The sequence below is a fragment of the Aethalodelphis obliquidens genome, unplaced genomic scaffold, assembly GCF_003676395.1.
Source record: "Aethalodelphis obliquidens isolate GAN/ISIS:26980383/991018 unplaced genomic scaffold, ASM367639v1 scaffold1, whole genome shotgun sequence".
Lineage (NCBI taxonomy): Eukaryota > Metazoa > Chordata > Mammalia > Artiodactyla > Delphinidae > Aethalodelphis > Aethalodelphis obliquidens.
The window spans coordinates 12,406,080-12,548,772 of NW_020837945.1; the positions used below are offsets into that span (position 1 = coordinate 12,406,080).

Sequence of the window (142,693 nt, forward strand, 5' to 3'; positions counted from 1 at the left end):
TTTGATCAGTCCAAAGACTGCCCCTCGCTTTGGCCGGCCTGTCTTCCAGCTGCCTCCTCGGGGGTCCTGGGAGGAGTGTGCACGTGGGTGGGTGTTGGGGGGAGACGCAGATAAGGGAAGACCCATCGCGGCACTCAACAAGAGCTTTGAGACTGAGGTCAGTGTGGGCACAGCTCTTCCTCCAACTGGAAAAGTGAAAACCTTCAGCTGGCGCGTGCTCTCTCTTCAGCTGCACAAGGTCATCGGAAGGACAGCGGTTACGTTCACGGAGCCAGAGAAGATGCTGCTTGGGAATTAGAACTAGAGACCATGGCGGAGGCTGTTCTGGGACCTGAGACAGTTTCAAAGTGCTTCAAAGCTCAGGAAATAAAAGGACAAGGATTCTCTTTGATTAGAACAAAATCCTCATGAAGAAGTTAGACAATGGGGCCATATGTTCATTCTCTGCTATGACCTAGAACAGATTTATCTCTAATGACAGACTGGAGGCGAGTCATCTTCGCCCTGTCAACTTCTCCCAATTCCCTCCATTATAGATGGAGGACTCGGGTTCCTGGAGGTGCTGAGGCATTTCAGCTCTGCCCACACGACCCCCGCCTGTCCATATGGTACCCCTCTGGACCAGTCTCTACTCTCCCACCTTCGCAGGTAAGTGTAAGGGAAGCACCCTCTGAAACTGGCAGAAGCGGGGGTGAGAAAGGGGGTTTCACTCTAACTCACCTTCACTCCCCCTTCCCTCTGTTGAATGGAATCCACGAGATATCTCATCAACTTTATCTGCGGTTGCCGTTTTATGTGGTTTCACTGCTGTTAAAATACCACACAAGGGGCTTCCCTGGCGGTCCAGTGGTTAAGACTCTGTGCTGCCAGTGCAGGGGGCACAGGTTCGATCCCTAGTCAGGGAACTAAGATCCCACATGCTGTGCAGTGTGGCCAAAAGATAAAAAACAAAAAGAAAACACACATGAATGTTTACAGCAGCACTATTCACAGTAGCCTAAAGTGGAAGCAACCCAGATGTCTACCAATGGATGAATTAATGAACTCAATGTGGCCTATACATATAGTGGAATATTATTCAGCCATAAAAAGGAAGAAAGTACTGATTCATGCTACAACGTGGATGACCTTGAGGACATTATGCTACACGAAAGAAGCCAGTGACAAAAGATTACATTTATATGTGTGATTCCCTTTATATGAACCCCCCAGGATAAGTGAATGCATAGAGACAGAAGTAGAGAGGTAGCTGCCAGGGGCTGGAGGGAAGGCAGAATGGGGAGTGACTGCTGAATGGGTAGGGGGTTTTATTTTCTGATGTTGAAAATGTTTTGGAACTAGATAGAAGTGGTGGTCCCATGACACTGTGAATGTACTAAAAGCCACTGAATTGTGTGCTTTAAAATGGTTAATCTTACTTCGTGTGAATTTCATCTCTGGCGTAGACCAAATGTTTATGTTCCCCCCAAACTCAGAGTAAATCCTAACGCCCATTGTATTTGGAGGTGGGGCCTTTGGGAGGTGATCAGGTCATGAGGGCAGAGCCTCCCTGTATAAGATTAGTGCCCTTATAAAGGAGACGCCAGAGAGCTCCCGGCCTTTCTGCCACGTGGGGACCCAGTGAGACCGCCAGCTACGAGCCAGGAAGCCAGGCTCTCACCAGACCCTGGCCCCTTGATCTCGGACTTCCAGCCTCCAAAACCGTGAGAAATACATTTCTGTGGTTTTATAAGCCACTCAGTCTATGGTGTTTTTGTTATAGCAGAATGAATGAACTAAGACAAACTGAATTTTAAAGAACAAACAAAACTGCAGCCCCTCTGCCCTCCAGGCAGCTGGGCTAGTTGATGAGAGACAGGCCCCTCCCTCCACACCACCCCCTCCTCTGGATTCCTCAGATGGGTCCTTCGCCCTCAGGATCTGGGGGCTGAAAGAGAAATGCCTCCTGTCCTACCTGTCGTTACTGGGGTTCCTGAGGGAACAGCTAGTATTTCCTGATCACCTTACAGCTGAGCCAGCTCCAGCACTTGGTACCGTATGACTTGGCCCCAGTACTGTCAGCCTTCCGCTCCCTCATCTACATATGCCTGCTTGCAGGGCTGATGTGATGATGAAGTAAGATAAGGCAGGGAGACCTCATTCATAGTCAACACCATCGTTTTAATGCTCGAAGCCCCCTAGGACAAGAAAGAGAAAAAAATTCTTTTCTTATTCTACTCCACGGCTATAAGCCTCCTGTCCACCAGGCGGCGCCTTCTAAAAGAAACCATCACCAGTTCTCCCACCAGGAATCTTGTTTGCTCAACTCCTTTTTCTTTTACTTCTTCTCCTGCCCCTCCCCCTAATATGGTAGGACCTATTTTTTTGCAATAATTTGAAAGGTAGCTCGACTTGATCCTTGCCCACAGGCTGCTGGGGAATCTGGTCGACTGTTTTTTTACCACTAGAAATTCTGTAGTTTTCATCTAAGTCGGGGGTCAGCAAGCTTTTCCTGCAAGGGTAAATGTTTTAGGCGTTATAAACCATACTTTATTTACAAAATCAGGAGGCAGGCCAAATCTAGTCTACTGCCTGTAGGCTACTGGACAGCCCACGAGCTAAGAATGGCTTTTGCATTTTAAAATAATTGATTAAAGAAAGAGAAATATGTGACATACGAAAGTTAATTTCAGATTGCAGTTCCCACAAATAAAGTTTTATTGAAACACAGCCGTGTTCATTCATTACCTATTAGCTGTGGCTGCTTTTGAGCTCCAGGGTCAGAGGTGAGTAGTTGTGGCAGACCTGTCTGACCTACGATGCCTAAAATATTATCTTTCCCTTAAAAAGAAAACAAACTTTGCCAATCCCTTCTCTAAACAAATTATGTTAGTGATTAAAGTCTACCACCAGTGAACGTGGAGTGACTGAACTCACGCTTGCCATTGCGAATATTAGTATAATTCCCTTATGGATAGATAGGGATCTTCTGTTTACCCATCTGTAAAACGATAATGACAGCACCATCTCCCGAAGTTGTTGTGAGCATTAAATGACTTAATACATGAAAAGCAGCTAGAACAGTGCCTGGCATTATAAGTGCTCAATAAATGTGAACTCTAGTTCTGTTAGCATATAGACATGAATTTAAATAAATACAGAAAACCAAGACTTCTTCCCTCCATATTTATTTTGAAATGTGCTGTAAACAGTTTGAAATGTCCCTTTAAGAACTTTCTGGCTTCCTCAGTATTGGATGACATGACAAGTTCTCCTTCATAGAAGGTACGAGTGAAACAGAACTGGAGGGGCCTTCTCAACCCTTCCCTCTTCAGAAAGTGTGATCATATCAAGATGCATCTGGTTTTCAGTAGAACTGGCTCATGTTTCTTGGGAGTGAAGTGTCCAAACCACTGTTCATCCATATCTCCTGGATGATTTGCTCCCTGCGCTCAATCCTTTCTGCCAGCTCTGCAGCCTCTATGGAACTGTAGACAGGATATGTAGTCCTACGAAACCCCGACAGTTCCCCCGGAAAATCGGAGTTGGAGGAGTCCTCCTCCCCCTCCTCATCCTGGCTGTCCTCCTCGGCTTTGTCGCTTCCTGGCACCAGGTGCTCCCTCGCCAGCTGCAGCTCCCGGAAGTCCTTGGTGCAGGACACTCTGATGACCAAGGCACACAGTGTGAGTGCAAGACCGATGCAAACACTGGACACGAACAGCAGGGCAGCTCTTTCAGGGTGGGCTGTAAGGGAAAGAGAACACGTCAGGACGCGGGGGAGCTGTCAGTCTTCACCAGGCCAAAGTCCCGCAGAAGCAGATACATGCAGTCCTGGACAGCATCCCTGAGACCATCCACACCTAACTGATCATATACCCCCACTAATTAAAAAGAAAAAAAAGGTTTGGAGCATATATAGTCAACATGTGTATGTTTATGAGAGGACACATAGCAAAGGACCTGAGAAGCTGGGCCCTCTTGAGTTCAAATGCAGATCTGTCATTCCCTAGTAGTGTGACTTTCGGCGAATTACATCACCTCTCTGTTCCTCAGTTCCTTCACCTGTAAAATGGGGCCAGAAGCCCCTTTCTGTCAGAGTTAATTCCTGTGAAGCTCTCAGAACACTCAATGACACACAACAAATGTTCAATAAACTGTTAGCTATTATTAATAGCAGTAAATGTTGAAAAATTAATTTACATGTGAAGTATATATATGAATGTAAGTACTAATATAGTAAATGTTACAAAGCTTAATTTTAGATTAAAAAATAAATAGAAATAAAAGTTCTGGTAGTAAAAGTTCAACCTCCAAATAACTGTACAATAGAAATAGAAAGAATGCTAATTTGTACTATGTACCCTGGTCTAAATCTTTACATATGTTTAATCCTTACATTAACCCTGCGTGGAAAGGACTATTACTTTTCAGCTGTGTACCCCCTGAGGTGTCAGCACTCCCATTTTGGGAAGTAATGATCCAGCTAACTTCCTAATATAGGTCAGGAGTTGACAGATTTTTCTGACCCTTCTGTCAAAAGGTCAGATAGTACATATTTTAAGGCTTTGTGGGCCATACGGTCTGTGTTGCAGCTACTCAACTGTGCTGTTGTAACACGAAAGATGATACAGGTGTGGCTGTGTTCTAATAAAACTTTATTTACAAAATCAGCCCGTGGGCCGTATTTGTGGATCACTGACACAGAGACTCAAGCTGAGGTCTAGGCGGGCCACTGTCTGAGCTCAGCTGGCCTCTTTAGCTGGAGCCAGGACAGGAACCCAGCTCCTGAGCTGCAAGCAGCTTGTGAGATGTGCACTGGCCGTTTGCTCCTACGTCTCGATGGAACCAGCCTCCGCCAGGCACGTGGCCTCCTCGTTCACTAGACTCGAATATAATGATGACTGTTGTCTTCACTGCCTCGGTCCCTCCCCAGAGGTGCAAGACTGGAGGTTCAGAACTTGACAGTTGTTAAGTTTCATGTACAGTCAAGGGATCTAGCTGCTGTGATCTGACAGGAGAGATCTAAGTGGGACACGTTATCTCCTTGAAACATGCAACTTCCCTATTCGGCTTCCTTCACTTGCAGCTCAATTCACTGGACCCAAATGTCCTTTGTTGCCGTCGCCCCTACGAGCACCATCTCATCACTCTCTCTAAGACACAGAAGTCTGAATGCAAAACTGATTTTGGCCAGGGGAGGGGCAGTGAGCTGTGTCTGTAGTGCTATTAATAACAATATATTTTTCCTAAGGGTCAAGGTATTTTGAAGATTTGGTCAGATAGAGACACACATCCTTTGTGCTGTGTTCATTTCTGGGAGTGGTGGTAGAACAGGGATTGGAAGACTGGCATTTGGGACGCAATCATTAAACTGTAAACCACAAAATGCTGCTAAGACCCGAGGCCCTGATCTGATGGGGCAAATCGTTTCTCCTCCCCCTGCACATCAAAGCCTCTGCTGGGAGTTGACTCATCACTCCCAGCTTCACTCTCACCTCCCTTTCCTTTGAAACCTCCTTTCCTCTCCCCGCTGCCTCCGGCCCCCCCTTCCCAAGCCTCCTGGCCACTGTCCTCTCCAGTCCTTCCTGTCCTCATGGACTCGGATACGGGCTTTCTGTGCAGCCACAATTCATCTCCTCTTCCTCCTGCGAAAGCGTAAGCCTTGAGCCCACTGACAGCCACGCCTGTAGCCATCACCTTCCTGCAGTGCCTAGAAGGAGCGCTGCCGATGGGCGAATGGAGTCCCATCCACTTGTAACCTTTTCCAGCCATCCCGGTTCAGGACAGGGCCAGCTCCAGGCAGAAAGATCCCATGCTGGTCAAGCTTCTGGGAGACCGTGATCACCCACAGCCCCCTTCTCTCCTCGCCCACGAGACCATCATTCCCAGTGGTGGTCTCATGGGTGAATCAGGTACTCAGGCCAGGATCGAGGAGGATTTAAGGTCTGGCTCTGCCCCAGACAGGTGGGTAACTGTGGGCTAGTTACTGTCCCCCACTCCTTTCCCATCTCTACTTCTTTTTATTTTATTTTATTTTATTTATTTATTTTTTTGCGGTACGCGGGCCTCTCACTGTTGTGGCCTCTCCCGTTGCGGAGCACAGGCTCCGCACGCGCAGTCTCAGCGGTCGTGGCTCACGGGCCCAGCCGCTCCGCGGCATGTGGGATCTTCCTGGACCGGGGCACGAACCCGCGTCCCCTGCATCGGCAGGCGGACTCTCAACCACTGCACCACCGGGGAAGCCCCGCTATTTCTTTTTAAAGGCTCCAGGTGGACGGAACTAAACTCACCATAATCCTCAGGATATGACACATTCTGTTTATCGGTCAATACGCGGCCTTCCTTTATGTTTATTTATTTAATTAATTACTTTAAATTCTGTAATCAGCACCCGCGCTGTGAATAAGCCCCCCACGTGGGAGTTAGAGCCTTGACAATAACCATGTCTAACCTGTGGGTTCCCCTCCCCCCTGCCTCCTCCCATCAAGGTAACTACCACCTGAATTCCATGCTCGTTACTCCCCCACTTGCCTTTTTACATAGCTTATCGCACCTCTGTGTATTCCTAAAAGCTTTATGGAAAAGGTGTAACGTTACAGCGTTGGGGGTTTGGTGTTTGTTTTGAACTTGACAGTATATTGCTGCATGTTATTCCGCTATCTTGACTACACTGTGGTTTATTCACTCGCTCTCCTGCTGATGGGCATCTGGGGGGCTGCCAGGTTTCTATATGTGGGCCGTGTAGCTGTGACCATTCCTGTACATGTCCCTGGTGAATATCTGCAAGCGTCGGTCTCGGCTACTGACCCAGGAGGGCAACCGGATGAGCTGTAAGGCATGTGAATTGGGGAAATACTGCCAATGTGGTTTCCAAAGTGGCTGCAATGCATGAGGAATCCTGCAAATCCTCATCTTCTCCAGCACTGAGTATGGACAGGCTTCTAACATTTTTCCAATCATATGAGTATAAAATTGCATCTCACTATGGCTTGACTTGTATTTCCCTGATCCCCAGTTATGTACACATCTCTTCAGATACTTACCTATCCCTCGTCTCAAAATGCTGTCTCAGGTCATGTGCCCACTTTTTAAACGGGGTTGTGTGTGCTTTTCTTCTTACACATAAAATATATCTGTATCTATCTATAGTTTCTATATATTCTTGATATTGATCATTAGACAGTATATACATTGTGAATATCTCTGGGTAAGTGGCTTGTATTTTCCTTTCATTAAGGTGTCTTTTGATCTAGTGAATTTATCTGAAAAACAGGAGTGATAACACTTCTCTTCTCCATCCTCCCCACCCCCAGCTGGTCTCCTCTCTCTTCTCTTGCCCCTCTCATCCATCTTCCCCACCGTGGCCACTGTAATCTTCTTAAAAGTGCACATCAGATCACATCACTCCCCTACTTAAAACCTATAAATGGTCCCCCTCCTCCCGTAAGGTAAAAATCAAACCCAGACCACTGCCTACGAAGCTTGCTAGGACCTGGTCCATGGAACTACCCTCCCCAAGTTCAACTCCAAAGACTCATCCCTCTGCTTTCTGCTTTCCCACCCACTGGCCTCTCTCCATCCCTCGCAGGGGCCAGACGGCTTCGCACCTTGGCGCTTTTGCACGTGCTGTTCCTTCTGTCTGGAATGTTCTTTCTCCCCTCTTCATCCAGCCCTCCGCGACCCCACCCCCAGTCTGGACCAGGTCTCCCCTCTCATTAGGTCTCAGAGCCTCTGGAATGGCACTAAGTTGCTGAGTGTGTTCTGTCCCCCCGCCCCCCGCCCTTCGCCCGCCATAGAATGCAAGCTCCGTGCGGACTGGGACTGAACAACCTTGTTTTTCACCAAATCCCCGGTGCCTGGCCCGAAGCAGGGGTGACACAGCTATCTGCTGGGTGCTTGAAGGGAGGGGTCGTGGGTCTACGGCACGAGGCTTGGTGCCCTGTGGGTTGGGGGCTCCGTAACGTTAGTTGCCTTTCTTCCTCTCTCCCTCTGCTCCCGGGGAGGGAGGGTGTGGATTCTATTGCCAGGAGCGCTTCTCACTCATCAGACCCTAGGTGCCTCTTGGCTCAGGTGTACCTCCTGCCAAGTGATCACTCTTCAGGCCATATTTACACCAAGTCTGCTAATATCCAATAATCAAAGATGGAGAACATGGCAACTCTTGGAAAGCCCGTTGGAAATAAGGCTTCTTAGTCACCTGAACCAACTAGTCTGGAGTCATAGAATCACCAGATCTTAGTTAAATGGAGCCCTGGTGGTGAACTGGCTCAACTCTTCCTGTCACAGCCATTTAATGTGTCCATAGCCACTGCTTGGCTGGGACCCCAAGCTCGGGGCCAGGGTTCTCTCCAAAGCCCCAGGCTTTAAACTAAGGGGATACCGTCTGTTTTCTAAAATCAATTGGACCACTTTAGGCTTCTGTGACCCCTTTTCCTATTATACTGAATGTGTTCTGTTAAAATAAAGGCATTAGTCTCCTTGTCAAACAGAATCTTCACACTGTGCTATTGTTGGTCTTATTCTCATTTTAGCCTTAGTTCATCACAGGCTCAAGCGAATGGCTTTAATTTCATCAGCAGTAGCAAGCCCTCGGGAATCTCACCATGGTGGCCCGTGGCCTTTAAGGCCCCTTGACCCTTAGATCCCTGGTCTGGAGCCAACACAAGCTCCAGCTCAAACTTACTTGTGTCCAAATAAGACACCGAGAGGCTGGGGCGAGGGTTCCACCCCTTGGGGCCCTGCTACCGTCGGGTGAAAGCACAAAGAGTATTGGGCCTGGTCTGACAGCACTTAGGGATGTGATAATAACTTTCTGTCATGGAACCAAAGATTAGAGGCCGTGGGAACACTTCAGAATCCACACCTATGTGACAAGGCGGCGCTGATTTCCCATCGTCCTCCCTGACAGGGGATCGTGTAACTTCAACTCTGGAATGTGTTATGATACTTTCTATTTCAATGGGGGTTTGCCTGATAGCCTGGAGTTCCTTTCATATGAAACAATGACGCCCTCCCAACTCAGGAGAAGCACTGCTTTCTCACCCATGGCCCCAGTTACCCCATGCACCCCGCAAGTCCACAGTGAGCGCTTCCAGAGGCCGAAGACACACACAGGCCCAAGCCCAAGGCCGGGGCTGAAATATTGGGCCACGAGGGCACACAGTAAAACACTAACCAGGTGGAATGGAGGACATCAAGTTCGGAGCCAGGCTGTCTAACTAAGTCTCCTTCAGAACCACCTGCAGAGGTACAATGGCTGAGCCAGCGAACTGCCTTCTGCAAGCCTCCAACACACACACACACACACACACACACACACACACACAGGCACCTCTTTCCATTTCCCGAATATCAAAAATTCTCTCTGAGTTTCTTCAGACCCATGATCAAAATTCTAGAATGAATTCAAGGAGTAGGTCTCTATTACTGAGAGGAGGGTAAATTCTAACACTCCTAAGAAAATGTCTCACAGACCACTTAAATGGCCCAAAGCAGAATCATTCATCAGGGACCCTTGGATATCCTCGTGTCCGTTCCAGCAGCCTCTCTGTCTCAGCATCCCAGGACGGGCCCCTTGACTCTGGGCTCTTGTCTGCTGGTCCTTCATGTGAACTTGGCTGCACTAATAGAGCAAAGCTACCTACAGCCTGACCTGGGGAAACGTCCTTCTGGATTTGCTCAATCTACTGTCTGTTTAGCTGATTTTGCCAGAATCTTCCCAGCTCACTCTTGGTGGCTCCTGTCGGGGCCCCTCCTGTAGGAGGGTCTCCTCCCTTTGGTGGGTGCCCAGGGAGCCCAGTCCAGCCTTCAGATCCTATCCCTGCAACAAGGGTAAGGATGCTACTGAGAGGTGGCTGGGGCACCGCTTTCTAACGACGATGAGGGTGACGCTCTCACGTGTGACGCTCGTGTTGAAACAGCTCAGCCTGACGTCCTGCCCTTCGCTGCAGTGTGCTGGCCTGCCTCGTGAGGAGACGAGGTGGGCTGGGGACCTCTAGAGTGACCACCCAGAGGGTGACATGCCCAGGAAATTCACCAGCAAGTGCAGATGTCCCTGTTTCCCTAAGACTTGGTGAGCCTCTGTGATTTGACAAATGAACTCCTATAGCAACTTCATTTCACTAACACCTGACACCACACGTCCAGAGCCTCTTTCTCTCTGTCATGAAATTTCGGCCTAAACATCCCTCTATAAAACCAAGTAACAACCCACCAAGTCCTTACATTCCTTAAAAATTTAATACCTACAAACAGCAAATACAGGGAGATGATTAGGCGCAGGACAGCTCATGACACCAAAGGAGGACTCTTCATATGGTCACTTATTAAGTGACCATCTTAGTGTGCATCTACTCTGTGCCAGCTCTGTCCCGGGCAGTAGGATATGACAACGACTAAGGTGACAAACATCTGTACTTGAAATAGTTAATGTCTAGTGGAGAGATGGGTGTTTAACAGATAAATCTCTCCAATGACTTCTGGGAGCGATGAGTGCGTAAAAGGTTAGACAGGGATGGAGGCAGTCTAACTTAGATCACTCGAGGTCATGAGGTTTCCATCCTTCAAAATTCTGAAAGGCGTGCATCTCTCTTGGAGAAGCTGGAGGGCAGGTTTTATATCTGCTGAGTCTGAATCCTGCCCTGTTGGCAGCCACCTGGTGTCCTTAGGCACCTGGCTCAACTCCTCTGAGCCTCAGCTTCCCTGTGTGCAGAACAGGGGATAAGAATCCCTCTCTCAAGATCACTACTATGGACTGTATTGTGTCCCCCTCAGATTCATGTGTTGAATGAATATGATTATATTTAGAGATAGAACCTATAAGGAGGTAATTACAGTTCAATGGGGTCATACGGGTGGGGCCCTGATCCAACAGGATTAGTGTCCTTATAAGGAGAGACACCAAGGGGGACCTAAAATATGACATAAATGAACATATCTATGAAACAGCAACAGACTCATAGGCATAGAGAACAGACTTGTAGTTGCCAAGGGTGAGGGAGGGTGGGGGAGGGATGGACTGGGAGTTTAGGATTAGCAGATGCAAACTATTATATATAGAATGGATAAACAACAAGGTCCTACTGTATAGCACAGGGAACTATATTCAGTAGACTGTGATAAACCATAATGGAAAATAATATGAAAAAGTATGTATATATATGTAGAACTAAATCACTTTGCTGTACAGCAGAAATTATCACAACATTGTAAATCAACTATAATTCAATTTAAAAAAAAAAGAGAGACACCTAGAGCTCTCTCTCTCTCTCTCTTTCCCTCCCTGCTGTGTGAAGACATAGGGGGAAGACAGTTGTTTACAAGCTGTGAAGAGAGCCCTCACCAGAAACCAAGCCTGCCAGCTCCTTGATCATGGCCTTCCAGCCTGGAAGAAAATACAGTTCTGTTGTTTAAGCCACCGGGCCCACGGTATCTTGTTATGGTTGCCTGAGCTGACCAAGACAGTTGTTGAGAGGAACTGACAGGGTCCAGAATGGCCGCATCACATAAGCAGCCTCCTAGTTGCTCCTCTGAGTGAAGGATTTTCATGATGTCTTTCCTCCAAGGGGCTCTCCGGGGACTTTGAAAATATGTGATATTTTCAACAATAAAAATCCTTACATCTCTTAACTATGACAATTGTCCGGAACAGCAAGAAACAGAAATGGAAGGGTGGTTAGAAAAGAGAAGATTCTCAACAACCACACAACCCCCACACAGGGAGGATATTGGTAAGGAGGTCCCAAGACTGTTCTATCTCCTGTGTTGAGATGTTTCCTTAAGCCTTTATTTTCTTCTGAGGAAGGCTTACTCCAAACAGCCCCAGCTCTGGCAGGCCTTGAGTAAGTAATGCCGTCATGCATTGTATTACCATGTATTTTACAAAAGTCTTCTGAGGTTCTGGCTCTCTGAACAGAGTCAGGCAGGCATTGTCGAAACTTGCAGAGTTGACATTCCAAAATACGGTCTCTCCAGAGGTGAGCAGTGAGGCTGGTGAGGAAAGGTAGCATGCACCTGAGCAATTGGGGCTCTGCTCATTAAGGAGGGCTGAGTCTGACTGATCCTGAAGGGGAAGATTATCAAGGGAAACCTTGGAACCGTGAGAAGTAACGCTGGTGACTCAGAAAGGGGCTCTCCTTTCACAGAGCATGACCTGTTTTGTTCACCAAGTCATCTTTCAGCCCAATTTTCTCCCAGCCAAGGGTGGAATTCAATAATCCTATGCCCTTCCCAAATTTTACAGCTGGAAAATGCATTCCTCAGCTTCCTACTTTGCAAAGTGGAAAATTCCCATGGAGCCCAACTGCTACATAGTGTGACTTTAGCCTTTGCTACTTCCCTGTGTGGTTCTCTCGTTGGTTGCCAGTGGCAAGCATACCTAAATTCAGGCCTCTGTGTTTCTGGATTGTAGAAGATTGCAGTTGCTGTGTCAAACTTAAAGTCCTTTTTCTTTAGCCAACCAAGTGTTGTAATTAAACAGAGCATTTGTGAGTAAGAATTCAGTAAATCCGTTATTAATTCACTGACCTACCTCGAAGGTAAGCAAATGCTGCCAGGGAGTGGCTGACAATAGCTCCATCTTTCCTCAGAACTCTTGGTTTCCTTGGGTCAAAGTTTATACCTGTTTCGTAAAAAATGCAAGACCGATTAATCACAACTGTTCACAGTATGCATTTTTTCCTAATCCAGGACTGCCATAATAAATAAAAAGTCATAGAGATCCAATAAGTGGGCCTCTGACAAAATTAGGGAAGACTAAGCCAGGAAGAGCATTTAGTAAGCAGTCTCTGAAAATATTAAGTGATAAAAGGGATTCAGAAATTCTAAAATGTGTTGGTTCCAACTTCACTCATCTACTCTACCGCAGAAGGGAACACGTTTATTTTCCCATTTTAAGGCAATGGCACTCATCATGCCTCTGGGAGATTTAATAATGTCCCACTTAACCACAGAGCTGCTGTCTGCTCTGTTCACCACAGATAAGAAGGCCTGGAATTATGGAGGGAGGTTGTGTTGGGCTACGTTTTTGGAAATGAAGCAGAATACAGGGCAGCTCTGGCTTCGGATGCCTGGTGAAGCTGCTGCGATGGAGCTTAGGGAGCCCCTGATGGGGTAGCCTAAGGGCCCTGGGGACCCCTGGGAATGTCAGACACGGCTCTCAGGCCTCCACTCCAGGGGGACCAGGATATTCATGGGATCTGGGTGGGAGCCCTCTTAGAAGGCTGGGTGGGAGCCCTCTTAGAAGGCCCTCTTAGAAGGGCTGGGAGAGGCTGGGAGAAGCAGAGCCTGGTGGAGAGCTGGAGGGCTGGAACTAGAAGAACATAGGATACTAACAATAGTTATCTCTAAGCTTTGAGACTAAGGGTGAGTTCTATTTCTTGGTGCTTTCCTGTGTGCTCCATAACAAGCACACTTTAGTTTTATTCTTAGGGGGGAAAAATTTCATAAATGTAATCAAAGTAACACAAGACCAATTCTCAACCTGCAAAGTGCAATATCTTATACAGATTGTCTTGCGGGGGGGCCTCTGTAATTTCTATCAAGAGCCCCAAGGGTCTGGGTCTGAACTCCATTCTAGATTTGATAAGAAGACCAAAACGTTCATCCCCTTATTTGCAAAAGGCCGGTGAAAACCTCAGGAAGAAGGGCACCTGTGGATAGAGGCACACAGGTCCAGCCTGGGTGTGGCCCACCCAGGCTCCCTATGGCAGAGGTCCCCGTCCCCCGGGCCACAGACTGGTATCAGTCTGTGGCCTGTTAGGAACTGGACGGCACAGCAGGTGGTGGGCGGAGGTGAGCAAGCGAAGCTTCATCTATATTTACAGCCGCTCCCCATCGTCTGCATTACCGCCTGAGCTCCACCTCCTGTCAGCACTATGGTGAGTTGTACACTTACTGTATTATATATTACAATGTAATAATAATAGAAATAAAGTGCACAATAAATGCAATGCGCTTGAATCATCCCGAAACCATCCCCCCCCACCCCACAAGCCCCGGTCTGTGGAAAAATTGTCTTCCACGAAATTGGTCCCAGCTGCCAAAAAAAGGTTGGGGACCGCTGCCCTGTGTGATCCTCTTTCCAACAAGCTCGTCGGATAATCCAGGAACCCCAGATTTATTTCGGAGCAGATCTCTTTTCAAGGTGACTTTTCTTTTAGGAAATAAGAGAGGGAATGGAAGGGGGATTTATCCTACTTATAATTTAAAGCACAAAATGCTGGCCACCGTTTGCAACCATCCGCCACAGCACTGCCATCCTCAGAGCTGGCAGCTCACACACCTTCCATCCCAACCAGCGTGCACCCACCTGCGGTCACATGGGGCTGTTCACCTTCACTTAAAGAGAAATGCTGCGAGTAAGCCATAAACCTTACCATAGTCACCGTCTTTCTGTTTCACAGAAGGTTTTAGATTAGCAACGGATGGATCGATCGCTGTGAGTATATTCTTGGGAACTAAAAACCAAAAAGAAATATTTTAAATACTTTGTACACATAATACAACTTTAAAATGCAATGTAGATAAGACAAAAAGAGATCAAGTTTCAAATCAGTACATAAATCACTCTGCTTGTCCAATACACTCACATACATACACCAACGGTACCCATGTGATCATCAAATGTCCCAGAAAGGTTAAACTTTAGGCCTATCTTGCAGTATTTAAAAAAAAACAACATAGAGAACAAATAAACAAGATATGGCATATCTATCCAATTGAATGATATTTAGCAATAACAAGGAATGAAGTATAATCATCTTTCGGTATCCTTGGGGGATTGGTTCCAGGACCCATCTTGGATACCAAAATCCACAGACACTCAAGTCCCTAATACACATAGCATATGATTTGCATGTAACCTATGCACATCCTCCCGTGTACTTTAAATCATCTCTAGATTCCTTACAATACCTAATATACTGTAAATGTTATGTAAATAGTTGTAAATACAGTGTAAATGCTATGTAAATAGTTGTCAGTGTGCAGGAAATTCAAGTTGTGCTTTTTACAACATTCTGGAATTTTTTTCCGAATATTTTCAGTCTGTGGTTGGTTGAATCCACAGATGTGCAACCCCCAGATACAGAAGACCGACTGCACTGACACTTGCTACGACACGGATGAACTTCAAAAACATTATGCTCAGTGAAAGAAGCCAGACACAGAAGACCACATATGGTATGATTCCATTCCTATGAAATCTCCAGAAAAAGAGACAGAAAGTAAATTCGTGGTTGCCGAGGACAGGAGTGGGGATGGGGACTGACCGCAAATGGGCGTGAGAGAACTTTGGGGATCTTGGAAATATTTTAAAATTGGAGTGTGGTGAAGGCTGCACGGCTCTGTAAATCTACCAGAAATCACTGGATCATTTTTACTTACAACGGGTGAATTTTAAGGTATGTAAATCACACCTCAATAACGCTGTTCACTCTGAACATCAACTTCCCTGAGACACAGTGAAACAAAATGAATGGGACCAACTCAAAACTCATCACCGACCTCTCCCGGCTGCGATTCCACTTTCTGTTCACCCTCTCTAACTCACTCCTTCCTTAATAACCCTGAGAGAATTCGAAGTCTCTGTGCTAGAATGCAGCTCTCAGTATTATAAGAAAGGATGACAGGAGGATGAAGAGAGAGGGCCGTGAAACAGACTCCCTTGGAAGATGGTTAAAGATTCTTCCAAACTGACCTTAAGAATAAACCATCCGGATCTCAAGACCCCCCAGGCAAAGCGGACAAGACGGTAGCAGGAGCTGAGCAGGGGGGCAAAGCAAGAATTCTGAAGAGCCAGTGCACTGCAGCCAGCTGGGAGGAGGGAGAGGAAACCAAATGTTTTCGCTACAGAAAATTATTTTTGTTTGTTCTTCGGCTCAGCTGGTATCTGGGAGAAGTGGCAACAGGAAATAGAAGTGAAGCCAATACAAACCGGGCAAGTTCAACTGCACTGATTTTTTGGAAAAGAGCTGGTAAGCCATCTTCAGCAGCAAGAAAACCTCATTTCCTTTCTCAAAGTGCTTAACAAAAGTCTTTTGGGGATGTCCCAGGATCAACAACCAGAGGACGTTCCTAAATTGTGAATTTTCCACGTGCAGGAGGCCCTGGCGCCTTTGTGACCGTCAGCAGCGAGGGTCACTTTCCAGGGCGGCACAGTGATGGGGACAGAGGCGGCGTAAGCTGTCCACCCCTCCCCCCGGGAATGCTCCTTGGCCGACCAAGGGGCAGGCACACTGCTGATCCTGGGACGCCGGCGGTGCCCCAGACAGCTGGGCTGTGCTGCCCCGGATGCTTTCTGATGAACAACCTCTCCATCACTTCTGCGCCCTGATTCCTCGGCAGGAGTTAAGTGCTCTCTGCAGGGGTGGTGTTTCTTTCCCACGTCTGCCTCTTGGCCTGTAGTCGAGATACAGCCGCAGGAGGGCTGGGCTCCCTACAAATGCCAGAGGCTTTCCAGCGCGAGGAGGAATTGCTTGGGAGGAATGAGCTTTGCAGAATAAAACATTAAATCGCCTGTGTCTGCCGTAGGCTCACGTCAGGGAACTTGCTGATTTACTATGTGAAAATGGCTCTCGTACTGGGAGAATCTCTTAGGATCTTTAAGGTAACAACAGGTGTCAACACACCTGTCAGATTCTCGCATCTCCTGTTTCAAACTGATTCTGAATGAGAACAGGGGCTGCGTGTCATTTACTACCACCCCTAAACCCGTCCCTCTCCACTTGAGGTCCTTTTGTGAAAATGCCAGCAAACCCCTTTCATGGAGCTCCCACCACGTGCCGAACCCGGTGCTCAGCGTTTAAACAGTGCCTCTTGTGCAGTCCTCTTAGTGACCCCGTGAAGATGCGTGTCATTCCCATTCCCGCAGATGGGAAAACTGAGGCTCAGAGATGAACCATTCACCTAGCAAAGGGCGAAGCTTCAACTCCTGGTCTCACTCACATATGCCCTTACTCTTTTCTGTGATGCTGGGACGTTCAGCCTTTGGGAACCCGATACAGGATTGTTTTAAAGGATTATAAAGATGGCAAAGCAATTCCCACTCAGATAGTCCCCCTCAAGCCTCTTAGGTGGAACCAGAGATGATGATTCTAATGGGCTCCAGTGGTTCGCTAAATTTAGGCAGGCCCCCTTCCTGAATTTTTTTTTCCTGAGTAAATCTGTGTCAAGCCTGGATCCGGGTAGACTTTAAGAAAGAAGCCTCCACAGGTTGAAATTAGAGCCCCACATAATTTTTCACATCAGAGACAAAAAAGATCTCTGCTTACCCTCTCAATAGGTACCCAGATTGCATGAGCACCTCTGAATCCCGTCATTCCCCCCATCCCGCCTGTCCCAAACCTGCAGCACCTACTTCTCCTGTCCCCAATCCTAGCACCTACAGAAGGGGGTACCCCAAATTCTGGTACCACCATCCCTCTTGTCCCCAGATCCCGGCATCCATTCCTTTTACACACAACCCTGGTCCTGAAACAGAGCAGGACCTTACGGTCTTTCTCCCCTATGTCCTCTGCCTGCCTTTTGCCTGTGGAAAAACTTTAGCCAAAGAATAAGTTTAATCAGAGAAGTGAGAAAATGCAGAAAGAAAGGAAAACAGTCAAAGGAGACCAAATAATAATAGTTTAGTCATTAAGCATAGTCAAGGACCATTAGTTCCTTCTCAAGGGCTATAGATGATATTCTGAGCCATATCTGTGAGCTGTCTTACAGATACTGAAACCCCCGCCAGGCGAGAGAAGTTAACTACGTGTTGACCAGACTGTAGGCATGACGTAAGGTGTCACAATTCCAAGAATTGGCCTCAAGGAAATGGGAACACACCGACCCTGGAACTGAAGAGTAACTGTACTTAAAACAATCAAGATGACGCTGGTCAGACCACCGATGACCAATTTCAAGATGACCGTCAGAGCTGACTGTGCTGTTTCTGCACGTAGCCCTCTCCCTCCGTCTATGAAAGCCCTTGGCCCATGATTGTCATTTGTAGGGGCAGTCGGCCTTTGGACAGGAGTCCGCCCCACCCCCATTGCTGACATCCAAAATAAAGCAAACTTTCCTTTCCACCAACTTTGCCTCTTTATTGGCTTTTAAGCAGCGAGCAGCTGGACCCCACTTTCGGTTACAGTACCACCATCCCTCCTGCCCCCAAATCCTGGCACCCATCTCCTGGGAGGAGCTGCAGGCCCCCGGCTGAGGTCCATGTGTTTCCTGTCCCTCTCAGGAACTGTCAGGGCGGGGATGCTGGCTGTCAGGGCGGGGATGCTGGCTGTGCCTCTGTCTTGGTGACCCTCAAGGACCAGTGGCTGTGGACCCAGGGAGAAGCCCTCCCCGTCGGGGTGAGGGGAGAGCAGGCCGTTCTCCAGGTCTGCCTCCTCCTAATAGGAGGAAAGTCTGAAACCTATCCTGTCCAAGAGATGTGGCTAATAATAAAACCTGGATAAAAATTGAGAGCGAGGACCTCGTCTAGCCATGCATTAAAGAAGGGAGCTCCAGCGATGCATCTCCCAGCCCAGTCAAAGACTGATTGCTCCGCTCTCCGATGCACCGCCTACAGTTCAAAAGGCAAAAGGCCCACAGCCTGAATCATTCCCCCGAGGGTACACCAAGACGCTGAAATTCTCCATGTAGCCTAGAGCAATGAGGGAGGGGAAGGCAGGATTAAAGGAAGCTATAAAATAGGGAGGGGTGTTCCTATCAAAATGCAAATTACTTATGTCCCCGGAGAACACCCTCCAAGGGCTCCCTGCTGCCCTTAGGTACAAGCCAATCCTTAGTCGCCCATCCCCCAAGGTCCCTCGGTCCTGCTCCTGTGCTCACTTCCCAGCCTTTGCCTGCCCGTCACCTTGCTGACTCCTTACACGCCTGGTCTCACTTGCCTCAGACGCCACTCCCCTGGGAAGCCCTCCTGGTCCCCCAAGTCACCAGAGCCTGGAATCACCACATTCCATCCTATAGCTCATGAGGGCAGGGACCACATTGCTCACAGCACTGAGGCAACCTCTCCCCAACCCAAGGGGCGGGGTATTTCCTGGGTGGGCGCAGACAGATTGCTGGACTGAATAGCGAAGCCGGTTGGACACTGCGGTCAGAAGCCAGGTAGTGGAACAGATGTCTATAGGGGTGGATCTTCCATGAGCCTCTTAGGTAAGAGCATCCTGATTTGAGTAGGGGGTTGGCTGGGCTCCTCTCTAGCAGCCATGTTTATAATCACATCACATGGTCTCTGGCCAAGGCAGATCAAAGGAGGGGGCTACTGGACCCCAGTCCAGCCAATTAAATAGGTCTCTGTTAGAAATTTGGAATTAAGTTGCCAGATTGCCAGTCTTCATGTTGTTCGAACATAAAAATCTAACAGAAGAATCACTCGGGCTGTGGGGATAGCTGTATGGCATCCAGCCCAGGGTCAGAGGGCTGTCTGCAGAGGGGAGAGAGAGAGAGAGAGAGAGAGACAGAGACAGAGAGAGACAGAGAGAGAGACAGAGAGAGGGACGGAGAGACAGAGAGCGAGAGACAGAGAGAGACAGAGAGACAGAGAGAGAGAGAGGGAGAGAGGGAGGGAGAGAGAGACAGAGAGAGGGAGGGAGGAGAGAGACAGACAGACAGAGAGAGACAGAGAGAGAGAAAGAGAGAGAGGGAGGGAGAGAGAGACAGAGAGCGAGAGACAGAGAGAGACAGAGAGAGAGAGAGGGAGAGAGGGAGGGAGGAGAGAGAGGGAGAGAGGGAGGGAGAGAGAGAGAGAGAGAGGCGGAGGTGAGGGACGGCTGCCATCGCCGTGAAGTCTCCAGCTGGGCCCACCCTGAGGCCTTGCTTTCCGGCCCTGGCTTCTGGAGACGGCCTTCTAGCCTCAGGGAACCTCCCCAACCTCAACCCCCTTTCGGCTTAAACCAGCTCAACTTGGTTTCTTCATTCATATCCAGAGAGTCCCAAGTAAGACAGATTCTCTTAGAAATTAATTCCCGACATCCTCTGTTTTTGTATCAACTCCCACATCAGTAGAACTCATGTTTTTAAAATGTAAAACTTTTCATGCCCATTTGATAATCTACAAAATATGCAGACATTGCAAATCATGTTTTCATGATTCAGGTTTCACAGTGAAGGGCCATCTGTCGGGGGGAGAAATAATTTTAAATGTCAACCACTTAAAAAAGAAAAAAAAAGTCAACCACTCAGAAGGTGGTTAGAAGTCGCCTTAGAAGGTGTCTGCTTGGACAGTCGGGGCTGGGCTGGGAACATTAAGTGGCCTCAGGCTGAGGGTCACCACCTCCCTTTGGGATAACTCCGGGGGAACCACACTGACGACAGGGGGCCACTGTCCACGGTCCCACGTCCGAAACCAAGATGCAAAGCCCCCTCTCTGACCTTGGCTTCCCACCCTCAAGCGGACTCACTTGGCTGCCTCCCTCTGCCATCCTTCGACCTCGTCCAGACCCTTCCCCGTTGCCCAGTGAGGCTGGAGCAGGCCTCTGCTCCGTGCCGGCCCTCAAGCAGCTGGCCCTGAGGGAGGAACCCACCACCGGGCAGACCAGGGTCCCCCAGAACGCTGACCGCTAACCCCCTGGGCTCTCAACACACCCAGCTCCATCACCACCGCCCTTTCCGAAGTCAGCCTGACCCCATGGCCCTTACTTCAGACCTTCTCCCATCTCCTCAAACCCCTTTCTCCTCCCCCAAGTCCTCACAGCGAACCACCTCAGCTCGCACTTATCTTGAGAAGGTTGGGAAGACAAGGGCCACGCGGTTGGAACCCCAAGCCCTCCCTCCATCCATTCCCAGAGCCTCTGCCCCACCCCGTTGGGACAAGGGACAAATCTTTCCCGCCCTCATCACCTTCTCTGGACCCCAATCTTGCCCAAATAGGCCAGGTCTCTCCAGCGTCTCGAATGTCTTCCTACTTTCCCAAACCTCTCAATCCACCCAGTTTTGACCACGTCCTCTAGCGCCATTCGGGTCCGAGTCATTGCCTGCCGCTGTCTGACTGGTCTCTGCTTCCATCCCGCTCTAGCCCACCCTCCACCCTACAGCCGGAGTGGTCCTCTAAGGGTCTAATCATCACCAAATGACTCCCTTACTTAAAACTCTCCAGTGGCACCTCCTCCCAGGACCCTGTGGGATCTGGTCCCGGCCCCTCCCGTGCCACCTCATCCACCTTCCACCTCACCCACTGCCCTCGTCTCCCCCACTCAGCACCTGCCAGCTCACGCCTGCCCACCCCTCAGAGGACGGGGCAAATTCGCCCCAGAGGAAAGTTCTCTTTGGAAAACTTCTCCGTTCCCCCACCTCCCACCCGCTAAAAGGGCCCCTCCACTGTTATCCTTCCACACGGCATCCTGTCCTTTTCAGAAGCATCAGTTATCACAGTGGGTAACGACACATTTCTCTGGTTATTTGTTTAATGCCCATCTCTCTCCCCCAGCTGATAATTCCATGAGGACACGGACAACGTCTTTTCTTTTTTAACTACAACACGCCCACAGTGTGCCGAACGAGTGAATGAGGGAGAGGAAGCTTGGACTGGAACACGTGACCCCCAGGCTCTGAAAGTCCACCTTCTCTTCGCGAAGAGCAGCCTCAGCTGGGAACTGCTCTGGCCTCGCCTGTGAAGGCGCACCAGGAAATCCCCTTATTTGCAGGTTAATGTCCTGCCCTTCCCTCAACGCTCAGCTGGAGAGGCCTGGAGTCACTAGAACTTCAGAGTGATCTGTCTGGTATCTTGGGGAAACTCAGCCAGAACGGGCTCCATGCTACCCAGAGCTGCTTTACACGGGAGCCAGCATACAGACTGGAAGCAAATAAAACCGTGCTTCCTGGAATGTGAGTGTGGGTGCTGTTACTCTGGGAATACAATCCTGTAGTCACTGTGCTGTGACTATTACAGCTTTGATTTTGCAGAGGACAACGGTTTGAGCTCGGGATAGAAAAGGCTGGGGATGTCACGAAATATTATCGGGCCATAAAAAAGAATGAAGTACTGACGCGTACTCCAAATAGATGAACCTTGAAAACATATACTAGGTAAAGAAATCAGTCACAAAGAACCACGTATTGTCCGATTCCATTTATATGAAATGTCCAGAAGAGGCAAATCAGTAAAGACAGAGAGGGGTGGTTGCTTTGGGTGGGACTGGAGGGTGAGGGGTGGGTCGGGAAGTGACTGCTGAAGGGTCCAGGGCTTCTTTGGGGGAGTGACGAGAATGTTCTTAAATGAATTATGGTGGGAGTCGCACAATTCTGTGACTCTACTAAGATCACCGATTTGTATGATTAATGGGTGAATTGTATAGTTTGTGATTTATAGTTCAATAAAGCTCTTACCAAAAAAAAAAAAAAAAGACAGGCTAGGGGTATCTGGCAGGGGGAAAGGGGTTTCCATGAGCAAAAGTATGGGGTTCTTCAGTTATGATGTTCTTTGCTTTCCCTTTGCTTCTATACTTATTTCAAAAAACAAAAAACAAAAACAAAAAACACCTCTAAAAACCAGTTCATATGTCAGGATTACAAACCAGAAATCCACGGCACCCTCTGAGGGTAATTAACACCTGATTTTTAAAGGCAGCTTTATAAAATTAGAATCAAATGAATGAGCAATTTCATGTTATTATTTGAAGACACTAGGAAAACAAAGTGATGCTGTCATGTAACATATTTAATGGCTGCGGGGTAAGCATTTGATCTGTTGGTTTAACCCCGGGGGTATGTCGATAAAGCGGCTGTCGGCAGCACAGAGAATTAGTCATTTTACAGCCTAAAGGCTGGGATGGAAGATCAGCTAGGAGTCCAGCAATACTGAGTGAATTTGTGTGACGTACCCATAAATTTCAGAGCCTCCTAAGAACCCAGCTTAAAATCATTCTTCTCAGTGACATCCATTTTATCCCATTTGCTTGTTCTTTTCCTGCCCACCCCGCTTGCTGCCAATCTGATTGCTAAAAGCACTTTTAAAACAAACGTGGACCAGAGACAATTCGATCGCTTATCTGAGGCGAATGTCATAAACAAGGCTAAGGGATAGGAGAAAAGGCTCGCCAATATCTGGGATGACAGCACAGTTTCAGGGTAGAGTGAATGCAATGGTTTGTTACCGGAAAACTCCTGTTCACATGCTCACCACCTCCCCAAGAGGCAGGGTCTCCAAGCAGCTTGGGGAGGGTGGATTCTTACCACATGCGTAGGTGACGGTGAGGTATTTCTTCACTCCCGGAAGACAGGGGCTTCCGAAATGGTGATTGTTGACGAGGATTTTGCATCTCTGCTTCCCGTAACACCTCCTGGATAATACTTGCAAAGCCGAGTAAGACAAGCAATCTGAGAGGCAAAAAGAAAGAATCAAGAACTTCACGTTAGTTGGATTCCATGTATGGCCACCATGTCGCTACTGTTATTTTCTGTAAATAAGGATACTGAGCTGGATCTCACATCTTACGGAGATCGTTTCTCTGATTATTTTCTGTCTCATCAAAGCACCCCGCATGGGCTAAGTATCGATACTACACAGGCAGGCCTGGAAGGGCTTACTTTAATCAGACTGCTCGAACCCTCTGCTGTCACTGGTCGGAAATCCTTATGTAGTTTTGAACAAGGGGCCCTGTATTTGCATCTTGCACTGGGCACTGCCCCTGTCTCCCCAGTCAGGTAACGGGCCTCGCATATAGAAGAGGCAAAGCACGCAGAACACTGAATAAAGATTTGTATTTCTTTTGCGAGCGTTACCTCTCTGAAATACTTTAGTTATTGGTTAATTTTGAGAATCCTTCTCCCTGTGTGAGCATAAGCTCCATGAGGACGGGAACTATTTCTATCTTGTTTTTTATCTAATTCCCACAGCCTGGTCCACTGTGGAAATCCAGTAATAACGAATGAATGAATGAACAAAAGGATAGATGAATAAACACAAGGATGTGGTTTTCAGCACCCTGGCACGATGCCATCACAATTAGTAAATATTAATTGAACACGTACGGAGGACAAGGCACTGGGCTAGGTACCGTCTGAAAAACAAGTCAGAAGAAGCCTGCCTTGCATTCGCAGGATGTCGGATGGGGCTGGAGAGACAAAACCCACATTAACCTGACGGCTAATAATGTGAAACATGGAGTGAGTGTCAGCAGTGATTGGTCCAGACAAGAGGTGATGGGGTTGGAGGCAGGAGAGGTTGCTAGGGACCGGAGTGGTCAAGACAGGCTTTATGGAGCAGAGGGGCTTGGTCATGGGAGAAGCAGCATGAATTGGACGGAGGCAGGCAAAGAGAGAAAGGTAGAAACACCAAGGCAAGTGGGCCAGAAGCACTTCGTGGGAGTCTAGGGGCTCAGCGTGAGCTGGAATAGCGGGCATGGGCAAGGAAGATGCAGTAGATGAGCCGGAAAAGCAAAATGGAGCAGGACCAAGCTACCTCTGAACGCTGAGCTGAAGATTTTGAACTTTATTCTGCAAGCAACAGGGAGCCTAAAAAAATGCCTTGATGCTACTTCCTCTGGGGACAGTGTATGGGATGCCCTGGGAGAGAAAAGGAACCAAAGTCAGGGAGACTAGTTTGGAAGCAATTTTAATAATACACGTTGGGAGGAGTTAAGGGTTTGAAGAGAAGGGAATGGAGAAGAAGAGAATTCTAGACACCTCGCGAAGTTCAGCTCACTATAACAGCTAACATTCTGCCAGGCTCTGCTCTCAGCACTTGTATGTGAACTGATACAATGTTTCAACAACCCCATGAGATAGGTTGTTTATTATAATATCTTATATTTTAGAGAGACTATATATAGGATAGGATATATTATTATGTATCATAAGTTGCTTATATAATCTTTAATAGGTTAGTTGATATCTAATAGATTGTTTATATTACATATGTTTATATATATATATATATATACACATAGAGAGAGAGAGAGAGTGTGTGGGTGTATATATATATAAAATATCAATTTTGTGAATGGGCACACAGATGTGTGAGAGGTTACGGAACCGCATACAGCTAAAGAATGAGGACAGCAGGGTCTGGACGTGAACACCCAGGAAAGGCCCCCAAGTCTGCAGGTTTAACCTTTTAACCTCTGAGCTCCACTCTTCAGGTCTCCAGTGGGGGGGGGGTGGTGAGGGCCCCACTGAGGATGAGTCAGACCTTCAGCCTGGGGACAGAGGAGATGGCGGTGCCACTGCCGTGGACAGGGGAGATCAGTAGCAGTAGGCAGTTTGGAGGACGAGATAGTAAATTCATTAAAATAAAACAAAACAAAATAAAAAACTATTCTGCCTTTCAAAGGGGAAGGACCATTCAAGAAAGTTTTCAGATCCTGAGATGCCCGTGGGATGTGCGTGCCCGCAGAGCCCGAGGGCGGATGCTATGAAGCTGATCTCAGGGAGAGCACAGGGGCCCCCAGTCCCAGGACTTTTCTTTTCTTGGCTACACCACGTAGCTTGCGGGATCTTAGTTCCCCCACCAGGGACTGAACCCGGGCCGTGGCAGTGAAAGCGTGGAGTCCTAACCACTGGAGCGCCAGGGAAGTCCCCTCACAGGACTTTTCTTGTGCTGTCTGTTCATGTCTTACAGATGACAAACTCCTCTACCCTGTAAAAACAAAACCCCTGCAGTCCAATCCCGGAAACTGTCTCCAGCCTTACTGCCTTCCTTCACAGTCAGGATTCTGCAAAGGTCCTCCATGCCGGCCACCTCCGCTGTGTCCTCCTCCACCCACGTCCCAGCCATTCCTCAATGTGCCTCTGCCCTCCACACACCCTGACAAGGGTCCCTTCCCTCAGATCACAGGGACCTACTACTGTCCTAGCAGAGAGATGTGGCGGCCCTAATCCTCGCCCATCTCCGGAACTCGGGTGCCTGAACACTCTTGCTGGAGGCTTCCTCCCTGACCTTGGCTGCCTGGTGCCCTTCCCCCCCATCTGTCTGACTGCTCCATCCCAGAGACCCCTGCAGGCCTGCTCGCCCCACAGGAGGTCCTTCCTCAGCCTGGGCTCTCTCCTTGCACCTGCACACGCCATCTGGGCCCACGTCCACCTGGACCATCAGAAAACTGAGGACCCGACCGCTTCCAGCTCCCATGATGGATCGCCTTCGCTGTTCCCTCAGGAACCTCTCACTCCTCACGCGACATTCATCATGTTCCCCTCCCCCACCAACACCCAAGTGAAGCAGCCTGAGCTTGCTCTTCCCCCACATGCTGCTCTCAGTCTCCCTGCGACATCCTCTAGGCAGCCCGGCCAGAAGCCCCGGCTCCCTCCTCCGAGGTCTGATGCTCGGTCCTAGAATCATCCCTCCTCAGTTCCCCGCTGCAGCTGCAGCTTCAACCCTGTCACTTCTGCAGGAAATCTTTTTTTTTTTTCTTTTTTTGCGGTACGCGGGCCTCTCTCACTGTTGTGGCCTCTCCCGTTGCGGAGCACAGGCTCCGGACGCGCAGGCTCAGCGGCCGTGGCTCACGGGCCCAGCCGCTCTGCGGCATGTGGGAATCTTCCCGGACCGGGGCACGAACCCGTGTCCCCTGCATCGGCAGGTGGACTCCCAACCACTGCGCCACCAGGGAAGCCGTCCAACTCCATCTCTTATGTTAACTAGAGATCCGTGAAAGAGTCCAGTTGAAAGGAAGGATCTGTTTGGAAATTCCCTGGAGGTCCAGTGGTTAGGACTCTGCACCTTCACCGTTGAGGGCGTGGGTTCAATCCCTGATTGGGGAACTAAGATCCCATAAGCAGCACGGTATGGCTAAACCAAAAAAAAGGAAGAAAAAAAAAGAAAGGAAGGATCTGTGGTAAACACCACAAAGCTGGAAAGACAATGATCTTGAAGAAAGGACAATTAAATTAAATAAATACACATACACACACACATATATGCACACACACATATATACAATATATAAATTATATATTTGTTTATGTAATATGTGTATATTATATATTCACACATATAAAAATATATGGACCCTATAAACATATATGTATATATGTATGTGTGTATGTGTGAATATATAGTATATATTTTTTCTGATATATCTAAATGTATGTAATATGTATATCTCAACAAATGGTGAGGAACATTATTATAAAAGCACTTGATCTGAATATATTCATGAAGGTTCTGATTTATTTTGCTAAGTCCAGTTCCATGATCACTGGAGTGTTGGGCACATAGCAGACACCCAACAATGATACACTTAATGAGTGAATTAGTGGACTGGCATGGACGCCAGGGAATGCAAACATCCCATATATCTGGCTTTAGAATGTGTTTGCTCTGTGTGTGTGGGGAGGGGGCAGGGTGTGATCCGTGAGTTCAAATCTGTGCTGAGAAAAGCTGCCTGGAGGGGCTTCAGGAAGCTGTCAGCCTCCTTTTGGTCCCTGGGTCAGTTCTCTGCAACTCGCTCTGGCTTGGAATAGATCCATCTTTTTTCTGACTGCTTCTGAATACTCCAGTCTAAAGAAGGCATCTTGCTGGACCTAATCTGGTGCATTCTTATGAATGAAAGAAAAGTAAACAGAGCAAGTCAAGCAGCCAATGAAGATAGAATGAAATGTTTTAAGTGCCTGAGCATCAAGTACGTCTTTGTGAAGAGTAAAGAATAGTAACGTGAGCAGCGGGTATCATCAGGGTTCCGGCAGGCCACCCAGCGCTCAAATCGGACAATGTAAAGCAAGCTTGATAAAGAGACTTTACAAAGGTGTGGATGGGATGTGAACACCTCGAAGGATGGTGCAGGACCCCGGGGCAAGGAACAGCAGTGAGATGCTACCACCCCAAGCCTAAGGGGCAAGGGCAATGGCTTCCAGAGCACAAAGGGGGATGCCCCACGGACAGGGCTGCTGCACGGAGCTGGGGTCTGCGGTGGGCAGTCGTGCTGCTTACGGTGCATTGTGTTGCGTTAGGTTAGCTGCTTTGGTGCCTGGATCTCTCATTGGATGAGAGCTCCTGGAGGGCATGGGAGTTTCTCTGCTGTTTGCCCAGCACCTGGTATCTGCTCAACTCACTGAGACTCTGTGTCCCTCCTGCGTAGCACGAGGAACATCTTTTTCACTGTCTCTCTGTGAGGTTTGTATGAAGCAACTGCGGAAGTCAAAGCCCACATAAATGTGAACTGTTCTCACCAGCTGTCTCTAAGGGCGAATGGAATACCTCCTATGGTTAAGAGTCCAGAAAATGAAAACAAGCATATGGTACAATCAGACCTAAATATTAAAGTTTAACCTGCAAATAAGCGAAAATTTTAAAACACTGTAAGGAGAATCACCAAGATGGTAACAGGGGATATTTCTGGCTGATGGGAAAGTTTTTTTTTTTCCCCTATCGATTTTAAGATACTTTCCAAGTTTTTGAGTTTACATTGCTTTGAAATGAAAGCGTACAAAATGAACTTTCTTAAAAAGAAAAATAAAATTCATGTCTGGATAGAAGACAGCTTTTGAATACGAGGGTCTCTGGGGCGATTATTTTCAGAAATGTAAATTTTTCTGCAAATGTAATGATAAACTATTCTTTTGTATAACCCAGTTTGCCCCAGAAGCCATGAAAAGTTTACCTAGGAGTAAAAATGTATCCTTTGAATTTTCTTCCAGTTTATTTAAAAAGTTGTTTATTGAAGTATGATTAATTTACAATGTTGTGTTAGTTTCAAGTGTATAGCAAAGTGATTCAGTTATACATATATACATATATATTCTTTTTCAGATTGTTTTCCATTATCGGTTATTATAATACAAGATATTGAGTATAGTTCCCTGTGCTATACAGTAGGTCCTTGTTTACTTACTTTATATATAGTAGTGTGTATCTGTTAATCCCAAACTCTTAATTTATCTCTCCCCAGTCCCTTGCAGTTTATTTTTATTATTATTTTTCATTGCTTTGTGGACGCACAGGTTCTTCTCTGAGCACATGTATCAGTTGAAAAAAAGAAATCTTAAATCTCAAAAGATTTGAGAATGCACTGTATGATTTCTGTATAAGCCACCTACACTGGGAAGAAGTAACCGTATGAATTACGAAGTTATTCTTAGAAGTCCTATAATAACTATTATTGTTTTTGTCTGTAAACTATTATTTTTTTCTGTTTCAAAATAAAAACATGTTTGTAGTTGAAAACTTGAAAATCACAAATATGCCTAAACCAGGAAAATAAAAATCCCCAGGAAATCCCACTAATAGGAAAAAAAAGGTTAACCTTTAAAGAACATCCTTGTAGTCACTTTCCTATGTTTAAATGTCCTTCCCCTTCAATGGGATCATGTACATATTACTCTGTATGCTATTTTTTCTCATTTATTAATATATTTGTGAAAATTTTAACATAAGCATCATTTTAAAGAGGTGTAGAGATTCTCACTTTATGGATGTATCGGCTCTATTTACAATACCCTACTGGCAGACATTCTGATGAGTTCCATGGTTTAATGCTATAAAGAATTCTATGTGAAACATCCTTAGAGATAAACATTTGGACACAGGCATGATAGTTTCTAATTCTTGGAAGTAGACTGCTTTGTCAGAGGGTATTCAAAATGTTAAAGTTTTTGATACACACTGCCAACCCATTACCCAGAAGAGTTGTACCAATTCATGCTCTTGCCAGATGATATAAGAGCCCTGGAACCTTTATATTTTCTTAGGACATGTGCCTGACCATATTCTTTAAGGCTAACAGAGGAAGGGCGGGGGGAAGAGACTCCCATCTATAAGACGACAATCCTCTTGCACCCAGGAGGTCTTGTGACCAGCGTGATTTACAGAGGCAGGCTTCTGCACTCATAGCTACCCTGGGAGTGAAAGAATTTATCTTGGTGAGAAGGAAAGAAGCCACAGTGTGTTTTTAGGAAGAGGCCCAAGGTAATTCAGGTCCACTTCGGGTCTGACCATTTCCTTGTTGATGCTGAGCTCTGAACCATTGGCAGGATTCTTTTTTTAAAGTGGTTATTTCCCTCCCAGGCTGATTCTGTTTGCACCTCTCTGCCTGGCAAACTACCCTCCACCCCAATACATGTGATAACAAGATATTCAACTTTTTTTTGGAGTGGGGGGAGGCTACTGTTTAACAGAAACTGAAGTTAATCGCTCTTTACAACCTGTGTTTATTCAGATAATTAGGCTGGTTGCTCTTAAGAGACTTTCTTGGCAGTGGGAATCCCTGGCACCTTGATCTTTGGCTGAAAAGTCCAGGCCTGCCCACACTTGGCCTTGGGGCGGCCTTAGCCCAGCCTTTGACGTCCATTGTGTCGTTTTTCTCATTCACTTCTTAAGGAAATAGAGTCCCTGGAGCCCACCCAGAAAATGTAGCTGCAGCAGGAAATGACGTCCCATAGTGGAGGCCCAGCGAAGGGAACTTTCTGGAGGCCTGCTTTCCTAAGTTCACGCCCGGGTCTGTGGGAAGGTTCAGTCCTTCCTGTGTTAGGATGCTGCTTCACTGGTGTTTCTCTGGAATCAACGCGGATCAGTCACTTCCATACCTTTCTTTCAGTTTCTCTTCCACTAGAGGAGCTGTACGTTTTCGGGGTTTTTTTTTGTTTTTTTTTTTTTCAAATTTTTTGGCCATGCCGCGCGGCATGTGGGATCTTGGTTCTCCGACCAGGGATTGAACCCACGCCCCCTGCATTGGAAGCACGGGGAGTCTTAACCACTGGGCCTCCAGGGAAGTCCCAAAAAGAGCCATAAGTGCTGAGGGGTCTGACTTGCTTTAAGATCTTTCAGAAATTTTGGGTCACCACCCTCAAGAAGGGACACCAGATCTACCTGTGTTTGAACCTGTGTGACGGTATAATGTCGCTTTTTGACAGCTGTGACGGTCAGTCAGCCTTTGTAGTAGTTTATAGGGCCGTGGTAATGAGTACCACAAACTGGGTGGCTTAAACAACAGAATTTTGTTTCCTCTTGGTTCTGGAGGCCGGAAGTCCAAGATGTCAGGAGGGTTGGCTCCTTCTGAGGTTTCTCTCCTTAGCTTGCAAATGGCTGACCTCTCCCTGCGTCCTCACACGGTCTTCCCTCTGTGTGTGTCCGTGTCCTGATCTCCCCTTCTTATAGGCAGTCACGTTGGATTAAGGCCCTCCCATATGACCTCGGTTTAACTTAGTCACCTCTTTAAAGGCCCCATCTTCCCAGACAGTCACAATTCTGAGGTACTGGAGGTTAGGATGTCAACACGGGAATTTTACGAGAACACAGTTCAGCCCGTAGCAGCCTTCAAGATGGCCCCCAATGGTCTCAACCTCCTGGAATTCACACCCTTGTGTAGCCTCCTCCCTCAAAGAATCAGCTGGTCTGTGAGACCCATAGAGTTGGGTGGAGGTGACGGTGTGTGGCTTCCATTTGCTCTTCTGCATCTTGGGCTTTGGGAGAAGCCAGCTGTCATGTCTCAAGGACGCTCGAGACCTATGTGGGGAGAACCAAGGTCTCCCACCAACAACCTGCACCAACTTGCCCGCCATATGAGTGAGTCACCTTGGAAGTCCAGCCCTCAGATGACTGCAGCCCGAGCCGACATGCCAGCTGCAACCATGAGACACCATGAGGCCCTAAGCAAGAACTTCCCAACTAGGGTACCCCAGAATCCCTGCCCCACAGAAACGGTGTGGTAATAAATGTTCATTTTTGTTTTAAGCCATTAAATTTGGGAATATTTCATTACTCTGCAATAGAAAACAAATACAGTAGATGCAAACTATTACATTTAGAATGGGTAAACAACAAGGTCCTACTGTATAGTACACAAAAGTATATTCTGTGATAAACCATAATGGAAAAGAATATAAAAAAGAGGGGTTTCCCTGGTGGCGCAGTGGTTGAGAGTCCGCCTGCCGATGCAGGGGACATGGGTTCGTGCCCCGGTCAGGGAAGATCCCACATGCTGCGGAGCGGCTGGGCCCGTGAGCCATGGCCACTGAGCCTGCGCGTCCGGAGCCTGTGCTCCGCAACGGGAGAGGCCACAACAGTGAGAGGCCTGCGTACCGCAAAAAAAAAAAAAGAATATAAAAAAGAATGTCTACATGTGCATAACTGAGTCACTTTGCTGTACAGCAGAGACTGGCACAACATTGTAAATCAACTATACTTCAATTTAAAAAAATTTAAAAAAAAGAAAACAAATACACATTGCTGGGGAAAGAAAATCCTAAAACTACAGAAGTAGCTTTGGGACTGGGAAGTGGGCATAGTTGGGAGGACCTTGAGGAGATGGTTAAAGTCCAAGGGCCTTGAAGACAAGCCCAGCATCAGTAACCTTTGCGTCCTGAGCCAAGCGCATCTTCAAGGCAGAGCTTCCCAACTTCAACAGTGAATGCAGGGACTTCTCTGGTGGCGCAGTGGATAAGAATCCACCTGCCAATGCAGGGGACACGGGTTCGAGCCCTGGTCCGGGAAGATCGCACATGCCGCGGAGCAACTAAGCCCGTGCGCCACAACTACTGAGCCTGTGCTCTAGAGCCCGCGAGCCACAACTACTGAGCCCACGTGCCACAACTACTGAAGCCTGTGCACCTAGAGCCCACGCTCCACAACAAGAGAAGCCACCACAATAAGAAGCACATGCACTGCAATGAAGAGTAGCCCCCCACTGGCCGCAACTAGAGAAAGCCTGCATGCAGCAACGAAGACCCAACGCAGCCAAAAATAAATAAATTACAAAAAAAACAAAACCAGCGAATGCACACAGGTACACTGAATGTATCTCGTCAGGCCTCCAGGCTTCCCTTGGACTCTTGATTTTGGGTATGGGCAGTGCCTCCCTTTACCTCTCTGTGCCATGCAAATATAATTTTCTGTGTGTGATGACGTGGGAAGACTGGGAAGCCCTGTTCAAGGCCAGGGTGTGGTGTGTGACCAGTGCCTCACCGTGGCTGCGCCTGCCCTGATACATTCCAGATGGGACCAGCTTAGAGTATCACCCATAGAGCGTGGAGGTTCTGTCCGCCCTCCTCCCAGCCCAGACCCGGAGGCCTTGCCGAGGACAGCATGAGTCCCCTCATATCCTTGGGGATGTCCAGCAGAAGCTTGGGTTCCGCTATGGGAGGTACTGACAGCCAGGCCTTGGGCAGCCCTGAGGATGCTTGTGGGAACATGATGCCGTCACACCATGATTTGGGGACCACATGTACCTGCCCGACTCCCACCAGGGGCGTCCCCCTCTCCACCACCACTCAACCCATTCCCTTTGAACTTATCCTATGTACGAAGTACACAGACGCAACCAGCCCTATATAGCAAACCCGGACTACTAGTTCAGAAAAAAATATACCGTGGCATGGGAAACGTCCAGCAGAAAAAAATGTATAAAGGGTTCATATCTTTACTCTGTCTTGAGCTCACAAAAATTAATGGAAAAAATAAAGATCTCAACAACAACAAAAGGACAAAGGCTAGAGACACAGTGTGTGCAAAGCACAAATGCAATAACCACAAACACAAGGGGAAAGGTTCAAGGTCATTCATAAACAAAGAAAAGCAAATAAAAAATATACAGAAAGGCCACTATATACCTATTAACTTGGAAACATGAAGAAAAATCATACAGAATGCTGCAAAAATTGCAGGGAAACCCACAGTTCTACGTCACTGTTTATGCACATAAACTGGTATGAAAAGGTTTTGGAAAGACCTCTGGTGGTACATGGGAAGAACTGTAAACATGCCCATGCCCTCCTTTGGAATAAAACTTCTGGGAATTTATCCCAAGGAAATAAACCAGAGGAAAGAAAAAGCTACAAGCACAGGTTCCTTACACATTGTTTATGATATTTAAAAATCAGAAACAATGAAATAGGGACTTCCCTGGTGGCGCAGTGGTTAAGAGTCCGCCTGCCAATGCAGGGGACACGGGTTCGAGCCCTGGTCAGAGAAGATCCCACATGCCGCGGAGCAACTAAGCCCGAGCGCCACAACTACTGAGCCTGCGCTCTAGAGCCCGTGCTCCGCAACAAGAGAAGCCACCGCAACGAGAAGCCCTCACACCCCAATGAAGAGTAGCCCCTGTTCTCCGCAACTAGAGAAAGCCCTCATGTAGCAACGATGACCCAATGCAGCCAAAAAATAAATCAATTAATTAAAAAAAAAAAAGCAATGAAACAGCCACCAGGGAATGGGTAAGTAAAGTATATATTGTATCCCTTTAACAAGAGAGTGATTGACTTTGTCAGGAATTCACTGGTCATGTGGAAAACCACCCGTGACATAAAGTTAAATTTCAAAGCAGAACTCAAATGTATCTACTTCAGAATTGCCATTATGTAAAAGTTGTTCTCTGCTCATCATACACCAGGACTTGGAAGAGATCCTGAAAAGAAAAATCTTTTCATTTGATGGGAAAAATCTGTGGCTGAATCTTTCTCTTATTTCTGTTCAATACAATGACGGTGCTTGTGCAGAACAACGATCATCACAACAATTATCTTTTAGAAGGAAGTGGAAATGCTCTCGCTGGGTATCTGCGTGCTAACGCCCCGCTCCGCCCTGCTTTCTGACCGAGTATGCGGGGCTGCCCTGGGTACCCAGACCCTGAGCTTGTGGGGCTGCACCAGACTTTAGCTTATATGCAAGAGGAAAAGCACACACATCCCCTTTCAGAGGCCCAAGGTGAGACCCGACCACTTGGCCTTTAGGCAACCATCCTCCCAAGTTCATACCAGGTTCCGGGGTTAAAAATAAACAGCCCTTTCTCCTTCTTCGAAGCGCTGAGGCCCAGCTGCAGTAATAACTTAGAACTGAGAGCAGAGATCACACACCGGTGGCCCATGGACCGGATGTGGCCCGTAGGCATGTTTTGTTTGGCTTGCACGGTGTTTTAAAAGTTGGAAAATTTCACATTAAAAAAAAAATTCAGATTCCCAGCATCTCATGAGAGGTTGGAAGCTGTGACAACACCAGGCCCACATTCCAGGCCGGCAACCATCCACCCGCCGGAGGCCAGTGTGGGTGCCTCACTTAGGAAGGGGGGCTCTGACTCATTCACAGGGCTCGAGATTCACACGGGCACCTGCTCTGTGCCAGGCTCTGCTCTGCTTGCTGGGAATTCCACAGGAAAAAAGAGGCATATCCTCTGCAGTGCTGGCCTTCTCCAGGTGAGAGAGACCATATGCACATAAGTGACTATTTCCACGTTATGAAGACAATCAAATGGGGACAGCTCGAGTGGGATGGCAGGGACAAGGTGCCGTGCTGGCAGGCTGCCTCGGAGAACCTCTCTGAAATGACATCTGAGTTGATTCCCGAATGACGAGACGGAGCTGGCCATGCAAAGATGTGGGGTGAGATTCCAGGCCAGAGGAAGAGCTTGTGCAAAGGCCCTGGGGCATGAAGGAGTGTGGAGTGCTCCAGAGGTAGTGAAGGAAGGAGAGAGAGAGGCGCACCACAGCTGGGAGACTGGGTTTATTCTACAGTAGACAGAGTGAAGGGCTTTAAGTGGGGTGGGGGGATGTGATCTGATTTGATTTAAATAAAATCCCTCTGACTGCTAAGTGAAGAAGGGGCTCAGGGAGGGTGTGGAATCAAGAAGCGAGGCCGGAGACCAGTCAAGAGGCAGCCCAGATGGTCCAGGTGAGAGAAGCCCTGAGTGGGCTGGGAGCAAACAGTCTGGATACTGGGTACGGGGAGAGTCCACAGGACTTGCAGACGCAGTGGATGGGAGACAGGGGGTCAAAAGAGGGTGCTTTTTAAAGTGGGTGATATTAAAGTGTGTTTATATCAGAGGGAAAACTGATGATTTTTGTGGGGCGAACACGCCAAATTCAGTTTAAAACCCTTACGTACAGTTTACCTGCTCCAAGAAGTGGAGTATTTCTTAGCCTTCAGTTAGATCAAGAAACTTCACCAGCACAGGCAGCCAGGGGTCCATATTTCTGCACACATGCACGGTTCTGCCCTTAAGTGCTAACCCGAAAGGTGAAACCAAAGGCCTCCACGTAAGGCTGTGGGACAAGATGAACGGGGACCCGAGACGGTGAGGTGAAGGGCACACGAGATGGTGAGATGAAGGGGGACCCGAGACAGTGAGCGGAAGGGGGACCCGCAAGGACCCTTTCGTTTCCCTTGGACCCCTTCGCACTGCAGAGCCTGGGGCCAGCGGATCTCTGGCATTTGGGTGGCGGTTCATGAATGCAGTGAAGAGCTTGACCCTCACCCTCACGGGCACTCAAGGGGCCATGGGCAGAAGCACACAACTGCGAGCGGAGGGTGGGAAGGGGGAGAGGGATGGGCAGGCTGTTTATTTATTTATTTTTTTGCAGTACGCGAGCCTCTCACTGCCGTGGCCTCTCCCGCTGCAGAGCACAGGCTCCGGACGCGCAGGCTCAGCGGCCATGGCTCACGGGCCCAGCCGCTCCGCGGCACGCGGGATCCTCCCGGACCGGGGCACGAACCCGCATCCCCTGCATCGGCAGGCGGACTCTCAACCACTGCGCCACCAGAGAAGCCCTGGCAGGCTGTTTTTGCCATGTGACTTGGCCAGGGCTCAGGATTTAATAACTGAACAGCCAAGCAAGGGGCACAGTCTCCCATTCACAGCCCTTTCCTGAGTCAACAAGGCTTATTCACAGCTGACCTGAGGATTCCCTGAACTCTCTATGGAAACCTGTCTTTTAACCACGGGGTCTGCTAACGTTTTCTTTGGCTGATGACTTTTCCCTGTAAACCCAACTCCCATCCAACCTCCCAGGAACCTAAGGCAGTGACGTACGGAACGTCAGTCATTCAGCCTGCACACAGATCTACCTACCTGGCTGACCACCTTCTGCTCAAAAGAACTCCTGAGATAGATGTTACTTATTGCTGTCTCCCAAAACACACATGGCTAAGCTAGACTCAGTGAGCCCGAGAAATGGGATGTCCCACACTGATATTAAGAAGTGGAGTCGCTTTCTGTCGAAAGAGATCAGATCACCAAGGGTGCCTTGTCCAGCTAAGCAAACCAGATGATACAGGGAGCCCCTGCAGGATGTTCAGGAGGGCAGATTTGCCTTTTAGAAGGTACCTCTGGCCACCCAGGGGAGAAAGCCATGCCTAGGACAGGGGGACTCCTGCGATGACCAGGCAATGGTCCTTTGACCTAACGCAGCAGCAGGAACAAGGGAGAAGGGGGTGGAGACATTGTGAACACGGGGAGATGTTATATGGGAGGGAGAATGGAGTTTCCAAACTCACAAGTCACTTGCTGGAGCACCGGGCACTACGCACAGACAGCAGGAGACACCCTCACAAGGGTCTCTCTGCCCACGTGGCAGGCAAGCCTGTTAAGACGGGAGCTAATTAAACGCGGCCGGATGCCCACTTCGGCCTGCTTCTGCTGTCTGCCTCGGCTGTCCTTCAGACGACCTTCTACCTTCCCTGGACGCTGGGCGAGGGGCCTCGGAGACACGTGTGACACGTGTTCCTTGTGAATTGCTTTTTGGTTCTCTCTCCAGCCTTGCCTAAGAGTGTGCCTGTGTAGCTAGGTCACTTTACATTCTTCTTTTTTTTTTTTTTTTTCAGATCCAAGATTTTAGTTATGTATAAACTTCTTTTTTAAATTAATGTTTAATTTCACATGTGATCCAGGAATCGATTGCAGCAATTTAACACATTAAGGAGCTCATTTCAGGTTTGATGAATAAAGTGCAACTTCTTGGGCCGTTTCACAATTGGTCTGTTCTCTCTGGTAACACGGCGGGTGGAGCTGAGGCCGTTTCACCACCACAGATTGGGGCGTGTGATGGTTAATTTCATGTGTCGTTTTGCCTAGGCTACAGTGCCCAGTGGTTTGGTCAGACACCAGTCTAGATGTTATTGGGAAGGTATTTTTAAGATATGACTAACATTAGACATAGAAAATAAACTTATGGTTACTAAAGGGGAAAGGGGGGGAGGGATAAATTAGGAGCTTGCGATTAACAGATACACACTACTATATATAAAATAGACAAACATCAAAGACCTACTGTATAGCACAGGGAACTATTCAATATCTTGTAATACCCTATAATGGAAAAGAATTTGAAAAAGAATACACACACACACACACACACACATATACATGTATAACTGAATCACTTTGCTGTACACCTGAAACATTGTAAATCAACTATACTTCAATTTTAAAAAAAAGATATGACTAACAGTCAATCAGCAGACTTTGAGTAACGCAGATCACCCTCCATAACGTGGGTGGACCTCAACCAATCCATGGAAGGCCTTAAGAGCAAAGACTGGGGTCATCTGAAAAGGGAGTTCTTCTCTAGGCCGCAACATAGAACTTCTGCCAGGGTTTCCAGCCTGCTGTCCTGCGGAATTCAAACTCAAGACTGAACATCAACTCTTACCTGAGTTTTCAGACTGCCAGCCTGCCCTGCAGGTTTCAAACTTGCCAATCTCCACAAATGTGTGAGCCAATTCTTTAAAATCAGTCTATCTATCTATCTATCTATCTATTATCTATCAATCTACCTATCATCTATCTATCTATCTATCAATTATCTATCAATCTACCTATCATCTATCTATCTATCTATCCACCTATCTCCTATTGGTTCCATTTCTCTGGAGAACCCTAATAATAATAGAGGGTGACTTTGAAGGGTGGAGCTCTCAGGTGTGTCGGGCCATCATCTTAGCTCCAAACTGCGGACTTCTAAGAATGACCCACTGAGCTCTTCTCCACCCTGAACATAGCCTCAGGGCCTTAGCATGGGCTCTTCTCCCCGCCTGGACGCCGTCCCCAGGACCTGCAGGCTCTGACCCTCCGAGTCTCTGCTCAGCACACCCATCAGTCCACAGCACTGCGCCTCCCTGCAGCACCCTCCGCGTGCTCTCCGGCCTTCCCTCCCTCCCTCCCTCCCTCATGTGCTTTTCCCTTTAATGCCTATGTGCACCGGAAGTGCGACACATTAGCTCGTTTATTATCTGCTTTCTCATTGCCTCCTCATCCACTGCTGGAAGGTCAGCTCCAGGGAGACTCTGTGCTGGTCGCTGATGACTCCCCCATGCTTACAACAGGCCCTGCATACAGCAGGTGCTCAGTAAATACTCGGTGTAGACTAACTGAACAACAGACGGATTCCAGAATGTGGGGCAGAGGGAGACAGGACCCTGGCGGGTGGTTTCCTCCTGCCCTTGACTTTCCCTCTAGTCCAGGTACCAGCCAGCGCGTGGCCTCCTTCCTTAGGGACCGGAGCGCTAATCTCCTCCGACAGCACCCTGACAACAGCCACATAAAGACACATACCAAAGGGGGGGAGCCACGTGGCTTCCGAGGAGCAGACGTCCCTCTCCTGGGTCTTCCTGCCATAGGTCGCTGAGTAGATGTTGAGAAACTTGGACTCGTGGCAGTGCAGTTTCAGCTCGTGGTCTTCACACACAGTTTTGTTTTTTAACTCATCTGAAGCAGAAACAAAAACAGGTGGCACCATCAGCTTCCTCAGAAGGAATCAGAAAGCACTGCCCACGCCCCGGCCAGGTCCCATCCCCCGGGGGGCTGCACCCCAGGAAGGGGAGAGTCGGGATGGTCCTGCCTGCCATGGGCTCTCTGACCCTGCAAAATCCTCTGCAGAAAGAGGGTCAACAAGTGCAAAGACCCAGGAATTACCCTAAGGACCAAACGGAGGAGGAGAGATGCCAGGGTGAAGACAGCAGGGCTCCCTGGGCCAGGTCCTGGGCCAGGCCATAAAGGGAGTTTCTCTCTCTCCCCACTTGAGGTCCCACGTTCCTTAATCGAAGGGAGCCTCTTCTCAAATGCCATACTGGGACTCACACAGGTAAAGACCAGGAATCACCTGATGGAAGATTAAGTTCAGGAGAGAGTCCAGCTAAACCACACCACCCAACTTCGTAACGTTCTAGTATTCCGTTTGTGTATTTACAAAGAGAAAGAGAAATGATAGGAAAGTAAATTATGTCCTTGTCTAGGAAAGGAAAAAAAGCAAGGCACAGTGTCTGTGAAGGATCGCTCTTTGAAACAACAAGGTCCTACTGTAGAGCACAGGGAACTATATTCAATATCATGTAATAAACCAGAATGCAAAAGAATATGAAAAAGAATATTGAAAAAAAAAAAAAAGAATCCCTCTTTGAAGAGGTGTGAAGAGTTGGCCCCAAGTCTGGTGATCCAGGAAAACGGGCCCTTGGGCTGGCGTGGGTCCTAGGAGAGGACGATTCCAGCTTATAGTCTGTTCCCAAAGAATTCAGGAAAAGTTTATTTGTTTATTCCGTGCACCACAGTGAAACTTCCCTTTGCAACGTCATACAGAGGTGAATTATACATGCGCCCTGGAGAAGATATAGTTCGTTGGTTTTTTTTAAAAGAGTGTCCCCAAAAACCATTCAATTGACTAAAATGTTTTACTAATGATTTGATTTTTTAAAGTAATAATAGTTAACACTGCAGACACAATAGACTGCCTAACGTATGATTCTATGTCTGTGAGCTATCCAGAAAAGGCAAACCTCTAGAGACAGAATGAAGATTAGGGGTCTTCTGAGGCTGAGAGCTGGGGACACGAAGTGACAATGGCAAATGGACGCAAGGAAATAGTTTCAGATGATGGAAATGTTCTATTGCTGGACTGTTGCGGCTGCACAACTCAGTACATCTACTAAAAATCATTGAATTGTACAGTTAAAATGGGCGAATGTTTTGCTATGTAAATTACACCTCAACAAAGATATTTTAAAAATAACAATAGCTGATGTTTACACCTTCTCTGAACTTAGGCCTTGTTCTAGGACCTTTAAATGTATCAGGGAATTTACTACTCCAAGCAGCCCTTCCGTGAGCCCCCTCTTTACATCCTTTGCATGTTGTGTTTCAGATCTTTAGAAATCACTTGTAGGAGTGATTCATAGATACTGGCTGCTAACTTTTGAACTTTTGTCTCTTACATGTTATAATGTCTTTCCCTAGCCTCCCACTTATTTTACACCTTGCAAGATAAAAGCAAAGCAAAACATAAAGGGGACCGTGATCATTTCTTTGCATGTGGGGTTCTCTCCCTCCCTCACCCAAACGTTTGTATAAGAAAAATCATGAAAAAATGCTAGCCCCACTCTATCACCCCAGTCCTAGTTTTTTCTACTTTGAGGCACATCTTTCAGCCAGACAAGCATTGGTGTCAACAGCAAACGAGAGCTAAGTTCCACGAGCTGCTCAGGGTGTCACGGGCTGCCTAGGACGGGAAGAAACAGAAAGGAAAACTAGCCCACACCCTCCATCACCCTCACAGTCAACCTGTCTTTCACTTCTCTCTCCCATTCATGTTTTTGTTCCACTTTTCTTTCCTGGATGGGAGGTATAGCCTGATCCCCTGAAACCAAAGTTTTCCAATTGTCATTTGAGGCCCATTAATAGGTCACGAAATTAATTTGCTAAGTTGTGATTAAAATTTTAAAAAATAAAGAATAGTTCAGAAAACATCAAAGTGCATCACGCAAAGTAAGGATAAACAGTAGTTTATAAAAGATTTTTTCAGTTGAGTGTCTGTTATGTAGGGCCAAAATGTAAAATGTTTTTCTCACTCGGGGTTGTGATCAAACCAATCTGAAATTCCCTGCAGAAGGCGGCGTGAGCAGTAGACAACAGCGCAACGGTGGCCGGTGGGACCTTCACATCCTGGAATCACCGATGCTTAAGTCCCAAACTTAAAACATGAAAGAAAATGATTTCCTAATAGAAATGCCACCTTTCGGTAACTTGTAAATTCCCATGCCTCTCTCCTGAAAACAGAGACGTAGCAGTGAGGCCAAATTTTTGAACTGCTTGAAGGAAACATTTTAGGATCTCAAGATTACCATCAGCTCTGGCGCTGGAAAACTTGGGCAATGGTTCTTTAAAACATGATGATGGGAAGATTCATGAATGAAAGGTGCAGAGCAGAAACCAGGTTACAGATGCTCACAGAATCCTCACAGATGCTCATCATTCTCTTTAGTATGTGAACATAGTTGAGGACCCATCAGAGGAGGGAGAAGTCAGGTGATGACCAAGCAAATGTCTAGGAGGCCCTTTACCCACTCACTGGAATCTTAATATAACAGTTTAAACTTAGAGCCAAGAAAAGTTTTGTTTCCTTTTTCTAAATAAAAAGAACACTGTGTCTGACCTTGACATTGGAGGGTTCGATTTCGGTGAGTCATATCCGCACTGGTATGAGTTTTTCAGTGCTTTTGATGAGTAAACACTAAATCCCACCAACTCCGAAATATTGCCTGACTTCAAAGGTCCAGCGTGAGCAACGGCCTTTGACGCAGAACAGAGGGCCTAGGAGACACACCAAAAGAGCTCAAGTACCCTTCCAACTAGAAGAATACCAAAAATGCTAAGAATTTTTGGTGAACTGCCTTCCATTGGCAGAGCTTGCCAAGAAGGAGAAGGGAGAACACAGGACAGAAAGCAAGCCTTATCTCTGTAATCCGGAAACTTTTCAACAGGAATGGTTTCTTTCTTTTTTTATCAGAATTTAAAAAAAATTAGATGAGCTTTTTTAAGGCATGTCATGAAACGCATTTAGTAGCCCCCATCTCTCTGATTTATTGAGACACGTTCATGAAAGCTTCCAGCCTCGGTACCAGCCAAACTCACCCAGAGTAACATGACACTCCCATGTAAGGCCTCCAGTGATTTCTGTCCCCAGAATATGGGCAAATCATCTCCTGGAATGGAGGGGCCTGGGAGCGTCACATTATGTGCTTGGAGGTTAGCGCTGTATGATGTTGAGTCCTTTGGTTCCTTGGGGGTGTACTAATTCATTGTCACCTAAGAGTGACATGTCTGGGTTCTAAAAACAATGGGACCATTAACATAATTGCTGCTTTTCTTAGAGAACTAGAATTTGGGTTAGAGCTGGGTTAGCGTGTGGGCGGCCTTCCAGAAACGGGTTGCCAACATCTCTGTGGGTTCGGATGATTGACCCAGGAGCCTGGGTAGAGGTAGAACCACGACTCTGCTTAAAGGACAACAGCAACAAATGCTCTCGCCTAATTAGAGGTCTTTGTGTGCGATGCATTCCTCTCTAACAATGCATATGGACTTCCCAGGTAACGCAGCGGTTAAGAATCCGCCTGCCAACACAGGGGACACAGGTTCGAGCCCTGATCTGGGAAGATCCCACATGCCGCGGTACAATTAAGCCCCTGTGCCACAACTACTGAGCCTGTGCTCTAGAGCCCATGCTCCGCAACAAGAGAAGCCACCGCAATGAGAAGTCCGCGCACCGCAACGAAGAGTAGCCCCCGCTCGCCGCAACTAGAGAAAGCCCGCGTGCACAGCAGCGAAGACCCAAAGCAGCCAAAAATAAATAAGTTTATAAAAACAAACGAACAAACAAAAAACAATGCATAGACACATCTGCATATCAGCAGTGGCCTTTCAAAGATGGGCACGTGGAGTGATCTGCCATGATGGGAACATATTATTGACATTATTTATGACTGCCAGTGCATGGCAATGTTAACATGCAGACAGATACTTGGTCTCTTCTGTTGTGTTTTTAAATTCTCAGCAGACAGTGCACCCTGCTATTGCCTGCACTCAGGGCAGACCGCACCCCCCTGCATCCCCAGCCATTGGTATATCACTGCCTTTCAGTCATTCACATCTTTAGCAAGAATTACTTTAATCTGCCTCTTGGAATAATAGCTACCAATCGCTGAGCTCAAGTCCATTACAGGCGCTGTGCTAAGCATTTTACGTACAGCACTGTAATTTTAGTCTTTACAACAGCCCTAGGTAGAGGGTGCTTTATCTTCATTTTATAATTGAGTTATGGTGCCTCAGAAAGTTTCCCTCCACTGCCCAAGGTCACACAGCAGCTCCACAGCAGACAGGAACATGAACCCTAAATTCAAAGACTCACTGGAACCAAAATTCTCTGAAGGGATGATATTTAGGGAGGAAGTGAAGCATGGCACACGATCGGGGAAAAGAAGATTCTAGTGAGGACTGTTGGTAAGATACTCTCCAAAAAACAAACATACAAGTAAGCCCTGATTTGTAGCCTTAGCCAATTTCCCCGGTGTAAGAACTTCCATCAGGGCAGATTTCACTGCACACAGGCACGGCTGGGAAGAGATGGGAATAATTGGCTCTCACGGTAACAGCCGGCTCCATGCGCACCTGAGTGCAGCCATGGGGCCCTTGGACTATTAGAGTGTTATGCAGGGGCTGGAACTGGGGCCATGGAGAAGAGCCTCAGGAGGTGACAGGGTTGCAGAAAAAGAGACAGGAGGGTGCGGGGACCTCACTTCCACCCCTACTTCATAGCAGCAATAGGTGCCGCCACCTAAACGGCAGCGCTTTAGGCCCCCAATGTCCAGGTCACACGAGGGGCTCTGGTTTCTTTTATTTATTTATTTTTGGCTGCATTGGGTCTTCGTTGTTGTGCGCAGGCTTTCTCTAGTCGTAGTGAGTGGGGGCTACTCTTTGTTGTGGTGCGCGGGCTTCTCATTGCGGTGGGTTCTAGGTTCACAGGCACAGTAGTTGTGGCTCGCGGGCTCAGTAGTTGTGGCACGTGGGCTCAGTAGTTGTGGCACGCGGGCTCAGTAGTTGTGGCACGCGGGCTCAGTAGTTGTGGCTCGCGGGCTCTAGAGCGCAGGCTTCAGTAGTTGTGGCTCGTGGGCTCTAGAGCACAGGCTCAGTAGTTGTGGCGCATGGGCTTAGTTGCTCCACAGCATGTGGGATCTTCCCGGACCAGGGCTCGAACCCATGTCCCCTGTATTGGCAGGCGGATTCTTAACCACTGCACCACCAGCGAAGCCCAGGGGCTCTGGTCTGGGTGTTTGTGTCCTCGTACAATTCATATGCTGAAATCCTGATGCCCACGTGATGGTAACAGGAGGTGGGGCTTTTGGGAGGTGATGAGGTCATGAGTGCGCAGCCCCCATGAATGGGATCCGTGCTCTGGTACACGAGACCCCAGAGAGATTCCTCGCCCCTCCGCCGTGTGGTTAGAGCAAAAAGGACAGCCGCCTATGAGGAAGCAGGTCCTCAGCAGGTACCAGATCTGCACCTTGATCCTGGCCTTCCCAGCACTCCAGAACTGACAGAAATGAATTTCTGTTGATTATAAGCCACTTAAATTATGGCATTTTGTTGTAGCAATTCAAACAGACTAAGATGCAAGGGCTCTGCCCCTCAAATCTGTTACACACAGGGCAGCCAGAGGGGCCTCTACCACCCCAGCCGAGTAGCCTCCCTGCTTCAATGCTGCCCTACAGGAAGACTCCACCCACTTCCCTGGCCATCAGGGCCCTGGATCACGCTCCAGCTCTCTGCCTAGGGCTCCGTTTGCTCCTTCCGGCCCCCGCACCACCCTGTGCCACCCCTGCCACAGGCCTCTGTAAGGACTCAGCTTTCTGTGCCCTGCCTCTACCCCAGAAGGTTGTCACCATCTGCCGGGAAAGCCTTCCCTGAGTTCCTGCCGAGGTCAATTCCTCCTGGGAGCCTCTTGCTCAGTACCAAGGGCGCACGGGTCTTCTTTAGATATTTTTTTGGACAGAGAAGGTCCCTCTGGAGAAAGGAGGTCTTTGGCCTAGAATCTAAAGAATGAGAAGCAGCTGGCTATGTGAAGATCTCAATAAATGCTCGCTTTATGAAGGGACATTGGAAATCACCCAAGACAGAACCACCATCCAGGAATCCTCTGTGAGATACGAGTTCTCTTCATAACCAAAACGTGGCCCACACCTGTGCACAGCAGTTGCTTAATAAGTGTCTGAGGAAATGAAATTAGCAAACAGACCTAACTGCCCCCTGGAGAAACCAGGCTGAGGCCCAGCACTGGCTTATCCAGGGTCCTGCCAATTTCATGAGGGTCTTTTCACTTCTTCTAAAGGCTGGTCCTGTCCAACTTTTTATTATGAACTATTTCCAACATATAGAAAATGTGAGAGAATATCACAATAAATGGGCAGAAGAGAAAAAGAAGGGAAAGCTAAGACAGTCAAGGGTGAGGCCAAGGGCGTGGCCAAAACCATGGCCAGGGCATGGTCAAGGGCATGGTCATTGTTTGTTTGTTTTTGCGGTACGCAGGCCTCTCCCTGTTGTGGTCTCCCGTTGCAGACGTGCAGGCCCAGCAGCCATGGCTCAAGGGCCCAGCCGCTCCGCGGCATGTGGGATCTTCCCGGACCGGGGCACGAACCCGTGTCCCCTGCATTGGCAGGCGGACTCTCAACCACTGCGCCACCAGGGAAGCCCTAGGGGGTGTGGTCATTTTTTGAGATTCAGCAGAGGGAGGATGCTACTAAAAACGTGGGCATCTAGAAGTGATTTTCCTGAGTCTGTGAGGTAGGGCAGGAGTTGGTGAGAATCCCTGGGTGGGGAGCAGGGGAGTTTCGGCTGTTCTGCAAACTTTGGGCCTGCTTGTGAGAGCTTGTGATTGTGTGTACTAGTGAGTGAGTGTGCATATGTGGTATGACTACATGTGTGACAGTGCATATGTGTACAATAGTGTGTATGGGTGTGATAGTGTATACGTGTGAGTCCAGGTGTGTGCATCGTGTGTGATAGCGTGTGCATTGTGAGTGTGTGATAGTGTGTGCATTGTGAGTGTGTGATAGTGTGTACATGGGTGCACGTGTGAGTATGAGTGAGTTTGAGTGTATGTTTGGACGCAGAGTAGGGGCGCTGAGCCATAGGGCCGTTCTAAGGTATCTGGGTCCCAGCAAGGAAAGGATTTGAGACGGAAGCCTGGATATTTGCCAAAGCACCCAGGGCTTTCTCTGAAGACGTGCGCCTGAGACCGTTCCACGCGTATGGTGTGCGTTAGAAATGGCGCAAGTTAGTGGAGAGAAGTGCAAGAATCCGAATAGAAGAGCTTGCTCCCGCCAAGTCCTCTTCCTCTTTCTTTCTCCTTAGCAAACATGCTGCTTCAGGAGCCCCCGCTGAAGGTGAAAGTGGGAAGAAGCCAATCTGTAAAGATCTGGAATCTGGGGCTCAGCTGGCAGCTGTGCCACCAGCCTCCTCAGAAAAATAAGTTGCCCTGCAGCCGGGGGAGGGGGAGCCTCATAACAAGCCTTCCTCTGAAAAGGAGAAGCAGCTCCTTATGTTGGGGAAAAGCCATTGCAGTCTCTCGTCACCTGGCATCTTTAGCATCAGTACAACCAAGTTTTACATATTAGGAAGGATTTTTTAAAATTCAGGGATTTGCAAGAATTCACACAGATCGGTGCGCGTGCGCACACAACACGCACACAAATACACACAAACTAAAACACCAGGTGGGATGGGGCCCCGACATTCCTATAAACAAGAGTTTCAAAGCTGGACGAACGTCAGCTGGCGGAGCATTGTCGTCAGGGAACCCACCCCCTGCGCGTGCTGTGCCCCTCGCAAGTTACTTACTAGGTTGGCATTTAAAGGAGACCAGGAGGTATTTACTGCTTCCTGGACAAAGGTCAGGTCCAAAAACACGGCTATTGACCAGGAGGTGGCAGGTCCGCTGGTTCTGGCATTCGTCCAGCACCTTCTAAAATGAGGGGGTAGAAAAGGGATAGGCTTGAGAACCACACACAGTGTCTGCGAGACTCCACACCTGGGCTGCTCTGGGCTCTCAGGAGGAAGGGCACCTGCCTGCCTGGCCTGGGGCTCCCGTTTTAAAACCTTCTCGCTGGTACCAGCTGTGTCTAAGATGGAAGCACCCGCACGCGGCTGACCAGGTCGGCTGCCTGTCTCCCCATGTCTCCCCCAAACGAAACCTGCTCCAAGAGTGCCAGGCCTCCCTCAGAAAACCAGCTCCTATTCGGCTCACCTGGCACCACTGCGGACAGCTTTGGCGAGAGCGCTGCATCATGGAGGGTCTCAGGGACGGCAGCAAAATCAGGGCACCGCGGAGTGTGGACTGGAGGGGACTCGGAGGCCCCCTTCTGGGAGGGATCCCTGGTTTTAAAGCTGACAGAGGGCTATGGGGAGCGGGAACCGTAATCACAGCTCCTTATCCTTAGAAACACCTGACGCTGGCCACAGGGGAGCTCAGCATCTGGGGGATGCCTTGGAGACCCCAACCCAAACACAGGCCAACTAATGAAAATTAAAAAGCTGATTCCCTAGGAGGCGGGTCAAAAGGGATCTTGCTGTGATTTATGTCATAGAGTGTTCTGTCTATGTTCTCCTCTAAGAGTTTGATAGTTTCTGGCCTTACATTTAGGTCTTTAATCCATTTTGAGCTTATTTTTGTGTATGGCATTAAGGAGTGTTCTAATCTCATACTTTTACATGTACCTGTCCAGTTTTCCCAGCACCACTTCTTGAAGAGGCTGTCTCTTCTCCACTGTATATTCTTGCCTCCTTTATCAAAGATAAGGTGACCATATGTGCGTGGATTTAATTCTGGGCTTTCTATCCTGTTCCATTGATCTATATTTCTGTTTTTGTGCCAGTACCATACTGTCTTGATTACTATAGCTTTGTAGTATAGTCTGAAGTCAGGGAGCCTGATTCCTCCTAGAGTCTGTCATACAGAGTGAAGTAAGTCAGAAAGAGAAAAACAAATACCGTATGCTAACACATATATATGGAATCTAAGAAAAAAAAAAAAAGGTCATGAAGAACCTAGGGGCAAGACAGGAATAAAGCCATAGACCTACTAGAGAATGGACTTGAGGATATGGGGAGGGGGAAGGGTAAGCTGTGACAAAGCGAGAGAGAGGCATGGACATATATACACTACCAAACGTAAGGTAGATAGCTAGTGGGAAGCAGCCGCATAGCACAGGGAGATCAGCTCGGTCAGGGAGATCACATAGAGGGGTGGGATAGGGAGTGGGGGAGGGAGGGAGACGCAAGAGGGAAGAGATATGGGAACATACGTATATGTATAACTGATTCACTTTGTTATAAAGCAGAAACTAACACACCATTGTAAAGCAATTATACCCCAATAAAGAGGTTAAAAAAAAAAAAAAAAGCTGATTCCCACCCTCGCTAACCTCAAGGACGTGGGACCCACGTTTCCTGGTGGAGCAATTTTCTGGGTGGAATATGCAGGCTTTCTGTTGAGTATTTGGCTTAAAATTTTTCCTTTATAAAAATAAATTTTAAAAAAAGCTTTCCTTCAAATCTCTCCCGACCTTTTCCAGGCAGATCACACCTTTGTGAGTCTGCTCTGCGGAAGCTTGGGGAACACCCAGTACTGGGTCGCAGATGGGCCAGCGTCACGCTGCTGCCCTTCCGGCTCCCAAACGGATCAGGCCCTGCCGACGACAAACACAGAGGTCGTCCACACCAAGTACAGTAAAAATGTTCCCAAGAATCTACTTATTACTATTGGACTGAACTGCAGATTCACGAGCCTGTCTGAGTCGCCATGTTCTCATAGTGGCTCATGGAATATCTCCATGAAGGATGCTGGCCCTACCAGGTATCCCCCCGTCACCTCAGGCGCCCCGTGGATGTGCGTAAAATCAGGAAAAATGCCCAGGGAAACCCCAAGGACCCCCAGATGATGGTGCATATTCCACGGCCGAGGGTATCGCGAAATAACTCAGCCCTTGGATGGCTCTTCGTGTTACAGCCATGGAATGGGACCCAAGGGCAGAGCTCTTTCCAAACTGTATTACAGCTGGAAGTTGCAGAGAGGGGACTTCCTATAGCCATTCAGTCGTGGGCTAGATCAGGTGAGGTGCTCCTGTGTGGACATCAACCTGTTCTCTCCTACGTTAAGCAACTGCCCCCTGAGGAAGCACCTTGCCTCAGCTCCCAAACACAGGTTAAAAGACAAAGTAAAGGATCTCCTAGCACGCGGGGATGTTTCTGGCAAACAAACCCTCCGCACAGCATCAGAATTGTGTTCACAAATTCTGACTTGTCTGCCCGGTTATGGCAACATCCTCTTCCCTCGGGGATGCCCGGCAGAGGCAGGCGCCCGTGTTGGAGGGCGAGGTGCCCGTGTTTTGGAACCGCAGGACGCCAGGAGTTCATACGTTCACAAAGCAGGCGCTGCCGCCCTGGTGGCACCAGCCACGTTCTTTTTATGTCCCTAGGAGGGCAGCAGAAAGCCTGGGTACCCGGGATAGGTGGGCAAGAGTGTTGGGGGGAGGAAAGGGAACATTCTCAAGGTACAGGGAAGGATTGGGGGCAGGGTGGGGCACACAAGTAAAGGAACTTCTTGTCTCCAGAAGACACACGTTGTGTCTCCTCAGGGTGTGGAAACCAGGGGATTCATTCAAACACATTCTTATGGCTCCTCAGTTGGTGTCTTTACCAATCACATGACCACCCGGGTACTACAATGCTTAGCTTGGAAGTAATACATAGTAGACAAAATAGAAAAATCCTTACATGATCATTTTATGTTTGCTTTTCCTCTTCCGGCCTTAGGGAGAGCTGCACGGCATTACAGCTAATTCCATGTCTCCTCAGTCCGCCTAGGAAATTTACCATCACCCACATTTCCCACAACTGACAAAATCAAGCTGACATCTAATTTGCCACCTATCTGCTCTCACCACCGTGACTCCAATGGACTCACAGGGAACTTTGGAGGCATTAAAAAAACCCAAGGCCAAGTGACTCCATAATCTTAGCTAACTAGTTATAAATGTTGAGGGGCCTGGGAGAGCAGAACAGAGGTTGTTTGGATAATTGAAAGCCAGAATAGTCTAGAATCATCATTGCTATATTAGTTTTGACCTCCCCGTAGACCACATATTTCCCCAATGCCGACTGAAAAAAGAATGAGTCAGCCACCCCCCACCCCTAATTCCTGGTACCATCAAGGACGAACCAGCAGAAACTGCCCAAAATACCTCCAAACAAGAATAACATGATTATCTACAACTGGAGAAGCAAACCATAAAAAAAAAAAAAGATAATTAGTGATGTTCCTCTTCCTTGAGTGCATTCTCTAAGAATTTGATCATGACTTCTGATGTCTGCCTTGTGGTTTCCACTAAAGAATGCACAGCCTTTCCTCTTTCCCGGGGTACTGATAGGCAACGTAGGCCTGGAGGTTAAAGCCCAACATGACGATACTTTATTGCAGGGAGGAGTGTGCCTATGAATAACTTCATTCTGCAAGTGTATTAAGGGAGCTCTCCAATAAGCAGGAATTCTATTTAGACTCGTTTGGTAAAGAATCCTTTTGAGAAGCAAAGACTAGCTCGCCTGCAAAATGCGTGATTTGCCTACATTGAGATTTCATGGAGCGGGTTTGCTTTGAGTACACTATAGGATCACAAGTATATACACAGAGAGAGAGACAGAGAGGGAGAGAGAAACCCATTTCGTCATCTTAAACCATCTGTGAAAGGCAATACCTGCAGTGTGGTGGGCGCCACACAGGTTAAGCTGTCTTCTCTCTGAGAGGCAGGTTGCTGCGTGCTACATGTTTGGTAATCTTGCCCATAAAATGCCGATTGGACACTTATCGTCGAATGCCGAGGGCAGTGCAGATCCAGATGGTCCCCATCACAGGCATAGGCGGTGTGGTTTTGCAGGAGTTTGGTTAGGTAACCTAGAAAATATGCAGCCGGGTTACAAGAGGCCCAGGAGTTCACCACTCCTTCATGGATTTGGGGGCAGGAGGACCTCGGCTCCCCGGACGGAGGAGCTGGTCAGTGAGGAAGGTGTGGGCGGGGCCTCCTCAGCTGCTGCCTGGACAGGACACCAGACAGGCCCGGAGCTGGGGCGGAGGGACCGGATGCTCGTTTTTCCATGTGGGCCTGAAACCTTGGTCTGGAATGGCACGTTGCAAGCCTCCAAGGGCTCCTTCCCTCCAGGAAGCACTAAAGGACGGGCCAGGAGCCATGAAGTCCCAAAGCATCTCTATAAAGCAGGAAAAAAATGCGAGTAGGTGTCCCTTGGGCATGTAGATGCCTGTCCTGGGGGAGACTCGGGTTCTCTGATCTCCCACTAGCTGGGCCAGGCCTTCCTGGGGTGAGAGGATGCCGTTTTATTTTAGGAAACCACTCCTGGGCCTGCCTCAGTCCTGGAGAAGAAAGCAAGGCAGGCCCCCTGCATGGGATAAGGGCCTTCTCTGAAGGGAAGGGAAGGGGAGGATGGTGGGGTGGGTCGAAGAGTGTCCCATCCCCCCAAATTCATGTTCACCCAGAACCTCAGAATGTGACCTTATTTGGACATAGGGTCGTTGCAGACATAATTAGTTAAGATGAGGTCAGACTGGAGTAAGAAAGGCCCTTAATCCTGTATGACCTATGTCCTGATGAGAAGAGAAGAGACACAGAGGCAGACAGCCATGTTTCTACAAGCCAAGAACACCAAGGATTGCTGGGAGCCACCAGGAGCTGGAAGAGGCGAGGAAAGACTCTTCCTTAGAAACTTCAGAGACAGCACGGCCCTCCGGACGCCTTGATCTCAGCCTTCGGGCCTCTGGAACTCTGAGAGAATGTATTTCTGTTGTTTTCAGTCACTCAAGTTAGTGGTCATTTGTTACAGCAGCCCCGGCAAACTCATACAGGCTCCCGATCCCTGCGTCTCAAGCTGGCTGGCTGAGCTGAGCAGGGCCTCGGGCTCGGAGGAGCACTGGCGGCCTGGGTGTTTTCTCAGGAAGGAGGAGGGAAGGTTCATCTGAAACACAGATTCCTTTCCTCCTTCTCACACCTCACGAGGTCAGTCGCAAGGCGGCTGGGAGGGAAGCCAGGGACTTTCTGGTGAGGTGTGTGGGAGACGGCCTGGCAGCCTTCGGCCTCTGAGGGGGAAGAGGGAGAGTGTAGGAAGGCAGCCTTAGAGCTCCCCAGTTCCCACACGGCCAGGCCGTGTTCCAGCTAGTCCTGCTTGGCTTTCAAAATCCTCTCCGGGCCGTAATGCTCTGCAGAAGGCACCCAGTCCAGCTCCCTGGGCCTCCCTGACAGTCACAGAAAAGGGACTGAGATGCTCTGCCGTACGGTGGGCACACCAGCCCATCCACACCTGCCCGCCTGAGGACGGAGACCGGGCGCCCTTGACAGCACACTGCATCCAGACTGTAGGTCTTTCACTGCGGCTCCTTTTTTTCCTTCCCGCCCATGACAATCATCCTAAGAAAGGCCAAGACATCAGCTACCCTGATTTAACTCTGCTTAGAGAAGCAAAGTCTAGCTTGAGCAGCAAAACTGCCAGCGGGCATGTGAGTCAAGGGCCTGCTTGGTGAAATGCTGTCACTCATAAGGTCACTCAAACCCCTCAGGGCACCAAGAGGGGCCAGGAAGAGGCCCCTTGGTGGTCCTAGGGCCCCAGGTCAGTGTCATCCTGTAGGATACACAGGTGAGCCCTGATTAAGCCATGATTTGACTTGTACAAGATCATTTGTGGGATCTCAGCATTATGGGCTGAGCTGAGCCACACCAGGGAACTCACGGTGGCCCTCAGGCTGCCCCCAGGCCAGCACCCACCCTGAGGCTTCCCAGACTGGTACCCCCGCGCTTTAGCTTTGTCACTGACACTTTCTTGTCCATCACGCATCACTCATGGAGATGATGGGCTGACTGAAATGTTACATTAATTCTGGGAGCATGACTTCATCTTCATGTTTACGGTTTTGTGCCAAAGGCCATGTGTCACTCTGGCTAAATGAAGGTGATGATAAGGCCCTGGGGCAGGTGGAGCCACAAGACGGAAGGGGCCTGGGTCCTGGATTCACGGAGGGAATTGCTGCCTGCTCCACAGATTGTCACATGAGTGAGAAAGAAACTTCTGCTGTGTTCGGGCCATCACCTTTCTTCACCCTGTGTGTCATGTACTCTGTGCCCAGAACAAACTTGATCTCCGTGGGACCATTTACATCAAAACACAACACGATGCAGCACAGTGGCCCGAGCCCCCCTGCATACCGTATTCACATTCTGAGTGATATTCTAGAGGCAGAAGCTCAATGCATAGAATTGACTAACTCCAGGTCTTTTAGGCCCTTCTGCCATTGAGGGGGGAAGGGAGCCTCCTTCCCCGTACATCAGTCCTAACACTAATACAAGTTCAAAGAAGATACTTCAGCAGTAAAGCTTGCTCTAGACGCGGTCCAATTCCTTCTTCGAAAACCTATGCCTAGGTCCAACAATGGAATATTATTCAGCACTAAATGAAATGAGCTATGAAGCCACAAAAGACGCAGAGGAAACAAACGCATATGACTAAGTGAAACAAGCCAATTTGAAAAGCCTCCACACTGTGTGATTCCAACTATATGGCGTTCAGGAAAAGGCGCAACTATGGAGACAGTGAAAACGTTAGTGGTTGCCAGAGGTTTGGGGGGAGAGAGGGATGAACAGGTGAAGCACAGGGGAATTTCAGGGCCATGAAACCATTCTGTCTGATACTATACTGGGGGATACATATCATTATACGTTTGTCAAAACCCAAAGAATGTATAACATCAAGAGTGAACCCTAGTGTAAACTATGGACTCTGGGTGATAATCAGGTGTCAAAGTAGGTTCACTGATTGTAACAGCTGCACTGCTGGTGTGGGATGCTGACAGTGGGGAAGGCTGTGTGTGCGGGGTCGGGGGGGAAAGGGATATACGGGAAATCTCTGAACCTTCTGCTCCATTTTGCTGTGAACCTAAAACTTCTCAGAAAGAAAGTCTATATAAAAGGGCAAAAATTTAAAAACCACCCATGCCTCCCCAGGATAGCGCGACCTTTGGGAAGAGAGGGGTTAGGTGACAGGGAGGGGACGTGACAGGGAGTGCGTGTGTGCTGGCAAAGTTTTGTTTCTTGACCTGAAGGGGGGAGACATGCTTCACTTTGTGAAAGTTCACCGAGCTACGCACTTAGGATCTGTGTACTTTTTTGTTGGTAGATAAATGTTTGTTTAGAAAACCTTTACCTGCAGTTTTGTGACCAATACTCCACACTAATAAAGAAAGTCTAGATACTGAGGAGCCTGTGGCTGATGTATAGGACATGGAGAGCCATGGAACCCCGTTTTCTGCAGCTGACCCCATCCCATCCACACTAGATCCTCCACCATAGTGACAGCAGGAAACCCTCATGAGGACAAGCCATTGGCCCGCCCACCTTATGGCCCCCATAGGTGCCTTCCATGCCCCGTTCTGATTGGCCGACTATGTCAGAAGCTGCTAAGAGGTCCAAAGAAGGACAGTTAGAACTGCCCACTGCTTTCAGCAACATGGAGGGCATCAAGGACCATTTGGAGAGGCATTTGGGATGGTGAGTGGGGAACAGAAGCCTGTTTAGAAAAGGCTGAAAGGGAGTGGAAGTTAAGGAAATCTAAGATGGTTCACCTGGTAGACAGAATAATGCCAGCCCCCCCAAATGTCCACAGGGACCAGTCCCCAGAACCTATAAATATGTTCTTTACATTATAAAAGGGACTTTGCAGTTATAATTAAGTTAAAGATCTTGAGATGGCAAGATGATCCTGGCTGATCTGGGAGGGACCAGTGTCATTCCAAGGGTCCTTATACGAGGGAGGCAAGAAGGTCAAAGTCAGAAGAAGGAGATGTGGCAAGAGAACCAGAGGTTGGAATGGGGCAGCCATGAGCCAAAAAAGGTAGGCGGTTTCTAGAAACTAGAAAAGACAAGGAAACAGATTGTGCCCTGAAGCCTCCAGAAGGAATGCAGGCCTGCCAACACCTTGATTTTAGACTTCTGACCTCCAGAACTGTAAGAGAATAAGCTTGTGCTGGGTAATCATTTGTTAAAGCAGCCATAGGAAACTAAGAGTTTATACAGATGACCCTCACAACAACTTGGTGAAGATAAGGAGAGACATAAGGCTAGAGTCATAAGAACTGATGTCCAGGGAGAGATTTTTAAATAATTATGATTGTTTTAAAGTTGGGAGAGGTCTATGCAGGTTTGTATGTATGTGTAAAAATATATGTACATATGAGTCAGAGGTCATATGTAAATTATATTCCTTACTGTAGATTAAGGTTCAAAACGTTTGAAAGCGGATGCTAGCAAGAGAGAGCTTGAAATGATGGACTGTGGGCTCCAAGCTAAATAGAGGGAAGGAGATGATCACGGGAGAGGCCCAAGGGAACAGAGAGGTCCTGCTGAGATCCAGCAAGGTCAGAGTGGAGGCAAGCACACCAGCAAGCTGGGGAGGGAGGAACTCGTGCCCAAAATTTGTTTGAACAGATTTCAAGACGGAGCAGTTGCAGGTGATGAAGTGGCCACGGAAGTGGCCACGGAGGAGTGTGCAAGAGGTCAGCGGAGGAGAAGGTTCTTGGAAACGAGGATGCCAGGAGCTGGGAAGATGCCCTCTGGATCAGGCATCTCCCAAGATGAAGGAAGGAACTGGGGTGCAGCAAGAACCTTCCGCCAAGGTTGACCTTGAACAAAGGGCAGATGACAGATGACCCGCTCCCAGTCCAAAGCCCCTTCCAGCGTGCCACCCGGCTTCCCCAACGAACACGCGCACTCTTTCCAATGTGTTGTGTAGAGTCAACACGTTACTTAGTGTCTCAGTCCACTCAGGCTGCTCTAACAAAACGCCACAGACGGGTGGCTTATAAACCACGGAAATTCATTTCTCAGAGTTCTGGGGGCTGGAAGTCCAAGATCAAGGCACCAGCATGGTCAGGTTCTGCTGAAAGCCATCTTCCTGCTTCATAGCTGTCCTCCGCTCACTGTGTCCTCATATGGTGGAAGGGGCAGGGGAACTCCATCGGGTCTCTTTTGTAAGAGATTCATGGGATTAGTGAATCCCATTCATGACGGCTCAACCCTCATGACGTCAGCACCTGCCAAAGGCCCTACCTCTTCCCTTTGGGAGTTAGGATTTCAATACGTAAATTTAGTTGCACAGATACATTCAGACCACAGCACTCAGCTTCCCCACACCTTGGTTTCTTGGCTGGTTCAAATGGGATCTTTTTGTTTTTTTTTTAATCAACATACGGCCAATTTTATGTCATTTATGCCCTCGCCAACTTTCAAATGGGATCCTTTTTAAAGATGTAGCTTTTTGTTCACAGTTCTCTCTGGATCAAATGCCCCATCAGTCAAAAATGCTTTATGTGTTAATACTCTCTGCCAGCATTTTCACAGTCTAGCTGTATATTTGGGGGCAAATATTTACTACCCTGAAAGAAGGCAGAAGTACACACTCTGTTAAGAAATCACTCCTCAGGGGCTTCCCCGGTGGCACGGTGGTTGAGAGTCCGCCTGCCGATGCAGGGGACGCGGGTTCGTGCCCCGGCCCGCGAAGATCCCACATGCCGCGGAGCGGCTGGGCCCGTGAGCCATGGCCGCTGGGCCTGCGCGTCCAGAGCCTGTGCTCCGCAACGGGAGAGGCCACAACAGTGAGAGGCCCGCGTACCGCAAAAAAAAGAAATCACTCCTCAGAATCTGGCATGGTCTGTCAATGCTCCGTTGATCCTTGCTTAAACTGGGCGAGAGGAGGAGTGGGAGGGTGTAGATGCTTCATCAGCTGCACACAGCGCAGACGCCTTGGAACAGCTTCTGTTTAACTCCAGGATACTCTCTTTCCTGGTGAACCCTCCACTGTGTATCAGCAGAAACTCCTGCAGCCACCGCCATGGCTCAAACCTTCCTCAAAGCCACATCCCGAGAGGCTTGGGTTGGGCAAATCTTAGAGTTATTTATTTATTTATTTATTTTGCTTTACGTGGGCCTCTCACTGTTGTGGCCTCTCCCGTTGCGGAGCACAGGCTCTGGACGCGCAGGCTCAGCGGCCATGGCTCACGGGCCCAGCCGCTCCTCGGTACATGAGATCTTCCCGGACCGGGGCACGAACCCGCATCCCCTGCATCGGCAGGCGGACTCTCAACCACTGCGCCACCAGGGAAGCCCTTAGAGTAATGTAGATAAAGGCTTTTATGTTTCCCTGTTTCTAAAGGTAGGTGAAAAGTTCATGGGAAATGAACCCCTAAGAGGGGCAGAAGCTCTTCTCTGTCTTCAGAAAGATATCCTTGGGATCATAACCCCCATCGCATTTACAAGGAAAACCCATTTATACACAAATAATCCAGGGACCACTGAAGGACCAGAATGGAAATGACTGATTTTCAAAGAATAGGGATTCTTGAATCCCCATTCAAGAATGGGGAGGAGGTAAAGAGTTCTATGGGAGGAACAGGTATTGCGCAGGGAAAAAGAAGGGTCTATCCGAAATAAGCCTGGAATGTATGGGTTCGACCAAGGCAAACAGTGCTTGCCCTGCAGGACTCCACAGAGCCACAGAGAAGCCACTGTGCACTGGGGCGTGAGGAGGGACATAGGAGGTAGAATCTCTCGCACATATTTGACCAGACCCCCCCCGTTTTTTTTTTTGCATGAAGTATCTGAGGGTTACTGTTAAGCACATCATTCTGAAGGGAACGTTCACTGAGTCTGTAAAGCACGGTCAGTGCTAAGAGCTGCCTCTCACTTGGGTGATTTCAGAAGGCGTTTCAGAATCCCATACTGCTGAGGAATCCTCATCCTGAAACAGGGGGACGGACAGGGAAGAAGTGGGGGGAGCAGAGGATTAAAAGCCCTGAGACCAGGGTTCAACCTGGGATTAAAGTGAGTGACTGTGACCATCACCTCTCAGAACTGATGTCCTCATGTTTTACTGTGAGGATCAAATGACGTCAACGGGCAGAGCGTCTTCTACCAATCATAAACCATTGCACAACACTAAGGTATTGCTACTATATGGTAAATCCTGAAGGACATGAACTTACTCATTGATGCAATGCCAATAACACCCCCAGTCGCCCCTCTCTGCTCTGAGCATCAATGGTTAGACGGTCAACTCAGAGACGGTCAACTCAGAGACAAGCACACAGCCCAGTAGCTGCCGTCACGGTCCAGAAATGTCACTGCTGAGCTTGGAGGGAAAAGAAAATTTTTCTCCCTTCCTTTCTCCCTCCCTCCCTCTCCCTCCTTCCCTTCCTTCCTTCTTTCCTCCCCTCCCTTCTCTCTTTCCTTCTCTCTCTCTCTCTCTCTCTCTCTCGCTCCAGTTTTTAAATCAATAAGGTTTAAAAACTACTAATATTTAGAAGATGCCAAACGGGCTGCAAATTCTTCCTCTTTCTTTTCTGAAGCCAGAAGCCATCCACAAAAGTCCAAGTTTCCCAAGGGCTGAGGTTGCGGGAGTCACCCCGAGTGCAGGATGTAAGTACCTCAGTCCCCGGAGTCACCCCGAGTGCAGGATGTAAGTACCTCAGTCCCCGGTCCCACATCCATGTGCTCAAGGCCCCTATCACCTGGGGCCAATTTCACAACCTTTCTTCTGGGAAGAGAATGGAATTCAATTGTACTGTTCTTGCTACCCCACGCCCCCATTTTCTTAAGAGAAGGCAGCTCCCTCCAGTCGGTTAATGCTTTAGATAAGAGACCACACCCTTTTATTCACAAATACTCAAAGGTGTTTCTACATGTCTGAAGTCCTCTTCCAGAAAAGGGTATTTTTTCTTTTGTGTTTGTGAGTGTGTTTGGAAAACTGGCTAAAGCTCGAGGAGGGGCAGCCCACGCGGCTTTAGAGCAATGAGTCAGTGAGGCTAAGGATGCAGGAAAGGCCCCACAATGGATAAAGGGCTCGAGACTGGGAACCACACACCCAAGAGCATTAAGATCAAAAAGTCTATTTAGACTTTAAGTCTCTTCTCTAGTCCCAGGTTTGGCATGAAAACGTTGACTCTGGAGGTTAATTATGAGAACTAGAGCCATCGGCCTGTTTCTTAGATGTTTGGGGGGGAATCACCATGACAGGGATGACCAAGGTAGCTGTGCTGCTCTTAAATGATGCAGTTCAGATCCTGGTCCCAAAACAAACCAGCCGAGGACAGAGGTAAAGTGAGAGTCTAGATGGGGCAGAGACAATACATTTCTTCCTCAGTCCATGGAGGAGCAGTTTTTCCAGGCCTCCTGACAATACAGTGGACCAGTGGAAAGTTCTGGCCGATAGAAAAAGGGCAGAAGTGATGCTTGCCTCCTGCAGGTCTGGCCCTTGAGACCCAGTGTGACTCTCTACTCCCTCTGTCTCCCCATCTGCTGTCACATGGGGAAGAGAGAAGGGACAAGGACAGATTCTGAGCACCCAGAAGATGGGGGAGGCACAAGACAGAAGGAACCTGGGTCCCTGAATGACCTCATGGAGCACGGCCTCGTTATCCCAGAAAGATTTGGGAGCTGTTGGTTTCAGCAGCTAGCCCACCCTGACTAATACTCCAGCATTCTGTCAACGGGTACTTGTGTTAAGTAGGAAGCTGGTAGGTCTTTAAGGAGTACCAAACACTTTCACCAAACACATCTCACTGATCTATGATGGTGTTGTTGACACCATTTCACATGACCTTCAGTCCTCATTGGGATAATCCTTTCTTTGAGCTGAGACCTTGCTGCCATTGAATTACTAAGGAGATAAAAAGAATTAGAGGTCTCATTACTTAGCCTACTAGTCACCACTCTTCACAATGCCACTGACTTTTTAAAACTTTAAAAAGCTGCATCAGCAAAAGAGACTAAGTGGGCTTTTATGGAATGCTCACAGGTAGGCAAGTTTCCATGTCCTGATGAGTGTGGGAAGGGTCTGGGGCTGTGGGCAGACTGGTGTGGTGCCCCAGAGGGTGCTGGCCCAGGATAAAAGTGCCAAAGCACAGACGTGGGGGCCACAGGTTATGATGCAGGGAATTCAGGCTTTGAAACCCCTCAGATCAGATGCTCTTCAGGCACATTAAATATAACCCCTTTAGATCTGTTTTCTCATCTGTCATATCGGAGACATACCTACTTTACAGAGTTGTGCAGGCCGTAAGAGATAGCATCAGTAGAGCAGCTTACACAGTGGCTGGGTACGTCAGTTTCATTCCTTAAGGACTGCATGAGTGTACTAAGAGGAAAAGAGATTGGGAGTCCAAGCTCTATGGAAAAGGGAGCCCCAAACAAGCAAGGACAAGCAGCCCCAAATCCACTGCTTCCTAGCTCAGCCTCGGTTTGGATTCAGGATTAAGACATGGTAAAACAGCAGATGATATTTGCTTTCACAGTCTATAAAAATGTCCCAAGGACGGGCTCCTATTCACGACGGGGATTACACCATTAATCATTTGTCCCCAGGTTTGAGGGGGTCACGGAAGCATTTTTTACAGAAATGAGCACAACACTCCCCCAAAAGAACCAGCTGAGTGCAAATTTGGAAAAGTTTGCTGGCTTCTGATACGTTACTTTTGAACCTACAAATTCCAAAAATCCAGTTTCTGACCCCTTTTCTCAACAAACTCAAGCTATGCTCTTTGTCAATAAAGCTGCTTGATTTTCTTAAAGCCAAATAAAAATACTATTGCTAAAGGCACTAAACCTGCAAAATTTTCCATGCCTGCCATTGTTTCAAGAGCATTTAAAGGAACCCCAAAGTGTATGTGATTAACATACTTTCAAATTTCTGATCAACAATCATGGAAAAAATAACCCTGGAAGTTGGCTGCTAACATTTGACAGGAAAAGTGACAGCCGCCCGGCTCTTCTCTGTGACTTTTCTGCCTAAGGAATGAACATTTTTTCATCTTTCATGAGTGCCACATGGCACCCAGGTCCCATTTTTCCACTTCCTCCGGGCTTTGAATTCTTGTATTTAACTCTGGTTCCTGACAATCACTTAGTCAATGATCTCTTATCTTGTTAGTTTTTCTCCCAACATCTCCTTCTTTTCCCTTTCTGCACACTGACCCTCTGATTCACCAAACCCCATACTTTCCCCTACATATTCATATATATTAAGCGGATTTTTCTGTGTGGATGACCAGGTGTGTATTTATACGTATGGGTCAGATCCTTGTGCCTGTCTAAGCATTTGTTTACACGTGTCAATCCATTATTTGGCTTTCGACTCATTCAAACAAAAAAATCTGAAGTCTTCATGAGATCAAGTCCCCTTCCACTACCTACCTGACCTCATCCTTATAACTCCTCCTCAGCTCCAGCCACAGTGATCTTGTTTCTCAAAAATGCCACACAGGGACTTCCCTGGTGGTGCAGTGGTTAAGAATCCGCCTGCCAATGCAGGGGACACAGGTTCGAGCCCTGGTCTGGGAAGATCCCACATGCCATGGAGCAACTAAGCCCATGTGCCACAACTACTGCACCTGCGCTCTAGAGCTCGCGAGCCACAACTACTGAGCCCGCGTGCCACAACTACTGAAGCCCGCATGCCTAGACCCATGCTCCACAACAAGAGAAGCCACCGCAATGAGAAGCCCGCGCACCGCAACAAAGAGTAGCCCCCACTTGGTGCAACTAGAGAAAGCCCGAGCACAGCAACGAAGACCCAATGATGAAGACCCAATGCAGCCAAAAATAAATAAATTCATTTAAAAAAAAAAAGCCACACATACTCCCACCTCAGGACCTTTGCTTTGGCTGTTCTGTTCACCAGAAAGCTTCTTCCTTCGAGTGTCTACTTTCTCCCTCCCTCCCTTCGTCCTGACCTTTGTTCAAATGTAACCTTATCAGACAGGCTTTCCCTAACTGCTCTGAAAAACATGCACTTCCTGCCTCACTACCCCTGATTCTGCTGTATTTCACTACACGGAGATACTGTCAGTTTCTCCTTTTCTGAATATAAGCAGGGATGTTGTTTTATTTATTGCTCTATCCCCAGAACCCAGAAAGAGTCTGACATATAGTAGGAAGGCAATGAATAGTTTTTAAATGAGTAAGACTGGCAGAGAAAGGGCAGACCAGACGTGAATGGGTGAGTAGTAGATTCTGATTAACCCTCATGGCACCAACGTCACCCAGTACTTATAGATCTTGCTAGGGAATTGTACTGTCAATTTTTTCTTTTTATAAATTTATTGTTTATTTTTTATTTTTGGCTGCGTTGGGTCTTCATTGCTGTGTGTGGGCTTTCTCTAGTTGCAGCAAGCGGGGGCTACTCTTCGTTGTGGCGCGTGGGCTTCTCATTGCAGTGGCTTCTCTTGTTGCGGAGCACGGGCTCTAGGTGTGAGGGCTTCAGTATCTGTGGCGCACGGGCTCAGTAGTTGCGGCTCGCAGGCTCTAGAGCTCAGGCTCAGTAGTTGTGGCGCACCAGCTTAGTTGCTCCCGGTTCTTCCCGGACCAGGGCTTGAACCCACGTCCCCTACATTGGCAGGCAGATTCCTAACCACTGCGCCACCAGGGAAGCCCCCGGTACTGTCAGTTTTTTAAACCTATATTCCTAATGCCTTAACATCCCCACAAACAGGCTGTGAGCAGCCCGCCCAGGCAATCAGTTGCACTGGTGTGATAAGGCTGGTCCCTGCCACGTGCTCCCCTATGACCCAGTGACATTCAAACACACCAATAAAACCCCTCATGACTTCTGCTACGTACTCCACCCTGACCCCTAGTAAAGGTACTTGCCCATGGGTCCTCTCTCTTTCTCGGCTCCCTACCTGATTGGCTGAGCTGCTCCCTGGGTGCTTCTCCCCTGTGGCACCCTGCGTGGTGTGCCACGCCTCCCTCCTATAGGACCTGTGAGTATAATCAATCCTTTAATTTCACATGCCTCTCTGAGTGTAATTTCCAGCATGCTGTGTTGGTGTGATCCTTAAAGAGCCCAAGAGGAGGACTTTCTCCACCATTTACAACACAATACTATAGTGTATATATGTGTACATACATACATGTATTATATATATACGAGCATATGTATATAAACATATACAGAGAGAAAGAGAGAGAGAAAGATATGAATCAATTGATTACAAATTATTCTAAATGAACTGCGTTGGACTTGAATTACAACCGTACGATGACACTATTTTATGTCTGAACAGTCTGGTAAGAGCTCCTTTGTGCCTTTTCAACCAAAGATTTCACATCCTATAAAAATGAACACCTTATTCGGTAATCAGGTACCCACCCCAGAAAGTTATTCAGCCGACACCATCTGGATTAGAGCTGTTTAAAAGTAACTGGATCAATCCCCATTTGCCCGAAGCCTTTACACGGAATACTTTTTCTTTTCTTTGGGATGCAGAGTCACCCCCAAACTACAGAGCCACTTGGCGATTAAGGCAGGATGGAGGTGCATTTGATAACTTAATGCAACTTTTAATCCGCACTTAAAGCTCAGATGTGAAATCTACACTTGATCTTTCCTGCCTTGGAATTGGCCAAATTAGTGGCTCGATCCCCACGTACAACAAAAGGCTCTCAGAAACACTCAGGGAAGCCGACCAACCAGAGGGCCCGACACAGCCCAACACATGGATGTGGGGGCAGAGAGGTGCTGCCTCTCCAAGGAGCTCCTGAAACAGCCTTTCAACTCCAGACTGTTATTTTCCCCGACAGCCCACGCTCAGGATGTGTAGGATGATCAAGGTGGCTTGATGCACTCAAGGTAGAAAGACTTTAGGGCGTGCATTTTGAGCTTTATTCAGTTAACTGGAAAATTATATAGTGATTTCACTACTCATCATAATAAAACTCTTTCCTTAAAGATGATGACTGGCGAGCAGCGCTGTAAACCTCAGAAAGCTATTTGGAAGGTTAAAATGATTGGATTTAGGGGCAGGATTTGCTGTACTCTTGACTAAACAGGCTTTGTTCCCTAGGCAGTTAACAAAAGCAGAGCAGGGAAGTTTCTAAAACTTGCAACAGGTGTAAACTTCGTATCCAAGAGGCTGTGCTGAACAGGCCAGGTGACCTACTGTATCTGTTACAGCCTCCTCGTGGGTTTAACAGGATTTTGGGCAGGTCATTTCGCTGCCCCCTTCTTTGGTTTCACCTTAGAATTAGGGGAAGTAGCAGCATTTCTTCTTTTGTATTTTGCAGAAACAGGGGAGGCTGGCAAATGTAAAGAAATACGGGCGCCCGCAGGGTAATCAGGCCGGCCTGGCCTTAATCATTACATTCATCCTTAATTGAGTCCCTGGCATGCTGGCCCCTGGTGTAAACCTTCTCCAGTGGACTCAGCTTCACTCAATGGCCCCAGGGACCCACGCTTTCTTCATTCTCCTATGAGCTCTTTATTTACTTTTCTGTATCCTTCCCTGGCTGACACCTGTTCCTTCTGACGGCCCTCAGCTTACACTTGCTATTCTGGGTCTGTTGCCTTCTTTTATACACAACTGTTTGGGTGACAGTTGAGCGATTACATCCCGTCATGTCTGCTTTATTCACCACCGTGCTGGAGTCTTATTCTACCAACTGGCTTCTGGCCATCTTCTGGATGGCTAAGTAGAGGAAAATCCAACCCTGGTTCATTGGTATATACAGCTGACCCTCATGATAATTTGCAATGTTTTTTGCAAACTCGCCTACTAATATTTATTGGACACCCCCAAAATCAATCCTCCCAGGGCTTTCCTAGCCATTCTTGGGAAAATTTGAGTCCCCCAGTGTGCGTGGTCCCAGCCGTAGTGGAACCAGGTGACGCTCTGCCTTCTGGTTTCAGCTCTCCTACGATAAACGTGGGTCCTTTTCATAGTCTACCTAGTGCCAGGTTTGTCACATTTTTGTGCTTTGTGCTGGTGATTCTGCTGTGTCGAACAGCCCCAAGCACGGTGGTGCACCACTGTCTCCCGTTCTCAAGCACAAGAAGCTGGGATGGGCCTTACGGAGAAAATACACGTGTTAGAGGGGCTGTGTCCAGGCACGAATCACAGTGCTGTTGGCCGTGAGCTCAACATTAATGAATCAACAATGGGTATTAAAGAAGGTGTCTTTCATGGAAGCAACCTGAATGCCCATCAATAGAGGAATGGATAAAGAAGATGTGGTACATGCATTCAATGGAATATTACTCAGCCATGAAAAAGAACAAAATAATGCCATTTGCAGTAACATGGATGGACCTAGAAATTGTCATACAGAATGAAGTCAGAGAAAGACAAATATATGATATCGCTTATATGCGGAATCTAAGAAAAGTGTACAAATGAACTTATCTACAAAACAGAGTCACAGATGTAGAAAACAAACTTATGGTTACCACGGGGTAAGGGAGGGGAGGGATAAATCGGGAGACTGGGATCGACATATACACACTAGTATATATAAAATAGATAACTAATAAGGACCTACTGTGTAGCACAGGGAACTCTTCTCAATACTCTGTAATGGCCTACATGGGAAAAGAAGCTAAAAAGAGTGGATATATGTATATGTATAACTGATTCACTTTGCTGTACACCTGAAACTAATGCAACATTGTAAGTCAACTATACTCCAATAAAAAGTTTTATAAAATAAGGTGTCATTAAGCAGAAACATGTATAAAATTAGGCTGTGCATTCTCATAGGAACAATGTCTCAATATTTGCTAATTCAGTGCTATACAGCAGGACTCGACAGAACATACCACCTCGAATAATGAGGACCCAGTGTATTTCTATATTAAGGATAGAGTGGGATTTACACAGCCACAAAAGCGCTAGCCTTTGTAGGTAATTCAAACATGCAGAACTGGGACTGCCTTCAGAACAAGTCTCCATGTGGCAGAACTCGGTCTTTGCTTCAAAATATATATATAAGTATTCATTCTTCCTTTTTATAAAATGTTCAACCTTTCACAAAAGCCTTGTCATCTCCTAGCTCACGATGATACCCACGACAGCCCGCTGTGATGTCAGGGAAGTATTCCACTTTCGGCGGCACAAAAGATCTCACGCCCCACTGGTGACGGGAGCCAGGGTGAGTCCCTGCTCCGACTCTGGGCCTGGGTCTCTACTCCAGGTTCAAGGGCCCCTCATTACCCCTGCCTGAGTCCAGGATGCCGAATGAAGGAGGAACTGCTCACCACTTCTCTCTCTACGCCTTGTCATAGTATTATGCTGAGTGATTTTAAATGCTGTGGTAGAGGAGCACAGTGGGTGCCTGGTGGGCAGGGTGCAATAACAAGAGACATCTGACCCACCCGAGGAGGTGGCGAGGAGGGCTTCCAGGTGGGAGGTGATGCCTGAAGAAAGAGCAGGAGGTAACCAGGTGAAAAGGAACCTCAGGCAGCAGGGGCAGATGTGCAAAGGCTCAAAGGGAGCTAGACGTTCGGCGTGGCCAGTGCACCGGGTATGAAATCGGGAGGGAAGGCTGACGAAGTTAGTGAGGTCTTCCCACGGAGTCTGCATTTAACCTGAAGTCAGATGGGAGCCACTGCAGGCTCGAAGGCAGGCAAGTGATGCTGGTCAGATTGGCAATTCCGAGAAATTCTGAATCCAGGGGCCTGTGTTAGATGGACTGCAGAGACCTATGAAGAAATTAGGGTGGCTGCAGTCCTCTGGGGGGCCAGGATGAAGGCTTGAGCTAAGACAGGGGCAGAGGGATGGGGAGGGAGGGATGGAGATCAAGAGTCGACCTCGTGGGTCTATGCCCCGCGCCGGTGCACAGAGCCAGCCCCACGCTCAGAAAAGCCCAGCTCTTGGTTAAATGCTCTGCTGTGACCACCTTGAAACTTTAATAATTGAATCTTTGAACTTGTGTTTTGTAAACGAAGCCCCATAGGCCAACGGGGCATGTGCTCGAGCAGAGGAGACCCCCATAACCTAGGTTTCCACCGTTGTTTCCCACCGCGTTGCCACGCAGTGTCTGACATGCCCCGAGCACAGAATTCTGGCAGAAGTGCGATCTGACCAGCAAAACTCAAAGTGAGCATCAGGAAAGCGTGTTACAACTCCAACTGGGTAAGCAGAGATGCTGACAGCACTGAGAGGCCACACTCTCTGTTAGAATAGGAATCTGCTTTGAATGAGGAAGGATGGCAAGGGCATTGTAAGAAATAGGGACAACCAAGAAACCCATTGTATCTTTTTTTTACTTGTGTTTACATTAGCCAGATACGTATGCTGAAAATGATGACACAGAAGGAAAGGGAAAGACAGAGGAACCCACAGCTTCTCTTCCTTTCCATCATTCCTTACACATCAGTAAGAGACAAGGTAGAGAGCAGTAGCAGAATGGGCAGTATACACACAATATAAGAATGTATCATTTCTGTAATGCCATGTACCCGCTCAACGCTCTTGTATTTGTATTTAAAACTAGCATAGCCTAATATGAAGATGATCAATAAAACCCATGCTAATAATTTAAAATGTCCATTTTTTTTCTCTTAGAACAACATCGAAGAGCAAATAAAAACCAGTGTGACAAGAAAACTTCGTATTTTAGTGCCTTAAACAGCTCTTTCCCCCTGATTTTTGAACAAGGGGGTCCCTATTTTCATTTGGCATCTGGGTCCTGATTCTGCAGCTGGGTCCAGACTGAAGTGACAGTGATTTAGCCCTAGAATCGGTGGGAATGGGGGATGGGGATGAGGGGCACAGGGACAAGGGAGACTTAGGGATGCCTCCCAGGTTTTGAACTGGTGATGCTGTCCTCTTGGGAAATCGAGCATCAAAAGTAGGGTTTGTGACTCTGTTCTGAGTGCCCGTGGGGCGTCCCAGCGGAGTGTCCAGAGTCAGAAGCTCCAGAGAGGGACCTGGGAGGAGGGAAACCAGGAAGTGATCGGCACACAAGTGAAACTTGAGAGAACGGCTAGTGTGGGAAGAGCCGAGGGCAGGGACGCCTTCAAGAGGTAGAACAACAGAGAAGGCCCCTTAGAGGAGACCGAGAGGGAAGGAGGATGGGAGGGAGGAAGAGGCACAGGGCGGCTGTGAAGGAGAGGTGAGACGTAAGATGACGGCCAGAGGTGGATATTACAGGGTTGAGTAAAGCGGGGTTTTATCAGCTCAAGGGATCTTGAGCAAACTGCCCGACCCCTCTGAGCCTCAGCCAGGCATCTATAAAATGAAGGTAACGATAATAACTCTTATCTCAGGGGACCGCTGTCAAGATTAACTGAGCTATTATACGCATGGTGCTCAGAACTCTGCTGTATTCATTTCCTGTGGCTTCTGTAACAAGGTACCACAAATTCGGTGCCTTAGAAGAACAGAAATGTATTGCCTCACAGTTCTGGAGGCCGGAGATCCAAAATCAAGGTGTCGACAGGGTCACGCTCCCTCCAAAGGCTCTGGGGAAGGCTGTGTTCCAGGCCTCTCCCCTAGCTACGGCAGTTCCTTGACTTGTGGCAGCATAACTGTACTCTTCACATGGTCTTCTCCCTGTGGGTCTCTCTGTGTCCAAATTTCCCCTTTTTTGAAGGACACCAGTCATATTGGATTGGGGGCCGCTGTAATAACCTCATCTTGACTTGATTACTTCTGTATTGACTCTATCTCCAAATAAGGTCACAGGTACCAGGTTAAGACTCCAATATCTTTTGTGGGGGGGAACATCCAGAGTCAGCTGTGCATAAACATTCATCTTTATCATTATTACCTCCATCAGTTGTTGTTTGGCTAAGCGGTATGAGGAAGTGACTGAGGGACAGCGTGAGTTTGGGGAACTTAAATTTGTTGTGGCCACTATCTCCATGACAAGGTGATGTTTCTCCAACAGCCCAGGTGAAGGTAAATATATGAAGTAAGGAGAGGGAACAAAGAAGAGGGAATGACACATTCTTATAATGAGCCAAAGACAGCCATGAGCAGAAATACCGACAGCAGTGCAGGAGGGAAACTGCTTGCTACTCAGGGGCCATCGGGAGGCCTGGTATACCAGATGGACAGAAATAAACACCATCTCCTATTCCACCTCAGTCAATACACTGTCCCCTACATGCACACACAAGGAAAACCAAGTTCTGATAGTTTATTAAAACAAGTAATAGGGTTCGTCTGTGGAATAAGAAGGTCTTCTGAGCCAGAAGCAAAACGGATGCATTCCATCAGTTGAAGTTCTAGTGCTCTTTGAAGTGGTAAACACCACATCAGATCTGAAGATATGCAACAGATAATAAACAGGAAGTGTCAAGCTGGTCATGATCTTAACAGGAATCATATCTGGGGCTAAAACTGGAAGCTATCGATCTCCATTACAGATGGAGCTGTGAGGTGCACCAAAGCTTAGAAAGGGTGAGTTGCTCTGACTTAGATGGAGGATTAAAAAGGAACATTTCAGTCCTCAACCAAAGCCACACGTAAGCAGTCTCTCTTCTTGCCCCTCTCCCTAATCCGAAGCCCCTTCCAGGACAAATGCTGTCCTGTCACTTCATCCCAACGCCAGGAGCAACACTGGCAGTGCCTTTCCTGGACCAGTTCCCCTTGCCAAAGCTCCAGGTTCCAGAACCTTTTTATTCTTTCCCCTCTTCTGCTTTAAGACTTGCTTCTCCCGAGTTCAAGACCCTAACGGCTTTGCTAGATATATTGCTACCTACAGTGACTCAGTTTGTGTGAGGATGGCTGATGATGGCATCTGTCATCCAAAAGAGACCTTCACCAAACATCAAAGTCACTTCAGAGTAACGGGGTGACCGACATCCCATTCCTCCCCATGCAACGCACAGAAAAGAACACAGCTTCACTGCTGCAACGTCCTGCCCAAATGCGTAAGAATAAAACATCAGACAAATCCAAACTAAGGGACAGGCTATAAAATGACCATCTCATAATCTTCAAAAATGCCAACGTCATGAAAGATACAGACTGGGAGCCATTCTAGGTTGCAAGGAGACTAAAGAGACATGACAACTGAAAATACTGCATGAGCTGAGGTTTTCTTTCGCTCTAAAGCACATTACTGGGACAACTGGTGAAATCTGAATGAGGTCTGTAGATTAGAAAACAGTATTGTGGCAGGTTCATTTCCTGATTTTGATCATTGTTCTTGGTTATGTAAGAGACTGTCCTTCCTTGTTCTTAAGGAACACATGGGAGTACTTGGGAGTAAAGGACGTCTTACTTGCAACTTAGAAAAGAATAAGGCCGGGCTTCCCTGGTGGCGCAGTGGTTGAGAGTCCGCTTGCCGATGCAGGGGACGCGGGTTCGTACCCCGGTCGGGGAAGATCCCACATGCCGCGGAGCGGCTGGGCCCGTGAGCCGTGGCCGCTGGGCCTGCGCGTCCGGAGCCTGTGCTCCGCAACGGGAGAGGCCACAGCAGTGAGAGGCCCGCGTACCACAAAAAAAAAAAAAAAAAAGAATAAGGCGAATGTGATAAAATGGAAACGTTTAAGGAATCTGGGTGAAGAGTATAAAGGACGCCTTTGGACTAGTATTACAGATTTTCTGTGTCTGGAAAAATAATAATAAATATTTAATATTGAATAAATATATGGACAGATTTAAAAGTGTGCAATGCTTTCCAGCAAGTGTCAACCTTGACTGAATGTCAGAATCACCTCGGGAGATTTAAAAATATCAATGTCCAGGCCCCAGCCCAGAGATTCCAATTCAATTAGCCTGGGGAGGAGCTCCAGACATCAGTATATTTGAATGCACCCCCAAAGTGATTCTAGCGTGAGCCCAGAGGAATAATAAAAAGCCAGGTCAGCCCGTGGTATCATCAGGGAAGGGGAGAGTTCTGGGCTGGGGTCTTTCTGAACCCCTCACATCTGCTCCTTTTTTTTTTTTTTTTGCAGTACGCAGGCCTCTCCCGTTGCGGAGCACAGGCTCCGGACGCGCAGGCCCAGCGGCCATGGCTCACGGGCCCAGCCGCTCCGCGGCATGTGGGATCTTCCCGGACCGGGGCATGAACCCGCGTCCCCTGCATCGGCAGGCGGACTCTCAACCACTGCGCCACCAGGGAAGCCCTCATCTGTTCCTTTTGAGAGCTGATCCTGCGGGCAGCACAGTGACTCCGAACAGGAGCGGAGTCCTGAGTCCAATCTTGGTCCTGCCTCTAATAAGCTGGGAGACATCCTGGCAGATCCCTTACTGGTACCCAGCCTGTGTTCTCTCCGCTGTGGGCTAAGGTTAACCCAGAGCAGCCTCTGGGAGAAATAAGCTTTCCAGTAGGAGGATGCACAGTTCAAAAACTCTTGCACCACTGAGCCCCGATGCCCCGTGGTGGGTTTGCACAGGATGACAGCCTGAAATCCTTGTGATGTCCACGTGGCAGAAAGGGATCAAGGCGAGTAGGGTTGATCAATTTCTGGTATTGCTGGAAGGTTCTGTGAGAGTTTGGTGACTCCCGGCAGCCCTCTCCCTGTCCAAGGACAGAAATCTAGGAGGGTTCTCGGGAAAGGGCTTGGAGGAGGCATGAGGACACCAATCCTCCTCCACGCGGCAAGGAGGCAAGCTGGGGAGGCCAAGCTCCCAGGGAGGAACTGGGGCAGCTGGCACTGGCCCCTTCACGAGGCAGCCTGACGGGGGCTCTGTGAGAAGAAGATGCCCTCACCAAGAGCTGAGGCCGGAGGCTCCGCGCGGACCCCCTACCTCAACTCTGCCCAGCTCTAGACATCTATAGACTTTCGCGCCCTGCTCAACCTTCTACCGCTGCGCTGCTCAGTACGGCGGCCCTGGGCCACACGTGGCTACTGGGGACTTGAGATGCAGCCAGTCTGAACTGAGATGTGCTGTAAGGGTAAATTACATACAGCATTTCCAAGTCTTCATAAGCAAAAAAGAACATAAACTGTCTCATTAATAATTTAAAAAATACTTATTAGGGTGGAAATGATACTTTGGGTACATTGGGTTAAATAAAATTTCCTATGGAAATTCACTTCACCTCTTTAACTTCTTCTAATGTGGCTACTGGGATATTTAATATTACCTACATGGATGACGTCATATTTCTATTGGACAGCTCTGTTTCTGAAGTCTTCGTATTATCCTTTCGTGACTTCATTCCTCGGTGATAATTGTATTAAAATCCAATCAAGGAAGGATTTAGTATGCAATGGCATCAGCCCTGGGCCCCGAATGCCCTGCAGTGAGAAAAGCTTAACCCTTTCCCCTGGTTCTCAGGCTTCGGTGATTCCAGCAAATTCACTCTTCCCCAAAGCCAGCGGAAGTGCAGATATGGTCAGGTAAAGTCCATACCTCACAGCTTGCTGGAATAATAATGATGATGATGATGTAATTTAAAACTAGTACTTAGCCCTGCAATTTTAACCCAGTCTGTGAAACTGAATCACAAACATTTGACATTCTTAATATAAGACCCTCAGTATATCAGACTGTGTATACTCCACCTAATAATTTACCTTGCCAAAGAAAGAGAATACATAAGTGGGTAATGAAGATGAATGGTGCAGACTCTCATGAAAGACCCTGAGGCAGTAGCAAGTCACATTCCAGAAGGTTCCAGAAGGTTCCATGGAAGACTGTAGTTTGAGTTTGGTTCACATGTCACTGTCTGCATTCTGAGGATGAAAGGCCCCTCACTTGTGCGTGTGTGTGTGCACACTCACACACACGCGTTTAGCTACACACACAGGAGCAAATAACTAAGACATTCCCTTTGGCCAGACCTTCCTCACAGTTAACAACCTGGGGCTGTGGAGAGTCATGGTGGGTTTATCTGTGTTCAGTTTCCCAGGACTGATCTTGTCCATGGTCTGATTTTATTTTGGACCCAGCCTGGGGCGATCCATGTTGCGTATGGGGTCTACATGTTAAATTTCCCATTATAAAAAAAAAAAAAAAAAACCTTAAATTCAGTGACTGTCCAGGTCTTTAAGGGAGTTTTCTAGAAACCAGGAAGAAGGAAATAGAGTCTGTTTTGCTGAGGACCAGTGGCGTTGGAAGCAGGGAAAGTCACTCCCATAACATGGACTGATGCTTGGTAACATTGTGAGAAATTTTCCCAGCCTAGAAGCTTACAACCTGGTTCAGCTGAATCCAATGGTTGAATAGAATCCCTTGGTTCTTTGTTTAAAAACACAGAACCCCATATATAATCTTTATTAATCTTTATTTATTATAAAAACACAGAACCCATATATAATCTTTATTAACACAGAGACATAGAGGATAAACGTGTACTCTATATTAACATGTCTATATGATGAAAAAAATCACTGTTCACTATTTAATATCCTGGGAAGAAAACAACTAGGAAAGAGCATCTTCATAAAATGTTTTTTTCTGCTTATTTTTATAACATCTGTATCCAGAAGTAAATAACAAATGCTTGGAGCATTTGGGAAAATCAATAATGTCTCTAGGCCAACATTTTCAAAAGTGTATTGTTAAAACAGAGACTCACAGACACAGAAAACAAACTTATGGTTACCAAAGGGGAAAGGGAAGGGGAGGGATAAATTGGGAATTTGGGATGAACAGATACACACTACTACATAGAAAACAGATAAACAACAAGGACCTACTGTATAGCACAGGGAACTATATTCAATATCTTGTAATAACCTATAATGAAAAAGAATCTGAAAAAGAATATATATATATATATACACACACACATATATACATATATATACATAACTGAATCATTTTGCTGTACACCTGAAACAGTGTAAATCAACTATACTTCAATTAAAAAAGTTATAATTTTTAAAAAGTGTTTTGAGAAAAAGAGAAGATCTGGCAAGAAGATGCTCTGTATATGTACATAAATATATATACACACACAGTCAAATAATCAAATAGACATATACAGTCAAATATGTTTTTACTTTTATTGCAGGAAGTCATATTCATTTGAAAGACATACTGTACTTTGCTTAGGGATGTGGTGCCTTTTTATTAACATGGTGTCAAGGGAAGATGCTTCAATTTCTTCATATAAACGGATTCTGAACACTCAAGTTCTGTCACACCAAAATGGGCGGAAATGAGAAGCAGCAGCAAAGCCCTCCCATTGGACGGCATTCTTACATCACCCACTTTAAAATTAAATCTGAAACAGAGTTCTGACAGGCCTGCTATTTTCTTCAGTGCCAAGAGCCACACAATAGACCTTTTTTTGGACAAAGCTCTTAAAATGCTTGGAGATTCAGAGTTACTGAGTCACAAAACTTTACAAATATTGCACACCCATTCCTGCTGGTGCCCCTGCCTGCTCTTTTGGAAACAATACTATATTTTCTCTGTGTTTGGCAGAAAGAAAGAAATATTTTAATTAGTGTTGCAACCTGTTTGAAAGAAGGGTGACAGAGAAAGGCAAGCCCTGACAGTGGTTGGCTGTCCGCCGGTCTGGTGGCCTCTGGGCAGGGGTTGTAGCTATCATTTCAGAGGAATCTGTTTGATTCTCCTTCTACTCAGTGTGGGCCCTACAATGATGCCCAGTCCCATGACCACAGAAGCTTCAAATGTGGCCTGATAAGGTGATAACATTCAGCACAGAGGGGTGGGCAGGGTTGCACTGAAATAGTAATAGATGATTCATCCATGCAATTAACACTCTTAGAACCATCTCTGAACAGGTCTCTCACAGATGGGGACACAACGTTGCACAGAAATGTCAGCGGGTATATGTGCTGTCAGTCTGTGGATGCAAAGGTGGGGGGCGGTTAGACAGGGTGCAGGAAGAAGGGAAGCAGGAACAGAGGAGGAGGAAAGTAGGGGGAGGCAGTGAGAGGAGCCAGGGAAAAGCAGATCTGAGCATGGTTTTCAAGACTTGCTCTCTTCCTTTTAAAAATTCAAATCAAATTGCCCCCCCCATCCTGCCCCGCGCCTAGGATTGTTTCAGTGAAGTTGTGAAATAATTTTGAGAGGTGTTGCAAACGCATCCTCGCACTGCGAGCGAGCGAGCGACTTCAAGTCTAAACACCTCTGCGTCCAGGGGGCTATTTTAGATTGACATGAACGATGGCTAGTATTTGAGCTTGAAATGAGGAGGACAAAAGGGCCAAAGACACAGGCAAGTTCCAGAGAGGAAGCTGGGGCTGAGGGGAGCCTGAAGAAAAACCTGGATGAGAGCAGTGCCTGGATTGCCACGTCCTTGGCTTTGAGGAACTGAGCACTTTTGGGGTGGCTGCAGAAGGCGAGCTGGCCTTGAAAAGAGCATCGTGGAGCCACCTCTAGGTTTTCCAGACTCAACTCTGGTTTTTAAAAATGTTCCCACCTTTTTGAGATTCCAAACTTGTAGAACATAAAGCCATGGCGTGTTGTCTGGTCGGACCCAGCATTCCTCAACCTCAGCATGAGGACTGAGGACCTGATCATTCCCGGCTGTAGTGGCTAACCTGTGCCTTGTGAGACGTTTAGCAGCACCCCTGGCTTCTACTCACTAGATGCCAATAGCACCCCTAGTTGTGAAGAATCAAACTGCCTCCAGACATGGCCAAATATTCCTGGGGGGACAAAGTCTCCCTGGGTTGAGAATCATTGGCTTCTTTCTTTCTTTTTTTACTGAGATATAGCTGATGTACAGTATTGTGTTAGCTTCAGGTGTGCAGCACGGTGCTTCAGTATTTTTGCCGACTAGAATCCGTGACAACTTATTACAAGATAATGGGTATAATTCCCAGTGCTATACAGTAACTGTTGCTTATCTATTTTATGTATAGTAGTTTGCATCTATTAATCCCATGCCGCAACTTATCCCTCCCCCGCTTCCCTCTGCTCTTTGGTAACCATTAGTTTGTTTTCTAAGTCTGTGAGTCTGTTTCTGTTTTGTATATACGTTCATGTGTATTATTTTTTAGATTCCATGTATAAGTAAATATCATATAGCATTTGTCTTTCTCTGTCTTATTTCACTAAGCATTGAGAATCACTGGTTTAGATTAAACATTAGGACAAGCTAAATTCTCCTTGAGTGAAGACAGCCATCTACTATAAGGACCACATGGCATTCTTGGTGAAGACTGACAACCCAAATAACCTGCCTTGAAGAGCCAGAAAGAAACGCAGAAGTCTGCGACAAGAGGAGACCTTTTTCCTCAAAGCACTGGTTTATGGCTTTAGAAATCCATAACACTATTTACACATAATCCTGGGGACAAAAGTCTTGGAGCCCTTTGCTTAAAAAAAAAAAAAGTAAATCAGAAGAAAGGGACCTTCACACTTAAACTGAGGTTTAAAGAGGCAAAACAGAGAAGACCGCAGGCTCTGTTCTGTAGAATTCTCCACAGCCTGAAGGACAGACTCCACACAGCAGGTCCTGCAGCACCGGGGCCTTGAGGCCCCTTTTCATGCTGAGGCTGCAGATGGCACCTGAGTCTTTATATCCGGTCTGACTTGTCCACAAAGCATTTGGCATTGTTAGCTTTGGAAGGTGTGTTTAGGCCTCCCAAAATAGAAGAAGGTGTTTAAAAACGACTGTCCCTTAATTTCACCATCAAATGGACAGAAAAGAGGTGTGTGAGCCTGAACGTGAGTCAGTGTACATTTTTTTAATAGAAAGGAGACTATAATTGCACGCACTCCTTGAAGTGTATCCCTCAAAAGCTGTACAAATTGGCCTTCTAGATAAGATCGTGCGTTCTCATCTCCACCTGTCTCCCGCTGAACAAACAGAGAAGAGAAAGGGCTCCGTGACTCAGGTCTCTCTCGTTCCAGAGTACAGTACTACGATTGATTTATGATTGCTAAGCCTGAGACCTTCGGAAGCCGCCAAACATGAAAAGAGGGAAAAATCTTCTAAGTCAAGAGTAGAAAGGGAAGGACTTGGTAGCAGAGCGCCCTTCTCAGACTCTGAAACACTACTCTGAAAGCTGTCATGAGGAGGCATCGCTCAGGCCCTCACAGACAAAAAGGGTTATTTTATCCAGATTATTCCCCCACATTGCAGGGGAAAAGGGACTCATTTGTAATCATCAAAGGAATGCTGACAGACTTGAAATGGGATTACATTCTATTATCCTCATCCGAATTAAAGATTTGTTTTGGAGATCATTCTTAGGTTTCTTCCTCCCTGCTCCTCCAACCCCAAATGAGGTGATTTGTATTCATGGGACATCTGAGGCAGACATGAAATCAGACAGTTTGCAAACATACATTTCAGAGTCAGTGGCCTGAGTTTTGAATTTTAATGTTGCCTGCTTCTCTGTGTATAGAAAACTTGACTCTCAGGTCGAAACTAACCCCAAGCATTCATTCCCTAACTTGTTAATGCAGGAGAAATTCATCTCCAGGAGCCTGAGTGAGCAAGTGATACAGGTGTCCTGAAATGCAGGTGTGAAAATGTAAAACCTATACACGGGCAGTGTCATCTGGTAGGTCTATGGATACACTACTAAACCCTCTATTCCAAGCTCTGGGCTTTGGGTACCATTTTGAGAATGGGACCTGCCAAATCTATTCTTCATCCCTCAAACTGCTTGTTATCTGTTTGACTATGAAACCACTGAGAAAGAAGCTTTCTCAGGACAGAACTGACTCTTTAGAGTAGGCCTATATGATACCTAGCACAGCATCTGATACCTGAAAGACCTGAGAACATTTCTTGTTCTTTCATACAGACCTTCCACTGTGTACTCACAAGGGAACTGATGCCCACCTGGTAAGGAGGACTGGGTACCCTCAGGATGAAAGTCATAAGTCAGTGGAAGAGTTCAACTGGGTCAAAAAGCTATCTCTTGATTTTAGCTGCCAAAAGGACAAGATATCTTAGAGAACATCTCTATCAAGGCAAGGAAATGACACTCTCTAAGCAGGCAGACAGCAAAAAATATAGGTAAAGTGCATTAGAAGTTATACCATTTCTTTGCTCATCATTTCTTTTCTTTATATCTCAAGCCTTCCTTCTAGACTCAGTGTCCTTCTTCAGGAAGTATATTCTTTAGTAGTTCTTTCAGTAAGGATTTATTAGTGGTAAACGTGCCCTTATTTCACACTCACTCTTGAAGATAGTTTAGCTGGGTATATAGCTCTGCACTGACAGTTTTTTTTTCCCCAGAACCTGGAAAATATTTGACTGGTTTCTGGCTCTCACTGTTATGGGCAAGCCTTTATAGATGAAAACTTTTTTCTCTATGATCGTTTTAAAACTGTCACTTTGTTTTAGCATTTTGTAGTTTTAATATGATAAGCATAAATTTATTTTTATTTATCTTGCTTGAGATGCTTGAATCTGAATCATTCATCAACTCTTGAAAATTGGCTCTAAGGTATTATCACTTTGAGTGTTGCCTCTCCCTCATTTTCCCTATTCTCCCTTTCTGGAATACTGATCAGCTGTATGTTGAACCTTCATTCCATTTTCCATGTCTTATAAACTTTTTTCCGTGTCTTTATCTCTTTTGCGGCATTCTGGATAATTTTCCCAGCTTTATTTTCCAGTTCACTATTTCTCTCTTCAGCTGCATCTAATCTACCCATCAAGCTTTGAACATCAATGAATATATTTTTCACGTTAGTACATATATTTGATTTCTTAAAAAAATATGCCTGATCTTTCTTGATAGCCTTTCATTCTTTCTTCATGTTTTAGATCCTCTCTTTTATTTTTTTTATGTTTTATATTCCCTATTTTATTTATTAAAAACTCTGTTGTTTTTGCTGCTGATTATTATTCATATAGTGTAATTTTGGATACTGTGTTCATAATCAGCAGAATTTTATCTATCAGAATCTGTGGGGCCTGTGTTGATGTTTCTATGCAGGGAGTATTTGTGTGTTTTTCCCAGGCACCCTGGGGCACTACTAACCTGGGACAACTTTTTTAGTTTCTCAGCTTGGGTTTCCTGGTAAAGGCAATGTGAATTCAAAACCCAGACTCTTGAAAAGGCAGACCTGTGGTTACATAGTCTCAACAGAGATTATTTTTTCCTCCAATCCTGAACCTAAGCTGAGATGTTTCCTTGTCATCTTTCTTTACAAGAAGGCTGATTTGTTTTTCATGCATCTTTTTATGAGTGTTTAGCCCTTCCATGTCCTGGCCTTATAAGGAGATCTTTATTCCAATTTCTCACTTGACATTGGTCTAATGCCTTGTCTCTTGCCCTCATGGACCTATTAAATCCTGGTTGTAAAGCTCATCAAAGGCCCCAGTGTAGCCATAGGGTTGGTGACAGCCAACTTCTTCAGTTCTCTGATCCTTCTTCATTTTTGTTCCCTGGCTACTCCTTGCATTTAGTCACTCACTCATGCATTTAAAGGATGTTTGTTATGTTTTATTCACCAGCCCTAAGTGTTTTGTTGGGGAAACAATTCCAGAACAGCAGTTCCACCATAGTTCCAGAAATGAATTATAGGTCCTATCCTGTAATCAGTTAGTTGGGGCTGGACGGTGCTATCTCTAGACACGACATGGAACGGACAATACCTGTAAGTCCTGGGAAAGCTCTGGATCTGGTATATTAAGAGATAAACATTACAGAAGTGGCACTGTTTTAAACAACTTGTAATTTATTTGTTTTAGCATTAGAGAAGCCGCCTGCATTCAAATCCCCAAAAGTTACTTAGCCTCTCTTGATGCTATTTCTTCAACTTATCACAGCAGTATTCCCTTCGTAGCGTTGTGAGGATTAAATGAGTTAATGAACATGAAGTGCTTAAAGCGCTGTGCGGCACACAGTGCTTTATGTTCTTGATACACTGTAGTATTTGTAGCTAACTTCTCTTACTTGTGCTAAGGGAACCAAGTAAAGAATATACCCCTTACGATGGGTCAGAGTTTAAACTGAGATGGTGCACACATGGGGCCAGCTAAGGGGTAGCAGAACTAGAGACCCCACAGGGAAAGAGAGAAGCTCAGAGAAAACAGATTAGAATCACTTGGTCAGCCACCCTCCCATCTGAGAGTCTCCTTCTATCGCTAAAATCTAGGTGACTCTAGGACTGATGTTATTCAGGGAAGCTATTTCCTTCCAGAAAGATACAAACACATCAGCCTCATTAAAATAGTGGCTGAGGGCTTCCCTGGTGGCACAGTGGTTAAGAATCCGCCTGCCAATGCAAGGGACATGGGTTCGAGCCCTGGCCTGGGAAGATCTCACATGCCGTGGAGCGACTAAGCCTGTGCACCACAAATACTGAGCCTGAGCTCTCGAACCCGCAAGCCACAACTACTGAGCCCAAGTGCCACAGCTACTGAAGCCTGCGTGCCTAGAGCCCGTGCTCCGCAAGAAGGGAAGCCACGACAATGAGAAGCCTGCGCACCACAACTAAAGAAAGCTCGTGCACAGCAATGAAGACCCAACACAGCCATAAATAAATAAATAAATTTTAAAAATAAATTAAAATAAAATAAAATAGTGGCCAAGTATCATAAAAGTTCAGAATGCCTCGCCCCTAGCTTCCACGTCCATTACTTAGCTTGAATGACAAGAGTATGGATTTTTGAAACAAGACAGTCACGGGATTCACATCCTGCCTCTAAATTTTACCAGCAGTTGTTAACTGGGGTAGTGGGCGTGGCAGGGGAGGGGCTGGGTCACATGGGGGCAGGTGCTCTTTCAGTGTATGTTATTTCCAAAGCGGTGCCTTTTCAAGAATTTTAAAGGTGCTGACAGGATGGCTGAGAAGACCAGTGGCCTCCAAGTGTTTTAGATCATGAGCCCCATCAGTAAAAATATTTTGAGAACATTTCTCCACTATATTACATTTAGAAATTATGTTATAAATCAGCTATACTTCAATAAAATAAATTTTTAAAAAAAGAGATTACGTACTGTTCTACTGTCTACTTGTATGGGGTTTTTTTGTTTTTAGTCTTTGTTTTTGGCCACATGGCATGGCTTATGGGATCTTAGTTCCCTGACCAGGGATTGAACATGGGCCACGGCAGTGAAAGCACCAAGTCCTAACCACTGGACAGCCAGGGAACTCCCTCAACTTTATGTTAATTATAAGCAAAACATAACTTCTTTTTTAAAGATAGAAAAGAAACAAATAGAAAAGAACAGAAGTTCTAACATTTTTCTCCTGTATCCACTCATCACCTTGTGCCTGTACCGACTACGGATGAACTGTGATGAGAAGATGTGGAAGGAAGGAATGGGAAAAGGTCAGTCTACTCAGAGGGCAACTGAAACCACCACGGTCAATCCAAGGACTATACAGAAAGGTGAAGCAAATTGTGGCACTTTTTCTCTGGCTTTGTCCCCCACTCAGCACCCACACGGGCCAAGCCCCCCAGCCGGGCCCTAGTCCTGGGCTGGAGTTAGGGTCTGCCTCTGCTCTGCTTCCTAGCTGGGAGGTCTTGGGCAAGTCACTTAACCTCTCTGAGGCTGGGTAAAGTGACACTACTACTTACCTCACAGTGTTGCTATGAGGATGAAATCAGATAACCCTGTGCTCAATTAACTTTTACTCCCTTCCTTTCTGTTCCTTCCTTGAAATGGCTACTAGGCTGCCCTTTCCAATAAAGCGCCTGGGAGACCAAAGCCATTAATAACAGGACCACTCCTTTACCCAGACTCCTCTTCTCGGCTACAGAAAGAGCTGGGAGAACACTGTTCAAACGTTGTTACTTTCCATGGAAACAGACGAGCCCTTTGAGACACTTACTCTTCATCCCTCTTCTTCTGTGACAGCTGGACAACTCCTGCAGACATTTGCTTTGTTTTTTCTTTCGTTACGAGCTGGCTTTTCGCTCCATAAAAGTTTTGAAAATGAAGACAATCCTGAATTGAAGGATGATGTGACCAAGGTATATTAAAAAGAAGAGCTGTGCGTGTGCACATAGGCACACGTGCATGTATGTATAAGTGTGTGCATACGTGTGTGCTGGGATGCAGTGGCAAACTGAGAGCTGGGAAAATACATCCTGGTCTCCCTGGTGGTGAGCCCTGGGGTGCGGGGTGGGGGTGAAGGGAGACCCCGTCATGCCCGTGTCCCCCTGGATGAACTGACACAAAGACAGGAGGCAGCCCTGCCCTCTGACACCAGAGCAATGGTTCTCACCTCTGGCTGTGCACTAGAATTGCCTGGGGGCTTTGAAAAAGAGACCAATGCCTGGATCTCCCAGATCAATTAAATCAGATGCCTTGAGTTGCTGCTAGAGCATCCGTACAGTTGTTTAGACTCCAGCAGTTCTAGTGTGCAGCCGGGGTTGAGACCCACTGCCTCTCTGAACAGAACAGGAAGGTTCAACCTCTGCTACATGGACAACTCCATCACGACCAAGTTCCCACCCCCGAGCCCCCAAGATCAACTGAATGACCATTTTTCCACATTCTGAAATTCCTGACCAATGAAATAGGAGCTAGGATGGGGCTTATTTGCTGGGCTGCAAATGATCTGATAACAAGCCCCACATCTTGTTTGCTTGGGCTACTGATTCCCGGGGGCGGGAGGCAGGACGTCAGCCCAGAGACCCACTTCTCTCGTGCAGTGCCCCTTCTTTGAGGTCTGAGGACATCTGGGTACAAGGAAGGCCTTAAAAGCTGCTCTGCTCCCCTTGTTTCTCACCTCCTTTCCTTTCCGCTTCCCACATTTACCACTACGTGTCCTAGGGTAAAACCAAACATGTAAACATATGGTCATGACGACTTTGTCAAAAGTCAAGAGTGTTCTAGGAATCCAAGGGATGAATTTTCTATCCTTTCCTTCCCTCTCTGCCCATCAGCCCATCCATCACTTTGAACTTCTTTGAGAAGAAAGAAAAGAAAGAAAAAAAAGAAAAAACACAAAACAGAACAGAAGAGGGAGAAAGGGAAGAGCAGATGGAGAAGGCTGTGCCTGCTCTCGGCAAAGAGTAAACCACCAAAAACATGAACAAGACCTGAGGGACATGGCAAACTAAGTTCAGGGACGCACTGGAACATCCCGCTTTAAAGCAGGACCAAATGTAGAGGGTCCTTAGCGTTTTATGGCTGGAACCAAAATGGCACCCCTCCCTCCCCTCTGCCCTCATCCTGCCTTGTTCTTTGAACAAAGATGATGCTGACATGACATTTCTATTAAAAAAAAAAAAATCAGTGATCAGTTTGGACCTCTCAGGCTAAATCCTCAATTTGGGAATGCAGTCAAAAGAACAGAAGACCATCCCAGAGGAAAATGGATGAAAGCCAAGCACATTTGAGTTCGGGCTTAAGGATCAGAGGCAGTGATTCTGCATGAACTGTTCTTGCCTTCCTGGGATGTGTTTTTAATGCAGTGATGATAGCCTTCCAGTGGCCGCTGGCAGCATCTCAACGTCTTCAGGGAGGAGAGGGAAGGGGGTGTTTAGGGAGCCTGTTTCCTAGCAGGCTTGGAGGTGATTACACAAGTCACGAGCACGGAGGGGGAGAAGCAGGCCCCGATGCAGCCTCTGGCTTATTAAGAGTGAGATCCGATGCTGGAATCCCTGGGGCCAAAAAAATCAATGACCCAGGAAAACTACAGCAGCTGACGGCCTCGGTAAAGAGCTCAGGGAAGAGTTGCAAAGAAGAGAAAGGCTTAAGTAACTTTCCAAAACTCTGCACCGTTCGTCTCCCTGGAGGCCCCGTACTGTACAGACCATAGCTGGGACCCCTTTCATTTTGACACTTTCTTTCACCTGGATTCACCATCCTTCTTCCATCCCCTTCTTCAGGAAGGTTGAAGGGGGTCCCAAGTTCCCTCCACCCTCCCTCTGTCTGGCTTTTTGATGTTTCCTTGTTTAGAAAAACAAGCAAGTAACTACATTGTCAAATGGTGCTCTCCAGTCCTCAGCTATTGCTGTCAGGCTCCGACAGGGAGGGTCCACTGTCTTTTTTCAGGCACTGATTTCTACACACCCCTCCAAGTGCAGGAACAGGACCTCCTGTCCCCAGGAAAGCAGGCATCAGGCTTTGAGGCCACAGTGGGGGGTGGCAGGGGCGGAGGTGTGTGTTGGAGTCATGTGATCAGGATGCACTGCTTCAACGAAAACATTCAACTGAACCCTCAGACTGTCATCTTCGGAGCTTAGGAGTTTTCCTCGATGCCGTATGTCACATGGTTACGGGGTCCCTAAAGGTTCATGAAGTTTCAAATCAAATGAATCAACTTTGAAGACTTCATCTTTCTCCCTGAGCCTTTTCTAATATTTCCCCGACGCCACACAAGATAGAATTTAGATCTAAACCTGAGTGTGTCTGTGGTTTCAGAGAAGCTTATTTTTCTTTTCTTCTTCCCAAAAGGCTCCCGAGCACTTTCTCCCTGGTCTTCACATCACAAGAGCAAGGCTGCCCAGAGGAAACATGGGAACTCCTCGTGGATGCACCTGGAAATATCACCGCCGACCCAACACTGGCTCAGGGAGTTTTAAACCCTGAAATTTAGGTTCCCATCCAAAGCAGGAGAAAATTCCTTTTATTGTTTAGTCATTTAGAAAAACATGTATGAAAGCATCCATTTCCCAGAGCAGAGCATCCCTGTTTGAGAGCTCAAGTTCACCCTCTGGAACAGTTGCTCCGTACAGACAATTCCAAACCTGGGTGGTAACCTATAGACTGCTTCAAGGATTGCAATTGCTCCACTAAAGAAACAAACTCTAAGTGTCTTTAATCTATGAAAACAATCTAATGGTTACACCGCGATTTACCTAAAGCAATATTTGTTCAGTTACGATCATGTCACAAAAGAAGGGCTTGTTGGCTTTCAGTTCTTTCCTTAACAATATTCAGAGCTTGATGGTGGCTGAACGCAGAACTGCTTTCCATAGCTTAAACCAGCAAAGAGAGAACTCTCCTAGCAGCCCAGAAAGTTCTATTACCAAAAAAAAAGTCAATAGCACTCGCTATTCGGCAGTTTCCCAGCACATTTACCATAGCGCTCTGATCCCGTGGTGCTGGATTTTAAGGACCACAGTTTCCTTGCCAAATAGACATATCTTGGCTTCCTTTGCTAGGTGGAAACACTGCCTTGATATTAAATATTCAAAGCAAAGAAACTCTGACCCAAGGGCTCTCAGCTAACAATGACATTCTCTGTAAGTAAACTAGAAACCCAACTCAGCTTCTGATTTGCCAGTGTCCCCTGCCATGTACTAGTCTGCTGCACAAATAGGGCTGAGGAACGACTCCTGTTTGCCGTGATTATACCGCAAAAGACCCTCAGGCAGGGATGCGGGAAGCCTGGACTTGGCAGGAGATGCTGGAGAAGGGGAAGAGTAGGATTCAGAGCTGCTTCCTCGGCAGGGCAGGGGCGAGGAAAGGGTGAAAGGCCTCCAACCTCGCCAGACGGAGACCCAGGTCCGATACAATGGCAAGGACGTTGTTACTCTAAGCAAGCGCGGCCGTAACGTAAGAATGCGGCTCCTATAGCCCTCGTCAACCCAGAAACTTCTCTCACTTTGCTGCGCCACACCTACAGCGCCAGAACTATCTGAGACCAGCTGCGGAAGCCTTGGTCGCAATCCCCCCAAAGAAAAGCCTCATCCTTTACTGGGAGGGGGAAATCGTTCGTTTTTTGTTAAGGCGATAGGGGACGGGCAATGGGGATGGAGGTGGGGGACGCCGGTGCCTTTTGGCGGTCAAGTCCTACCCCTCAGTCTCCTCTCTGTTCTGTAAGCTTCTACTCATCTTCTTACTGCATCTCCACCAGACCTCCCATCCCCTTGGGCTTCCCTCGTGCCTGTCGGCGCAGACTTCAGGTCAAGTGTCCTCTGGGCTGGATTCCTTACGTGGGCACCTGAGAGGCTGGCTGGGGCACACCCGGCCTATGCGGAGAGCAAACCAAGTGCAGCGTGGACCACAACACGTGTTCCAACAGCGCTGAGCGCGGCACAGGGCTCAGTTTAAGGTATTTTAAGCCGACCGGCATCCATCGGAGTCGGGTCCCTGACCCTGGGAAATTGACGAGGAGGTCAACTCATTGAGGGAAACCCTCCAAATCCCCTCCCCCCCCTCCCTTCTCGGGGGGGGGGGGGGCTCCCCTGCTACCATCCCACATGCGCAGCTACTGAATATGCTAAGGGCTCCTATTATCAGGCAAGAAAACTGGCTCTGAGCGCGCTCCAACTTTAAAGCAACCCGGCCTTGCCCCCTCGGGCGCCTGCCCCCAACCGAGGGCTCACCTGGGCGCCCCGCGGCGCCGGGGGCGCACAGCGAGGGAGGTCGCTTCTTACCGGAGAAGTCCGTGAGCGCTGCGATCTCTTTGGAGCAAACCAGGACGGTGCAGTAGAAGAGTCGCAGGAGCTGCCCGGGAGGCTCTGCCTGCCTGCGGAGGCCGGGATGCTGTGCTGGCTGGGGCGCTGGCGGTGGGCGCGCGTGTCCCGGCAGGAGCATGGTGCGCGGCGCGACAGAGCGCGGGCGCGGGCCCGGGGCGCGCGGGGGGTCGCTGGGCGGAGGGCGGCGTCACATGGCAGGGCGAGTTGATAGCCAGAGGCTCCGCGGTCCCCTGCCACCTCCTGGCCCAGGCTGCCAGACCTTCCTCCCCGCCGCGGGCTAGCACCGGCTCCAGCAAAGAGGAGGGGGCGGAGAACTGGGGCGGGGCGAGGAGCCCCGGGAAGAGTCCGCGTGGTTTCCCCGAGAGGAAATCTCCGCTGCGGCCGCGCGGGAGGAAACGAGGGCGGGGGGCGAAGGGAAAGTGTAGCCTCTCGCGCCCAGAGCTGCGGAGGCCGGTCCCTGGCGCGCTGCCCGCCGCGGAGGGCGCCCCCAACAGCGCGCCGAGGGCCGCGCAACTTTAGCGCCTTCCACGCCCGGGTCCCCGCCCCGGAGACGGCTCAGCGCCCCTGGCCTGGCCCGCGCTGGCCCCGTGCCAGCCTCGCCCTGGCCGCCTGTGGAGTGCGGCCGGTGCCCGTGACGCACTTAGGAGCCAGAGCCGCGCTTGGAGCCCGGGAGCCCCGGGGTGGGGGCCGCGGGAAGGTGGGGTACTGGAGGTGTGGGACCGCAACACTGACGTCTCTGCGACCCAGCGCGCTCCACGTGCAGAATCACCAAGCACGCACAGTTTTCCCCATTTCACAGAAGAGAAGACCGAGACCCGGAGCATTGCCCGACGCCAAAGCTTACGCAGCCAGGAGGGGAACCATCTCGGGGCTGGGGGGAGTGGAGGTGGGGGAGGGATGTGCATTGTGCTGAAAACGGATCAGATGGCTCCAGAGCCGGTTTCTTTTCGCTGCGACTACGTTTCCTTTGGGTCCTGGTTGTCCGCCGCGCTCAGGGGATCTGACACTGGACCGGCACAAACAGCCGCCGAACGCAATAAATGGGCTTTGTTTTAAAATGGGCCACAGCATCTTTCTGAATCTCTCGATTACGCGCGGTGCAACCTACGTTTGGACGCCCAGCCCGTGCGCGAGGAGCGGGCTGCACGGCTCGGGCTCGGGGGAACCGAGGACAAGTACTTGGGGGCTCCGTGGCCGCGCGCCGGGTGGGGTACCTGGGGTCCAGGAACCCAAACCCCGCGGACTGCGCTGGGCGTCCGGGCCAGGCGGCGCCGGCGGGAAGGAGGAGGGCCGGGCGGGCGGGCTCTCGGCACTAAGTGTTCCCGAACACCGCGGGAGGGCATGCCAAGTTCGCGGCGGGCCTGACGCGGAAATGTAGATCATGAGGCCCAAGGGCGGGCCCGGGCGCCCTGCGCCGGCCGGCTCTGAACTGCACCGCGCACGCCGCAGAGTGCGGCGGGGAGGCCTGGACAGAGAAAACCGAGACTCGCTGGCCTACCTGGGGGAACCTCTTAGAGGTGGGCTACAAGGATCCCGGCGAGCTGGATGTCACTGCGTCTCACACCGTGCTCCGGCAGGGGCAGGGGCAGGGCCAGGAGAACTCGGATTCCGGCCATTACCTCCCTGTCTTGGGCTAGGGGTGAGAGGGGCAAATGCAAACATCAATATTTGTTAGTGGGACCCAGTCTACCAGGCACAATGATTTTTTAAATTTACATTAAAATATTCAACCTTCTCAATAACCCTTGGACCTAAGTATTCTTGTGCACTTCTAGGCTGGGGAAACTGAGGCAGGGAGGGTGGGTAAGGATGCCCAGCACTTAGCAGCCATTCAGTAAGAGACGTTTGCTTAAAACTCGGTTCCCTGATGTTCTTTCCATTCCATTCATCCATCTGCTTTAGATATGAATTAGGTACCTACGTACCTGGGGACACTCCTAACACAGGAAGGGAACCATGCTCCCTCAGGGCTGGTGGCTGCCACCACTGTCCCGTAGGGATGTGCTGGTTTCCAGTTGCCAGTGTGGACACTGCTACTAGGTGTGACGGCATCCCCAGATCTCCTTACCTGTAAAGGCATCAGGCTTATTGTGAGAATTGAATGAGTTGAAACAGGTGACATGGGTAGGACAAGGCCTGGAACGAGTAAGTACTCAGTATTAGTCATTGGTACAGTGAGGAAGACAGACATTGAACAGGTAATGCCAAGGGAATGCCAAGGAGCCATGGGAACGAGACCCAGGGAGGGAAGGAGGAAGGGAAGGAGGTGTTAGGGACCTTTTTAAGACAAGATGGGTGAGAAAGACGGGAAAAGTTGGCCAAGCAAAAGCTAGGTATCAATATTTGGGGAGGATGAACATCTTAGGAAAAGGGATCAGCATATGTGAAATCCCAAAGAAGCATGGCTCCAGAAATGCGTGCAGGACATGGAGCAGAGAGAAAAGGGCAGGGCAGGGCGATGTGGAGAGGTCAGCTGCCAGAGCTCAGGGACCCAGAGACCTTGGTGAACGCTTCCATCTTTTTTTTTTTTTTTTTTGGCCACACTGCCCAGCTTGTGGGATTTTAGTTCCCCAACCAGGGATTGAACCCGGGCCCTTGGCAGTGAAAGCGAGGAGTCCTACCCACTGGAATGCCAGGGAAGCCCCAGAACACTTCCATCTTTATCCTAAGCCCTTGTGAGCACTTCCGTCTTAAGCCAGCAAAGGGTTGTAAGCAGATGAGTGATGCAATCAGGTGTGTGTTGGTAAAAGATGACTCTGGCTTCTGAATGCAACTGGACTGGAGGGGTCAACAGTGGGTCCAGGGATTATACTCCTAAGAACTGGAAGCAAGGACTCCAAGAGATATTTGTACACTCATGTTCATAGCAGCATTATTCATAATAGCCAAAAGGTGGAAGCAACCCAAGTGTCCATCAATGGATGAATGGATAAACAAAATGTGGACTGTGATCCAGTCATAGAAAGGAATGAACTTCTGATACACGCTACAGCATGGAGGAACCTTAAAAACATTATGCTAAAAACAAACAAACAAACAAACAAACAAAAAAAAAACATTATGCTAGGTGAGATAAGAAAATGATAAATATTGCATAGTTCCACTTACCTGAAATATCTAGAATACACAAATTTGTAGAAACAGAAAATAGATTAGAGGTTTCCAAGAGTTGAGAAATAGGTGGTGGTGATGGCTGTATGACACTGTGGATGTAACTAGGGCCACTTGATTGTACACTTAAAATTGCAATTTTTATGTCATGTAGTTACCACAACTTCAAAAAAATGAATGATGTAATAGGCCAAAGCCCGCTGAACCATAAATGGGTGAGTTGTGTGGTGTGCGGATTATATCTCCGTAAAGCTGGGGTGGTTTTGTTTGTTTCTTTGGCTTCACAGAGCGGCATGGGAGATCTTAGCTCCTTAACCAAGGATCGAACCCGTGCCCCCTGCAGTGGAAGCGCAGAATCTTAACCCCTGGACCGCCAGGGAATTCCCCCATAAAACTGTTTTTTCGTTTAAATTTTTTATTGAAGTATAGTTGATATACAATGTTGTGTTAATTACTGCTGTACAACAAAGTGACTCAGTTATATGTATATGTATATATACTATATATATATTCTTTTAAAAAATTCTTTTCTTTTTCATATACTTTTCCATTATGGTTTATTACAGGTTCTTTTTTGCGGTATGCAGGCCTCTCACTGTTGTGGCCTCTCCCGTTGCGGAGCACAGGCTCCGGACATGCAGGCTCAGCGGCCATGGCTCACGGGCCCAGCCGCTCCGCCGCACGTGGGATCTTCCCAAACCGAGCACGAACCCGTGTCCCCTGCATCGGCAGGCGGACTCTCAACCACTGCGCCACCAGGGAAGCCCTATTACAGGCTCTTGAATATAGTTCCCTGTGCTATACAATAGAACCTTGTTGTTTATAAAGCCATTTTTTTAAAAAGATCGAACAAAGACCGCAATGTGGGTCCAGGGAGATGGTCTGGAGGGGAGGGGAGCCTGGAGGCTGTGACTGAGCATCGGGCTGGCGCTTTGCAGGTCCAGAGAGAAGGGAGGAGTGGCCAGATTGGAAAGGTGTTCGGGAAGGATGGAGAGCGCAGTGTGCCTGGGTGCTTGTGGGATGTGAGTGACGAGGCTGGAGGACAGGTCCCTCCCTGCCCTCTGCTGTGCCCCTCAGCTGCGCCCTGTTAAATCATCTTACTCCTAACCTGATGTCTTTAAGAATTTTGGAATCTTGCAAGAAAATTAAAGAATTCCATTTATTTTCCCCTCTGGTCCTCATACTTTGTGTGCCCCCAACAGAAGGGAAGCCAGTTACTCCCCGCCCCCATTTCCCTCTCTGAAAATATTATACAATCAAATACCTAAACAATGGGGTACTAACCAGGACCAGCTCCAGAATTCACTGGCCCAGTGCAAAATGAAAACGCATAGCTCCTTGTAGAAAAATTATCCCAAATTTCAAGATAGTGATAGCAGGGCATTAAACCCAGCGTGGGCTCTGAGCACAGGGTCCTGAGTTACTACACAGGCCACATACCCATGAAGCTGGCCCAGGCACTACCAGTATCTCCTGTCTCAGATATGGAAACCGACAGCACGACCCTCACAGCTCATCTGTGGCAGAATTTGAAGTCCTCTTAAACTGCAAAGGTGCAGCAATTAGGGGATGAATGTCAACATGGAGTTAACTAAGAGCCTTCCTTTCTATGCGATGGTACCATTGGCTATCTTGCCCCTTCTCGCATGTGAGATTGAGAAGTGTCTCTGTACCTGGAGCGTTCGTTCTGTGTGTAAGAGGATCCTTGCAGGATACTGTAAATTACATACCTTGATTCCTGCCTTTTTTCCCCTTCCTTTTGAAGCAACTCTGTGCCTTCTTTCCAGCTCTAAGTTACATCTCTATTTTCCTCCTTCCTTGAGATCCTGGCTACTCCCCTCCCCACATAGCCAAACCTGCTTTGGAGGATGTTTGTGTGCTGGGCACTTAAACTCCAGCCTGAACCTGTGCTCTTACTGGGCTATCAAAGTAAGGCTTTGGGGCTTTCAACAAAGATGGGCTGCAGCCGTTCTGAGAAGACATAAGCCATCATTTGTCAGCTGCAAAGAAACCAACCTTTCAGCTCAGGATACTGAGGCCGAACGTTGTCCAGAGCTAAAAAGGCTTATTTTTAAAAAGCAACAAACGGTGGTTTGTTCATAGAGCTGGCACGAAAGAGCCACATCGATAGCAAAGGGCTGCTTGCTGAAGACTGTGAAAGCTGGGATGCACTTGAGAGGCCGTGGGGGGAATGTTTGGCCCAAAAGCCTATGGAAGGAAACCTTTAAGAATATGGGCTCAAAACTGGTGTCCGTCCAAGGTCAAAGGCTTCAAGTGCCATAGCCTGTACTCTGCCCCTGACAGACAGCCACAGACGGAGGCGTTGGACCTCCCTGACTTTCGTCTGCAAAATGAAAATGGTGGACTCAAAAAGTCCATTTTGGCTCTAAAAGTCCACAGCCTATTTAAATTAGATGTAGGATTTCAGGAAATTGGGCTAAATCGATACTGGTTCCAAGACATTCCTTAATGTTTTCTTAAATACATATTTTCATTTCTCTCAGTTTATTTTTATGTTGTTCATATTTTTCTCTTTATAGAAGAAGAATGTAGCATGAGCAAACTTGGGGGGGGATTCCTGAAGCATTGTGAATGATTGAATTCTGATTCTTGGGAGTTTTCAGCGTAAACATTCCCAAGTATTCAAGGTGGTAAACTCCGTTTCTGGAGGAGAGCATGTCTCCATCCTGGAAGGAGAAGACACCCTTTTCCCCTCTGAGGCTGGAAAGCGCTGTTCCCACAGAAGCCCTGAGGCTGCTCCCTGCTGCCAGTGACACAGCAAATGCTGCGGGGAATCCAGCCTGCCTGGACCGCACCTGAGAGCAGGGAAGTTTTCTCCAGAGATCGCAACCCTCTACTCTTCCTACCTCGTTCTGTGCCATCAGAAGGGAAAGTGTGCTGATGGAAGGATGTTCCATAGTTGGTTTGGGAAAAACACATCTAGCTCTGAACTACCAAGCTTGTCGTGCCAGATGACACAGCGTGTGGCAGTGGGTAATTGTATGGCCTCCATGGTCAGAGCTCAAGGGTTCGAATCCCAGCTCTGCCACTGTTGGTACTTGAGTTGTGGATGGTGGTACAGTTTAGAGCGGACCTAGATGAGAGGCAAGTCAAGGCAGAAGCCCCATACACGGTAATAAACATAACCATCTCGTGGCCTTAGTGTATTATTATTGCTTGAGCATAAGACAGTGTTTGCTTTCCATTCAAACCCCTAGGGATGTCTTTGTGATCAAATGCCCTTTGCCTTGTTAGGTAATGATGGAAATGTAATAGTTTCTGACTTGTTCCTCTGGACGACAGTGGCCCTGGTCCCCTGTCAGGAAACCGGGCTGGGCTTTTTCACCAGAATTTTTTTTCTTTCTGTGAATTCTCCCTGACTCTGGTTTCTGAATGCCCCTTTTTCTCCTCACCTCTGGCCCACTCTGTCAGCCTCCACGCTCTTCCTCTGCCCGGAAGCATCCCTGTCTCCCAGCCCTCTGTGACATACCTGAGGTCTTGGGATCTCGTTTCCCTACAAAATACTGGTTGAATCTGACATCAGTTCTTCCAATCCTCAAAGGCCTGACACTATATAACCTTTCTTTTCTTTTAAAATTAGTTTTTACTGTGGTAAAATATACATAGCATACAATGTAGCATCTTCACCATTTTTTTTAAACATCTTTATTGGAGTATAATTGCTTTACAATGGTGTGTTAGTTTCTGCTTTATAACAAAGTGAATCAGTTATACATCTACATATGTCCCCATATCTCTTCCCTCTTGCGTCTCCCTCCCTCCCACCCTCCCTATCCCACCCCTCCAGGTGGTCACAAAGCACGGAGCTGATCTCCCTGTGCTATGCAGCTGCTTCCCACTAGCTATCTATTTTACATTTGGTAGTGTATATATGTCCATGCCACTCTCTCACTTCGTCCCAGCTTACCCTTCCCCCTCCCCGTATCCTCAAGTCCATTCTCTAGTAGGTCCCTGTCTTTACTCCCGTCTTGTCCCTAGGTTCTTCATGACCATTTTTTTTAGATTCCATATATATGTGTTAGCATACGGTATTTTTCTCTTTATGACTTCCTTCACTCTGTATGACAGACTCTAGGTCCATCCACCTCACTACAGATAACTCAGTTTCGTTCCTTGTTATGGCTGAGTAATATTCCATTGTATATGTGTGCCACATCTTCTTTATCCATTCATCTGTTGATGGACACTTAGGTTGCTTCCATGTCCTGGCTATTGTAAATAGAGCTGCAGTGAACATTTTGGTGCATGACTCTTTTTGAATTACGGTTTTCTCAGGGTCTATGCCCAGTAGTGGGATTGCTGGGTCGTATGGTAGTTCTATTTTTCATTTTTTAAGGAACCTCCATACTGTTCTCCATAGTGGCTGTATCAATTTACATTCCCACCAACAGTGCAAGAGGGTTCCCTTTTCTCCGCACCCTCTCCAGCATTTATTGTTCGTAGACTTTTTGATGATGGCCATTCTGACCGGTGCATGTTCACCATTTTTAAGTGGTGAATATATAGACCATATTGGTGCCTCTCGTAACTGTGTCTCTCCGAGAAGAAAGAAAAGAGAAGGGTGGTCATGTATAAGCCAAGTCTGTTTCCCTTTGGTCAACAGCAGTAAAAATCCTTTAGCAAAAGCTTCAGAAGGGTGAGGGAGAGGCTGGAAGGGGGAGGACTGCTGCACAGGTGCTGGGAGAGGAGAAACCTGCAGCTTCAGACAGTACAGTTTCTGCAACCCACCGAGGAAAGGTACTAGGAACTGACAAGGGCGCCCTCTGTAGGTGAGAATCTTAATTTGCCTTAGGAATAATAACTGCGGTCCATGAATTTCATAAATCATTTTTTTTTATTGTGGTGAAACACATATAACCTAATATTTACCATTTCAACCATTTTAAGTGTGCAGTTTAGTAGTATTCAGTACAGGCACATTGTTGTACAGCCATTACTTCCGTCCATCTCCAGAACATTCTTCATCTTCAAAAACTGAAACTCTGTTCCCATGATACAAGAACTCTCCATTCTCCTCTTTCTCTAGACCCTGGTAACCAACATTCTACCTTCTGTCTCTATGAATCTAACTACGCTAGGTCCCTCACCTAAGTGTAATCATACAGCATTTGTCCTTTTGTGTCTGGCTTCCTTCACGGAGCCTGATATCTCCAAGTTTCATCCATGTTGTAGCATGTCACAGAATTTCCTCCCTTTTTAAGGCTAGATAATATTCCATTGCATGTATACACCACATTTTGTTTATCCATTAATCTTTGGATGGACACTTGGGTTGCGTCCACGTCTTGGCTATTGTGAATAATACAGCTAGAAACCTGGGTAAACAAAAAAAAGAAAATTTTAATTTAAATGATCATTCCCAAGGGGAAGCTTAAAGCTACCAAAAAAAAAAAAAACCCAAAAAAACAAATTAAAGTCCATTAACAGGAATTCAGAACCAATGAAAGTGAATTCCATTTAAGGGTATAGAGCAGAGGTTCCCAGAGTTTCTCAGTTCATGGTGCCCTTATTGTCCCAGTGAATTTTTGCAGGGCCCCCAGGCCAAAAAAAATTATTGAACTGTTAAAAATTTATTAAATAGCTAGATCCAAACAACTTAGCAAGTATTTATGTTCTAACAATTAATTAAGTAGCTATTTGGGGGAAATGTATATTCTGTAAAAGAAAAAATATTTTTAATTTTATTCTTAAATAACCGCAGTTATTTACTAAGGGGGTATGCACACCCATTAGGCACATCGCTATCTCTCCAACCTTGAAATCAGATTGGACACTGCCACCCTTATTTTCTGTTTCATGTAGATTTGCTTGGTGCTTGCTTTTTATTACAGTAACCACTGAAATCCCAGCTTTGTGAAGCTCTGACATCTTTGATTGAAAAATAGCACAAAAAAAAAAAAAAAAGAAAAAGAGAAGAAGAAAGAAAAAAAAGTAGCACAGGGACTTCCCAGTGGCACAGTGGTTAAGAATCCGCCTGCCAATGCAGGGGGACATGGGTTTGATCCCTGGTCTGGGAAGATCCCACATGCCATGGAGCAGTTAAGCCCGTGTGCCACAACTACTGCGCCGTAGAGCCTGCGATCCACAAATACTGAGTCCGCGTGCCACAACTACTGAAGCCCTTGCACCTAGAGACCGTGCTCCACAACAAGAGAAGCCACCGCAATGAGAAGCCCGTGCACTGCAGCAAAGAGTAGCCCCCGCTCGCTGCAACGAGAGAAAGCCCGCATGCAGCATCGAAGACTCAACACAGCCAAAAATAAGTAAATAAATAAATAAAAATTTAAAAAGAGAACACAATGTGACTGCAGAGGCAGAAAAAAAAAAGGAAAAGTAGCACAATCTAAATGTTGAAGTTATGAACTACCTTGAGTTCATGGTTTGCAATAGATGTCAGGAATTGCTGTATTTCCCTCAACTTATAAAAACCTTCCAATATGTGAGTTTCTTGCGGTACTCTGGGCAGTTTGGTGCCCAGTTTGGGAACTGCAAATCTAGACAATCCAAATATTATGAAGACCTTACTTTGTCAACAAGAACTGCATAAACTGTGTCTGGCTGACTCTCCAACTGACCTCATTTTTACCACTCTGGCCCTCCCTCCCTTGCAGACACAATGGCCCTTTTGCTGTTTCCTGAACTCTCTTATTACCTTGCTACCTCAGTGCCTTTGCATTTAAAAAAAAAATATATATATATATATATATATATATATTTATTTATTTATTTGGTTGCGTTGGGTCATGCGTTGTGGCATGAGGATCTTTTCGTTGCAGCACGTGGGCATCTCTCTAGTTGTGGTGCACAGGCTCCAGAGAGCCTGGGCTCAGTAGTTGCGGCTCGGGCTTAGTTGCCCTGTGGCACATGGGATCTTTGGGATCTTAGTTACACAACCAGGGATCGAACCCTTGTCCTCTGCATTGGAAGGGGTATTCTTAACCACTGGACCACCAGGGAAGTCCCCTCAGTGCCTTTGCATTTGCTGTAGCTGCTACTTGGAATGCTCTTCCCCCATGGGTTGCCACCCTCACTCACTCAGGGCTGTCCGCTTGTCCCTGTGTACACCAGTCACCATCCCCCCACCCCAAGGCTTTACTCATCTCCAGAACGCTCAAGTTGACCTGCCTACCATTCTGCACTTTCAGGGGTGATTTACCCCACACAAAACCTCTTTGAAAATATAATTACATTTGGAATTAGTGGTCCAGGATTACTTCAATAGCAGCAAAGTAAAATTGCAGTGTTGATGTAGTGAAAATGTTAACAAACACCAAAAAAAGTAAACTGAAGAATAAAGAATAAAGATAGTAAAGGAAATAATGAAAATGCACAGAACTGTCATAATGCAAACTAGCAAAGCCAGGAATACTCTACGGTGGCAGTGGTACTTGGCTGCGGAGACCTCTGAATCCAAACTGTTCCTGGATGGGTGAAGAAACATCTCCCCCTCCGGAGGAAGGAACTGCGAAGTCTCACTGCCAAGAGGCTTGCACTCCAGGCTGGGAGAGATTTGTGGATGAGCTTTGCAATGTACCACACCATCTCTTTCCCATTGATCTTTGGTGCCATCGTTTTTGGTGGTTTTTTTTTTTCTTTTTTCTCATTAAACTTTGTTTTAAGGGGGTCTCAAAATTCTGTGCCAGATTTTTGGTCAAGTTGTTTCCATTAAAAAGTACTGATTTTAAAAACTAATAACTTAAAACTGACACACATACACACATGCGCACGTGCCATTCATTCTCTTTCCATCTGAAGGGTTTTATGATACACTGATATGAGTAACCAGTTTAAATGGCCAATTGAGACAAACAGGGCTGAGATCATTCTCTTACCACCAGTTAAGATGGGGGTGGCAGGTATTGGGGATCATATTAATTTAGCCTTCTGAGCTTTCTGGGCAGACTTGGTGACCTTGCTAGCTCCAGCAGCCTTCTTGGTCACTGTTTTGATGACATCCATAGCAACTGTGTGTCTCATGTCACGAACAGTCAACGACCCAAAGGGGGATCAGAGAAGCTCTCAACACACATGGGCTTACAGGAACCGTATCAACCATGGCAGCCTCACAAGATTTCAAGAATCTGGGGCCATCTTCTGGCTTCTTCTCAGAACGGCAATCAACCTCCTTCAGCTCAGCAAATTTGCAAGCAATGTGGGCTGGGTGACAGTCCCACACAGGTGCATAGCCAGCACAGATTTGGCCTGGATAGTTTAGGACAGTCCGGAAGTCAGCTGCTTCCATTGGTGGGTCATTTTTGCTGGCACCACCCACATTGCCATGGTGAGTATCTTTGACAGACACCTTTTCGATGTTGAAGCCCACATAGTCCCCCGGAAGAGCTTCACTCAGCTCCATGGTGCATTTCATCAGGCTTGGCTTCAATTATAACGTTGACTGGAGCCCATGTGACCACCATGCTGGGTTTGAGAACACCCGGCTCCACAGGGACGGTATCAGTTCCGTCAATTTTGTAGATGTTCTGGAGGGACAGACAGATGAGTTTGTCAGTTGGATGAGTTGGTGGCAGAATGCAATCCAGAGCTTCAGGCGGTGTGGTTCCACTGGCATTGCCTTTTTGTGTGTGTGTGTGTGTGTGTGTGTGTGTGTGGTACGCAGGCCTCTCACTGCTGTGGCCTCTCCCGTTGCGGAGCACAGGCTCTGGACGCGCAGGCTCAGCGGCCATGGCTCACGGGCCTAGCCGCTCTGCGGCATGTGGGATCTTCCCGGACCAGGGCACGAACCCGTGTCCCCTGCATCGGCAGGCGGACTCTCAACCACTGCGCCACCAGGGAAGTGCCGGGCATTGCCTTCTTTATGGATGACCTTCCATGGCTCCAGCATGTTGTCACCATTCCAACCAGAAATGGCAAAAATGCTACTGTGTCAGTGTTATAGCCAATTTTCTTAATGTAGGTCCTGACTTCCTGAATGATTTCCTTGTATCTCTTTCCGGTTGTAGGAATCCCTTTTGTTAACACCAACAATTAATTGCTTCACACCCAGTGTGTAAGCCAGAAGGGCACACTCATGGGTCTGCTTGTTCTTGGAACACTTGCTGCAAATTCACCAACACCACCGGCAACAATCAAGACAGCACAGGGCTTCCCTGGTGGCGCAGTGGTTGAGAGTCCGCCTGCCGATGCAGGGGACACGGGTTCGTGCCCCGGTCCGGGAAGATCCCACATGCCGCGGAGCGGCTGGGCCCGTGAGCCATGGCCGCTGAGCCTGCGCGTCCGGAGCCTATGCTCCACAGCGGGAGAGGCCACAGCAGTGAGAGGCCTGCGTACCAGAAAAACAAAAACAAAAACAAAAACAGCACAGTCTGGCTGAGAAGTGCCTGTGATCATGTTTTTGATAAAGTCTCTGTGTCCTCTGGCATCAATGATGGTCACATAATACTTGGTGATCTTGAATTTCCACAGGGAGATATTGATGGTGATACAACATATCAATGGTGATGCCACACTTACGTTCATCTTTCACTTTGTCCAAGACCCAGGCATCCTTGAATGAGCCCCTTCCCATCTCAACAGCCTCCTTCTCAAATTTTTTGATGTTTTTTTTGGTCAGTCCCACCATATTCGTAGATCAGATGGCCATTAATGGTAGACTTGCTTGAATCTAAGTGTCCAGTGATGACAATGTTGATATGAGTCTTTTCCTTTCCCATTTTGGCTTAGATTCAGCCGTGGGTTTCATGACAGCTGTGTTCTGGTGGAAAGCCCGTTGTGAAAAACGTAGTGCTACCTTTATCATATATCAAGCTCCTGTATATGCAAAGGTCTTTGTTTTCTTTTGAATAAGGTTTTAATTTTGGAATAATGCTAGATTTGCAGAAAAGTTGAAAAGAGGAATTCCATACACCCTCATCCAGTTTCATCTAATATCCATATTTTTCATGCTTATTTGGTACTTTTGTTAAAAGTAAGAAACCAACTTTGGTACATTGCTGTTAACTAAACTCCAGACTTTATTAGTATTTTACCAACTTTTCCCCTAGTGTCCTTCTCCCGTCCCAGGATCGAGTCCAGGACATCACAGTGCATTTAGTTGTCATGTCTCCCCAGTCTCATCTGATCTTTGACAGTTTCCCAGTGTTTCCTTGTTTTTCATGATCTTGACAGTTTTAAAGGGTACAGGTAATGTATTTTTTAGACTCCCTCAATTTAGATTTGTCTGACGTCTTTCACATGATCGGGCTGGGGTTATGCGTTTGTGGAAGGATGCTATAGACGTGAAATGCCCTTCTCATCACATCATGTCAAGGGTTCCTGATAGCAGCAGCACTTACCACTGGTGATGTTAACCTTGATCACTTGGTTAAGGTAGTGTTTGTCATGTTTCTCCACTATAAAGTTACAGTTTTTCCTTTTCCATATTCTAATCTTTGGAAGTTGGTCACTAAGCCTACACTGGAGGAGGTGGGGAGAGAGAGTATGAACTAAGCTCCATCTCTTGGAGCAGGAAGTAACTACATATATTACTTGGATTACTTTTTTTTTTTTTTGCCGTACGCGGGCCCCTCACCGCCGCGGCCCCTCCCGCCGCGGAGCACAGGCCCCGGACGCGCAGGCCCAGCGGCCACAGCTCACGGGCGCAGCCGCTCCGCGGCACGTGGGATCCCCCCGGACCGGGGCACGAACCCGCGTCCCCCGCATCGGCAGGCGGACTCCCAACCACTGCACCACCAGGGAAGCCCTGGATTACTTTTGTAAGAAGATTTGTAAGGAATCTTACCTTGTAAGAAAGGTCTTCTCCCCATTTATTTATTTATACAATCATTTAATAATCTGTATAGGCATGTACATTTATTTTATACCTGGGATTATAATCCAATAGTATGTTAATTATTTTGTCACTCAAATTGTTGCATTGGGAATTATTTCAAGTTGGTTCCTGTGTCCCTTTGACATATCCTCCATTTTTGGGGAAACATGTCTTACTTTCTGGTGCTACAAGATGCTCAGGGCTTGTTTAATATATGCTCTGTCCCAGCCTTAGAATTTGCCATTTCTCCAAAGTGTCCTGGTTCCTTTTATTTGGTAATGGTATTAGAAATCAAGATGTGGGCACTGGTTGTGCTCATTGCTACTGGGGTGTCACTGCTTCTAGGTTCTGTCAGTGAAAAGAGCTAGGAAATATATGCATGTGTACAAACCCAGGTATAATACATATCTATACTTATTTCTGTATCAATCTATCTCTGTTTATATTAAGTTAAATATGAGATCATAGTGGTATCTCCAACTCTTATCAGTCCCACAGGGTTCATTCTAGCCTTACCTTGTTGTTTAGTAACTGCCCTCTTCAACAGTGAGAAACCTGACCCCCGTCATTTTCCAACCATTTGCTTATTCGTTTAACTCCAGGATGCATAAAAGCAGTTTCAGAGTTGTTAACCTATACCTCCATGACACAGGTCTGTTTTTGAGTCTATATTCTGTTACGTCAGTCTATTTGTCTATATTTTTTTACCACTACCATTCTAATTTGACTATTATAATTTTAAGATATGTCTTCATGCATGATAAGGAAGTATTTTGGACTCAGCTACTCATAGGCCTTTATTTTTCCACACAAATTTATCATGATTTTTTTGAGTTTCTTAATTTTGACTGGAATGGCAATAATTTGTTTTATAGCTTAATTTAGGAAGGATTAACTAACAAATATACACTGTGAAGACATTCTTCCATGAACATTTTATTGTCTGTTTAGTCAGATCTTCTTTTACAATTTTCTCCTTAAAGATGTTGTGCAGTCATTTTAGTTGAATCCTGAAATAACTTACAGATTTTTTTTCCTTTGTGATGGTGTCTTGTTTTCTGCTTCATTTTTAAATTAGTTATTGCTAGTGTAGAGGTAATGATACCAATTTTGGTAACTTGATCCTATATCTGACAACCTGGCTAAACTTTTATTTAGTTTGTATTTCTGTTGAATCTTATAAGTAGACGACAGTTTTGTCTGTTCTAATTCTTCCATATCTTGTTTCTTTGTCTTACCTTATTTCATTAACCAGGACCTCTAGTAATAGAGAGCAGCAGAGTGTGAATTCATCTGTGTCTTTCCTATTGTTCCCAGTCATAATTCAAATGCATCTAAAATCTTTCCATTATGTAAAATGGTGACTGTAGGTTTTAGGTACATATAATCTTTATTAAGTTAAAGAAGTTCCTTCTATTCCTAGTTTTATATGAATTTAAAAAATCATGACTAGGTATTTTTTCAAATGCGTTTTTCCATCTATTGAGATAATTGATTTTTCTTCTTTAATCCGTTAATGTGGTGCATTACATAGACATGACATCAAACCATCCTTGTATTTTGTGTCTTTTTTTTTTCAGTGCAGTGTTGGATTAGGTTAGTTAATATTTTCTTTACACATATCTATGTCCATAAGTGAAATAAGCCCATCATTTTCTTACTTTGTATTATCTATGGTTAATTTTCTATTTAAGGTTATATTAGCCTCATAAAAGATGTTGGGAATCTTTCCTTCTTTTTTGTTTTATGAAGCAAACTGAATAAGGTAGGGATTATCTGTTTCTTAAAAGATTGCAAGAACTTACCCGAAAATCACCTGTACCTTGGGAAAGGTTTGGTTATCATATCATTTTATTTAACAATTATTGGTCTATCCAAATTTTCTAGTGTTTTTTTGTGTCAGTTTTGGGATTCTTATCCTTTTCCAGAAGGGTAATTTGTTAACTTCTTGGAGTTTTGAAAGTTTTTGTGAATAGTTGTTTCTAAATACATTTAAATATTTACTATTAGAAACCTATGTTTGTATCCTGTTTTCCCCCTTTACTCCTGTGTCTTGTTGTTCTGCAGTTTTTCTTTTTCCTTCCCCATTGATCTTGCCACAGGTTTGTTTACTTAATCTAAAAAACAATCAGCTTTTGGTTTGTGAATATTCTTTATTGTTTTTCTCAATTTCTTTATAACTGGTTTCTCTCCTTATCTTTGATACTTTTTTCTTCTTACTTCTTTGGGTTGATTCTATTGTACCTTTTCCAATTTCTTGATTTGAATATGTATTTTCAGTTCATTTGTTTTCAACCTTTCTTGCTTTCTGATAAATGTACTTAAAGCTATAAATTTTCCTCTAAGACCTGTGTCCCACAGACTAAGCAATGTAAAGTGTTCGTTTTATTGCATTCCAAGTCTTTCATAATTTCCCTTATGCTTCCCAAGGATTACTTAGAAGTTTTGTTTTTGTTTTCCCTCTCCCAGGCTTATAGGATTTTTTTTTTTAATTACATGACTTTTTTTTTTTTTTTTTTGGCTGTGTTGGGTTTTCACTGCTGCACACAGGCTTTCTCTAGTTGTGGCGAGCCCGGGCGTTATTCTTCGTTGCGGTGCGCAAGCATCTCATTGCGGTGGCTTCTCTTGATGTGGAGCACAGGCTCTAGGTGCAAGGGCTTCAGTAGTTGTGGCACGTGGGTTCAGTAGTTGTGGCTCGTGGGCTCTAGAGTGCAGGCTCAGTAGTTGCGGTGCATGGGCTTCGTTGCTCTGCAGCATGTGAGATCTTCCCAGACCAGGGCTTGAAACTGTGTCCCCCGCATTGGCAGGTGGATTCTTAACCACTGTGCCACCGGGGAAGCCCCTTATGGGATTTTTAAAAACCTATCCTCTTATTATCAAGTCAAATTTTATTGCCTGATGGTCAGAGAACATGGTCTTTATGATGTTGATTTTTTTTTTGAAAATTATTAGGGCCTCCTTTGTGGCCTAGGAGGTAGTCGATTTTTATGACTGTTCCCTGTTATTTAAGAAGAATATGTATTCTGTTTGTGTGTATAAAATTCTCATACCAGGTATTAGTTTGAATACATTGTTATTTAAATTTTCTATATTTTCTCATATTTCTGTCCAATGACTAAGATGTTAGACCAGTTTTCACAATAGCTTTGAAATTTATCGTTGATATTTTAATCTCTTAATTGGGTATGGATTTTGCTACATTTCACTGTTCAAAGATTAGGGCCATCAACTCAATAACCTAGTTTTTTTTTGCGGTACGCGGGCCTCTCGCTGTTGTGGCCTCTCCCGTTGTGGAGCACAGGCTCCGGACGTGCAGGCTCAGCGGCCATGGTTCACGGGCCCAGCCGCTCAGCGGCATGTGGGATCTTCCCGGACCGGGGCACGAACCCGTGTCCCCTGTATCGGCAGGCGGACTCTCAAGCACTGCGCCACCAGGGAAGCCCAACCTAGTATTTTTGAGCAGTCTGATCTGAAACCCTGGTCATCAACACAATACGTATTTATTGTGGCTATGACTCTCATGAGAATTGTCCTAGTAGGATGAGTGCATACTTCCTGAATGGATTTGAAAGTATATTTTTAAACACGGGGGCATACCCCCCAACTATAAAATATGGGATAATGGCTGGAATTCACAGGCAGATTCACGCAGAATGTTCAGAAGCTCTTTGCCTCCTGGCCCATGACCTGCCTGTTCGTACCTCAGCTCCAGACCCCATTCAATGTCACAGTGACTAAAATGCAACTACTAGAAATTCACTGGGGGAGTTGTGATCTCCAAATGCCCTCTTTTAAAGTGTAAAAATATTCATGGGTTGGCTGCAAGTTGATATTATTCTCCAACACCTTATGGTAAATTCACCAAATTTCTCTATCTTCTGATAGCTAGCTAAAAACAGCTTTCGTAAGGAAACAGGTTAAGGAGAAAGTGTGGGGAAGAAGGGGGACTTAGCATAGGAAGGGAGGCAGAAAAATGAATAATTCTGGAGGAAGCATTGTCCTGGGATATAAGTTCTGGGAAAGCTGCAACAACTGGGGCTTTGGGAAGATGGGGGCAGCAAGAAGGTGCTGTGTGTGCATGTGTGGGGAGGTGAGCAGAGAGTGGACTTGGGGAAATTTAAGAAGACAAGCATCATCTATGTCATGATTTTTATCGACTGGCCTCACACTTTGGCTAGTTCCATATTGGACAAGAGGGGAACATTTTCTGCTTTTCTTCAACTTTGTCTCAGAGGAGAAAAAAAAGACAAATATAATGCTTCCGTTTTCTTCACTGCTTTACTCTCATTTCGGTAAGAAACTCACAACAACCTAGCCTGGATCATACTAATGTGATGTATCTATTGCTCAAATAATTCATTTGATAATTTTTACATGGCCTTGTAGCATCTCATATCATCTTCGGTTCTTGGTTAAATTCTTTACTGTGATTGAACTTATCAGGTTATCACAATGATACTTATCATCCCAGTGATACTGTAAATCTCTTGAGGGTAAGTCTACCATGTAATACTTTTTGGAATCTATTATGGCTGGTTGTATAATGCAATGCACATAGCAAATATTGCTGTAGGTTTACTTATCTCTTCTAGCCTATGGACACTATCTTTCACTGGAGTTCATAGTGACTGTTTTTGAAAGAATGCTTCATTCTTCCCACTGCTAAACAAGCAGATAATGGAACAGTTTTGATCGCAGGTAAGTGTCATATTAAAGCATTCGTCACTAAAGAGACTAAAACTTGTATCAGAATAGAGAAAGGAATTCCATACCTCTACTCTCTATAATGTGATTGCATTAACAAGCGTTTAACCAGATGAAATAATGCAGGGTAAACTCTCAGCTTGTGTACAGCAATATATCATTGTCACATCCTGAGAGTCCGTGATAAACATGCTTTAATATGAACTTGGTACAGTCTTTGATTGAGCTTCTCCTTTTATCCATTTCCAGAACTTGAACTTAACCTTGTAAGATTGAAATGGGAATAAATAAACACACTCACTTAACAGATGTGAATGAGAAATATGGCCAGTGGAGATGAACTGGTTGTCTATTAGAGGCTGGACTCTTCCCTTGGCTAATTCACCACAGTCCAAGGACCAGTTCATAAGCTTGTAGATTTGAAGACCTGCATCCTGAGGCTTTTTGACAGCATACTTAGTCAACTTGCCTTTTAGGACAGATTGACATTAACCAAGCTCAAGACCCAGGTCTCTGTATTCATTTATATAGACACTTATTTTTTTTTGACTGCGTTGGGTCTTCGTTGCTGCACGTGGGCTTTCTCTAGTTGCGGCAAGCGGGGGCCACTCTTCATTGTAGTGCACAGGCTTCTCATTGTGGTGGCTTCTCTGGTGGAGCATGGGCTCTAGGTGCACGGGTTCAGTAGTTGTGGTGCACAGGCTTAGTTGCTCCACGCCATGTGGGATCTTCCCAGGCTCAAACCTGTGTCCCCTGCATTGGCAGGCAGATTCTTAACCACTTTGCCACCGGGGAAGTCCCCTGTTTCTTGGTTTTTAAATTGGGGTTAGGACACATGGGGTGAGTGGTCCACTACTTATCAGCTGGGTAGTACTGCCAAGTTCTCCCACTCTCTCTGTCTTTGTTTGCCCAAGGCCACACAGGCAGAAACTGAATAGTTTTTGAGTGTTTCCTACCTCTCCCTGCTGTCTCTTTGGTCAGGTCCACCCTGGTTGAAAACAAACTTGGTGGTTGGCAATTAACCACAGAAGAGAACCCATGTGGACAATTAGTCAGAATTAAGTCTGTCTTTGCTAACAAGAGTATTGCCCTTTACAGCCTGAATTCTGGGCATATCCCTTTCTCTTAGTACCACTGCAAGAGCTCAGATCTTTTCAGGCCATTCCTTCTGACCTGCCTACAAGGTAGACATTTCCACAGGCACAATAGTCTTGTCAGGTGAGGGACTCAGGGTCAACCCCATAGACTTTTTCTATAAGAGACTCTGAAACTCCAACAGGCCACAAAAAAACCACGTTCTCAGATGCTCACTACAGATCTGCTTACAGAACACAGGAGGGTACTTCCTGAAACTAAAGGACAAGCTGACAGACAATTCCTGCAATCACCAAATTACTCATCTAATGGATCGTGATTTATTTGAACACATAACCAAGTATTGATGAAGTTGTATTAAAAAATGCACCAGCCTGTTTTTACTTATTTATTTATGCCTCCATTTTATTTCAGAACATTTAATGTGACTCTCAAGCCAATTAATAACATCTTACAAAAACACACAGTACTTTTTTTCCCATCAGAGCAGTTTTTCATGCATTGCATCATTTTCTCTGCTCAGGACAGCTGGCTTTGCTGTCTCCATTTTAATGATGGTGGCTTAGATGTCGAGGCTGCCGTGCTGTCCACGAAGGGTTTTCACAGACGTTACTTCATTTGATCCTTTCCTCCCACCCTGCACGGCCGGAAGGGTGCCCGTCCTCCCATTAGTTTGGGGGAAGTGGAGGTCAGTCTGGGGCGACATCCCACCAAACAAGCTGGTCTTGGTCCGAGATGTGAGATACGCCAGGGGTCAGGGTTAGGGGAATCCACACGACTTCGGACCGGGTGTCTGACCAAGGACCTCCCCGCAGAAGCCCGCCTGGCATTTAGCCAGGGGCATCCACCCTCCCGGCCAACCCGCAGGGCCTCGAATAGGCAAAGCATCGAATCCCGCTGCATGTCAATCAGGTTCAAGAGGCTTCATCAGAGCGCCCTCAGGTCAAGAACTGATCTGACTGTGCTGCTACCAAGCGTCTGGGCTCGGACCCTCCGGGAGTGAAGGACCTGGGGGTTCTTCCTTCCAAGAACGCTCGAGAAGGCCGCCGATGGGCCTCTCCCCGCCGCGGCCGAGCGGGGGTGTCGTGGAGTGTCGGCTTGCCCCGGGCAGCCAGCAAGCCAGCTGGATCATTAGCACCAAGGAGGAACCCAGGACGCCGGGTTCCCGCACCTTCACTACCTGCTTCCCGTCGGACAGCCCTTCTCAGAGGTCCCGCCCCTTCCGCCGACCTCCCTCCGGAGGTCCTGCCTCTTCCGCCAGCCCCGCCCCTTTCAGCCCACGTGTTGGCCCGAGACACGCGTTGGTTGTCCACGTGTGTCCTGTTGTCAGGACCCCGGGTGTGTGGATCCCGGTGCGCCCCCGCCTTCTCGGCCATGGGGCGCCCCAAGAGGAAGGCCCCGGGCGGCCAGGACGGCGCGGCTCCCCCAGCGGGCACAGCCAAGCGGGCCCGCACCGAAGAGCTCACGGGCGTGCGCTTCAAGGCTCAGCTGAGGGACCCGCAGGGCGCTGGGCCGGGTGAGTGTGGGGCTCGGGGAAGAGAGTGCGAGCGTGCGAGGCTGCCTCCCGGCTTCGGTCTGGGTGGGGCCTCCGTGTGCAGACACAGCCGCTCCTTTCTGCAGAGACCAGTCTCCCGATTTGCAGTCGGGAAACCGAGACCCGGGTGCTTTCGAGTCCAGGGCGCCGACTTGCTTGATTGTGACAGTTCCCTGCGACTGTATGCTTCCCTTTCCTGGACAGCATCCCTCAGCAAGCTCTAAAATTCTTTACTGCAACTGCTAGGAAAGTGAATAACTGTACTACTCATTCACACAGCAGATTATTTGTGGAGTCCTGCCGGTGAGTCATCTCGGGGCTGTTCAGTGAGCAGGTTTGCTACTACCATGGCTGTCAGCTCTGTTTTCCGTAGCTCTGATTCTCCAACGCTCACACTGACCCGATAACAGGTAATAAGCTATCACATGAAGCCACCACAGGACTTGTCAGTTGACCCGGATTAGACTAGTGACTGATATAAAGCAGACTCTATAATTTCATTTTTTGAAAAGTGTGACCACCCATCACAACTCCATGTAATCCGTTAGAAAGTATTTAATTTACAAGGACAAAACACAATTGAATATGCTAGTATGTGGAACACTGGCACTGTGTCAAAATGAAACAGTGACAGTGTTTCTCTCAACTGAAAAATTATTAAGTTAATGGCCAGAATACCCTCAGTTTCCAGTTTGTCGTCCACAGATTTTTATTTTTATTTTTTGCGGTACACGGGCCTCTCGCTGTTGTGGCCTCTCCCGTTGCGGAGCACAGGCTCCGGACGCACAGGCTCAGCGGCCATGGCTCACGGCCCCAGCCGCTCCGCGGCATATGGTATCTTCCCGGACCGGGGCACGAACCCGTGTCCCCTGCATCGGCAGGTGGACTCTTCAACCACTGCGCCACCACGGAAGCCCCACAGATTTTGTTTTTAAACGTTTGATACCTGCAACTGCTAGCCAGTCCTAGGAAGATGATACCAGCTGTAGCACAGAATTATACATTTCATACATTCATTTGTTCATTATTTACAAGGGGTTGTTATTTGCTAGGGTAGAGATAAAATGGTGAGTAAGAATCACGTGGGCCCTGCCACCGTGAAGCTTATGAGTGATCAAGTGGAAAGGCAGATGTCAATCCGTAAAATCATGTACAGACTGTTCCAGCACAAGTCCTCTAAAGGACAGGGATAGGAGACTTTCTGGTGGAAGAAAGAGCATGTTTAATTATTTGAAGGATTGTAACCTTAGACACGTTCGTGGTTTTGCCCAGAGCTCTGTACTTTTGGGCACTGCATTTGAACTGGTTTCAGAAGGAAACCAGGGTTGACAGGTGCTGGGTGCAGATGAAGGAGTTGGGAGGTGTGGCAGGGCTGAAGGCAGTGGGTGAAAGTGTGAATCCCTTGTGCGAGGCTCTGTTGGATTTGTGTTTGAATCTGGTCTCGGATTCTCCCTCCCTTTTGATATGTTCTCGTAACTTTCTGTGGTAGGATCACCTCACTGGACCATCAGAGAAGTGGATTTGATCAATGTTAGAGGGCTTTGTTTTCATCCAGGTGTTAGGGAAGGTTTTCTTTCTGTTGTGTTTTGTTTTGTTTTTTCCAGCTTTATTGAGATATTATTAACATATAGCATATGTAAGTTTCAGGTGTACAATGTGGTGAGTTGGTACACATGCATAGCGTGAAATCATTACCCAAATAAGTTTAGTCAGCACTTCCATCCCCTCATATAATTACCGCTTTTTTTGTGGTGATAGCATTTAAGATCTACTCTCTTAATAACTTTGAAGTATATGATACAGTGTTGTTAACTATAGTCATAATGCTGTACATTAGATTCGTTGGAACTTATGCGACTTATAGCTATAAGTTTATACCCTTTGACCAACATCTCCTCATTTTACCCATCCCCCAGTCCCTGGCAACCTCCATTCTACTCTCTATTTCTATGAGTTTGGCTTTTTTAGATTCCACATGTAAGTGAGAACATACAGTGTTCGTCTTTCCCTGTCTGACTTATTTCACTTAATGCCCTCAGGGTCCATACATGTTGTCTCAAAAGGCAGAGTTTCCTTCTTTTTTAAAGGCTGCATAATATTCCATTGTATATATTTCTGTATATAGGTATAGATATCCCACATTTTCTCTATCCATTATATAGTCCCTTCATGGTGGTGGGGGAGGGATGGGTAGGAGGGGAGAGCAGGGTTAGATTGATAAAGGCCCAGAGGGTGCTCAGGAGTGGATGAATATCAACATCGGGGAGGATGCCTGCATCAGGAAGCGTTCTGCTCTAAACCAGTGCCCTTGAAAGATGTTGCCTATGACTTAGTGGTGATGGAGGAAAGACCGTGTCCTAGCTCTTGATGTCCCCGTCTCCCCCCTGCTCCTCTGTTCTCCATCTCAGTAAGTGGCACTTCCAGTCACCTGGATGTTCCTGCTGAAATCTCCCTGTTGCAGTAGCGGCTGAGATTGTTTCTAGACTGTCCTCGTTCACATTTGATCCTAACTCTCATTTCAGCCTTGGAAGCCTTTGTTTCTGCGGCCAAGAAGCTGCCACGAGAAGATGTGTATGATGTCGTGGAGGGGTACATAAAGATTTCTGTTGAGTGTGCAGAGATTTTCCAGCTCCTGAGTGGGGAGAAGCGCCCTGAAAGTGAAGTATGCTATTTCTGACCTGGCCTGATGGAGAGAAGAAAAAGTTAATGCTACTGTTGTGTTAAGCTTGATGAAGAGAAATGTGATATAAATTTCCAAGACATTACCAGCTTTCTACAGAAAATGATGCTCTGTGCCTGTGCTGTAGGGATACATTCATTTTTGCATTATAACCTTTGAAAGCATTTTAGTGGAAAATAGTAACTTGTTAGTGGTGAATAATACCAGAAGGAAAGATCATAGATTCTTAATCTAGATCCACTTAGTCTCACCGTGGTTTGCTTTAACAAAAGGGAAATAGGTAAAGACTGTGTGTCACAGGTACAGACATATATTGAGCTGTTGTTTTCTGGTTCCAAAGAGGTTCAAAACTTGGGATATTTATGAACCTGTTGAAATCTCGGGATTATTGCTGTACGGCTGTAGACCTGAATATCCTCAAAGCAGGGAGGCTGAATCAGTAGCAGAAATTTCTCTTTTGATTTCATTTGGTTTTATTGTAAGCAAGCCTCTCTCTATTTAGCTAGACTATTGGAACAAGACTGATTCCAGAGCCTGGGGCCTGGCAGATCCCTGTGTTTGCCTTGGGATCTGGGTAGGCGTCATCCTGCAAGTTGAAGGTTTTAAACCTGCAGGTGGCTGTGGCTAAGACTAGAGGAAAACATATGTAGAAGAGGAAAAGAAAGGAGATGGTTCGTAAGCATTTCGGTTCTGTCTTTGCAGATGCTTTTAATATTTCAAGTTTTCGAGGCCATATTATTGCGGACAGCCAGTGACCTTTCCCATTTTCACGTGGTGGGAACCAACATCGTGAAAAAGCTAATGAATAACCACATGAAGCTCATCTGTGAGTCCCTGTATGCCTCGGGTTACAGGTGAGCTGCCCGCCTTTCCGTGGCAGGACTAGCCTTGGGCTTGGTCTGCCTTGCGCGCCCCACAAGTGCCCTTGACCTTTCCTCCACTCACAAACAGAGCGGAGCAGCTTCCGGGGCCATCAAGACTGTGGCTCTGCCCCTCCTTCTGTTGACCGGGCCCTCTCCTTCTGCCCTGCTGCTCTCCCTGCTGTCTTGGGAGACCTCCTTCAAGCTGCCTGTTCTTTTGTCCTGACAGCTCTTCCCCGTGGTCCTCACGGGCACCCTCCCTCTCCGCCTTCAGGGCTTTGCAGAGGTGTCATCTCAGGGAGGCCCTCTGTGGCCGCCGCGTCCACAGCTATACGTGTGCCATAATCGACGTCTCGACTCGCTGTCTCCCTCCCCTAGAATTCTGGGTACCTGCAGGTGGAGGCCTTGACCGTCCTGTAAAACGCCATCCTCCCAGCACCTAAACGGTGCCTAGTATGTAGTAGGTGCTCAGTAACCGTGAATTTGGGGTAACTGCAGGATGGGAAGGCAGCCAGGAGCTCGCATTTGGGGATGCCCACTGTGCGGAAGTGTTCGCCTTGCCCTGCAAAGGCAGGGGTGATGTGGGTCCAGATACATGACTGTTGACTGGACACAGACGCGGCCGTCTTCTTCTGACCTTGCCTTTTGTGTTCTTAGGTCCTACTCAAACTCAGATTTTTAGCTTTCTTTGAAGATTTCCTGAGGGTTTTTTTTAAAGAAAGAGTGTGTCTGCATGTCTCCTTCCTTCCGTTTTCTGGTTTGGGGGTAGCAGACCACACAGCCAAGTGTGCAGCTGCTTCTCGGGGGGTGGCTTTGTGTTTCTGCTGTCCTGACACTCCTGCTTTCCTTCTTGTCTCTGAACAGGATGGCTCGAGCCTGCCTGAACCTGATGGCCGCCATGGTGACCCAGGGTCCAGAGGCTGCCAGGGACGTCTGCAGCCATTTCGATTTGAATAAAAAGACCTTGTACACTCTGGTGACCAAGAGGGATTCAAAGGTGAGGAGTGCCGAGCGTCCTTTCCCTTTGAGGGGGCCAGAGTGTTTCACGTGTCCTCCTCTCTCTGGCCTTGGTCCTCGCATAGATGGGGCGGGAGGCCTCCCTCCCGGCTGGCGGTGAGGGTCCGGTCGCCTGCAGAGCCCGAGTGACAGGGACATCCGACACCAGCTTCTCTGGGGGCTCAGCATCACAGTGCCTTCCTGGCCTGTGAGGGTGATGTAGCTTGTGAGCGTCTTCACAGAGCAGTGGAAACGGTCTCCATGCGCCTCGTGGTGAGGCCCTGGTGGTGGCCTGGTCCTCCCATGCGGGTTCCGTCCACTTTGTAGAAAAGCCTTGGGAGGCCAAGGCAGTGACCTCATCAAAGACGACGTTTATGGCTTTTTACTATGTTTCTTGCGTCTCCCAATTATAAGTCTTATAATGTGTAGGGGCTGGCTTGTGCCGGAGAGAATGCTTGGTTTTCAGGAGAGCTGTTAAAAAAGAAGTTTCCTGGTGGCTCCAGAAGTTTCACTGGGGTTTGGAAAAGGTTCTTGAGGAAAAAGTACGCGTTTCAGGGCTCGCAGGCTGGTGCAAGGGCATCCGCCCGACGTGTGCCAGCTGTAGGCTGCCGAAGCGCCTCTTCCGTCTGTGCGTCCACTCTCCCCGCTGGTGCCCCGGTGGCAGTGCCACAGCCGTCCGGGCTCCGTGCTGCACGCCCCCTTCCTGAGCACCAGGACCAGGCCACAGGGGCCCACCCCGGTCTGCCCAGGTGGAGGAGCCACGTTAGAATAAGTGACCTGCAGCCAGGCGTCACCTTGTTCTCCAGCGCTTCCCGGGGGTTAAGAGTTTCTGCGTTGCCAGGTAGTGGACTGAAGGTTAATCATGGTAACAACAGTGCTGAGGGTTTTCCTCGGTTATGAATAAGGTTTTCTCTGAGGAAAAAATTCCAGGTTTCATGGATACTACGATTAATGTGTCAAAAGTTCCATTTAATGAGTGATGGCTCCTGGCATCCAAGTGCGTATCTAATAAAAGGAATGTGTGTGCTGTTTGCACGCTAGGGCAGATATCATGGCTCTTTGGTCTTCCCTGGCAATCAGCCTGGCAGTAATTACCTGTCAGAATCCCTTCCCTTTCCCACCCCGTGTCTTGACCTCAGCCAGCCCAGCCGTCTAAGTAAAGTACATGTCAGTGGACAGGCCAGTCGCCAGGACACAGTGTGGGAGAGCCCAAGCTGGGCTTCCCGGCCTGGATCCAGCTGCAGGACGGCACATGTGCTGCTTCATCTCAGGGCCTTGCAGGTTATTCTACATCTCTCTCGATCTGTGAAACGGGAGTTGTTGAAATGAAAGTGTTTTTACTTCCTTTAATCATTTGTATCAAGTATCTTTGATACTCTGTATATTGTAGGAAATGGTTTCTAGACATTAAAAAATTTTTCTAGTATGAGAAATATCAGGGACATTCAAAAATAGAGAACGGGGCACAATGAATTCCCACGTACCTGTCATCCAGCTTCGGACCCTGTCACCCCTCCCACCTTTTGGGTTGTTTGGGGCAGGCTATTACAGCACATCCCACATACATTTCACCGTCAATATTTCAGTGTGTGTCTCTAACAGAAAGAACATTTTAGACAACAAAACCACGGTGCCATCATTGTACCTAACACCATTAATAAATTCTCAACATCATCTAGTGCCCAGGCTGGCCTCAGCTTCCCCCGACTATCTCAGAAACGTCTTTACACTTCGTGGTTCCAATCAGGGTCCAAACAAGAGCTGCACATTGTGTTGGTTGATATCCTTCTTAAATCTCTTCATTACTTTCAGTTTTCTGCCTCTTCCCCACCTTTTTCTTTTTTTTTTTTTAATGCCATTTAGTTATTGAAGAAGCTGGGAGATAAATTTTTTTGAGTGTTTTTAACATTTCGGAGGGACTTATTAAAGCTTCATGAAGAAAGAGGATTAGGAATATTTTTTCATCCAAAGAAAGCATTGTTAAAAGTCCTGTGCCAAGAACAGTTTTACCAAGTATGTTTTGGTCTATTTTAGACAGTGTTTTGCAGAACAAGCCATAGAGTTCAGGATGTTTCCTTCCTGGGATAATCACCCTGTGAATTCACAGGGTAGGAATGCAGAGTAGGCGTGTGGCCTTCTTGCCTTTGATGGAGTTTGCTGGAGGTGGAAGGTGGAGGCTCCGGGGCAGTGAGGGGCTGTGGTCAGGTGGAGAGGCCTGGTGGTGGCTGCTGGAGAGGGGCAGGGGCTATGTCTCGGGGGTTTTGTTCTCCACAATGTCAGGAATCTGAAATTTGGGGTTCTCTGGGATATACGAGATGGATGCCAGCAGGTGAGAACTAACCTCTGTTTCAGTTCAGAATCCATCGCTGGAGGCCCCCCTGAGAGGATCTGGTCCAACTCTGCTGTGTTTGCGCAGGACAGAAAGACCTGCAAGGACAGGTTGGGGCCCACATTCCAGGGCCCTGACTCCCAGTACTTCAGTGGAGGAAAAAAACCTTAAAACTTGTGGAACCTTTCCTACTCTCTGGGAAAGGATCAAACCTAATTTAATTTTATAAGGCAAGTTTTAGCATTTTGCCAGAATTCTTTTGAAATGTAAGGTGTACGTAGACCAGGATAACAAGTTAACTGTGCTTGAATTAGGTGACATGTTTGTTTGAACGGTGAGACGTCTGGATGGCTTGGGAGCAGTTGTTACTTTAAGCTTCCTGAGGACAGGGGCAGTGTCTGAGTCACCTTTGCATCCTCTCAGCCTGAGTCATGGCGTCTTGAGTGTAATTGGTGTTTTATTAACATCGAGTTGGTGAGTGAAGCCCTGGAGCGTGGCTGACAATCTGAGGAGTGCAGCTCACTTTCAAGACTTCAGCCATCATTGTACCCAAAGTCCATATTGTGAAGAGGCCCACAGGTTGGTCCCCAGAGCAAGAGGGTAGTTTGGGGCTCTTAGCGTATTTGGAATAAAGCAGCATTGATCTTGTAAGGTCTTGCTGACGTGTGTTCTGTGGCGTGGTTGGAGATAAACTCCATCAGTACGAGGAACGAGCAAGGCCTCCACCCAGATGTTACAGACCAGGGGTCGGGTGCTCGTTCTTTTCTCCAGAAGAAACATATCCAATAAAACAAGACAATTAATTAAATACATAGAGGCCTAAATGGTGCCAACCATGGTCCTTGCACCTTGAGAAAAAGTGGAACAAAAATGCCATGGGACCCCCGAGAAGAAGGAACTTCTCTGTAGGCAGATGTGAAGTTGGGCATGAAGCAGTGTGTTTGTACAGTTATTTCGTATCATTCCAGTTCCAGTACTTACTCACTTAGTAGTTATGTAACCTTAAATGAAGTTTTTAAAACCTCAGTTTTCCCATCTGTAAAATGGGTATTGTGGGCATCTGTACCTCAGATCGTTATAAGGAGTAAATGAGATAACAGATGTGTAGCGTCTGACATAGTATCTGGCACATAGTAAGTGCTCAGTGAACGTTATTGATATCATCACCATCATCATCACTATCATCACCATCATCACCACCATCACCATCATCACCATCAACATCACTACTGCCCCCACCTCTGCTGCCACTACTAAGTGGAATGGGACTCTTGGAAAGCGGAGATTCCTTAATTTTTTCAGGCATTCAGGGCAGTGATTCTCCGTGATGTTCACTTACTTCTTGTCGTCAAATTAAAGTACCTTTGGAATAACTGAAATAGGGAAAAGTTTTCGGTGTAAGCAGTGGAGGATCTGAGCATATGTGCTAGTTCTGGTCCAGCTGACGAGACCTGCATGCTGTGGGTTCTTTGGATGTAAAAAAGGAATGTGAGACACAGGTTTGTCTTAAAGTTACTGGGAGGGAAAACTGATCAGGTGGCCCTAGTGGTTTCCTCTGAGGTGTTGTCTGTTGGTCATGGCCTTTGGGCCCTCACTGAGGATGCTCTCCTGGGTAGTGGCTGATGCCTGCGGGACAGTGCAGATTGCAGTCCTGGGAAGGCCATGGTGGGTTTGTGATGAGACAGCATCTGTAATTTATAATATAAAAGCCAGACGTCACCTCATTGATGTCTCATCAGAATCAGCACTAGCCTTTCCATTATCTCTGGATTTTCAAAAACAGATGTATTGTTTCATTACACAAGAGTAGGTCATATCCAGACAGGCTGAGAGTCTTCTGCTCTATACCAAAGTGATCCAGGAACTAAAAATGTGTATATATTACAGTCGGGGAAGGGGAGACCTATACTTTTGTATTTAGAGAGAGTTTGAAAGAGAAGGAGAAATAGAGGGGAAAGAGCAAAGAAAAAAACCCTTTGTTTACATAAAGAGATGACCAGTGGTTTTAGACTTAGACCCGCTAATGGCACAAGCCCGGGAGGCCTCTGTGATACTGGGACGGGCGGGGCGTGCCTGCTGCGTGTCCCTACTTCCCTGGGGCGTGTGTGTGTGTGTGTGTGTGTGTGTGTGTGTGTGGATATGCACGTGACATGCGGGTCTCCTTTGCCCCCAGGGAGTGCACGACATCCGGCTGGCCTACATTCAGTTCGCTCTTTCCTTCTTGATCGCAGGCGACGACAGCACAGTCGCACAAGTGCTGGAGTTGAAAGGTAGGTGTGTCTCTTTGTCTCGGGGCACAGCCTGCTCGTGATTGTTTTGAAAAACCTACCCCAGAGCATTTTGCAGGTTAATAAAAGTCTGCAGGCTTCGCAGCTGCCGTGTACACTAGGGTAAAGGGTGTGTGTGGCGCAAGACTTTGGTCAGCGCGGTTCTGATACCGCTGGTCAGTGCGGACAGAGATATCCCTGTTTCGCTAGCTGGCTGCTGAGCGGGCCTAACAAAGGAGACGTGCACACTTCAGAGACTCAGGCAGACAAAGGAGGCTTTATGGTTCCAGAAAGTACATGGATTCATAGCCGTGGCTACCCTGCTTTTCTTAGTAATTGTGTTTTTAAAAAATGCCTAGTGTTACCAGAATATTAGTAGTAGAGCTTCAGAGAATTCCAACAGTACCACCTTCTGATGCCAGTGTCTCTAGAGCAAGGCTTGGCGTAGTTTAATCTATTAGGGCTACTTGTGTTTTATCAAGACTGTGAATGGCAGCGCGGAGAGGGCAGTTGTCCAGTAAGATCCCCCGGGATCACGCCCTGTCTGGGATGAGGAGCTGGTGTCCCGGCTGGGACCCAGGCACTTGTCGGGGGAGGGACAGCATGGGGCGGCCAGCCTTTCCCCCACCTCCCCCAGCGAGGGAGCCCAGAGCCCCCTCCGGAACGAGCTGTGGAGACCATTTATGAGCAGGTGCGGGTCCTGCTCCCGGGGTGTTGTCACCCTGGTCTGGGTAGCGGCCCCTTGGAGGCTTGCTTCCTTTGCGTGGTGCAGTGGACACGTCCTGCTCGTTGCCGGGCCCGTGTGGGATGCCCTCTGCAGCCAGGGCTGGGCGTTTCTTCAGAATCCTTCTGGGTCTTCTCGGCGTCTGGCCATTTGTTAAATAAAGGACACTGATTTGGGGTTATCCATCCATGCTGCTACAGGGGCAGGGATGCACTTCTGTTAAAGTTCCTGCAGGGCAGTTGGGCTGGTCCAGCCATTCCGCATCTAGGCATTTATACTAAGGAAATAGTTAAGGATGTGAGCAGAGGTTTTGTTAGGGGACATTTTTTCTTATTAGCTGAAAATTGGACTCCTCCTAACTACCCACCAGCAAGGGGTTGAGCAAATTGAGGACTGGTCACAAGGAGGAATGCAGCTATTAACAGTGATGTAGAAATATATATATAGATGTCAGATTTTTTAAGGATATAGGATTGGGTGTAAACTCAGTTATAAAACTGGTAAAGTGTGATCCCGTTTTACTAAAAGTTAAATTTAACAGAATATGGATATGTCAGAAGGTTAACAGTTAACTGGTAACCCAGACGTCAACAGTGTTAACTTTTGGGTAGTGGAGTTATGGTTGATCTTAAATTTCTGTCTGCTCTTTTCTGATTTTTTTTTTTAAGAATAATGAATTTGCTTTTGTAGAAATTATGTGTGCCCATTAAGCATGTATGGAGGAAGAGAAATTGTAATTGCTTTGCTGCTTTTCACCGGTATGTTAGTAATGATACAGCTTCAAGCCATGGAGGCTGAGTCCTTGGTGATCCCAAAAGTATGAAGAGAAAGCAAGTTCTACCACCAATCAGTAAAGTGATGACCGTTACATTAAATACATCTCTGAGCAAGTGTAAGCGAAGAGAGAAACTTTGGAAAACTGTAATCGTACCATACATACGTTCTCTTTGAAACCGTCAGTATTAAATTAACTTTACCGAAGTTAATGAGAAAAGGAAAGTAAAACAGAACTAAAGGAACTATTGAACTTTAATGGTTCAGTCATTGTTTTGCCTTCAGATATTTATTTCCTATGTCACAAAAAGTTTTTCCTACTGTGAACTTGTATAATTAAAAAAGACAAAAAACAAAAAAAAAGGCAAGTAAATGTCATTGTTTGCTGTACCATTTTAAGAATGGTACAGCAAACAAACATTTTAAGCAGTAATGTTCTCTCATCGGTTCTCATTCAAAGTATTTTTGAGTCTAATGCTTTGAAACTTTTACTTTCAGAATTTATTCCTTGCATCTTTAGCTCAGGCTTGAAGGAAGATAGGATCTCTACCATCAATATTTTGTTATCCACACTGAAAACGAAGGTACGTTTTTGGTGATCAATGTTCCTGTCATTTGTTTGCTCCAGTGTTTTACAGGACTTTAGAGCTATAACCTCGTAGGTAATATGGGTTGTTGTATAGGTTGAATGGGAAGCCGTTTCTTAAGCAGAAACTTGGTGGTGATGAGCCAGTCCTGAAGGGTACAGGCACTGAAGCCACCACTTCAGTTCAGGCGAGGCTGCTGTTTCATCGCAACAGGAGAAAAGCTGCTCCCTGCTCCCCGCTATTTCACAGGAAGCCACTGGGGTAACTGAGCTGTAAATACAACTCTTCTTCATTTACTCACCTGGCAAAATGTTATTTTGTGTCATCTTGCATGTTCTGCCTTTTACATGCATCTTACAGAAATTTTTAAACTTGCTGAAAGGATAACTGTCTTTGATACAGAAGCCCCTTAAATGATCAGTTAGAAAAACTCAATGATCCTCCCAACATAAATAGTTGTCAAAGGTCCGTGAACTGGCAGCCCACGTAAAAATGGCTAATCAGCATAGTATTTAGTGCTTCTCAGCCGGGCGCGGTTCTGCCCTCCACGGGCCATTTGGCAATTTTTGGTTGCCATAACTGGAGAAATGCAACGGACATCTGGTGAGTAGTGACCAGGGATACTGCTCAACATCCTACAGTGCGCAAGACAGCCCCTCACAACAGTTATTTGGCCCAAAATGTCAGTAGTGCTGAGGTTGAGAAACCCTGATTCAAAGCAGTGCAAGTAATGAGGTACAGGTCTTTGCACCTACCAAATTGGCATTGACTTTTCGAAACAATGATATTCAGTGCCAGCAAAGACGCTTTGAGTCAGGTACTTTCCTGGAGGAAGTGTTGCAACCCCTCTGGAAGACAGCAGGTCTAGCAGTATGTGTCAGAGGTTTTAAACATGTTTGTACACCTGGAGTGAGGGATGGGATTGCCACAGAATCACCCAGGGAACGTATTTGAAATACATAAACCCTCAGAGATATGAGCTGGGGGGGTGGGTTTGTGTGGAGCTGAGAACTGATGCCGCAATTCCAAGTCCAGAGTCAGGGATGCAGGGCAGGCTTTGTACAAGGATGCTGCTAATCATAGCCAGAGTTTGGAAGCAACCTAATTATACACACCTGGGAAATGGTTAATTAAGTTATAGTCGCTCATAGGATAGAACGATGTTCAGCCCCCCAAAGTGATGTTCTAAAGGAATTTTTAATGATGTGGAGACAGCTCATGCTGCATTAAGTAGAAGCAGGCAGAAAACTTTAATTAAGTATATTCTCGAAGAAGCCAAAAAAACCCCACCCCAACAAGAACCTAACACATACGCACGTATGTTTTGTGTGGTTGATGGGAACAGGGAGGCGGAAGGGAAATGTACCCAAATGTGGGCTGTGAGTATCCTAGGGTGGTGGCAATACCAGTGAAATTTTCTCTTTACGTTTTTTCTTTTTCTGGCTAAATATTTTGCCACAGGCCTACATTATTTTTATAATGACGAAATCCAATAAACACGATTTTAAAAATCAACTTCCTTGAAATTCATTTTTTTTGTTGTTTTTAGGTAGTTCACAATAAAAATATCACAAAAACCCAGAAGGTGCGTTTCTTTACCGGGCAAGTACTGAACCACATCGCGTCTCTGTACAGCTGGAAGGGGATTGTCGACGTGAGCCTGGAGAATGTTGAGGTACAGTCGTTTTTGGCTCTCGCTTGGCCTCACTGTTAGTGTGTGATACCCAGAGCCGGGAGACTGAAGAATCGACACATACGCCTGCCTTCAAGAAAGTCCCCCCATTTGATGTTTCTTTTGGCTTGTGGTTATGTTAATTCCCAACTCAGATGCAATATGATTTAAAAAAAATTTTTCTTTTTTACAATAAGATTTTTTTCTAATCTCTGAGGTATCATGATATTAAACTTTTTTTTTAAATGTGAAAACCATCATTCCCTTCAGCTGTGTGGCATCTGAATTTTCCCTGCAGCTTGCACGGTAGACGTACAGGGTTGATCCCTGCTACCTCTCCCGCCTCACTTACCTCTCCTCTCCCATCCACTCTTTTCACACTTTTCCAGCAGTTGGAGTTTCAAGGCCTGTTGCTTCTACTTCAGGATCCTAAGTACCTAGGGAGCCTCAGTTTCCTCACCTACTGACATGTGGAGTTGACTTTGTAACAAGTGCTAAATTAGAACAGTTGCTCTCGCATGGACCCAAAGCCAGTGAACTTTTTAATTCTCCTCATTTTGAGTTTCCTCAGGGTGTTTCTGAACATGGACTTGGCCAGAGTCATGAAGGCTCAGGCTTCCTGTTAACTCTATGATACTTTACCTCTCAAGAGCCCACTGTTTTGCTTCCTTTTATCTCCACGACTTGCCTATGTCCTCTTGTTTTGGACACGTTTTGTACGTTCTATAACCAGGAAGCCTCAGGGGCTTAATAAAAACACTCCCAAATGTGGAATTTTATTCAAAAGAGCAAGAGAAATTAAGTCATTCATAAGCTTGTTTAAAAATACAGGTTTAAACTTGCCCCTCTTAAGAGTTTTTTTTTGTTTTTTTTTGGCCATGCCACGTGGCTTGTGGGATCTTAGTTCCCCGACCCGGGACGGAAGCCGGGCCCAAGGCAGTGAAAGCGCAGAGTCCTAACCACTGGAGCGCCAGGGAAGTACCGAGTTTTTTTTTTTTTAATGGTTCTATTTTATAGGTGAGGACATTCAGAATCAGGGAATTAAGTGATGCTCTCATTACGGGTTCCACTCTGGCATCCAGACCCCATCCTGAAGCTCTCCTGGGGACCATTAAGAGTTGCCTCATTAGAATGAAAGATGCCCCTATCACCTAGGAGATTCTGAGGGATTTAGGAGCTCTGTGCCAGGAACTGGAGACGATGACCAAATATTTATTTCTTCTGTCGCAGTATCACAATGCAGAAGCAAGAAAAAGCTTAGAAAAAATGTTCTATTTAAAGCATATGCTGTAAACAGAGAATCTTTAGTGCTGGGGATCCTAATACTGATGTGCTGTGTACTTCCTAACTCAGTGATGACTTCAGCTGTCTCACCCACAGTTTGCTCATTCGTGAGATGGGTGTCATCATGTTTGCCCTGCCAGCCTCACGGGGCTGCTGTAAGGATTATTGTGAAGTGCTTGGAAACAGTAACAAATGACATAAAATCTCAAGTTATCTGTAGTTTCTTGTTGTTCCAGCAACTCGCTGTTTGTTCAACTTTAAAAAGAACATTTTAAATTCAATTTATTTAAAGTAAAAAACAAACAAACAGAAAACCGCAGTTGACCCGTTTTTCCCACCCGCTTGACCCCCACTTCTGGTAGCCACTAATCTGCTCTCTGTATCTGTGAGCTTTTTTAAAAAATTGTTATTGTTTTATTTATTTATTTTGTTTAGATTCCACATATAAGAGTATTTTTAAATTTTGATTGGTGTTTCTGTTTTTCGGTGGGGTTTTTTGTTTTTGAATTACACAAAATGTTTTCTAAGTTGCCATTAGGCATGTGATATTGTCCAGTTTTTACCCTGTAGTTGTTCGTAAGACTGATGAACTTGGGATTTTCACTGAATTTCTTTGAAACCCTCGTAGACTTCTGCTGAAGACGCAGGGAAAACCATGGTGAGGGAGCTTGTTCATAACTTCCTGATGGATCTCTGCTGTTCGCTCAAGCATGGGATTAATTTTTATGACGCGTCTCTTGGTACCTTCGGCAGGTAAAGTGCGATGCCCGTGTGAATCCCGAGTGTGAGTTCTCAGAGGTCATCACATACGTGGCTTACAGTGGAAATCTGTTAAATAGCGGAACTGCAGTGGGTTAGAACTAGCATTGTAGGCGTTATCTGACTCATTTTAGGGATGAACTCAGAATAGGACCCAGAGGCTCCTGTTCGTTGTGTGCCCTCGGGGCAGAGTCTCAGGGTAGCAGTTGACTCAGACACACATTGTGAGGTGTCTCACCCGGGAAGGTGCTGTGTGTGTTCACCCGGCAACTGTGTCAGCTGGATCTGAGAATAATTCTGTTACCTCCTCCTTCCCAGAGATGGGGTGCCCTCTCATGCCTCCCTGCAGTCCTAGGTGGGTACCATTGCTACCCCACTTTTGCAGATGAGGAAGATGGGCCCACAGAGGGCAGGCCACTCACCCTGAAAGTGGCAGAGCTCGGACTGGAACCTAGGAGATCTGGTTCCCAGCCCACACTCATGACAGCTACACAGCCCTCGTCTCCTTGGGGTCAGCTGCTGATGAGTTGGGATTTCACAGTTTTGTTTTTACGTTTCATTTCATATTTCACCATTATGATAACATTTCATCAGTAAGGAAACAAAGTCCACAGCTAATGATTTCGATTATGTTCTTTTGGACTTTCTCTTCAGAGTCCTAGATCTATAATACATATCCGTGTTATTAATATTTAAACCAGAACGGCCTACTGTTAGATATATTGTTCATTAACCTGCTTTTTTCCCATTTGACAATTAAGAACATGGGACATATTTTCTGGTCATTATGAATGACCCTTACTTTTACCCCCTTGACATTTTATTATAAGGATAGAGATGGTTTGATTCGGTTTCAACCAGTCAGAAGATGACTGATCCCTCATAAAGGGATTAATTTGGTGGGAATTTTTTTCCCTGCTTGTGGCTTTGAACTTGTTTTGATTCTGTGATTATTATGAGTTAACTTGCCGTCATTCCTTTTTCTTTTAATTTTGTTTTGGTGATGTTGTAGCTTTTCTCTCATCAGTGAGAGTAAGCTTGATTTCTTGCTGAAATGTAAGAGCAGACTTTTTGAGTCTTAATGTAATATAACACCATGCTAAAAAGGCTCTTTTTCCCTATTAAGGAGACCCATAAAATAGATGATCATTTAATGAGCATATTGAATCAACTAGTGGTTGTGTTTAAATAAGCTATGGTTTATGTAAAATCTTTTCAGCCACGGGCAAAAGACAAATGTTTGTGCTTAGGAGAAAGGAAGGGAGTTTTGTTTGTGGGGTGTTAATGGAAAGCTTTGAGAAAATTGAAATGCCTCCTTTCCCAGTGGTCGTAAAGCTCCCTCGTTTCCTGCAGGTCTCTGCAGATGTCGCCACGTCAGAGAGGCCTTCCCGGGCAGCCCTCTTCTGAGATAGTCCTTCCGCTGTCACTGTCCTTTCGCCCGGCCCTTGCTTCTGATGGTGACTTATCACCATCTTGCATATTTATTTATTTGCTTGTTCATTACCCAATAGGCAAGAATTGGTGAGAACAGAGACTAGTCTGTTTTGAATCCCTGTGTGCCTGCCTGGCACATAGTAGGCATTGAAAGCGAGGCATCACAGTGTAGGCAAGGGTTGGCAAACTTTCTCTAAAGGTCCAGATAGTAAGTATTTTAGGGTTAGTGTGCCATACAGCCCCTAGTGTGGCCACTCAGCCGTGCCATTGTGGTACCCAAGCAGCCATGCTGTAAATAAACAAATGGGTGTAACTGTGTTCCAATAAAGCTTTATTGACAAAGGCAGGTGGTGGGCCAGAGCTTGCTGAGCCTTACTGTGGAGGTTCAGAGAACAGTTTCTGGAGTGCCTCTGAGACCTCAGCGGGTTACTGCTCCTCTCTGCCAATGTTGCCTCATCTGTAAAAAGGAAATACAATTAGTGCCCACCTCAGAGAGAGGCAGTGTGTGGTAACTGCCTCGAGCAGTGCCTGGCACGTGTTGCAAACGCTGAATTAAATGCTATTCATTTTATTACATCGTTCATTAAAATTGTGCGTGTGTCTAGTATTTTTGGCACTCTCCGCAAATTTTTTTAAGTTTCTAGGTAAACCTTTTTTTTTTTTTTAATTTATTTTTGGCTGCGTCAGGTCTTAGTTGCGGCACGCAGCATCTTTCATTGTGGCACGCGGGCTTTTCTCTAGTTGCGGCGTCTGGGTTTTCTCTTCTCTAGTTGTGGCACAGGCTCCAGGGCACGTGGGCTCTGTAGTTTGCGGCTCGTGAGCTCTCTAGTTGAGGCATGCAAGCTCAGTAGTTGTGGCACATGGGCTTAGTCGCCCCGTGACATGTGGGATCTAAGTTCCCTGACCAGGGATCGAACCCATGTCCACTGCACTGTAAAGTGGATTCTTTACCACTGGACCCCCAGGGAAGTCCCACTCTTGGCAAATTTAACATTCCATGCATTTGAAAGCACAAACTATGTTTTGCTCATATTTTCCTATTAAGAATTGTAAGCTTTTTAAAGGATAGCTTTCTGATCAAAATTATACTCTAAATTCAATTTTTTTTTTTTTTTTTTTTTTTTTGCGGTACGCAGGCCTCTCACTGTTGTGGCCTCTCCCATTGCGGAGCACAGGCTCTGGATGCGCAGGCCCAGCGGCCATGGCTTATGGGCCCAGCAGCTCCGCAGCATGTGGGATCCTCCCGGACTTGGGCACAAACCCATGTGCCCTGCATCGGCAGGCGGACTCTCAACCACTGTGCCACCAGGGAAGCCCTCTAATTCAATTTTTGAAAAAATTTTATTGTCTGTAAAGTGTCATATTGCATCTTAGTTTTGGTCAGTTTATAAGGGGCTGCAAAACAGTGGTGATCCCAGAAGCCATCAACATGACACGCCAATGAGGCAAATTTTGATTTTTTTCGGGATATTATGACTTTCCAGGGACAAGCAGATATGAAAAGGCATCTTTTCTTAAAAGGTATCTGGGGGTAAAACCTACTTGGCCATGTAGATCCTAGGCCAGGTGCTCCCTTTCTCGAAGTTTTAATGTCTAGGTTTTCCTGTTTTTATCATCTTCTTATATTTTTGAAAACTACTTTGGGACAAGTTTTGACTCTTTTCATACAGTAGATTATTCCCCCTATATTAGCTTCTTTCGGCTGTGAAGTGAAAGTGTAGGAGTTTGAAATTAGCTAGAAACAGAGGAAGCAGAAACCCGTAGAAGGACTCTGTGCCATGTGGTTGAGTTTTAGAAATAATTTTGTGGCACTCTGGACTGTGGCAATTTGTAAGCACTTCATGGGGAAAAAAACGTAATCCTTTTTTTTTTTTTTTTTTTTTTGTGGTATGCAGGCCTCTCACTGTTGTGGCCTCTCCCATTGCAGAGCACAGGCTCTGGACACGCAGGCTCAGCGGCCATGGCTCACGGGCCCAGATGCTCCGCGGCATGTGGGATCTTCCCAGACCGGGGCACGAACCCGCGTCCCCTGCATCGGCAGGCGGACTCTCAACCACTGCGCCACCAGGGAAGCCCAACCGTAATCCTTTTAAAAGAAAAATGCGTTCTCTGTATTTTTATACTTAACGCACACATACATCTTTACATATGTGCTTTTTTGTGTGTGGTTGGAGGGGAGTGGTCAGTAAAATCGCAAAAGAAAATTCTAAAATTTCCTCTTCTTTAAAAGTCAGCTGGAACTCAAGGGAGGGAAGGGCAGGTGGGGAACAGAACGAGGTAGAGACTTTTTCAGCCACTCAGAAGTAGAGGGGTGAAGTTCAGGCCCCCTGGTGGAGAGTGGGAGCCCTACAGACCATGAAACATCTCACTTTCTGCTGGGAGGGAAATTCACCAGAAATGAAATTTGCCCATCACCGTGTCACAGCCGTGTTTACTGAGCAGAGCTACCCCTGTCATCCTGAGCTCTCAGTGCTTTGTGAAGACTCCCTGCTCCCCCCTCTCTCTTCTCTCTCTCCCTGGCAGAGGAGGAAACCTGACTCTCCTGCACTTCCTGCTGGGTTTGAAAACTGCAGCAGACGATGAGCTGGTCGCTGAACTTGTGGTGAACATCCTGAAAGTGTGCCCGGACTTACTGAACAAGTACTTCAAGGAAGTGACGTTTTCCTTTCTCCCAAGGGTGCAGTCCACTTGGTCCAGTAACATCAAACTGCTAAACAAGGTGAAGGCTATGGGCATTTCGAAGTCTGCAAGATGGGGTCGTGGGCGGGTGGGTGTGAGGAGTTGGTAGCGGTGAGGGGTGAGTGACATTCTGATAAGCTCTGCAGGGTGAGGAACTTCTTTCAGCCGTTCTTCGGGGTGTATTTTAGATGATGCTAATTTGGTGTCTTTATCCTCTAAGGACATTTGACTTTTCACTGAGCTGAATTTTGAGGTTTATGCTTTTGAATCGGTTGAGCCAGTTTCATCTTCTTCAACCAGATTTTGCTCAGAGTGAGATCTTGATGAGTTTCGGCACAGTTGGGCTGGAATTAGTGAAGTGTCTGAACTGTACAATAGTTTTTAAAGATTGCCATTTCAGGTACTTAGAACAACTTGAAATAAGCTGTGAATTGGTGGTCTGTTCAAGTGGGTATGAATTCATTTCCATCTGATCATGGGTCAACCTCCCCTCACCTACCAGAGGGAGTGCCTGCTACAGATTCTTAGGCAGCACTGCCCCGCTCGCTTCACCTCCCTCTGTCTCTCTCTGTCTCTCTCTCTGTCTCTGTCTCTCTCGCGCGCTCTCTCTCTCTCTCTCTCTCTCTCTCTGTCTCTTTCTCTCTCTCTGTCTCTCTCTCTCTGTCTCTGTCTCTCTCTCTCTCTCTCTCTGTCTCTCTCTCTGTCTCTCTCTCTCTCTCTGTCTCTCTCTCTGTCTCTCTCTCTCTCGCTCTCTCTCGCTCTCTCTCTCTCTCTCTCTGATTTATGGACTGCCTAATGGTGACACACCTGGGATTATTTTCTTGTGCTTTGACCTGGGCATGGGGTTACCTGTAAAACAAACTTTTATTCACATAGTCCCTTATTTTCCTTGAATGCCTGTGTGTGCGGTGGTCCCAGCGTGTATTTGGGTGTTCGCTTTTTTTTCTTTTTATGGCCACACCACATGGCTTGCAGGATCTTAGTTCCCTACCAGGGATCGAACCTGCACCCTTGGCAGTGAAAGCGCTGAGTCCTAACCATTGGACCACCAGGGAATTCCCTCCCAGTGTGTATTTGGGACAAGAAGGAGGCACTCTGCCCCCCACTTTGGTGACGGTATCCCTGTGACCACCACCCCTGTCGGGAGCTGCCCTGCCGCTGCTCTCCGGAGGGGCAGGGGCAGGTGCACGGCCGTCGCAGGGCAGGATGGGAGTCCTTGCTTCTCTGTCTTCTAGCCTCATGGCCCTAGAGAAATTACTTAGACTCATCGAGGTCCAGTTTTGTCATCTGTAAACATGTTTTATCTTGATAGAAAATATCCCTACCCCAAAGTGTTGTCATAAAGTGTTGAAAAGATGACATACTTTGTTAGGTGCCTGCCAAGTGCAGTAACTGGTGAGTAGATAATCGGTTGTGAGTTCTAGCAGTGACTTGTTTGCCATCAGAGGTTTTAAGAGGCTCCCCAGACCACAGACCAGGCTTTCCTTTGAAGGTCGCTGTCCCCAGTAACAGTCTCATGACCCGACTTGTCTCTAACAAGTGGATTTTGGGGTTAATATTCCAGACCTTGTGGCGAGCCTTGGACCTTTATTACTGTAGTTGTTTCACTGCAGTGGCTTTACTGTTGGGTGCCTGCAATTAGACAGACTCAGGCTTGAAAGCTAACCTCCGCCACCAGCTCATTCTCTGTTCTCCCTTCCCTAGATCTACGCCGCCCAGCCAGACATCTCCCGGGCGTTTCAGACCAGAGAGTTCATCCCGCTTCCCCGGCTCCTGGCCATGGTGATGGTGACCACCGTGCCCCTGGTGTGCAATAAGATCATGTTCACCCAAGCACTGAACGTGAGTGGGGACCCTGCCTCCAGACTCTCTCCCGCTTGCCCCACCGGCCGTGCTGGGGACTGTGCTGAGAATACCGGCCTGCATGCACTGGTTCGTGCTTTGTCGGAGCCTCTGAGGCTTTCCATGGGTCCACTCGCCCGCGGACGGTGCCCTGGGGCCCGAGGCACGTGCCTGCCCTGCTCCAGCACAGAGCCGGGACGGCAGGACCCCTCCATGGCTCTGGGCCTTCCCAAGGGTGGGAGGGGAAGCGTGCTTGGCTACAGCCTAATGTCATGTGTTAAAGTCTCACAATTTAGGAGCTCTGGTTAGGGCAGGACTGAAATTTGCCCAGCAAATCCTTTCTTTTGTGGGTTAAATGAATAGTGTTAAGTTTTCTAGGGAACATTTACTTTGAGGACCAGCTGTTGCAGGAGTTTGGGGAGGACATGTTCAAGGAAAAAATTGATACTTCAAGTCCATGTCATTATTTATTATAAAGGTTCCCAAGTCCCATCAGAAACCAGAGGGACCCTTGCATTTTTCACCATAAATCATGGCCTTAGGTGAACAGCCATGAATTGTTGGCATACACGGGTCCTAGGCCAGCCAGCCCCTCCTAAACCCAGGTTGCCTCGAGACCCGCCTGGGGGAGACCAGGTGCTCAGAGGAGTGCAGGGCCTGGGCTTTCCTCGGTGTGGGCGGAGTCCCCATCCTTCAGGCAGGCTGGACCAGGGTCTGCCGTGGTGGGTCGGCTCCGGTGGTGGTGGGGCAGTTACCGTAAATTGGCGAGGACTCACTGGACTGTGCGGTGGGATTGAGCATTTCTTGATACCCATCCAGGGGTTGTGCTGAGAGTGGCCAGGGGGCCGTGGGGAGGCGCTGGAGTAAAGAGGAAGCGGCCTGGGTGGGACCAGCCAGGAAGGCCTTTTGCCGTGGTTGCCGAATCCTAGAACCAAGGCCCCAGCCAGCTTGCCCATCTGTTCTGTGAGAGGCACAAGGTATCTTATTCCAGGGACTTGCAAAGTAGAGTTGAAAGGAAGGTGTCCTGATGCTGCCTCCTCACGGGTAGAAGACAGTTTCAATCGGGCCGGCTGCATTTACACTCCCCCTCGAGCTGACCCCGCTACACACCCCAGTCTGGGATATAAAAGGCCGTCTCGCTCCCTGTCACGCTGTTTCAGGAGCGAGGGGTTGTGCCCCTAGGGGGTGTTGCATCCGCCGGACGGGGTGGCCGTGGGGCGGGGAGAGCACGTGGCCTCCTCTCCTGCCGAGGCTGCCGTCCTGTGCAGGCCCAGGGCCAGCGGAGGGGAAGCCACAGCTTCGCCTTCTCGCCACTGGCGCTTTCTGAGCTGTGACAGTGTGTTCGTACAAGTGACACCAGAGACAGGTGTGTCTGGGGGGTGGACTTAGGAGTGCGTGGGGTTTTTTAATGACGTTTTTCTTGTATTCTTCACGGCGTTATCTGCAGAATTTTAATGGCGTATATTTTAGATCAGAAAGAAAAGAGTGAGCTTGTTTTAGAAACGGGAAACAAGAACGTGTTTGGAGACAGGGTCTCAGGCTGTTGACTGAGCTTTGCGCTCCAAGCTGGTGGGTGTAACACTCGTTTGGGTCCTGCCTTTGAAGTGATGATGGGGTGGGTGTGGTTGTTGGTTTAAGACATTTAACGTAGCGCTGCTTTAGCGTACAACGTCCATGTAAAATGAGACGCCAGCCAGCTGGAGTGCTGGGGGCCTGGGGTGTTATTACACTGAAGGCCCGTCAGAAAACCTTCTTGTTTCTACCAGACTGTAAAGCTGCAGCATCCCAGCTTGTGCTCCCTGGACTTCTCTGTACATGGGAGTCACCCGGGGCTGATGGCATTGGGCTGGCTGGGCCTGAGATCGAACGTGTCTCCCAAGTGCCCATCCTCGCTGCTGCTGGCCCAGGGACATACTGCCACCGGCCGGGGACTAGCCTTTCCCCCTTTGTGGTAATAGCACAGGTTCTTGAACCTCTTCAGCGAGTGAGGATTTTGAAGGCCCTCCTGGCTGTCTGAATCCAGGTAGAGAGTCTGGATGTGGGGGGCCTGGGGTGGAGGCTGTGCGCCTAGAGGTGGCTGGCCGGACTCAGGTGCCTGGTGCCCTTGCCCATCATCTCTCCACCTGACGATAAGTGGAGAGGCCGGTGGTCCCGGTGGGATCTCGGCTGTTGTCGAGGCAGGTAATCTGTGGAGCCGAGTGGTGGTCAGGGAAGACGTTACCAAAAACAGAACAGCAGTTAAGAATAACCATCGGACGCCACCTTTAGTAACTGTGCTCCCGGCACCTGCTGAGGTCACATCTGCAGGAGGTGAAGTGGGCAGGGTCCCCGGGCCACCTCTGCACAGCGCAGAGGTCCGGCGGGCTCCTGGGGAGGGCCAGGGCCTGGGCGCTCCGTGTCCACCAGCGCGGCCCGAAGACACTTGTGGATTTACCTCTTTTTCTTCCCAGCTGGACAGCAAATCAGTGAAACACACAGCTTTGTCCCTTATTTCCGTCATTTTGGAGAGAGCCTTAAAGACCATTGACTACTGCCTGAATACAGGGGCCTGGCAGGAGTCGGGCGTGTACACGGCCGCGATGATGGAGGACTTTGTGCGGCTCTTCAGAGAAGCCCTGAGCAAGGTAGGCCCGGGAGCCAGGCTTGGGCTTTGCTTACAGGGTCACAGGCGAGCACACCAGAGGGAAAAGGCAAGCTTGGGGGCCCAGAGGGCGGGTGCGAAGTGAAGGGGAGGGGTTGGGGCGCCCCTGGGACTCAGGTCCCATAAGGACTGGGGCTGCAGTGATGGGAGGCCTGCTCCTTCCTCCCTGGGGCTCGGTCTGGTGAGCAGGGAGCCCAGGCGTCCGCAGACCGGGTGGCTGCCCGGAAGAGCCAAGGGCTTGCTGGGCTGGGTACCCGCAGCCGGACGTAAGGATGAGTTTCTTGGTTCCCAGTGTCTGGCTCCGGTGAACAAGTCTTCAGGGGTTTGTTTTAATGATTGGTGCTGTGTTTTCACCAAATTCTTACAGTGTTCATTTCTGGGAATTATACCCCAAACCAGAGCTCGCAGAGGCTGGGACCTCTTTCGGTCACACACACACACTTGCACATGCTGGCCCCTCTCCTCTGTTCTTTGCTTCTCCTTGTTAGTGGGTTCCGTTCATTTGTTTCTCTTCCTTTTAAAGGTGACTGGCTTTTTGTTTCTCTGTTTTCCCTTTTAGATTTTACCAGATCTGAATGCCATCGTGTGGGTCTGGCAGTCACTTAGGAAGCAGGAGACAGAACAGGATGACGAGAAAGCAAAGAAAAGGGGCAACAAGACCCCTGCTACCTGCGTGGCTCCCCAGAGCGGTGAGGGGCCTCTTCTGTTTGCAGATACCACTGACACAGGCAGCCTGGGAGCCTCCTGTCCAGAGGGGCTGATCTAGAGGGACTTGTGAAGGCCTCTCTGGCTCTGAATGAATCCTGTGTCCTTCTTTGCTTGGGGAGAAGAATGAGCATGGCATTGTACATTGAGTTTTTTGTAACATCTGTTAGAAATGTGCCCAAGATTTATGCAAGCACTGTGTCTCTCTAAAAACTTGTATGATGAGTGCGATGTGCTCTGGCCTTTCCGTGAGGGAGGAGGCCTCTCTTTTGTTCTGCGGATGGCGGTGGGCTACATGGTCCCCCTGGAAATAAGATGTGTTGAATGAGACCTTGTCCCTGGTGAAGCGGTGGGCTTCACGTCTTATATCTCTGTCCTGTTTCATCCTTGCGCAGCCCTGTAGGGGTAGGCACTGCTGCGTGTCCCCATTTTTCAGACGAGGACGCTGAAGCAGAGAGACAGAGTAGCTTTACCCTGTCCGAGTTCACAGCTGTGAAATTGGGATTTAGACCCAGCCTGTTTGAACAGCTCTGACTTTTACCACATTGACTCCTTGAACCTCGCTCCATGGGGATCTGTCTGCAGCCTCAGTGTTCCACATACAGTTGACCGTGATGGGTCACGGGTGGTTCGATCACTCACTGATTGAGGACAGAGAGCAAGCGTGTTTCCTGATTCAAGCTGTTTAATTCTGGTTCAGATGATGCAGAAACCATTCTTCTGAAAGCCGCCCTGCTCCAGGTCATCTGCCTCTACCAGAAGGTGGTCCCGCACGTGGTCATGCAGTACAACTTTGACTTCAGCAAGCTCCTGAAAGGTGCGTCTCGAGGGATGGTGGGCGCCCCTCCGCTGGTCCTGCCAGTGGGGGTGAAAGAAGGAAGTGTGGGTAAACTGGAGCAGAGGCTCCGGCGCCAAGGACCGGGAAGGCTGCTGGGCACTGTGGCCGGCGTGTGTGATCCAGCAGCCTGGCTGTTTTCATCTGGACCAATGTGTTTTAAATAGCTGGTCTTCCTTAAGGAGATATCAGATGAACACTTGGCAGCCTCAAGAGAGAAGGGAGAAGCCAGCCAGGCTGAGTTGCCTGCCGTGGGTGATAGACAGATGAGATTATGTGATGTTAATTCTAAAGCCTCTTTGCAAAGGAAGAGGGGTGCAGAAATGAAGCCCCTTAGAAGGAGGTCCCGTTCACGCACAGGCACTTCTGACATGGTTACTCGTATTTTACCCAGTGAAGTTCAAACCGCATCTTGTAAAAGTAACATTATGCTTGTCTGGCCACGTTTCCTTGATGGAAAAGTTTGTCTAATAGAACTGACTTTGTAATTGGGCCTACGGAGGAAGACTTGCGGAAATACCATTCTTGGAATTTATATAAGCTACTGAAATAATCCTATTCAAAAAGCTGTAGTTAACTTTTTGATGGTTTAAAGGCAAAAAGTTCTCTTGCTGTGAGAATATGAGATTTACTATAAAGTGGCCATTTAACATCTGGTACCACGTCCTTCCCGAGCAAAGGATTAACCCAGAAATCAGGCCAGAGGCTGAGGACCCTGTGTCAGACCCAGGCGGCCGCAGGCTGTGCACAAGATGCTTGCCGTCTAGGGAGCAAGGCCTGTGCCCCGCACCAGGGGTCACACTCACGAGAGACTGTACCTGGAGGGCAGTGTGCACTGGGGGCTTTGAGCTGTAGGAAGAGGTCAATGTGGGCCGAGTGCAGGGAAGGGCAGGCAGCACCCCCACTCTTTGGTGAAGGATTTGGATAGACCTTGGGACGGGGGGGATGTGTCAGTGAGGTGTGTAGGCAGGAGACTGGGCACAGCCTGTGTCAGGGTGACCACAGGACAAGGACGGGCAGAACCCCCACATCTTCTGCCTAGTTCCCTGGACAGTTCCCTGTCCCATCCTCGTGGCCAGGGCAGCAGTAGCTGGGCCCCCGCGCCCGCCCCCACCCCCGATGTCTCATCTGTGTTCGTCTTTCCCACCCACAGGCATCATCTCAGAGGAGGGCCTGCGTGAGGAGGTGCCTGTCACCCTGCAGCACCTTGTTCTCAAGGTGGCCCTGGCACTGCCCGCCAGCAAGTTTCTGTGGTTAAAGGCCCAGGTAGGAGGCCGTGACCCCGCCTCTGTTGTTAGCTCACCTGCAGGCTCCTCGGCTTTCTGGCCTGGGAATTTCTAGCTGCATCAGAACCCTGACTGCTGGTTGCGAAGGAAGACGTTGACGGTTCTCCTTTTAGAGAGAAGCCTCTAGAGCGGAGGCCAGGTCCTGATTTGTGAACCAGGAATCTCTTTGCTTTGCAAAGTAAGGTGCTTAGCTATCCTTACTGAAAAGATATTATTGTTGGGTGTTGGGTGGTTTTTTTTTACTTTTTTTCTCTTGACTCTTTTACATTCTTCTTGTCCTTTAAAAACCCTTTTGGAAATAAACAAAATACATTTCCTTCTCCTTTGTCCTCATCCTGGAAGGACTTAAGACAGAGATGGGAATAGACACCAGGCCACCAGAGGGTTGAGGCTGGTGGAAAAATCAGTAAAGATGGCTGGCGTTGTTTTCTGTGTCTTTGCTAACGTCTTCTAGGATTTCTGGAGAACATAATGTTGAATCGTAAAGGGAACTCAAGATGTAACAGATATTTCCCTCTGCATTTAAACACAGGACGCCATGTCACTTCTATCCAAAGAGGGAAAGTGACCAGGCCCAATGAAGCCTTGTCTGCGTGTGTTTCTGAGTAGCTCAGAGGACTTGTTTCAATGGCTTACCGTCTTCTTTGAGTCCTTGTATGGAGCCAGCAGTGCGGAAACGTACCCTGGCACTTTCAGAGGTGCTATTTCCAGAGGGTGGAAGAACACCGTGGCCCTGGGATCCCTGTGCTCCCCTCAGTCCTCTTTCTGAGGCTCGCCTGCCTCACGGTTGAGGACGGTTCTCACTGAGAACTTACCGAATGCCAGGCTCGGCATGAGTGTGCCATGTATCATCTCACTTATCACCACTTACAGACGAGACAGCTGGAGCGCAGAGTGGTTAGGAGGCTTCCGTGCGGTCCCGGCCGCAAGTAGGGGATCCAGGATTGGACCCAGGCAGCGTTGCCCAGACCCTGCTCTCAACTTGACAACCCCCGTGAGGTCGCTGCCAGGACCCCAGTGGGATGGCGGATGAGTCTGGGGTGTTTAGTTTTTTACCCCAGCTGAACTGGGCCGTTGGGGTCTTGAGGATTTAGTTGGAAAGGGAACAGAGGCCTCTTACCTCGAAAGAACTGGTATTAACCTATTAGTTTATATCCCATGCTTCATGTTTTGCTCATAAGATGGGTCTGCTGGGCTTTGGGAACAATAGCCCTCATGTGCTCAGATCAGGGCTGCAGGGACGCTCCAGGGAGACACAGATGCATCGGGGTCTGGGCTGGGAATCTGGAGCGCCATGTGTTCAAAGCCCAGAAGCCTTTGTTAAGAGGCTTGCTTGCGTGTAAGGAACCGATTATGTCCGCGCCGGCATCTTGCTGAAGTGCAGCAAGCCTGGCGTTGGACGGAGTCAGGCAGCCCTGGGTGGTGTGTTTTCCCGCCAGCCACCCGCCGCCAGCCAGTGCTGTGTCTGCACCAGGGCTCCTGGGCTTGAGTCCCACGTCGGTCATTAAACGGCCATCACCTCCTTGTGCCTCAGTGTCTGCACATGTGAAATGGGGGTGACGGTTGTCCCCACCGCAGGCCTGTTGGGAGGACAAAGTGAGTCAGTGTATGTGAAGCACCTGAAGGGCCCCCGTGCTTCCTGCTGTGACTGTTGTTAACTACAGCTGCGTTCGGGGGTGTGGGAGGAGCTCCTAACTCCTGAGGTCCCTCGTGTAGAGCATCCCGGCAGGCTTGCCGAGTGGTGGTTAAAATGAGATGAGATGAGAGGCCGGGAAGAACACTGGGCATGCAGTACCTGTTCGCTCAGCAAGCAGTGGCCTTTATTACATTTATAATATTCTATTCTTCAAACTCCAGGAAGGCCCAGATGCAGAAATTATTGGAGGAAAGCGATCCGTGTTTTACTTACTGATGAAGATGTTTGTGACCAGTAGCCATTCGCATCTCAAGTCATCAACCAAACTTCTGATCGTGAAGGTGAGCCTTTTCTACCAGTTCCTAGTTCTAGAAGCGTTTTGTACAATCTTGCTTATAGTAGATGCTTAGTCAACAGTTGTTGAATTAAGGATGTATTAAGACTGTTACAATTTAAAAACAGAAGGTTTTATGGCAGTTTTAATGTATTCTGTCGTAACCTGGCTGTGTTCCCAAGAGGCAACCTGGTGAAATGGGAAAAGCGGGCACTTTGAAGTCCTGTTCCAAGATTTGAGTCCTGGTTCTGCTGTTCCTGGGTGGCACTGGACAAATTGCTTAACCTCTCTGAACTTAGTTTTTTCGTGGTGAACGGGAATAACAAAGCTGTAGGATTGCAAGGGAGGTTAGGTGTGATCAAATAGTAGGCCATGCCTGGCACATTCTAGACTCAGTAAACGTTAGGTTTCGGCCCTCTGGGGAACAATTTAATGGGCGATGCCTCTTCCCTCAGCTCCAGACTCAGCCTCCTCCAGGGCCCTGGCGATTGACCGCAGCCGTCACCCACAGCACAGGTGTCGCCAGAGTCAGCGGAAGGGAATGAGGAGTTTGTTGGCGTCTCTTCTTTCTTACACTTGAACTCATTTTCCAGGGCTACGTCAGGTCTTGCTGCAGCTCTAGGAAATCTGGTTCCTTGGTTCCACTGGGCAGCAGACATCCTGGTCAGGGCCGGGGCCGGGCGGGTTGCTAGAAGAATCACATTCATTGTATTCAGGGCACAGAGATTTCACCTTTGAAGTGCCAGTAGTCTTGCCACCCTTCAACCTCGCCTGAGCTGCGTGGAGGACGCGAAAGTCTAGGTCGTGACCTCTGCAAGTTTGGGCAGGTGTGATTTCATGATCACTCCCTGCATGTGGGTGGAATGGCACGTCAGGCTCTCCCTCGGAGCACTCTGTGCAGGGCTCATGCCGAGGGGCTGCTGCGACCCCGAGTTCTGTCGTCGGGCCATTTGGGGATGTCATTTAACCAAGTCCCGCCTCGTAACACGTTCTGCTCCCTTAGAACAGAAGTAAGGTGGTGCTTCTGGCCCAGGCCTGGGTCTCGAGAAGCCACGTTGAGAAGATTCGGCCTGACTGGGCCACTGTCCTGGAGAATTTCATGCAGGCTGAGGGCTGAGTGGCTGGGAGGAGTCAAGTCCCAGGTTGGAAAGCAGACTTTCAAGTAGCAGTGGGATATTTTCCCTTTTTATTATTTAGGAGTTGAAGGAGAGGAATAAGCAGCAGTGAGACGAGGGACTGTGTTCTCCTTGATCGAGCCCAGAGCGACCTCTTTTCCTCGTTTCCCTCGACAGTGGGGGTTGTTCTGAAGCGCAGCTTTTAGGATAAAACTGGACGGAACTTTTACCCCCTCTGTGCTCCGTGGTCTCAGAGGACCCACGGAAAGCGGGTTCTTCCCTGATGTTTCAGATCCTGCGGGACACAGGGGTGTTTGAGCACACCTGGCAGGAGCTGGAGCTGTGGCTGGAACACCTGGATGACACCGAGCAGGAGAACAAGGAGGCCGTGATTCAGTTTTTGGAACGCGTGAGCACGTATTTCCCACGTACAGAAGCACGTTCAGGACGGCGTCCTAAGTGACCCTCAGTATGGTTAAGGCATTTCTGATGTGCCAGAGCCCAGAGGCCTCTCCTCCTGACTCACTGCCTAATTCTTGCTGAGATGTCAGAACGATTTAGTTTTAGAATCTGTAAAATGGGACTGTATCACTGTGTGCTGTTAACTTCCTTTTGGGCGTTTGTTTTTGTAGGAGGGATTAGGGGTACACTAAGAGCGGTATTAAAAGCAATAGCCTGATGTGAAAAGGAGATATTTTAAAAAAATCTACAACAAAAAGTTCTTTTTTAAAAAACTTTGCAGAAAAACTATTTTTCTTTGAAGGCCTGTTAAGATTTTCGCTCTTCCCTTTATTTTACCTGCGACATGTGGGGGCGTTTTTCATTTCACGTGTGACCATCTAAATATTTCCCACTGACTCTTTAATGCTCAGGTTCTCCTGACATTGGTGGCGAATCCCTATTCATACACGGACAAAGCGTCTGACTTTGTCCAGGAAGCCAGCGCCCTGCAGGCCTCCATGACGCGGCAGGACGCCGATGATGTCAGCATTCCCATCTCCCACATTGACGGTGGGTGCCGCTCCCTGCGCTCCTCGGGCTTCTGAAGAGCCAGCCACGGTGGCATATTAGAGGCAAAACAGAATTGCACCGAAGCCTTGTGCGGAGGGCAGACGTCCCATTTCTTTGCATCAGAGATCAGCCGCCTCTGGAATTGGAAATCCCCTCATTTGCTTATGTAACAGGAAATAGGTGCAGGGCTTATTTGCTGCGTTGTTGTTATTTGTGCAGTGTTTACTTTGTGCCAGGTGATGCTCTGAGCTCTTAATAAATCCTAACTCATGTAACCTCATAAACAACCCCAAGTTGGGGGGGGTCATCCTCATTTTATGTATTGACAAGGCAGCTGAGGCACAGAGAGGTTAAGCAATCTGCTCAGCCTCACACAGCGAGGATGTAGCAAAGTCAGGATTTGACTTCAGACACTCTGGCCCTAGTCTGTGCGTCAACCCTTATGCTCTGCGGCTTCTCAGATTTTGGCTTGTTTCCATGACTATCCAGGTTAAAGTTTCTGGGCTTCTCAGTGTCACGCGAGGAAACTTCAACCTGTTACTACCTGAGCTGGATAGTCCAGCATTTTGTCTGGCAGAGGTCTTAAGATTTTATAGATAATGCCCTTATTTGTTTAGAATCAAACATTACACTAAGCATTTTCCCCCAAGAGAAGTTTAGCTCTTATTTTTTCCTCTTTTTGCAAACGTCCTCTTGCTTGCCCTGCCTGTGGGATTCTTGCAGTAGACTCCTTTGCCACCTCTTGCCTGGCCCTGATTCCCAGCTTTCTGCCTCAGATGTTCTCGACATGGTGGATGTCCTGGTGGAGGGCAGCGAAGGCTTGGATGAGGAGGTTGGATTCTTACTGAATGAAGACATGATCGTGCTCACATTCCCGTTCAGTGCTGTGGTCCCCGCTGCCCTGGAAGCCAGGAATAAGTTGCTCCTTGGAACAGAAAGTGAAGCAGGTACCTGTGTGTAGTGAGAATGTTGTGGCTGCATCAGGCCAGCTGGGTCTCTGTGGGGTAGGAGGTGGGATTCCAAGGGCTTTGGAAATAATTGCTGAAAACCCAAGGCAGCAGGGGTTCAGACCCACCAAAGTGATAGCTGCACAGCTGGTAGAAGTAAGTGTACAGGGGTAGGAATCTAGAGGCTGGCTAGGCTGTTGGGAAATGGGGCGTTTGACGGACGAGTCTGAAATAATGTGTTTGCATGGCTGCACAGACACCTGCTGTAACACCGGTATTTTCTCTTCAGTGTTTATTCTTGATATCTTGATGCTAAGGTACAAGTCCTTCATCCTTACTGGGTATCCAGGCAACACAGACCCAAGAAAGCACTCACAGGTCGCAGTGGTGTAATTAGTCAGGATTGCTCAGGCTTTGCTGCAGTAACACATACGCCCCAATGCGTCAGTGGCTTAAGGAGCAAAGGTCTCTCTCTCGACCGTGTCCTGGTCCAGGACAGGTCAGGTGCTCTCCTGGGTGGCTGTTGTCCAGGAGGTAGCTCAGGGATCCCGGCTGCTCCCATCCTGTAGCTGTGCCATCTCAACATATGGCTTCCAAGGTCACTGTGGAAGAGGAAGAGAGAGTGGACAGTCAAACAGGGGTGTTCTGGCCAGGCCTGGAAGTGGCTGAGCGAGTCGCGTGGTCCCAGCCTAACTGCAGGGGAGGCTTGTGTGCCAAGGAAGTGGAAATGGATTGGTTTGCGCCAAGCAAGTCCCTGTCCCGGGTGGCCTTGGCCTCACCTCTTCAGCGCCTGGGTCTCCACTTCTGGGCCTCAGCACCCGAAGTCTGACTGTGTGCTGTATGTTTAATAGAAGTCTGGCATGGTCTGCAGTGGTAGCATCTGCCTTCCAGCGTGGTCGTGTGATCGCTTGCAGAATGGTTATGACTCTTTCTGGGTCTTGAATATGGGTGGGAGTTGGTGTTATTGATGGGTCACAGAAGGGCGGTCCCAGCAAGCGTCTCCCTGCCGTGTCCCTCCTTTGCAGGAGAAAGCATCGTGGCGTATCTGACAGGGGTGTTGACGGACCTCCTCCACACCCAGAGAGACCCTCTGGCTCTGTGTCTTCTGCTTCAGTCTTACGACAAGTTGGAGCCTCCGCTCCCACCTTGCTGCCGTCAGCTGTCCAGGTTCAACAGATACTACAGCCTCTGGATCCCGGAGCCAGCCCGAGAGGCCTTGGTGAGCTGCGGCGACCACCACTCTTGCAGAAACCTAGAAACCCCCAGAGGTTCCTCCCTGTGGGCCGCAGCGGGCTGTACCCCAGCTGTGTAGCTTTCACAGCTTAACAGGGTGAACGCTCATCACCTTGTCGTTTCCCCAGAGTAGGAGAGGAAGGCACGTGGTGTCTCTGCCGCTCAGCTAGTGTGACGAGACCCCGAGGGGCTCCGCGATGCAGCACAACCGAATTCACCGCTGGCTGCGCGTTTGGGCTTTGAGGCTGGGGTTGGGGGCGGGGCCTCCTTCTCCTCCCTTCCGGAGTGGTCTGTGCGCGCTCGCCTCACGGCCCTCGTCTGCACACCTCAGCGGCCCCTAGACTTGGCATGCTCAGCGGTTAGACCCGAAGGCCGCTAGCAGGCTACGCTCTGCTAGACGGGAAAGTGAAAAAAGAAAGAAAGAAATGGTTTTCTCCTGGTGGGGGCGGCATTCTTAAAAGGGGCGCTGCAGGTCTGGCTCTGATGCAGCGTGCTTAGGATTGCTGGTGGAGCAAGAAATTCACTTTGCGTTGTGCGCTTTTGTGTGTTCGCTCAGTTGTGGCCGCGCTTGAGACAGGCAGCTAGGGAGGACCTCTTCCTCTTATGAACTTGGTAGCAGGAGCCTGTGCTGATTGCACGTTCACGGTCTGTTAGGGCCTCATCCCTAAGTGCATCACACGTATTTTACGCCATTTAATCCTCACAACTCAGAGAGGGGTCTGGACTTAACTATCCTCCTTGTACACGTGGGGAAACTGAGGTTCAGAGCAGTTCCGCCCCCAGGCAGTGGTAGACTCAGGATCCAGGCGGGCCTCTGGGCTCCAGAGCCCAGGCCCATCACAGCTATCGCCGCCTTCCCCACCTGACAGGCCGTGGTCAGGAGGTGGTCAGAGCCACACAGCAGCTTCCGTGGGTGTTAGCAGTCCGTGCTGTGCTGCACGGTGCTCCAAGTGTAGGCGTCCACTCCGTGGAGTCAGGCACTCGGTGGTTCTCACCCGTGAGGGCGCGTCAGGATCCCCCAGACGCTCATTCAGACGTGGTCGCTGGGCGTGTGATTCAGCAGGTCTGGGGCAGGCCCGGGAATTTGCATTTCTAGCAAGTTCCCGGGTCATGCTGTTGCTGGTCCAGGGTTGAGCCCCACTGAGTTTCAGGGCACCACGCAGCCTAGTTGTACTGGCCTTAGGAAACAGTGTTTGGAGTTATAACAAGAAAAGCCATGTGGGGTGAATAAAGAAGGCAGTTTGGGAACTAAGTTAGAAGAAATGACCCACTTGGAGACGGAATGACTTCAGGAACGTATCTTCCGTCCGGCCACGTCCTCTCATCCTCCCGTCCTCCCGGGGGAGGCCTTTGAAAGGCATGCAGCTCACCCAGCCGGCTCCTTCCCAGGGTGGCATTTCCCAGTTTCCAGGGATTAATCACAGTGACTCCTGTGAGTAAAATCCTGTCTCTGTGCCGCGTGACTCCTGTTCTCCAGAGCGTGTAAATACCTCCCCGGCTCAGTGCCCTCACGTGGACACACGCTAGGAAAGTACGTGTAACTGAGCATGTTGGGACTTTACTTGAATCAAATGCCACAGGGTCACCTAGATGTAGCATCAGTAGGTGATTTTTGTGAAACGCCCCTCTGTGTGCGTGTCGCCCTGTCCCTGTTTCAGCACCCTGTGCCCTTTGCCCCTGGTGCCGATCTTTCTCTCTCCTCCCCTGCTGTCTCCCAGGCGCTGCAGACGTCGGGCAGCCCTGCTCCGCCGGACCCCCCAGGCTCCTCTTTCAGTGCCCTGCTGCAGATGGCCTACACGGGCCAGGGCCAAGGTCAGGGCCAGGGCCCGGGCACATTCCCGCTCCTGGACGAGGGGGTCCAGGGGCGGCTGCGGGCTGCCCTCCTGCACCTCCCGACGCACCGGGCCCTGCGCTCCGCCAGACACCTGCTGCTGTACCTCAAGAGCACCGTGGAGAACTTCGGCCAGGTCAGCGCTGCCCCCGCTCCCTGGCTTCGCCACCTGCAGAGAGTGTGGCCTTCTGCTGGTCGGGTCCACACTGAGTGACGGTGTGGATGGAGGCCTGGGGCCCCCCTGTTGCCCCGTTTGTCCGCACACGGGGAGGGCGGTGGCCAGTGTGCAGGGCCCCGAGCGGGCCGCGGTTTGGGAGCCTCGGCTCCGGGTGCTGTGCCCTCTCCCTGGGGCAGAGGCGCAGATCTCAAACCGGGAGCCACGCGCAGCTGAACGTGGTCGCTGGGGCAGCTGAGGCCGGGCGGGGCCCTTCCCCCGGCTGAGCGGGTCCGCGGCACGACCAGGCGTCCCCTCTGCCTTTATAAGTTTTAACTCGGCGGCTCGTTGTTGGGCCTTCTGTCCCTGAGG

General features: G+C 47.7%; 2 protein-coding genes and 1 pseudogene across 7 annotated transcripts in view; 1 reads left to right on the forward strand and 2 right to left on the reverse strand.

Moving 5' to 3' along the window:
- Window positions 1-3,135: 3,135 nt before the first annotated feature.
- Window positions 3,136-87,739, reverse strand: EVA1C (eva-1 homolog C). 4 transcript variants are annotated; one of them, XM_027101279.1, is made up of 8 exons: window positions 86,432-87,725; window positions 51,173-51,369; window positions 47,262-47,385; window positions 39,156-39,308; window positions 23,143-23,286; window positions 14,355-14,435; window positions 12,509-12,598; window positions 3,136-3,723 (listed from the first exon to the last, which is right to left on the reverse strand). In XM_027101279.1, the coding sequence occupies exons 1-8, from the start codon at window positions 86,589-86,591 to the stop codon at window positions 3,347-3,349; spliced, it is 1,326 nt and encodes a 441-aa protein (XP_026957080.1). In that variant the 5' UTR covers window positions 86,592-87,725; the 3' UTR covers window positions 3,136-3,346. The 4 variants fall into 4 exon arrangements, with proteins under 4 accessions (XP_026957080.1, XP_026957079.1, XP_026957090.1 ...); XM_027101278.1 differs by having other exon boundaries at window positions 3,152-3,723; window positions 86,381-87,729; XM_027101283.1 differs by lacking the exon at window positions 3,136-3,723 and adding an exon at window positions 11,173-11,967 and having other exon boundaries at window positions 86,381-87,739.
- A 9,732-nt stretch (window positions 87,740-97,471) lies between these two features.
- Window positions 97,472-99,276, reverse strand: LOC113618754 (elongation factor 1-alpha 1 pseudogene; annotated as a pseudogene).
- Window positions 99,277-107,459: 8,183 nt separating this feature from the next.
- URB1 (URB1 ribosome biogenesis factor) overlaps window positions 107,460-142,693 on the forward strand; it is a 65,045-nt gene continuing 29,811 nt past the window's right edge. For 2 of the 3 annotated variants that reach the window (XM_027101298.1, XM_027101301.1), the window contains exons 1-20: window positions 107,460-107,688; window positions 110,229-110,368; window positions 111,089-111,240; window positions 112,111-112,243; window positions 116,745-116,841; window positions 118,835-118,920; window positions 120,473-120,598; window positions 122,508-122,632; window positions 126,596-126,791; window positions 128,456-128,593; window positions 131,044-131,217; window positions 131,794-131,923; window positions 132,640-132,756; window positions 133,928-134,040; window positions 135,918-136,037; window positions 137,438-137,554; window positions 138,018-138,156; window positions 138,933-139,103; window positions 140,129-140,322; window positions 142,055-142,303. In XM_027101298.1, coding sequence (XP_026957099.1) covers window positions 107,547-107,688; window positions 110,229-110,368; window positions 111,089-111,240; window positions 112,111-112,243; window positions 116,745-116,841; window positions 118,835-118,920; window positions 120,473-120,598; window positions 122,508-122,632; window positions 126,596-126,791; window positions 128,456-128,593; window positions 131,044-131,217; window positions 131,794-131,923; window positions 132,640-132,756; window positions 133,928-134,040; window positions 135,918-136,037; window positions 137,438-137,554; window positions 138,018-138,156; window positions 138,933-139,103; window positions 140,129-140,322; window positions 142,055-142,303 — 2,859 coding nt within the window. In that variant the 5' untranslated portion in view covers window positions 107,460-107,546. The remainder of the gene's footprint in view (window positions 107,689-110,228; window positions 110,369-111,088; window positions 111,241-112,110; window positions 112,244-116,744; window positions 116,842-118,834; window positions 118,921-120,472; window positions 120,599-122,507; window positions 122,633-126,595; window positions 126,792-128,455; window positions 128,594-131,043; window positions 131,218-131,793; window positions 131,924-132,639; window positions 132,757-133,927; window positions 134,041-135,917; window positions 136,038-137,437; window positions 137,555-138,017; window positions 138,157-138,932; window positions 139,104-140,128; window positions 140,323-142,054; window positions 142,304-142,693) is intronic. The other variant, XM_027101305.1, reaches the window with a different exon arrangement.

Coding starts and splice junctions, on each gene's coding strand:
- EVA1C (XM_027101278.1), bottom strand. CDS start 86,591: ATGCTCCTGCCGGGACACGCGCGCCCACCGCCAGCGCCCCAGCCAGCA. Junction 47,386..51,172: donor TGGCGCCCACCACACTGCAG/GTATTGCCTTTC, acceptor CCCTCATTTTAG/AAGGTGCTGGACGAATGCCA. Junction 14,436..23,142: donor CACCGTCACCTACGCATGTG/GTAAGAATCCAC, acceptor TTTGGTTTTTAG/TTCCCAAGAATATACTCACA.